The 144,179-nt window shown below is 53.1% G+C and overlaps 1 protein-coding gene across 1 annotated transcript; it reads left to right on the top strand.

Annotated features, from left to right (window-relative positions):
* Positions 1-40,087: 40,087 nt before the first annotated feature.
* MSMP (microseminoprotein, prostate associated) lies at positions 40,088-128,534 on the top strand. Its single transcript, XM_085640661.1, has 3 exons — positions 40,088-40,190; positions 91,642-91,750; positions 128,005-128,534. The coding sequence occupies exons 1-3, from the start codon at positions 40,088-40,090 to the stop codon at positions 128,192-128,194; spliced, it is 402 nt and encodes a 133-aa protein (XP_085496787.1). The 3' UTR covers positions 128,195-128,534.
* Positions 128,535-144,179: the final 15,645 nt, after the last annotated feature.

Here is a 144,179-nt window from a genome sequence, read left to right as displayed (position 1 = left end):
AAGCTAGCTTGAATCCAGTGGCAAAGTGAGCAAGGGACCCACATCTGGGCATACCCTGCCAACTTAGAGTGAACAAAGTAAACACAAGGAGATGATGGACGGAGCGCTGAAACTTTTCTGACACACACCCCTAGTCACAGATCGGGGTTGAATCCATCATCATTTTTTAGCTCACTTTGCCACCCCTGTTCAGACAGAGCTATATGCAAATCAGTCTCGACCCTGTGCCTCATGGGAACAGTCCAGCACAACTGCCAAGAAATGTCTTCCCTGGACCATAAACGAGCATCCTGGGACGGGTTTCGGGCTTACAGCCCTCATCAGCCAGGCTAGCTTGAATCCATTGGCAAAGTGAGCAAGTGCCTAACAAGCATCACCACACAATATCCCACTTCCCTACAATGATTACCTGGAAGAGAAGAATTGAAGCTTCTTCTCTCACTTTGAGCAATCTGCCGGGAGGAAGGGAACTACTCTTGCGATTTAAACGTAACACATACATGTTTAAACTTCTCGGGAGAATGGTCCCCAAATACAAACACTGATCTCACTTTGTTAAAACATGGATCACTACACAAGAATATACATGATACTAAATTTCCAAATTAAATTTTGATTGGCTCTTGCCCAGTGGAGAGCAACAAGGAAATAGATCAAGTTTCTAGAATGGTGGTCTGGCTCTTTTTCCGTCTCTGTCACCAACGGTACACAAAGAAGGTCCCTTTCAGAGTTGCTTGCGCTCTTTGACATTTTGACCCTTTTTTTCCCAGGAGGACTTCTCACCTTTTAAATGTGTTCCTAGAGTCTTAGAATCAAATGTCCACATGACTATGGCTGAATTGTCAAATAACCAATGTAACTCTTTGATGACTGTTATGGTAGCAATGAACTAACAGTATAAATGTGCAGTACAATCTTTATAGCATTGGGTCTTTAAATCTCTTTCTGTTCTGCAGGTAACTCTGTGCCAGGAGTTTCACCTGGATTTTTCTAAGATCCCCATAGTTACAAATGTATGTGTGGTCCTGTAATAAAGCAAAAACCCACATCAAAACGCTAGCAGAAGTGGCAGCCCCGTCTCTCAAACTGTGAATTGGTTTTACCGAAACTCTTTTGCCCTCTCTGGAAGATGAGCAGAACTCAACTGTCTTCTCTGCTTCTTCAGAATAGCGGGCAACAGACCTTGGGTGGGGCCATTTTTTTTATAGTAGTGCCTAGCCCAATATGGCACCGCACAAGTTCTTCTGGGACATGTAGTCCTGCTTAACAGATTTCCCAGATCGTGCAAAGAGCTTTAGCGACATAATCCGAGCAAGCCTTGAGGCAGTTTTTCCTGGGAGGCTCAGGGAATGCTTCCAAGGGGCCGGACTTCACAGAAAAGCGCAAAGGCCATCAACCTCTTGATGAGTGAAAAAATACAGAAGACCTAACAGCACATTGACAATACCATATCTTCTTCATCTCTTAGATACCCCTTCCCATCAAATCCGGCAATGATCAGCCATCAAAGCCCTATGTCTACAGATCTGGCTGACATACTCAACTCCCTCAAAGCCACTTCTTCTGAAAGAGATCTCTTACCATCATCCTTCATCAAAGCTCTTTCCGGGGATGCTCTCTTAACTCTACTTACCATTGTCAATACCTGTTACTCAAGGCGTCTTTTCAGAAGCTCTCAAGACTGGCCAGATCCTGCCACTCCTAAAGAAACTTACACTAGACCATGATGAACTCGCCAACTACCGGCCCATCAGTCACCCACCATTCATTTGCAGCATAATAATAATAATCCACATTTGTAAAGCGCAAACAATCACCCGTAAGGGTCTCTAGGCGCTGGGGCCCACAGGAAGATTAAGCAAGCTATTGCCCAGAGTCATATGGTGCTGGCCTAATCTGCCGCCGGCGCCAGGGATCGAACCGTGATCCCCAGATTCCGGAGTCAGTCACCCTGGCCGCGGCGCCACACCTCTTCCTCATAATCATTGAAGAAGCAGACTGTGTTCAACTCCACGATCACATCAGTGCTACCCATCTCCTGCATGGCCACCTGTCTAACTTTAGATCATGCCGCAGCATGGCGACGCCACCTTACGCATCATCTCGACCACAGATGAAGATTACCCTGACCTCCTAATATTGCTAGACCTCTCACCTGCCTTCGACACAGTCGACCATTTCACCCTCTTATGCGCTCTGGAATCTCGAAAGCGATTCACCAGCAAGGTCCATCACTAGTTTTCCTCTAACCTTTCCAACCAACACCAATTTGTTCACATGGTCACCTCCTGGGCACAAATGCTCCCATCACCTGCACTGTCCTCAGGGTTCCATAGTGCCTCCGATCGTCTTCAGCCTCTACATGAGCCACTTGTTGGCCCTGCTCACAGATAGCAGCATCAAGATTCACCGACATGCCAATGATACAAAACTCTACGTGAACGTCTCTTCTCCTTCAGGCATCCAACACCTCAAACACTGCTTACGCATCATCCAGGCCTGGATGTCCAGCGCCTATCTGAAGCTCAACTCAACCAAGGCAGAATACCTGTTATTTGCCAAGAACAACAAAAAAGATCCAGTAGAAACCTGTCTCAATGATATGGACCTCGATGACTTTGAACCCCAACTCTCACCGAACACCAAATCACTTAGATTCAACCTGAGCATTAATATCTCCCTCAAGGGACACATTGCCAGAAACGCAAAGACGGCCTGGTACCAGCTCTCTATTCTAAAGAAAGTCAAACCTTTTCTTCAAGAAAGTGACTTCAGAACTGCTATTCAATCTCTTGTACCGTCACATCTGGATGGTGGCAATGCCCTACTCTATAGCCTTCCAGACTCTATACTGGCACCCTTTAGCATCATCCTACATTCTGTAGCGTCTCATCAGTGCTTGAACAAACATGATCACATCACCCCACTCTGATGGAACTCCATTGTCTTGCTTTGCCATCCCACACCATGTTCATAACTAGTTGTGTCATTTACAAAGCCAACAAGACCAGCACTCCCACTTATCTGACAGACAAGCTCACTATCTCTGGTGGTTCTCTTCGCACCCACACCCAGGACACCATCAGACTGCAGATTAAGAAGTGTAAAGATGAACATACAGGTGACAGGCTTTTCCCTTCTATACACCCAGGATCTGGAACTACATCCTAATATCCCTCAGGACCGCCTCAATGCTGCTCCAATATAAGGAACCAATGAAGAGTCGACGTGCATTAACCATCCACAACCCAGCCTCCTCTCCTATGACCTGCAGACTGTTAGCTTGTCTCTGACCCAGTACAGTTCTCCACTGCCATTTGACTTGGGGTGGACTGAAGTAGGGGAGTTTCATTCCACGGAATTCTGCGGGATTACATTAAAATTCCATGAGATTCAACAGAATTCCGTGAAGGGGCAGAGTGGGCACCGCAATGTGCAATGCATACCCCTTGGTGTCCTTACATAAGTATGTAAGGCCACAGATGGGTATTGTTGGACTTGGCCCTTCTGGCCGGTTCACCCCGAAACTTTTTGCTTAATATTGTGACTTGGTTTAGTGATTTTATTGACTTCGGCGCACTTTACCGCTGTGTCCCAGGGTAAAGTGCGTGCGTGTTGTGAGGTTGGCCTGCCCTCCCATAGGAATGCATGGGGGAATGTATGTGTCCCGGTAGTTCCTGATGCGTGGGGTGTGCAGGCCCGTGTTTGGTATGTGCGGACTCGTGGGAGTGAATGCTGCGCGTTGATGTGTGCGGCGTGCATGTACCTGGTGTGGAAGTGCCACTTCTAGAAGTGGGCACTTCAGTGTGCAGTCTGAAATGTGTGGCTTGTCTGGCGATTGGCTAGTGGAGGTCATGTGACGGGCTAGGGATTCCCCAGAGTCAGGAGGAGTCACCCAGTGGTGAATGGGGAGTTAGCATGCTGACGGCTGGGGAGGAGTGTACCTGGGTCCTGAATAGGACAGGGCTTCCCCCACACAATGCTGGCGCCGGCCCCTGTGGTGCGTCTAATGACCCTAGCCCTGCCAGTGAATAGGGAGAGGGGCTGAGCAAAACAAAGTGCTCAGGAACCTGTTGGAACTGGTTCGCCCCTTCCCTGCACCTTACACAAAGCCTTATACTGTATAAAAAGGGGCTGTGTCCCCTTACATGGTGTTCTCTTCCAGGATCCACTTGAGGGGGGGCCTGCTGCTGCTGGGCGCCAGGAGAGACCGCCACTGGGGACTGCCTCCCTGCTGGAGGGCCCTGTGAGCTGGCTCTGGGCCCAGCCTTTGCCCCCCCTGCTCTCTGAAGGAACTTTTGGTTGCTGGACATTGCTTATAGCGCCTGGGAGCGCTTCCTGGACTTTGTAGCGCTGTGCGCACTGTTTTCCTGGACTTTGCCATCTTTATAGCGCTGGGAGCGCTGTTTTGCTTTATAGCGCTAGGCGCGCTGTGATTGTGACAACGGGTGCCCACCCCGTGTGCTGCTGGTGACGGGAGCCTAGCCCGTGTTTGGGTGCTTGTCGGCGGGTGCCCACCCCGCTTATTTGCTTGTTGTGGCGGCGGGTGCCTACCCCGCCGAAGATTGCATTTACGGAGGAAGCCCACCCCTCTAATCACCGAGATCACCGCTGCAGCCCGGTTCGTAACCGGAAGTCAGGCAGCCTTCGTGAGGACGGGGGCGGGACTTTGAAACAGGAAGCGGACGGGAGCCTACCCCGCGCTCCTGTGCAGTGAGGAGAAGTGCCCGGGAAGAGTGAAGGTCCAGGCGGGAGCCCACCCCGCGCTGGACCGTGAGAGGAGCACGGCCGGAGCTTGTGCGGAGGGGGCGCGAGGCACGTTGTCGGTGCCTGCCCCTTCCGCGGTGTCAAGAAGCCTTGGAGCCTTCCCACCAGAGCGGAGACGACGCGGGAGTCCCCCGAACAGCCGCTGAGTGTCTAGAGGGCTGGGGGACTCCGCGCATGTGCTGGGGGTACGTGGAGCCGTGCTCACGAGCCCGTGTGGCTCCAACAAAAGGGGGCATGCGTGTCCAGAGCGCGAGGCGCTCCAACGACCGGGGGTACTTCGAGAGAGCCCAGTGAGGCTCCAAAAGTTGGCACATTGTTTCGCGAGTCCCTGAGCAGGACTCCAACGTGTGGGGCATTGGTGTCTACGAGCCCCGTGAGGCTCCACCGGAGGGGCAAAGTAGTGCTTCTCGAGCCCAGTGAGGCTCCAACGTTGTGCAGAGCCACGAAGGCTCTAGAGGGCATATTTGAATGGTCAGAGCCCAGAGAGGGCTCCAGAGGCACGCAGAGTGCCTGAAGTTCGTTTTCCAGCTGCCCAGCACTTAGTGGGCAGCTGCCACGTTTAGGTGGGGGACCATTTTCTTTTCAGCTTGCGCAGCTGGCGCAGCTTGACTGAGACAGAGTGTCCTAGCTTGGACAAGGCCAGTTGGCCCAGGGACTGCCACAGGTGGTGGCATAGGAGTTCTTGCGCAATTGTTCCTACTTGCACCTCTGAATGTGTGTTGATGCATCATGTGCCTTGTTTTACACCTCTGAATGTTTTATGCATCATGTGTGTTCCTTCCTTGCACCTCTGAATGTGTTTTGATGCGTCATGTGCCATTGCTTTACACCTCTGAATGTTTTAGGCATCATGTGTTTTCCTTCCCCACACCTCTGAATGTGATGCATCATGTGTAACGTTCTATTACCCCTACAGGTATTGTGATACTTAGGTGGTTGTTGCTTTCTCCTAGTACAGGTGGTGCTAGTGAGGTTCTAGTTCCCTGCGTGACAGTCTCCTAAGGTAGTTAGGGTTACGCAGGTGGTACTTCCCCGATACCAGTAAGTACTGGTTGTGTGCTATACATATTATTTTTGTGCTACAGCGATCTTATATGTTTTTGTGCTAAAAAGTGCTAATTCCTGACAGTGGTCCAGGTGGCCCTGTTTTGTACATAATCCCTTGTAAATTCTGCCCGTGCCTGTTGGCACATTGTAAAGTGTGTGTTTTTATCTAATGTGTTGTGTATAATACAAAGGCTATTTTTATAGAATACCTTGTGTGGAGTTTTGTAATGGTTTGAACAGGGATGGAAGACAGAGCACTGCCTCTATGTTTAAATCACTGCAGATTAAAGTTTCATCTGCAGTGTTTTTTAAATATAGAGGGACCGCTCCCTCTTCCAGCCTTGTTTAAAAAACAATTACAGGGATGATTAATTCCACCAGTGGAGCGGCGGGATTTATTCGGTAATTCCACGTCACATGAGTAACGCAGAAATACTAAATGTCTTCAATTCCACCAGAGGAATTAAAAACTCTGCCCACCCCTACTTTTAACTAGGCTTGCGCTGTGGAAGTAACATATACATAAATATACACATACAGGAAAGAACAACACCATTTGGAAGGCACATATATTACAAAGACATGTAATCTGCAATCTTGGCTAAATGTGGGAAAGGGAATGGAGGTAGTGCAATGTCAAAGAAAGCATAAAGGTAGAAATCCTCTCAGGATGAGAAACCTCACTCACCGTTAGGTGACATGCTTCATCATATGGGTTCTCTCCTCACACCAAGTTGTGGGCTACAACTCTCTGAAGGAAGGAGCTGAGGGGTTTTCTCAAGATGAACAGTGAAGAGAGGTGAATGAGGGGCAGAGTGCATAAAATTTAACAAATGTGGTGACTAAAATTGTCTCCATTAGCATGGTGAACCTCTGCACGGGCATCTCTACCCATGTCCACCCTATCAAGATGGCCTATCCTGTCCACACCTAAGCCCTATTCTCTCACTGCCTGGACAAAATAAACAAAGCCTAACAGCAGAGTCATGTGATCCAGGCAAGTGGCAGCAGGCATCAAACGGTTAGGGCAAGAAAATGGCTACTTTCTTAAAGTGCCATTTTCAGAATTTTGATTTAAAATCCGACCTTACCATTTTAAATTAAAATTCATTTGAGACAAAACATAACATTTCTACATGTTCACAATCAAAGTTAGCACTTATTAAATGTAATAAGGTAACCCACTGTTATCCTATGGCATAGGTAGGCCTTGCAATAGTAAACAACTAATTTAGGAGTTTTTCACTACCAGTTCATGCAAAGCTTAAAAACACAGGTCTAAATGTTTAAATACAATGCACCCTATCCTGTGGACTGTTTAGGGCAGTAGGATCCACTTTCCTGGTCATCCTCACATGTTGCTGGTGTCATTATGTTTTACTGACTAGTTTGACTGGGATCTTGCTAATCAGGACCCCAGTCTCTGTGCTTTTTCTCGAAATTAGTCTTGGTGAGTACTTAGGTACACTCCAGATTGGCTACTGGTGTACCCTGGTAAGTCCCTAGTATATTGTACTAAGGTACCCAGGGCTTAGGTACACCAGGGGTCTCCCATGGGCTGAAGCATGCATTATACCACCCATGAAAGACCACTCAAATTGTGACTACAGGCCTGCCATTGCAGCCTGTGTAAGCTGGTGCTAGCATCACTTACGACAGATATAAGTTTCCTTATATCTGAGGTCACTGCACTTAAAACCTATAAGTCACCCCTAAGGCGGGCCTCTCAATCCTGAAGGCAGGGCGCTCGGTTCTAAGCGTGAGGGTGACCCTGCACGAGCAGGACAACCCTACAACCTTGGGAATCCATTCCCCTGGGTTGTAAGTGCATCAGCCATTAAGATACATAGAGTGGCCATGTGTCATTACACGGTGACTATCTCTAAACAGGCTGTAACGAACCTTGTCGTGCTTGATATCAAACATGTTGGAATCATACCCCCACACCGTGCACTGTAAGTTCCTCAGTGAGGCCATCAGTGCTCACGGTACAAGTCTTTTAGACCCGGACAGCTAGCTATGGCTGCTGCTGACCAGAGACATGATTCTGCCCTCCTGCTGCAGAGCCAAGCTAGAGCAGAGGAAGGCAGGACAATAGGTTTCCTGCCACAGGGAGGTGTGACGACCTCCCAGACAGGACTTAGGGCCATATTCACAAGCAGCTATCTCCGATTAAACGGCACTTTAGTGCTACCAAAGTCGTGATAAATTTACCGCCCCATTCACAAGCCGGTGCAAACAGCCTACAGCACCACTTTTCCGGCGTTATCATCCGCAACAAACATCGCCACGGATGACCCCGGCAACTATCGCTAATGAGATGCAGAGTAGGCGTTCCCGAGCAAAAAGCAGCAACAACGTCACTCCGCAACATTCTCAACGACCAGCCAGATCTGCGATAAGAACACAAAACAGGTGATAAGGCGAGTTAGCACCAGGAAATTAACACCTGCCCAGACCTGGTGTAAAGTCGGACCACAACCTGCACCAGACAAGGGAGCACAGCCCATAGCCACACATGAAGAACAACAGATGCCCTCGAGCAAATGAACATACAGCACGGATACCCAAGAGGGCCAAAACACCCACCGACAACACACCCAGGCCCGCAAGCCCCCCCCCCCGGGCCCACCCACAACCCCGGACAAAGAAACTGCACACCAACACCACGAATCCCAAAACAAATATTTTGCCTGATGTCACACAAGCAGGAAAATCAACATACATGCGTGGCCAGAAAATGGAGAATCAGTCACACAGCAATGCAATCACCAACACAAAACAACCATTCGGATGAGTCCTAGCGGGTCCTCACTGGACAATCTGTAGGATACAGCCTGGAAGACAAAATCCAAGAGAAGGAGGTGTGCCATGCACCCAACAAAGGAAAGAGAGCGAGAGAGCGAGGAAGAGAGACGGAGTGAGATTGCACAAGCAGCGCAAGGCCTCTCGGGCACCAGGCTCCACATGCCAACATGTGTGTGTGTATTGCTATCCGAACACCATGAGCCCAATCTCAGCGCCAAAGCCACATCACATTCCGAAAACGCAAGTAGTAGTCAGACAAACATCAGGGATGAAAGTTCCTTTGTTCCAATGCAGAAGGCGGGAGGACACCTGCACCTCTGACCTTGGCCCAGAACACGGCTGGAACACCCTGAGAGAGATGTCATGGCAGATGGCGACGACTCCCACACCACGCATTGTGCAAATGAACTATCCAACTTATCCACACCCCACACACAGAAGCCCCTGCCTGAGGTACCCTCGCATGGGATGCCCTTGACACTCACAGAAACAGCAACCCTTTCTCCCCAACGTTGCACACACATTTGAATCATTGCTCAGAGCTGTTGCATATCCTCCACACAACTGCCGCAGTTCAGAAAAGTGACGGATCCACGAGACGCACCAATGCAATGGCAGGCCATCCGGGAACATGCACAACCCCCGTCACGTGGAACAGTACCGTGCATGTATGCATTTACTGGGTGCACTGCCACTGCTGCAGATCTTCACTATCTTTCTTTTTAAAAAATACTTTTTTACTCTATCTTGCAACCCTCTGAGGCGGAAAGCCGGAGGTTTCTTTTACTGTTCAATTTTAAAACTGTCACTGAATAACTTGTTTCACTTGCTCATTCAAAGCACAAAAACGCTCTCGCTCACCTGCTGGAAGCGCTGCTGAGACGCGCTAAATCCAGTCCCCCACCCTCGGGGAATCGCCATCACCGAGAGCGCGCCAAAGGCGGAGCCACGCCCCCTGCGAGGCCACGCCCACCGACCAACTCCTTAAACGCTCTCCCAGCGCATCGACTCCAGTCACTTGCAACCCTCTGAGGCGGAAAGCCGGAGGTTTCTTTTACTGTTCAATTTTAAAACTGTCACTGAATAACTTGTTTCACTTGCTCATTCAAAGCACAAAAACGCTCTCGTTCACCTGCTGGAAGCGCTGCTGAGACGCGCTAAATCCAGTCCCCCACCCTCGGGGAATCGCCATCACCGAGAGCGCGCCAAAGGCGGAGCCACGCCCCCTGCGAGGCCACGCCCACCGACCAACTCCTTAAACGCTCTCCCAGCGCATCGACTCCAGTCACTTGCAACCCTCTGAGGCGGAAAGCCGGAGGTTTCTTTTACTGTTCAATTTTAAAACTGTCACTGAATAACTTGTTTCACTTGCTCATTCAAAGCACAAAAACGCTCTCGCTCACCTGCTGGAAGCGCTGCTGAGACGCGCTAAATCCAGTCCCCCACCCTCGGGGAATCGCCATCACCGAGAGCGCGCCAAAGGCGGAGCCACGCCCCCTGCGAGGCCACGCCCACCGACCAACTCCTTAAACGCTCTCCCAGCGCATCGACTCCAGTCACTTGCAACCCTCTGAGGCGGAAAGCCGGAGGTTTCTTTTACTGTTCAATTTTAAAACTGTCACTGAATAACTTGTTTCACTTGCTCATTCAAAGCACAAAAACGCTCTCGCTCACCTGCTGGAAGCGCTGCTGAGACGCGCTAAATCCAGTCCCCCACCCTCGGGGAATCGCCATCACCGAGAGCGCGCCAAAGGCGGAGCCACGCCCCCTGCGAGGCCACGCCCACCGACCAACTCCTTAAACGCTCTCCCAGCACATCGACTCCAGTCACTTGCAACCCTCTGAGGCGGAAAGCCGGAGGTTTCTTTTACTGTTCAATTTTAAAACTGTCACTGAATAACTTGTTTCACTTGCTCATTCAAAGCACAAAAACGCTCTCGCTCACCTGCTGGAAGCGCTGCTGAGACGCGCTAAATCCAGTCCCCCACCCTCGGGGAATCGCCATCACCGAGAGCGCGCCAAAGGCGGAGCCACGCCCCCTGCGAGGCCACGCCCACCGACCAACTCCTTAAACGCTCTCCCAGCGCATCGACTCCAGTCACTTGCAACCCTCTGAGGCGGAAAGCCGGAGGTTTCTTTTACTGTTCAATTTTAAAACTGTCACTGAATAACTTGTTTCACTTGCTCATTCAAAGCACAAAAACGCTCTCGCTCACCTGCTGGAAGCGCTGCTGAGACGCGCTAAATCCAGTCCCCCACCCTCGGGGAATCGCCATCACCGAGAGCGCGCCAAAGGCGGAGCCACGCCCCCTGCGAGGCCACGCCCATTACTTCTAGCACAAATGTGCCGACCCCCCCAGCGCAGCGGACGAGCGCAGCGGGAGCGCCGTTTGCGCGCCGAAGGCGCGCCTAAGGCAAGCCCGTCTGCGCCCGTCCGCGCACGACCGGGCCTAGGGCCAGAACCCCTGCCTGATTCCCTCCCCTCAAACATACGGTACTCCCGGAGAGACCTTTTGAGCCTCAGACCTCCTCCGCAGTCCTGTGATTACATCCATAATCCCAAGGGACCCTTCATTAGCTGCCCCTCATGCAAACCAACGCAGCTTAGGCTACCCGCGAGACCCAGCAAGCCTGTCACCCTCAACCTTGCCTCTCTGAACTGCCGCTCTCTTCCCAAACACGCGACTCAGATTGCCGACCTCATAGAGGACCATGAAATTGATATATTTTTTCTCACGGAAACATGGCTCGGCCCTCATTCTCAATCTGACATGGTCTTAGCAACCCCACAGGGCTATTGTATTCAGTCCTTACCCCGTCCTCTAGGTAGAGGAGGAGGGATAGCCATTATCCATCGAGAACACCTCCACTTCAAAACCTACGACGCCCAGGTTACCGACGCAGAAAGCCTGCATTTCTCCGTAACTCTCAACCCAACCACCTCCCTTACAGGACTCCTCATTTATCGCCCTCCCGGCACTCCGGGCCCCTTCATCAGCTCGCTTCTGGACCTAATTACAACCCAAGCCCACGCCTTCTCTAACTACATGATAGTTGGCGACCTGAACATCCACCTTGAAGACCTGGCCAACTCGGCAGCCCTTGACTTGATTCAAGATCTAGCGGCTCTTGACATCCGGTTACTAAACTCCGGTGCCACCCACACCAAGGGCCACCTCTTAGACCCTGTACTTACAAACTCGCCTTCAATGTCAGCCAAAGAGGCCTTGCCCCTCCCCTGGACAGACCACTTTATGGTCTCCTTCCAACTACCTGTAACCTCCAAGAAAAATCGCACACCCCCCACTTTTAGCAAGGATAGGACCTGGCCCAGACTCTCCACGGACGAATGGACTCAGACCCTGGAAAAAAACATCCCTGCCCAGGCAGAAGACCCAAATACCGCAGACAAAAGATTCAGAGATTGGATTACCGCCTCCCTAGACCTTATACTTCCACTCAGAAATAGGGAAAATAAAAACGGCAAACGTGGCTCAGCTCCATGGTATTCCACAGAGCTAAGAGCACTCCGCAAAAACTGCAAAAAGGCCGAACGTCTTTGGAGAAAGACCTGGCAAAATGCCAACAAAGAAGACTACCAGGCTGCGGTCAAAATTTACAAAGAAGCTATCAAATCAGCCAAAGCTTCCTACTATACCACACGCATACAAGAAGCATCCAATTCAGCCCGAGAATCTTTTTTAATCGTCAAAGAGCTGACCAAGGTCCCCACCACCTCCTCCTCTAACACACCCAAAGTCGACAGAAGCAATGAATTAGCCATTTTTTTCAACGAAAAAATCACCCGTATCCTGGCTTCCCTCCCTCCCTCCAGCCTTCCCAGCCTTACGGAAAGCAGTCCGGTCCCCAATTTGTCTGAAAGCAGCTGTCGTCCTTCGCTTAAGACTTTTCGACCTGTCATTCCCGCAGAGGTTGAGCGAACCCTTGTAAAAATGAAAAGTGGATCGCCCCTGGACCCAGCCCCTATCAGGTTCCTTAAGACAGTAGCCCCAGTAATAGTTCCCACCATTACGGACCTCATCAACTGTTCGTTTTTACATGGCATCGTCCCCGACAGCTGGAAGAGTGCGGTGGTCAAAGCACTCATAAAAAAACCCCAGCTGGATCCAGCAGACCTGACCAACTATAGGCCAATATCCCTACTCCCTGGCATTAGTAAAGTCACCGAGAAATTGGTAAATATCCAATTATCTCAGTTCCTTGAGACAAACAAACTGCTCAGACAATCCCAGACCGGATTTCGCCCAGGCCACGGAACGGACACCGCACTGCTTGCGGTGATTGAAGAGGCAAGGGGCTTACTAGATTCAGGAGGATCAGTGGCAGTGATCCTCCTGGATCTAAGTGCAGCCTTCGATACGGTCAACCACCGTGTCCTTCTGAGCAGACTGGCGAAAGCAGGACTTACCGGGACAGCTATCGGATGTATCGAATCCTATCTTACAGGACGCACCTTTCAAGTCTGGGATGACAGTCACCACTCATCCACCCTCCCACTCACCAGCGGCGTGCCTCAGGGCTCTTCCCTGAGCCCCACGCTTTTTAATGTCTATATGGCCCCCCTCGAGGACGTGGTAACACCATTTAACATCAAAATGGTGAGGTACGCCGATGACACCCAACTGGTTGTCTCCCTGTCCCAGCTGATTGACCATCCGGAAAACCTGACTAACTGCCTCATAAACATCCACAACTGGATGAACGAATCATCTTTGAAATTGAATGGGACAAAGACAGAGGTAATGTTACTCGGTAAGCAATGGACATCTATCCCTCCCACGATATGGCCCGATGTGTTCGGTGAAATCCCCCCCCCTAAATCTGAAATCAAAACACTCGGGGTGTGGCTAGAGCCACAACTCACGATGAAGACCCAGGCTACCAAAACCTCGGGCACATGTTTTGGGCTCATGTGTAAGACTCGTAAAATCCTGCCCCTACTCCCTCCTATGTCCAGAAAGCTCCTTATCCAGGGCCTAGTGCTGTCCCGCTTAGACTACAGCAATTTAGTCTATCTGGGTGCCCCCGAGGCTACCATCTCGAAACTCCAGCGCACACAGAACGCGGCAGCACGTATGATCACCCACACCCCCTCCAGAACATCTGCCAAGCCAGCCCTTAAAACCCTGCACTGGCTACCGGTGCGCCAAAGGGTGCACTTTAAAGCAATGTGTATCACACACAAGCTCTACAACGGTTCCGGCCCAGCGATCCTCAGCAACATGATTACACCCTATACAGCAACCAGAGTGCTACGATCGCAAAATGAGAATCGAGTCCACATTCCCAGATTCAAAAAAGTCCGCACGGGAGGCCGCCAATTCTCCGTTCAGGCGGCCAAAGGCTGGAACGCACTCCCCCTGGCCCTCAGATTGGAATCCAATTACCTTGCGTTCCGAAAAAAACTTAAGACCCACTTGTTTCCCAAGTAACACCCTTCGACTACCTCCCGTCTCAATAGGTTCAAGTTACATAGCGCGGGGATACCCTTGGGTCACCAGGCGCTGTAGAAATCGCTAAAATAAATAAATAAAATATCTTAGGTGCCCCTATTCCCCCATCACAGTCCTGAGGAAGACCCCGCTGTAAGGTTGACAGTAACCTACATATTTTCTGGGGTTGAAACATCGACATTCCTATGTTAACCAGCCTATAAACAACTGACTCTTTTTACTGTGTTTTATTACATGGGCTTGGCTACTAACTATTGTAATACTTCATGTGGCGAAATAACAAGTATATTGGACGCCAAATGTGAATCGTTGGATTGCACTAATTACTTTTTCTGTCTATATCACTTCATCCTTCACAAAAATTCACACACTTTGCGCTTACTCCCTTTCCTTACTTCTGGGCACAATGTCAATACAAGCCTAAAGGTTTTTTTCATATGTTTGCAAAGATGAGGGTGTGATTAAATAACATCTCTTAGTCATTTATTGAATGGATTTCTTTTTATGTATTGTGAATATCTGTGTAACGTCTTTTGTTCATAGTATTGTTTACTGGGACCAACCTTTTCTGTAGTGCTAAATACCCAGGTCCCAGTACCACTGGGTTTACCCTATTTGTAACGGCAGATCAGTTACCGGCTGACCTTCCGCCTTGCCTATGTCACCTGCATCCTGCCCTGGTTCCTCTGCCGAACATGCACATTTTAGTGTCCCATGAATGTCTGCCTATCCAACACAACTGTAGATGAATTGGACTAAGGCTTGTGTCTGCGCCCCCTGTTGGATCACGAACAGGAGTGTAACTGAGACAGCCGTGCATGGGATGCCTTGACATACTGTGTATGTATTGGCAGTTGTGCATGGGAGATTGCACAATTCCTCGTGTGCTGTGACCACATCGAGGCGCCCCCCCTATTGGGCTGTGTTGCTGATTGGTGAAAAGGTGTGGGCCGAGCACACCTGCCCGGACCAGTTAATGGATTGGCTCACCCTGATGTTCCTTGAACATGCCAACAACGTACTATTGGAACACATTGCACATGAAGCTGCACGGGCATTTGTGGACGAGTAATCACGTTCCTGCAGCCACATTGGATTGTCACCCACAGCACAGGTCCCAACAACTTGTTGCATCATGGGGAATGCTCACATATCCCACCACAACAGAGGACATGTCTGCCTTCGTCAGGACTCTGGATGCATGTGCGTGGAACTACGCATGTGTACACACACCTGTGCAAGGTGATGCAGGTCCATGGTCGGAGCAACACAGCATCGTTTGGCAACATTACCAATTCAGACACACTGCTAGGGGGAGAGTACACCCATGGCAATGTAGCACGACATGTGAATCTGTCGGACCCTTTCACCTGCTCACTGTCAGCAGAGCAGACAATCGGCGCACTCTGGTGGCAGAGCACTATGCAGATCCCATGGGCAGTGAGATGTGCCCCCTCACACGGAGCAATGGGCAGACGCAAAACAACAAATGACTCATCCAGCATGGCAAGGTGGGCTGAGACAGTTGCCATCTGTGATGATTGTTGTCCATTTTTGCCTCACCATTTTCTGAACCTCGACATGTTCCAATGCTGCGTGTGAGTGTCTTAAGCATGTCCCTGCCTGTTGTGGCCATTGCCTCGTCCGTACTGACACGCACATGCCAATAAAGTCTATGCCACTCCACTGGTGTCTAACTGTGATGTGTGTTGATTAGATTGTCCACTCGTGTGCCACAATGTGCATCGTCCCTGCACAGGGAGGAACTGACTGAGGCATGTGCAATGGGGGGTGGCTCCCTTTTGCAAGCTCCTCCTCTGTGAGCCAGACATTGTTTTGGGATAGTTGCTGGCCTACCTGTGCACTTACATGACTTCAGCAATGTGAGTATGGTGTCCAACCTCTGACCATGTGGAGCAATGTCATATATCATAACAGAATGTGTCCACACAGATGTGTGTGAATAGGTATGCGATGTGAAGTTCTGTAAACATATGTGATGTAGGACACCACTCCTGGCCTGCTACCGATTTGGTCATTCCTACACACAGCCCTATTCAATACATGGACGTGTGCCTATGTTGGGGGGTTGTGAGATTGTTGTTGATGTGCAATCGAGACACAACTAGTACTCAACTTCACCGTCATCCAATTGGCCATGTGTCTCAGGGATACACTTGCGCATAGATGTCAGTTACCAGGGTTTACCTTCATGTGCAATCATTGTACATCCAGCCATACTTCCATACGTGAGTGAACATAGTCATGACACATCTGTGTGATTTAGAATGTTTTATTCACATTGAGGTGATTGACGGAGCTGGGGCTGTACATGGCCATCCAAGCCCACATTACATGGAAGCCCAGTGGTGGGCCAATCAGAGTCCTTTGGAGATTGAAAAGGGATTAGGAAGAAGGGGATTGCAGTCCGCAGCAGGATTGCTGTGTAATTGTCCAGCAGTGAAGATCTGCCAGTCCGTGTCGGGGTCCGGGTGGATGTCGCAGAGTGTTCCGGGGGTCAGTGGGAGGTATCGTCCCAGGGCATGATGCATAGGGCAGAACCAGGCAGGGACAGGCCATATGGCGGTGATGGATGCTACTGCCTCCTTCCTCACACAGTAATTACCATCCCCATCTTACTCCCCTGATACGGGTTCTGTGTCCGGTGTGTCCGGTGTGTGTGGCGGGGTAATGGCTGCATCACTGTGTGCCACTGAAACATCAAGGGTCGGAGCTGTGTGTGTCGATGTTACCGCTGCAGTCATCTGGGACAGGCTCAGTGGCAGCAATGGCAAGATGATTAACTGCAGGGCATTGAAGTTCCCTGCTACTACTCGCTGGTGTCCAGCCGTGGCAGCCATACTTCCAGCCTGCATCTGCTCCATGGTCTCCATTGACCTCCGCATCTGTGCCGACTCTCTGCTGTCGTCGCTGGTGCCTGTCTGACCAGACAGTTCTTGTATCCGATTAATGGCCCCAGCGAGGTTAGCCAAGATCTGTGGTGGAGCATGGTGTGTACAGGGGGTGTCCAATAGGGACTGTACATAGTCCCTGATGGGACTCATGAGGAAATATGAATTTTATGATCAGTTATGTCCCCTATCTTAGACCCCAACGACTCCATGTACATGCTACAAGTACATGTATGTTCCCTCCAGTTCCAGCTATGAAGACGCAAATACATGTGCGTCCAACGCCAACATGTCCTCTTTCAGATCCGCCATGAATGGGTCAAATAGTCCATTCCTAAGTATGATTGGCCACCGACTTTATATGGTTCACTTTTCACGTTTTACAGTTCAGGCGAGTAGGCCCTGAATTCTGTCATCAAGCCTTTTCCTGCTTCTGCCTCTGAAATGCTCCAGCCTGGACCTGCATCCGTGTCCATGAACTTTGTCCTACTCCCTGCGCGGCTAACGGTGCCTGACGCGGCCTGTTGCCTGCCAAAAACTGTATTCAGCCTTCAAGTTATCTGCTCCGCTCCTCATCCAATGCATTCCTGTCTAATAGTTTAGGTAAACATCCTTCCAGCTACCGAGCAAAGGGCTCGGCCTCGCTGTCTTTATGCAAATAATTCATAGCCCCTGTTACCATGGAAGATTCCTGCCCCCTCGCATCTCATGTAGACACATAGACGCTTGTACATGCACTAACAGTCAGTATAGAATAGATTCCGTCCGAGAGACCTTTCCTTTTGGATAAAACCGTTCCTTAAACAAAGATATTAGATACGATTTGGGATTAGGTTGACCTGACCCCCCAGACTTCTGTCTCCATATGTAGAGCTAAATGTCAATTCCCCTTCACCCTCTAGTTGCACGTCAATCACACGTCAATCACACGTCATGCGGCTGCGCGCGCATCTCTGCCAAATATTTCTGCTGACACTGCAGGATTCTCTTATGGATCCACCCACTTGTGACATCATTTTAAATGACGTTTCTAGTATACGCCTGTATTTACGCCTATTTTTCATTACGTATGTGTATTCTTATCTGTATTATCAGCTGTTACGCCTCCTGCATCTGTCTTAATGCAATGCTTTTCATATACATATTGTTACTTGTCAATAATGTATTGCCTATCCCTTCCTGAACCTTCGTGGTAATGGAATAAGATTGCCTAGTTCGAACTATAATTCCTTTGTAAGGAATAAAGCCCTTTTCAGAACCTCTAATACCACGGATTCTGCCTCTTATTTTGACTGAGTTATTCTTACTAGACTTTACCGCATAAAAAATAGTACAGGTAATTTAAATATTTACCACACTCAGACACCCACGTATGGCATCGAGTTTGGCTGCCACGAGCTGTTCAGCCAACTCCACCTGGCAACCCCACATACGCTGTTGGAATTCCATGTATTGATTGGGGGTGGTCCTGGGAGACAGCCGTGGTGGTGTGTGTTTCCTGCTGTGTGGTCTGTGCAGGTGGTGGGGTCACCTCGAGGCAGCTGGCCTGCCCTGCTCCTGGGGATGGGGTGCGGAGGGTGTCCATTATCCGTTGTAGGGTGTCATGACATATGTGCAGGTTGTCCTCTTCATCATTAATGATGGGAAGTGTGGTGTGCTCTGCAGGAGGTGTTGCTTGTCCCTCGGCAATGTAAAGGGGAGATGCATGTTCACAGAGTTACACATGTATGTTGAGGATTTGCAGATGTTTACATTCAGACTGCATGCCAATAAACATTGTGACTGTTTTGGTGGAGCTGGCTATTTGATGGCAGTCAGTGTGTTTTTCGACTACATGACGGATGTGTGGCAGTACCCGTACATTATCATCACACAGTGTCAGGCAATGCCAGATGTGAGTGGACAGTCACAACGCACGAGTGGAACCTGTTGTGTGTCTTGTCCTGTGGTGTTGGTGTTGCACTTTGTACCACATTGTCGTCATTGCTGATGTTCTGTGATTGCTATGCGTGTGTGCTGCATTGTGGGGGAGTTGCCCCTGCAGCTCTGATTTCTTATTCTCCATTTGAGGTCGGGTGCCTTTGAATTGTGTGCTTTTCGGGGCTGAAATGTTTTTGACTTGTGTCATATATGCTCTCGGACAGATTGTGTGGCCTGGTGCATTGTCGTCTGCTGCGTGTATTGTACGGCATGGGTTTTGGGAGCACATGGATATGTCAGATGTGATCCGCACTGGGCCAACTCCATGTCGATTCGTGGGCCATGTCATGTTTTTGGGCTGCGGCCATGCTATCGGGAAAGCAGTGTCACTTGCATAGTCAGTGTGGCTCACAGAGCCACTGCTTTGCTGGATTCAGCACATGTGCATGGGTCAGTTGTGATAATGGTGATAGGGAGTGGGGCCCCTTTGTGCACATTGTGGACGGGGGCCTACTTGGTGTTTCTATGTGTGCTGCAGTGTGCCAAGGCTATCAGGGACATGTTCCACGATCATTGTGGCTGTGCAGTGTGATACACATAATTGTGCATGTGTTCCATTGTGCCCATCTCACCCCATCCCCCCAGTCCCTGGTGGTTACGCACCCTGTTGTTGTTGGGTCAGGTCGTATCGAGCTGTGTCCAGGCCCCCAAATCCTGCCACCGTCTCCACACTACTGATTGTGGCCATCATTTCCTCCAGCTCATCCAGCTCCTCCTGTGTCGCAGGACTCCCACTTCCAGTTGCCGTTGCTGCCTTCCTGTTGGTGGTGAGTTTCTGTTTGGTCTGCCTTTTCACATCATGCCAGCGCATCTTGACCTCCTCCATTGACTTCCTCGACACTTCGACTGCATTGACGTTGGTTACGAAGGCCTGCCATATTTCCGTTTGGGTTGCCAGTGCCGCAGTGGAGGTGCCGAACAGTTATTGATGGTGGTCTATCACCTCCGTGACAATGATACGGTCTTCCTGCGGACTGAACACAGTCTTCCTCTTCTCCTTGCCCTTCCCCGAACACGGGGTTCCTGGCTGGTCCTCCGTGGGGCTTGTGTAGTTTGGCTCGTCATCTGCACTCGGTCCGGGTGCATCCATGGTGCTACGCAGTTTGAATTAGTTTTGGTAGGTTTTTTTACTTTCTTTTATAGTGCATTTTCCCACCAGACACATGGGATTTGCAGGCATGTGGCTGGTTTTCGCTGAAATTTGTACCGCGATTGGCCTCATCGCATGATTTTTTGCATTTGCGTTTCGCATTGATTTTCACACTGATATTTGATGTGTTATCTGGTGACTATCGGTCAAGCGCAGAGTCTAAGGTCCACTCTGTGAACGCGCTCCCCCAGTCCTAGCGCCCAGGAAGTGACGCTCCCTAGCGTGCCACGATGAGGCTGGGGGGACTCCTCCCTGAGTCCCTGGCCCTACGGGGGTGGGGTGCCCCGATGATACTAGAGGGCTGCCCTCTTTAGTGGCCCCCTGCAGGAGCCTCGGTCAGCCGCAGAGTCTAAGGTCCACTCTGTGACCGCGCTCCCCCAGTCCTAGCACCCAGGAAGTGACGCTCCCTAGCGTGCCGCGACGAGGCTGGGGGGACTCCTCCCTGAGTCCCTGACCCTAAGGGGGGGGGTGCCCCAATGATACTAGAGGACTGCCCTTTTTATTGGCCCCCTGCGGGAGCCTCGGTCAGCCGCAGAGTCTAAGGTCCACTCTGTGAACGCGCTCCCCCAGTCCTAGCGCCCAGGAAGTGACGCTCCCTAGCGTGCCGGGACGAGGCTGGCGGGACGAGGCTGGCGGGACTCCTCCCTGAGTCCCTGACCCTACGGGGGGTGCCCCGATGATACTAGAGGGCTGCCCTCTTTATTGGCCCCCTGCGAAAGCCTCGGTCAAGCGCAGAGTCTAAGGTCCACTCTGTGAACGCGCTCCCCCAGTCCTAGCGCCCAGGAAGTGACGCTCCCTAGCGTGCCGCGATGAGGCTGGGGGGACTCCTCCCTGAGTCCCTGACCCTACGGGGGGTTCCCCGATGATACTAGAGGGATGCCCTCTTTAGTGCCCCCCCTGCAGGAGCCTCGGTCAGCCGCAGAGTCTAAGGTCCACTCTGTGACCGCGCTCCCCCAGTCCTAGCACCCAGGAAGTGACGCTCCCTAGCGCGCCGCGATGAGGCTGGGGGGACTCCTCCCTGAGTCCCTGACCCTAAGGGGGGGGGTGCCCCGATGATACTAGAGGGCTGCCCTCTTTAGTGGCCCCCTGCGGGAGCCTCGGTCAGCCGCAGAGTCTAAGGTCCACTCTGTGAACGCGCTCCCCCAGCCCTAGCGCCCAAGAAGTGACGCTCCCTAGCACGCCGCCACGAGACTGGGGGGAATCCTCCCTGAGTCCCTGACCCTAAGGGGGGGGGGGGATGCCCCATTGATACTAGAGGACTGCCCTTTTTAGTGGCCCCCTGCGGGAGCCTCGGTCAGCCGCAGAGTCTAAGGTCCACTCTGTGAACGCGCTCCCCCAGTCCTAGCGCCCAGGAAGTGACGCTCCCTAGCGTGCCGTGACGAGGCTGGGGGGACTCCTCCCTGAGTCCCTGGCCCTAAGGGGGGTGGTGTGGGGTGCCCCGATGATACTGGAGGGCTGCCCTTTTTAGTGGCCCCCTGCGGGAGCCTCGGTCAGCCGCAGAGTCAAAGGTCCACTCTGTGAACGTGCTCCCCCAGTCCTAGCGCCCAGGAAGTGACGCTCCCTAGCGTGCCGTGACGAGGCTGGGGGGACTCCTCCCTGAGTCCCTGACCCTAAGGGGGGTGGTGTGGGGTGCCCCGATGATACTGGAGGGCTGCCCTTTTTAGTGGCCCCCTGCGGGAGCCTCGGTCAGCCGCAGAGTCTAAGGTCCACTCTGTGAACGTGCTCCCCCAGTCCTAGCGCCCAAGAAGTTATGCTCCCTAGCGTGCCGTGACGAGGCTGGGGGGACTCCTCCCTGAGTCCCTGACCCTAAGGGGGGTGGTGTGGGGTGCCCCGATGATACTGGAGGGCTGCCCTTTTTAGTGGCCCCCTGCGGGAGCCTCGGTCAGCCGCAGAGTCTAAGGTCCCCTCTTGAATGCGCCGCGGCGACAACGACAGCATGTGGGTATGCGCAGAGCACCAACGGCGGGAAATGTAAACAGACGTCAGCGATGACGTCTCTACCACCTCAGAAATGTGCCGCCAGAGATGGAGTACCCCTGAGAAGTGAATAGGTGTGTTGGACAGGCCACACGAAGGGCTTGCTCCCTCCCCGCACGATAGGGCCCAAGCTCCGGCCCGCCAGGCGTGACCCACGAAAAGCACCTGCACCCCGTCTCCCGACGGAACTTCTGCTCTCGGACCTCCATGCATCACGGGCCCCAGCCCCACCGGCTTCCCCGGCCGGGTCAAGCCGCCATCTTGGGCCCTGCACCACGAGGCCGCGTGGCCTCCCCCCGACCCTAACCCTGGGCCTGGCCGGCCCCGACATCCCGGCACCACCATCCACCCAGGAGGTGAGCGGACCACTTGGCAGGTCAATGGGAGAACGAAGCGTCAAGAGCTCTTCCCCCGCCAGGTGCCGATCGCCTCCAGCTCCCCCAGGCGCTGGCTCCACCCCCTGCTGGGTGTCTGGACACCTTCATCCCGGACCCTCCAACCTCCAAGTGCGAGGACCCGGACATCAAAGGGCGCCTGCCCTATAACTGGAGCAGCTCCGGAGCAGGATGGGAGTTGTATCCTGGAGTCGAGAGACACCGAGAGAACTCAGCCTTGACGGACTACTGGCGCTGCCGTAGCCCTATCTTGCGAACTATCGTCCTGCCTGCTGGCGCTGCCGCGGCCTCCTGCAACATCCATCCTCGTCGGGACCTGCTGGCGCTGCCGCGGCCCGTTGTAACGACCATCTTCACCGGGACCTGCTGGCGCTGCCGCGGACCGTACCTCGACCATCTTCACCGGGACCTGCTGGCGCTGCCGCGGACCGTACCTCGACCATCTTCACTGGGACCTGCTGGCGCTGCCGCGGACCGTGTATCGACCATCTCTACCGGGACCTGCTGGCGCTGCCGCGGCCCGTACCAGCTACACCACCAAGCTCGAGGATTGTGGGCTAACCATCATCTCATCCGAACTACCTGACTGGTAAACAGACTGTCCCGCTTCCCCTTCCCTATCCTAAGAGACCTAAATCGAGGGGACCCCTGAGTCCAGACCTCCTTGTACTATTTCATCGTACCTTAAGAAGTGCATATAAAGAACACTAACTCTTATCCTTGTGTGGTGTCTGTCTGTGGGGGGGAAGTCACTTGTCTGTACGATCGCTGGAGACGGCTCTCCCCGGAGACCTCTCCCCCTGACCTCGGCCGACCCTCCCGGTCCGTCTAACATTGGTGGCCAGCGGCGCGATCCGAATCAACGCGTAATCGTACAGAGAGTAGCTTACCCCACGACAAAACCACGATGTCGGCCAAAGATAGCGGTTCCACTGAAAAATTCCAAATGGATAAGTTAGAAGAATACAGCCACCGCGAACTGAAACAATTCTGCATGGAACTAGGCATTGCTACCACCGGCCTGAGTACCAAAGATGATTTGAAGCACGCCCTTGAGTCGTGGACAGAAACTGGGATCGCCGGGCCCTCCGACCGAAACAGTGTCGCACCAGAGGGGAACGCCACGGCTCCCGAGGAGCGGGGAACGGGCCTCTCGCAGGAGGAGATCCAGGAAAGGGAAAGAACCAGATTACACGAGTTGGAAATGGCACGGCTCAAGATGGACGGTGAACTCAAGTTAGCCGAGCAGAAACTAAATCTAGAGCATCTGCGGCTCCGAGAGGAGCGTGAAGAAAAGCAGAGACAGAGAGAGCTTGAGGAAAAAAGAATAACACTCGAACACGAGCGCAAACTGGCGGAAATAGAACTTCGGAAACAGAATAAAGAATCGGGGGTGCCTGAGAGACCGCACACCCCGGGGCCAACCGAGAAAAAAGTACACATCCCCAAGGATGTTGTCCGCGAGTATGTCCGAGAAGACGACATACAACAGTGGTTCAAAGCCTACGAGATCGCCATGACCTCCCACCGGATCGACCGGAGTGATTGGGGAGCCGGACTATGGGGGAGGTTCGTCAACGAAGGTCGCGATGCCCTGCTACAGCTCCCAGATCACCAAATGTCGTCCTACGACCACATGAAGGCTGCCCTCCTCACCCGCTACGGCCTCACACCCGAGATGTACCACCAGAGGTTCAGAGATTGCACCCGGATCCCGGGTACAACTTGGGTGGAGTACGTTAACTATTTCAGCCGTGCCTTCGAGGGTTGGATCAAGGGGAGCCATGTCACGACCTACGAGCAACTCTTTAACCTTATGGTATGGGAGCACCTGTCGAACAACTGTTTCGTCGAGCTCAGGCAGCACCTCCTCGACAGCAAGCTGACTGACCCCCGGCAGCTCGCCGCCGAAGCTGACCGATGGGAAAGCACCCGAGTGGGCCGGAGAGGGCCACACGAGCAGAACCGAAGCAACCAAGGCCAGCACCGTCCTCGGGGAGGAGGAGGAGGCCAGGGGCGAGGGAGAGAAGCCTTGCCGGCAACCCCCGTGGCCAGCACCCCGCCTCCGGCCGGCCGGGGCAACCCCCCGATGCGTCCTGGGTTCCGAGCCAACGTCACGTGCCACCGATGCCAGCGAGTCGGCCACTACGCCAATGACCCGAGCTGCCCGCAGAACCAAACACCCAAGCCCCGCCAGGTAGCTGCCGCCGCCCTGGGGGAAGAGCGAATATCAGAGGAACAGGAAGAGTATGAGCCGGCCCAGCAAGAGTGGGAACCTGCCGCCATGGTCCTGGCGTGCCTAGGGGGGAGAGACATGGTCCCGCGGGCTCCCCTACCCGCTAACACCAGGAAATACGGTCAGTGGGTGACCATTAATGGACATCGGGCCGAGGCCTTGCGTGACACAGGCGCCAGTGTGACGGCCGTCCGCTGTCACCTGGTGAAGCCCGAGCAGATCCTGCCGAACATTCTCTGCCCCGTCCGCTCAGCCGACAATTCTGAAAGTATGTGTCAAATGGCCTGCGTCCCATTCGAATGGGGAGGGGTCTCCGGCCTGTTGAAGGTGACGGTCCGGGACGATGCCCCCGTGGACTGCCTCCTGGGGAATGACCTCGAAAGTTCCCCGTGGGCCACCGTCGAGAGAAGAGAGCACCTGGGGATGCTGGGCCTCCCGGACTGGGCCTGCATAACCACCCGGTCCATGGCCGCCCATGCCGTCCCCCGATCAGAAGAACCGGAATGGCCAGCACCTCCGCCCCCGGTCGCCCCAGTAGAAGACAACGACGAGGCCAGCCCCCCAGAGCCAACGACCGAAGGGGACGCACAACCCCAGGACTTTCCCGGCCTGGCTCAGTGGCGTCAAGAAGGGGGGCCCACCCAAGAACAGTTCCGCCAGGAACAAAAGACCTGCCCCTCCCTCGAGGGACTCCGCCAACAAGCCAGCGCCCAGAACGCAGGGGACCCCACCGGATCTCACTGGGTCTACTGGGATAACGACCTGCTATACAGCGAACAAAGAATCGCAGAGCTAGGGGCCGGTCGAGTGCTGGTGGTACCTCTCCGCTTCAGAGACTTCCTACTCAACCAGGCCCACGATGTCCCCCTGGCTGGACACCTGGGCCAGGACAAAACTTACAGTCGCCTAGTGACCCACTTTTTCTGGCCGAAAATGAGGAACGACGTCCTGAACCACTGCCGGTCCTGCCCCACATGCCAAGCCAGCGGGAAGAGTGGTCGGAAGCTGAAAGCCCCTCTGCAACCCTTCCCTGTGGTCACCACCCCGTTCGAAAGGGTAGGAATAGACATTGTGGGGCCTCTGGACCCCCGCACGGCACAAGGACACAGGTTCATCCTGGTACTAGTGGACCATGCCACCCGCTACCCCGAGGCGGTACCCCTACGGACCGTGACAGCTCCGGTGGTTGGCCGGGCCCTAATGGGGATCTTCTCCCGGGTGGGCTTTCCCGAGAAGTCGTCAGCGACCGAGGCACGAACTTTATCTCCAAATACATGAAGTCCCTCTGGCAACAATGCGGGGTCACCTACAGATTCACGACCCCCTATCACCCCCAAGGGAACGGACTAGTGGAGCGTTTTAACCGCACTCTCAAGGGGATGATTGGGGGATTGGAAGAGCCCCTCCGTCGCCAGTGGGATGTACTACTCCCGTGCCTCCTCTTCGCCTACCGAGAAGTCCCCCAGAAGTCCCTCGGCTTTAGCCCTTTCGAACTCCTGTACGGGCACCCTGTGCGAGGGCCCCTCAGCCTAGTCAAGGAAGGTTGGGAGATGGCCCCCCTAAAGACCCCTCCAGACGTCTTCAAATACCTCCTGGCCCTACGCAATCAGACCCGGCGCTTCAGAGAGATGGCCAAGGCGAACCTCGAGGCCAGCCAGGAGGACATGAAGAGATGGTATGATCACAATGCCTCCTCCGTTGAGTTCGAGCCTGGTCAACAAGTGTGGGTGATGTCCCCCACCGAACCATGTGCCTTGCAAGATAAGTGGACGGGGCCCTTCAAAGTGGTCGAGCGCAAAAGCCCCGTCACTTACCTCATCGACATGGGGACCTCACGAAACCCCCTTCGGGTCCTCCACACCAACCGACTCAAACCACACTTTGTGCGCTCAGAACTCAGCCTCCTGATGGCTACGGACAGTGGTGCAGAGGAAGACTCCGAACCCCTCCCGGATCTCCTGAAGACTCAGGAGAATGACGGCTCCGTGGACGGGGTCCGACTCTCTGACGCCCTCACCTCGGAGCAACGCCAGGGCTGCCGAAACCTCCTGCTGCGGTTCGCTGCACTGTTCTCCCTCACCCCCGGGGTCACCCCGTGGTGTTCGCACGACGTGGACACCGGGGACAGTCCCCCTATTCGACACCGGGCCTACCGCGTACCAGATCGGGTACGGGCCTGCATACAGGAGGAAGTGGCCAAAATGCTCACGATCGGGGTCATCGAGCCCTCGGACAGTCCCTGGGCCAGCCCGGTTGTATTGGTTCCCAAAGCCGCTGCCCCCGGCACCACACCTGAACTGAGATTCTGCGTCGACTACCGGGGCTTGAACGCTGTCACCCGGACCGACGCTCATCCGATCCCCCGAGCGGACGAGCTGATCGACCGGCTGGGGGCCGCCCGCTACCTCAGTATCTTCGACCTAACAGCGGGCTACTGGCAGATCGGTCTCACACCCCGGGCCCAGGAACGGTCAGCCTTCTCTACCCCCAATGGCCACTACCAATTCAAGGTCATGCCCTTCGGCATGAAGAATGCCCCCGCCATGTTTCAACGCCTTGTGAACCAGGTCTTGGCGGGGCTCGAAGAGTTCAGCGCTGCCTACCTGGACGATATCGCTGTATACAGCCGCCACTGGTCCGACCACCTCCTCCACCTCCAAGAGGTCCTACAGGCCCTCCAGCGGGCCGGCCTCACAATTAAGGCCGGCAAATGCCAAATTGGCCAAGGGTCCGTGACCTACCTTGGGCACCAAGTGGGAAGCGGGCTGGTGGCCCCGCTGCAACTTAAGATTGCTGCCATCCAGTCCTGGCAGCCCCCCGTCACCCAGACCGAGGTCCGAGCCTTCTTGGGGCTCACCGGCTACTACCGGCGGTTCGTGAAGGACTACGGCAGCATCGTGGGGCCCCTCACGGGTCTCACGTCCAAGAACCAAACAAAGCGGATTAACTGGACCCCCGATTGTCAAGCGGCCTTCGAGAGGCTGAAGGCCGCTCTGTGCACCGCCCCTGTGCTCCAGGCCCCCGATTACAGTCGGGAGTTCGTGGTACAGACAGACGCCTCCGACCACGGCATCGGGGCCGTTCTTTCTCAATTAAACCCCGAGGGTCATGACCAGCCGGTGGCCTTCATCAGTCGGCGTCTCCTGGCCCGAGAACAACGCTGGAGCACCATCGAGAGGGAGGCCTTCGCAGTGGTATGGGCCCTCAAAAAGCTCCGGCCTTACCTCTTCGGTACCCACTTCCGGGTACAAACCGACCATCGACCCCTGCAGTGGCTGATGCAGATGCGGGGGGAGAACCCAAAACTATTGCGCTGGTCCATTTCCCTGCAGGGAATGGACTTCACCGTGGAGCACCGACCGGGCCAAGATCACGCCAACGCGGATGGCCTGTCACGATTTTTCCGCCTCGACGAGGAGAGTCCCCAAGAAGATGGGTGACTCTCCCCGCCTTCAGCTGGGGGGGACGCATGTTGGACAGGCCACACGAAGGGCTTGCTCCCTCCCCGCACGATAGGGCCCAAGCTCCGGCCCGCCAGGCGTGACCCACGAAAAGCACCTGCACCCCGTCTCCCGACGGAACTTCTGCCCTCGGACCTCCATGCATCACGGGCCCCAGCCCCACCGGCTTCCCCGGCCGGGTCAAGCCGCCATCTTGGGCCCTGCACCACGAGGCCGCGTGGCCTCCCCCCGACCCTAACCCTGGGCCTGGCCGGCCCCGACATCCCGGCACCACCATCCACCCAGGAGATGAGCGGACCACTTGGCAGGTCAATGGGAGAACGAAGCGTCAAGAGCTCTTCCCCCGCCAGGTGCCGATCGCCTCCAGCTCCCCCAGGCGCTGGCTCCACCCCCTGCTGGGTGTCTGGACACCTTCATCCCGGACCCTCCGACCTCCAAGTGCGAGGACCCGGACATCAAAGGGCGCCTGCCCTATAACTGGAGCAGCTCCGGAGCAGGATGGGAGTTGTATCCTGGAGTCGAGAGACACCGAGAGAACTCAGCCTTGACGGACTACTGGCGCTGCCGTAGCCCTATCTTGCGAACTATCGTCCTGCCTGCTGGCGCTGCCGCGGCCTCCTGCAACATCCATCCTCGTCGGGACCTGCTGGCGCTGCCGCGGCCCGTTGTAACGACCATCTTCACCGGGACCTGCTGGCGCTGCCGCGGACCGTACCTCGACCATCTTCACCGGGACCTGCTGGCGCTGCCGCGGACCGTACCTCGACCATCTTCACTGGGACCTGCTGGCGCTGCCGCGGACCGTGTATCGACCATCTCTACCGGGACCTGCTGGCGCTGCCGCGGCCCGTACCAGCTCCACCACCAAGCTCGAGGATTGTGGGCTAACCATCATCTCATCCGAACTACCTGACTGGTAAACAGACTGTCCCGCTTCCCCTTCCCTATCCTAAGAGACCCAAATCGAGGGGACCCCTGAGTCCAGACCTCCTTGTACTATTTCATCGTACCTTAAGAAGTGCATATAAAGAACACTAACTCTTATCCTTGTGTGGTGTCTGTCTGTGGGGGGGAAGTCACTTGTCTGTACGATCGCTGGAGACGGCTCTCCCCGGAGACCTCTCCCCCTGACCTCGGCCGACCCTCCCGGTCCGTCTAACAAGGTGCCACTCAGATCATACACTGGAATGAATCGATTGTTATCGAATGATGGGGGATGAGAACCAGCAGATATTGGTGATGAGGAATATGTCAGTGAGCAGGCTGCTGGAATGGGGTGTTCCCTCGGGCAGTGGGCTGCCTGCAGCGACTCAAGGCTTCTCTTCAACCTAGGCCCTTGATTCCACTGCACACGCCCCGTGACTTACAACCGGGGCCTGAGTTCACCCTCCAGTGAGATGTAAACATGTCTGAAGAAACTTCCTGCCAGGTTTACCATTGTATTCCGTTGCCCTTGTGTCATGCTTTGCGTTGCGAGTACGTGACCACCAGAGGCGCAACTCGAGCCAAAGGCTGAAACACACAACGGGGGGGCGCTGAAGCCCTTTGAGCCCAATGGCGTTGCAAGTCCGGTGACCAACCGTTCGTACATGTCACGGACCGTCCGTAATTTGGATCTCACGCCCGTTGTCCATGACCATCCCTTTTACGGACGCCTTTTGTCCGTAATTTTGGGCATTGCAGGGAACATCTCTGTCCCCTGACACAAGCCTCTGCTCCCTGACGGGGCCGCCTCGCACTCCTCCTCGGAGCACAGGAGCAGCCCCTCGCGTCCAATAGTTATTCTGTCTGCGGCTGATTGTCTCATACAGAATGACATTGGGTCAGTCTGGGCTGGCACAGCCTGTGGTGGCCTCCACTGCCTCGGTCCAGGGCAGGGCATTCTCTCAGATGAACGCCCATGCTTCTATGTGAGAATCCGGTTCATGGAAGCTTTAAGAACTGGTGCATTTTCAATATTATATTCAACGAGGCCAGGGTTGCTGCTTTTTTATTTTATGCAACGAACAACCATTGACAAAGCCAATAGTTCTGGCTTGTTGTAGGTGTAACGTTACTTGTTGTGGTATATATCAGGATACAATGACAGAAGAGGCCAACTACCAGTCGGGCGGCACACTGTACTAAGCACAGATTTTTAGCCTAGGTGTTTAAGCCACGCCCTTAATTTCATCGAACACCCCTTTTAGAGAGACCCCCCGTTTTTTCATCCCACTTAAAGCCCTGGAAACGACACCATGTGACTGTCACCTCATGGCCTGGCACTGTGCATCATGCATGACTCATGACTTCCACTTTTTACAGATTGCCTATGTGCAGGGGCATAGTGAGCCCCACAACCCCCCCCCCCTCCTCCCCTCCGCCTCGCCCCTTGCTTTAGGGACTACAGCGAGGGTGAAGTTCTTGATGGGCCTCTCTTGTCTGCCACTCTACAGACAAAGGCTCACCTCATAATTAATATGACTAGGTGGGTGAGTGAGTAAGTGAAGGGATGGGTGAATGCTGGGTGGATTAGTGGAAGGGTGAATGGGTGAATGAAAGGGTGAATGGATGGATGAGGGAGTGGAAGCATGGATGAGAGAAAAGGTAAATAGATGGATGTATGGGTGGAAGGGAAAGATGGATGGGTAAAAGGGTGGATGGATCAGTGAAAGGATGCATGGATGAGTGAAAGGGTGGATGATAGGCAAGTGAATGGGTGGATGGATGAGTGAAATGATGGATGGATTGATGAATTGATAAGTGAAAGGGTGAATGGATGGACGGATGAGTGACAGGTTGGATGTAAGGATGGATGAGTGAATGAAAGGGAGAGTAGACAGACAAAAGGATGGATAGATGAGTGAAGGAGTGAAAGAGTGGATGGATGAGAGAAAGGATGGATGGATGAGTGAAAGGATGAATGAGTGATTGGGTCAATGGATAGATTCATGAGTAGATGGATGGGTGGGTGGATGGATGGAAGGAAGGATGGCTAAGTGAAAGTGTCGATGGAGAGAGAACGGGAGGATGGATGGAACGGGTGAATGGGTGGAAGGGTGAGTAAGTGAAAGAATGGCAGGATGGGTGAAAGGGTAAATGGCTGGATGGATGAGTGTATGGATGGGTGGAAGAGTGATGGATTAGTGTACAAATGGATAGGGTGAAAGGGTGGATGGAGGGATGGATGAGTGAAATGATGGATGGGAGGATACATGTTGGATAGGTTTGCAAATGGTTGGATATGGATGGGCTTAATTATGTTCTATTGCGCGACCTCCTCTGATGTCTCTCTAAAACGCACCTTTTGTCCTTAGGTTTTGTCCAGAACTTTGACCCTTTGCTCTGAATTTTTACACACACCGTCCTGAATTTGCACCCATGGCAGTTGGTCACCCTACCCCTCGTGCAGGTGCATGTACGGATCCTGTGTGAGGGTGTGGTGCTGTGTGTGCAAGGGTGCCCAGTGGGTGCAGGTGTGTGCGCGGACCCTGTGTGAGGGTGTGGTGCTGTGTGTGCAAGGGTGCCCAGTGGGTGCAGGTGTGTGCGCGGACCCTGTGTGAGGGTGTGAATCTGTGAAGATGTGTTTTTACATAAGGGGTGCCCCTCAGCAGATATATAACTCTGGGGACATGAGGGGGTGCTCCGTGGGTGCAGGTGGGTGTGCGGCCCCGGGGTGACGGTGTGGATTCTCTGAAGGTGCTGTGTGTGCAGGGGTGCCCCGTGGGTGCAGGTGTGTGCGCGGACCCTGAGTGAGGGTGTGAATCTGTGAAGGTGCTGTGTGTGCAGGGGTGCCCCCACGGTGCAGCTCCGTGTGCGTACCCCGTGTGAGGATGTGGCGCCGTGGGTGCTGGTGCGTGCTCAGACGCTGTGTGAGGGTATGAATCTCTGAAGGGTGTTGTTGGACAGGCCACACAGAGGGCTTGCTCCCCCCCCGCACGACAGGGCCCGAGCTCCGGCCCACCAGGCATACCCCCGTGACAAGCCCCTGTACTCCGTCTCCCGACGGACCCTCTGCCCTCGGACCCCTACTCATCACGGGGCCCAGCCCCACCGGCTTCCCCGGCCGGGTCAAGCCGCCATCTTGGGCCCTGCACCACGCGGCCGCGTGGCCTCACCTCGACCCTAACCCCGGGCCTGGCCGGCCCGACATCCCGGCACCACCATCCACCCAGGAGGTGAGCGGACCACTTGGCAGGTCAATGGGAGAACGAAGCGTCAAGAGCTCTTCCCCCGCCAGGTGCCGATCGCCTCCAGCAGCCCCCAGGCGCTGGCTCCACCCCCTGCTGGGTGTCTGGACACCTTCATCCCGGACCCTCCGACCTCCAAGTGCGAGGGTCCGGACATCAAAGGGCACCAGCCCTATAACTAAGGCAGCTCCGGAGCAGGAAGGCAGTTGTATCCTGGAGTCGAGAGACACCGAGTGAACTCAACCCTGACGGTCTACTGGCGCTGCCGTAGCCCGCTCTTGTGAACCATCGTCCTGCCTGCTGGCGCTGCCGCGGCCTTCTGCAACCTTCATCTTCCTGGGACCTGCTGGCGCTGCCGCGGCCCGTTGTAACGACCATCTTCCTGGGACCTGCTGGCGCTGCCGCGGCCCGTTGTAACGACCATCCTCCTGGGACCTGCTGGCGCTGCCGCGGCCCGTTGTAACGACCATCCTCACCGGGACCTGCTGGCGCTGCCGCGGACCGTACATCTTCCGGGGACCTGCTGGCGCTGCCGCGGGCCGTTGTATCAACCATCCTTACCGGGGCCTGCTGGCGCTGCCGCGGACCGTACTGCCTAAACACCAAGCTCGAGGATTGTGAGCTCGTCATCATCTCATCCGAACTACCTGACTGGTAAATCGACTGACCCGCTACCCCCTTCCCTACCTTACGAGACTCTAATCGAGGGGACCCCTGCGTCCAGACCTCCTTGTACCATTCTACCGTATCATAACTAAGTACCTATAAAGAACACTGAACCTTATCCGTGTGTGATCTCTGTCTGTGGGGGGGGAAGTTACTTGTCTGTACGATCGCTGGAGACGGCTCTCCCCGGAGACCTCTCCCCCTGACCCCGGCCGGCCCTCCCGGTCCGTCTACCTTTTCTAACATTGGTGGCCAGCGGCGCGATCCGAATCAACGCGTAATCGTACAGAGAGTAGCTCACCCCACGACAAAAACACGATGTCGACCAAAGAGAGCAGCTCCACCGAGAAATTCCAAATGGAGAAATTAGAAGAATACAACCACCGCGAACTGAGACAATTTTGCATAGAACTTGGCATTGCTACCACCGGCCTGAGTACCAAGGATGATCTAAAGCGCGCTCTGGAGTCATGGACAGAAACGGGGGTCACAGGACCCTCCGACCAAAGCAGCGTCACACCAGACCAAACCAGCATCACACCAGAGGGGAACGCCACGGCTCCCGAGGAGCGGGGAACGGGCCTCCCGCAAGAGGAGATCCGAGAAAGAGACAGAGTCAGATTACACGAGTTGGAGATGGCACGACTCAAGATGGATGGGGAACTCAAGTTGGCTGAACAGAAACTTAACCTCGAGCATATGCGGCTTCGAGAGGAACGAGAAGAAAAGCAGAGACAGAGAGAGCTGGAAGAGAAAAAAATAACGCTCGAGCACGAGCGCCGACTAGCGGAAATAGAACTGCGCAAACAGAATAAGGAACTGGGGGTGCCTGAGCGACCACACACCCCGGGGCCAAGTGAGAAAAAAGTTCACATCCCCAAGGATGTTGTCCGCGAATATGTCCGAGAAGACGACATACAACAGTGGTTTAAAGCCTATGAGATCGCAATGACCTCCCACCGAATCGACCGGAGTGATTGGGGAGCCGGACTTTGGGGGAGGTTTATCAACGAGGGTCGCGATGCCCTGCTGCAGCTCCCCGATCACCAGATGTCGTCCTACGACCACATGAAGGCTGCCCTCCTCACCCGCTACGGCCTCACGCCCGAGATGTACCGCCAGAGGTTCAGAGATTGCACCAGGATCCCAGGTACAACTTGGGTAGAATACGTGAACTATTTCAGCCGGGCATTCGAAGGGTGGATCAAGGGAAGTCAGGTCGCCACTTACGAACAACTCTTCAACCTTATGGTGTGGGAGCACCTGTCAAACAACTGTTTCGTCGAGCTCCGGCAGCACCTACTCGACAGTAAGCTGACCGACCCCCGGCAGCTCGCCGCCGAAGCTGACCGGTGGGAAAGCACCCGAGTGGGCCGGAGAGGGCCCCACGACCAGAACAGAGGCAACCAAGGCCAGCACCGTCCTCGGGGAGGAGGAGGGGGCCAGGGGCGAGGGAGAGACGCCTTACCAACAACACCCGTGGCCAGCACCCCGCCTCCGGCCGGCCGGGGCAACCCCCCGTTGCGGCCTGGGTACCGAGCCAACGTCACGTGCCACCGGTGCCAGCGACTAGGCCACTACGCCAATGACCCGAACTGCCCGCTAAATCAAACACCCAAGCCCCGCCAGGTAGCGGCCGCTGCCCTAGGGGAAGAGCAATCATCGGGGGGACCCGAAGAGTACGAGCCGGCCCAGCAAGGGTGGGAACCGGCCGCCATGGTCCTGGCATGCCTAGGGGGAAGAGACATGGTTCCGCGGGCTCCCCTACCCGCCAACACCAGAAAATACGGTCAGTGGGTGACCATTAATGGACAGAGAGCCGAGGCCTTGCGTGACACCGGCGCCAGCGTGACGGCCGTCCGCTGTCATCTGGTGAAGCCCGAGCAGATCCTGCCGAACATTCTCTGCCCCGTCCGCTCGGCAGATAACTCTGAGAGTATGTGTAAGATGGCCTGCGTCCCGTTTGAATGGGGAGGGGTCTCCGGCCTACTGAAGGTGACGGTCCGGGACGATGCCCCCGTGGACTGCCTCCTGGGGAATGACCTCGAGAGTTCCCCGTGGGCCACCGTCGAGAGAAGAAAGCACTTGGGGATGCTGGGCCTCCCGGACTGGGCCTGCATAACCACCCGATCCATGGCCGCCCGGGCCACCCCCCGATCAGAAGAAACCGAATGGCCAGCACCTCCGCCCCCGGTTGCCCCCGTCGAGGGCAACGGCGAGTCCGATCTCCCGGACCCGACTATCGAAGCAGACGCGCAACACCAGGACCTTCCGGATCTGGCTCAGTGGCGTCAAGAGGGGGGGCCCACCCAAGAACAGTTCCGCCAGGAACAAAAGACCTGTCCCTCCCTCGAGGGACTCCGCCAACAAGCCGATACCCAAAACGCAGGGGACACCCCCGGAACCCACTGGGTCTACTGGGACAACGACCTGCTCTACAGCGAGCAAAGAATCGCCGAGCTGGGGGCCGGTCGAGTTCTGGTGGTACCGCTCCGCTTCCGAGACTTTCTGCTCAACCTGGCCCACGATGTCCCCCTGGCTGGACACCTGGGCCAGGACAAAACATACAGTCGCCTGGTGACCCACTTTTTCTGGCCGAAAATGAGGAATGACGTCCTGAACCACTGCCGATCTTGCCCCACGTGCCAAGCCAGCGGGAAGAGTGGTCGGAAGCTGAAGGCCCCTCTGCAACCCTTCCCTGTGGTCACCACCCCGTTCGAGAGGGTGGGGATAGACATTGTGGGGCCTCTGGACCCCCGCACGGCACAAGGACACAGGTTCATCTTGGTACTAGTGGACCATGCCACCCGCTACCCCGAGGCGGTGCCCCTACGGACAGTGACAGCTCCGGTGGTTGGCCGGGCCCTGATGGGGATCTTCTCCAGGGTAGGCTTCCCCCGAGAAGTCGTCAGCGACCGAGGTACGAATTTCATATCTAAATACATGAAGTCCCTCTGGCAACAATGCGGGGTCACCTACAGATTCACGACCCCCTATCACCCCCAAGGGAACGGACTAGTGGAGCGTTTTAACCGCACTCTCAAGGGGATGATTGGGGGATTGGAAGAGCCTCTCCGTCGCCAGTGGGATGTGCTGCTCCCGTGCCTCCTCTTCGCCTACCGAGAAGTCCCCCAGAAGTCCCTCGGCTTTAGCCCTTTCGAACTCCTGTACGGGCACCCTGTGCGAGGGCCCCTCAGCCTAGTCAAGGAAGGTTGGGAGATGGCCCCCTTAACGACCCCTCCCGACGTCTTCAAATACATCCTGGCCCTACGAAACGAGACCCGGCGCTTCAGGGAGATGGCCAAGGCGAACCTCGAGGCCAGTCAGGAGGACATGAAGAGGTGGTATGATCACAATGCCTCCTCCGTTGAATTCGAGCCTGGGCAGCAAGTATGGGTGATGTCCCCCACCGAACCATGTGCCCTGCAAGACAAGTGGACGGGGCCCTTCAAAGTGGTCGAGCGTAAAAGCCCCGTCACTTACCTCATCGACATGGGGACCACCCGGAACCCCCTGCGGGTCCTCCACACCAACCGGCTCAAACCACACTTTGTGCGCTCCGAACTAAGCCTCCTGATGGCGACCGACAGTGGTACAGAAGAAGACTCCGAGCCCCTCCCGGATCTCTTAAAGACTCAGGAGAAGGACGGCTCCGTGGATGGGGTCCGGCTCTCCGACGCCCTCACTTCGGAGCAACGCCAGGACTGCCGGGACCTCCTGCTGCAGTTCGCTGCCCTGTTCTCCCTCACCCCCGGGGTCACCCCTTGGTGTTTGCACGACGTAGACACCGGGGACAGTCCCCCGGTCCGGCACCGGGCCTACCGCGTACCAGATCGGGTACGGGCCTGCATGCAGGAGGAAGTGGCCAAGATGCTCACGATCGGGGTCATCGAGCCCTCGGACAGTCCCTGGGCCAGTCCGGTTGTATTAGTTCCCAAGGCCGCTGCCCCCGGCACCGCCCCTGAACTGAGATTCTGCGTCGACTACCGGGGCTTGAACGCTGTCACCCGGACCGACGCTCATCCCATCCCCCGAGCAGACGAGCTGATCGACCGGCTGGGGGCCGCCCGCTACCTTAGTATCTTCGACCTAACGGCGGGCTACTGGCAGATCGGCCTCACACCCAGGGCTCAGGAACGGTCAGCCTTCTCCACCCCCGATGGCCACTATCAATTTAAGGTCATGCCCTTTGGCATGAAGAATGCCCCCGCCACATTCCAACGTCTTGTGAACCAGGTCTTGGCAGGGCTCGAAGAATTCAGCGCTGCCTACCTGGACGATATCGCTGTATACAGCCGCCACTGGTCCGACCACCTCCGTCACCTCCAAGAGGTCCTCCAAGCCCTCCAGCGGGCCGGCCTCTCCATTAAAGCCGGCAAGTGCCAAATTGGCCAAGGGTCTGTGACCTACCTTGGGCACCAAGTGGGAAGCGGGCTGGTGGCCCCACTACAACTTAAGATTGCTGCCATCCAGTCCTGGCAGCCCCCCGTCACCCAGACCGAGGTCCGAGCCTTCTTGGGGCTCACCGGATACTACCGGCGGTTCGTAAAGGACTACGGCAGCATCGTGGGGCCCCTCACGGGACTCACATCCAAGAATCAACCGAAGCGGGTCCACTGGACTCCTGATTGTCAAGCGGCCTTCGAGGAGCTGAAGGCCGCCCTGTGCACCGCCCCGGTGCTCCAGGCCCCCGATTACAGTCGGGAATTTGTGGTGCAGACCGACGCCTCCGACCACGGCATCGGGGCCGTCCTCTCTCAGCTGAACTCCGAAGGTCATGACCAGCCGGTGGCCTTCATCAGTCGACGTCTCCTGGCCCGAGAACAGCGTTGGAGCATAATCGAGAGGGAGGCATTTGCAGTAGTGTGGGCCCTCAAAAAGCTCCGACCCTATCTCTTCGGTACCCACTTCCGGGTACAAACCGACCATCGACCCCTGCAATGGCTGATGCAGATGCGGGGGGAGAACCCAAAACTCTTGCGCTGGTCCATTTCCCTGCAGGGAATGGACTTCACTGTGGAGCACCGGCCAGGCCAAGACCACGCCAACGCGGATGGCCTGTCCCGCTTTTTCCGCCTCGACGAAGAGAGTCCCCAAGGAGATGGGTGACTCTCCCCGCCTTCAGCTGGGGGGGACGCATGTTGGACAGGCCACACAGAGGGCTTGCTCCCCCCCCGCACGACAGGGCCCGAGCTCCGGCCCACCAGGCATACCCCCGTGACAAGCCCCTGTACTCCGTCTCCCGACGGACCCTCTGCCCTCGGACCCCTACTCATCACGGGGCCCAGCCCCACCGGCTTCCCCGGCCGGGTCAAGCCGCCATCTTGGGCCCTGCACCACGCGGCCGCGTGGCCTCACCTCGACCCTAACCCCGGGCCTGGCCGGCCCGACATCCCGGCACCACCATCCACCCAGGAGGTGAGCGGACCACTTGGCAGGTCAATGGGAGAACGAAGCGTCAAGAGCTCTTCCCCCGCCAGGTGCCGATCGCCTCCAGCAGCCCCCAGGCGCTGGCTCCACCCCCTGCTGGGTGTCTGGACACCTTCATCCCGGACCCTCCGACCTCCAAGTGCGAGGGTCCGGACATCAAAGGGCACCAGCCCTATAACTAAGGCAGCTCCGGAGCAGGAAGGCAGTTGTATCCTGGAGTCGAGAGACACCGAGTGAACTCAACCCTGACGGTCTACTGGCGCTGCCGTAGCCCGCTCTTGTGAACCATCGTCCTGCCTGCTGGCGCTGCCGCGGCCTTCTGCAACCTTCATCTTCCTGGGACCTGCTGGCGCTGCCGCGGCCCGTTGTAACGACCATCTTCCTGGGACCTGCTGGCGCTGCCGCGGCCCGTTGTAACGACCATCCTCCTGGGACCTGCTGGCGCTGCCGCGGCCCGTTGTAACGACCATCCTCACCGGGACCTGCTGGCGCTGCCGCGGACCGTACATCTTCCGGGGACCTGCTGGCGCTGCCGCGGCCCGTTGTATCAACCATCCTTACCGGGGCCTGCTGGCGCTGCCGCGGACCGTACTGCCTAAACACCAAGCTCGAGGATTGTGAGCTCGTCATCATCTCATCCGAACTACCTGACTGGTAAATCGACTGACCCGCTACCCCCTTCCCTACCTTACGAGACTCTAATCGAGGGGACCCCTGCGTCCAGACCTCCTTGTACCATTCTACCGTATCATAACTAAGTACCTATAAAGAACACTGAACCTTATCCGTGTGTGATTCCTGTCTGTGGGGGGGGAAGTTACTTGTCTGTACGATCGCTGGAGACGGCTCTCCCCGGAGACCTCTCCCCCTGACCCCGGCCGGCCCTCCCGGTCCGTCTACCTTTTCTAACAGGTGTTGTAAGTGCAGGATTCTGTGCTAGTGCCACGAGAGGTTCCCCTGCCCTCAGGTGCGTGAGTGCTTCGGGCAGCCCTCTGTAGGCGCAGTCGTGTGTATGTATGCAGAACAGCAGGTGGGCACTTAGAAGTCACAATGGCTGGCACCCCGCCTCAAACACTCACGCTTACGAGAGACCTCGGACAGGCTGCGTTTTGTCAAGGAACTCAAAGAGAGGGAACGAGGTGGCATGTCCCTTACCTCATGGCACAGCCTCGCGCCCCCTGGGCCTCCAAAGGGAACACAGCCCTCCCTGGAGGGCATGAATCACGGCTTCACAGCTTGTTAAAAGTTCCCTCGACCTGTCCTGGTGTTTTCGTGCCTATCAGCGGAGGAAATGAGTTTTACAACCTTCCCAGTGGCTGCCAGCGCGTGGCCCGCGCGCCATGCAGAACTTTATAAATATCTCCCGTCAGGAGGGGGCATGCCAGCTGCACACAGGAGGGTCAGGTGAGAGGAGCACCGAGATACACAGGGCACAGGAGCAGGGCACAGAGTGGGAAGAGCGAAGAAAAACAGAAACCAAAGCGAATCAGAGAGATTAAAGGGAAGAAGAAAGAAGACGCGCAGAGAAAGACAGGAGGGAATAGGGGAAGAGAACTTAAAGTAACATTTAAAGAAAAGAAAAGAAGGCGAAGGGAGGCCTCTGTCCGGACCCAGCATGAAGCTGCGGGTGCTTCAGGGTCTGCTGCTCGCCCGGCTGGCCGCCGCCTTCATCCTTCCGCTCCGGGAGTCTCAGGCCAAATGCTACTTCCAAGCGAGAGGTGAGTGCCCCCCCCCATGGATGGCCAGCGGTGGCACACTGGCCAGAGGGGTCCAGAGGTACAGGTGTGCGTACTGAGGTCTGGGCAGCAATGGGACACTGGCTGGGGGGGCTCAGAGGTGCAGGTGGGCATACCTGAGGTCTGGGCAGCCATGAGACACTGGCCAGAGGGGTTCAGAGGTACAGGTGTGCGTACTGAGGTCTGGGCAGCAATGGGACACTGGCTGGGGGGGCTCAGAGGTGCAGGTGGGCATACCTGAGGTCTGGGCAGCCATGAGACACTGGCCAGAGGGGTTCAGAGGTACAGGTGTGCGTACTGAGGTCTGGGCAGCAATGGGACACTGGCTGGGGGGGCTCAGAGGTGCAGGTGGGCATACCTGAGGTCTGGGCAGCCATGAGACACTGGCCAGAGGGGTTCAGAGGTACAGGTGTGCGTACTGAGGTCTGGGCAGCCATGAGACACTGGCCAGAGGGGTTCAGAGGTACAGGTGTGCGTACTGAGGTCTGGGCAGCAATGAGACACTGGCCAGAGGAGGCTCAGAGATAAAGGTGGGAGCGCCTGAAGTCTGAGCAGCGATAGCACACTGCCAAGAGAGGTCCAGGGGTACAGGTGTGCGCACCTGAGGTCTGGGCAGCGACGGGACACTGTCTGGGGTGCTCTGAGGTGCAGGTGGGCATACCTGAGGTCTGGGCAGCCATGAGACTCTGGCCAGAGGGGTTCAGAGATACAGGTGTGCGTACCTGAGGTCTGGGAATCGACGGGGCACTGGGCAGAGAGGGATCCGAGGTACAGGTGTGCATACAAGAGGTCTGGGCAGCGATGGGACACTGGGCAGAGGGGCCCAGAGCTGCAGGTGTGCGTACCCGAGGTCTGGGCAGCGATGGTACACTGGGCAGAGAGGCCCAGAGGTGCAGGTGTGCATACCTGAGGTTTGGGCAGCCATGGGATACTGGACAAAGGGGCCCAGAGCTGCAGGTGTGCGTACCCGAGGTCTGGGCAGCGATGGTACACTGGGCAGAGAGGCCCAGAGCTGCAGGTGTGCATACCTGAGGTCTGGGCAGCGATGGGACACCGGTCAAAGGGGGTCAGAGGTACAGGTGGGCGTACCTGAGGTATGGACTGCGATGGGACACTGGGACACTGGTCAGAGGGGCTCGGAGGTACAGGTGTGCGTACCTGAGGTCTGGGCAGCGATGGAACACTGGCCAGGTGGGGCTCAGAGGTACAGGTGTGCATATCTGACTCTAGAACAGCGATTAGACACTTGCCAGAGGGGCTCAGAGGTACAAGAGTGCGAACCTGAGGTCTGGGAGAGATGAGACCCTGGGCAGAGGGGGATCAGAGGTACAGTTGTGCATACCTGAGTTCTGGACTATGATGGGACAGTATCCAGATGGGGCTAAGAGGTACAGGTGTGCTTGCCTTCGGTCTGGACAGCGATGGGACACTGCCCAGAGGGGTTTAGAGGCACAGGTGTGCGTAACTGAGGTCTGGGCTTAGATGGGAAACCGGTCAGAGGCGGTCAGAGGTACAGGTGTGCGAACCTATGGTCTGGGCAGCGGCGGGCCACTGGGCAGAGGGGCTCAGAGGTACAGGTGTGCGAGTCTATGGTCTGGGCAGTGATGGGACACTGGCCAAGGGGCTCAGAGGTGCAGGTGTGCGTACCTGAGTTCTGGGCTACGATGGGACACTGGCCGGGGGAGGGGGGGGGCAGAGGTACAGGTGCGCGTACCTGAGGTCTGGGCAGCGATGGGACACTGGGCAGAGGTGGTCAGAGGAGCAGGTGTGCGAGTCTATGGTCTGTGCAGCGATGGGACTCTGCCCAGAGAGGGTTAGAGGTACATGTGTCCTTACCTAAGGTCTTAGCTGCCATGTGACAATGTCCAGAGGGGGCTCAGAGGTACAGGTGTGCGCACCTGAGGTCTGGGCAGAGATAGGACACTGGTCAAAGGGGCTCAGGGGTACAGGTGTGCATACCTGCGGTCTTGGCAGTGATGGGACACTGGGCAGAGGGGGTCAGAGGTACAGGTGTGCGTACCTGAGGTCTGGGCAGCGATGGGACACTCGCCAAAGGGGGTCAGAGGTACAGGTGTGGGTACCTGAGGTTTGGCTGCGATGGGACACCTCCCAGCTTCTCTGCGACCAATTAAACAAATACTTCGTGGATAAGATCACCAATATCAAGGCCAATATCCCTTTACCCTCGCCTACCTTCGTCGATCCCTCCCCCCCCCCAGTACAAAATCATCTCACTGTCATCCCTCCCCTTACTCAGGAATCCTTTCTGTCGATTCTCCCCAAAGTTAAATCAGGGTCCCCGGGGGATGTCTGCCCCGCTCGCATCCTACAGCAAATCTATTCTAGCTGCCCTGATCCCCCGATTGCCTTCCTCAACAGCGCCTTGGCACAGGGTGTGGTGCCCCCGGTACTAAAAGCAGCCACCATAGTACCACTGCTGAAGAAACCCGGCTCGGACCCTTCTATCTCGTCCAACTTTCGCCCCATCTCCCTGCTGCCCTTTCTGGGCAAGGTGATGGAACGCCATGTTACCGCGGTTCTGAGCACCCACATTGAGGCTAATGGGGGGCTGGCTTCTCGTCAGGCAGGATTCCGCCCCAGGCACTCAACAGAATCGGTCGTAGTCGCCGTCCTAGACAACCTCAGAAAGGGCATGGATGACAACAACCACCAGGCACTGGTCCTCCTCGATCTTTCCGCCGCCTTTGACACGGTGGACCATACCATCCTACTCACCCGTGTCAAGGCGGCTGGCATCAGGGGATCAGCTCTTGTCTGGCTCTCCTCCTTTCTGAGGGACCGCACTCAGGCGGTCCGTCTAGGCGACTTCACCTCCACTCCTCTCCTTGTCACCTGCGGTGTTCCCCAGGGTTCCTCTCTCTCCCCTCTTCTCTTCAACCTCTATATCTTTCCTCTCATCTTTGCTCTCCAGCAGCTGGAGGTCACCGTCTTTAACTACGCGGATGACCTCCAGCTCATCTTTGATCTATCCCCCTCTTCTCTCTCGGTCTCCAATTTCCAGTCTACTATGACATTTATCAGGGACTGGATGAATCACAACCATCTTAAACTGAACCCTGATAAAACTGAGCTGGTTCTCACTGGTGGTTCGTCCAGTCCCTGGAACTCTCTTTTCTGGCCCCCCTCTCTCGGCCCTGCACCCTCCCCCTCCACCACTGTCAAAACACTGGGTGTCAAAATGAACAATCAGCTCACTCTTCACTCACACATTAGCTCCGTGGTCTCCTCCTGTTTCCTCACTCTTCGAACCATCCGCTCTGTCTCCCGCTTCTTCACCCCTCAGGCCCTCAAGACCATCATGGCCGCCCTGGTAATCTCGCGTTTGGACTACGCCAACGCTCTTTTTCATGGCATCCCTGCCTATAGTTTGCGTAGACTCCAAGCCATCCAGAACCAGGCGGCCAGACTGATATTTGGCCTCCCACGTTATCACCACTCCACCCCCCTCCTAAAGAAACTCCACTGGCTCCCCGTGAAACAACGTTCCCTCTTTAAAATCGGGTGCATGGTCTTCCAGGCCCGTCAGGGCACTGCCCCTGCTTTCATCACTTCACTCATCAAACCCTACGTCCCCGCAAGAAATCTCCGGTCCTCCTCCAAGTCCCTTCTTCTGATCCCCCGTTTCTCGCGCAAAAAGTGGGGTGGATCCAATTTCTCTACTCTGGCCCCTTCCTTCTGGAACTCTCTCCCTGATAACCTCCGCTCCGCAACTCAGTACCTTTCCTTCCGTGGAGACTTGAAAACCTTCCTATTTAGCCAGGCTTTCCCCGCCTAAATTTTCTCCCCGGTCTTCCTTCCCCTCAGCCACTGAACCTTCAGCGCCAAGAAACCGCAAGGTGTATGCTGCGCTTTATAAGCATTTTAAATTAGAATTAAATTAGAGGGGGTCAGAGGTGCAGGCGAGCGTGCCCTGGGGTCTGGGCAGCGATGGGACACTGGTCAGAGAGGTCAAGGGGTGCAGGTGTGTGTACCTGAGGTCTGGGCTGCGATGGGACAATGGGCAAGGGTTGTCAGAGGTGCAGGTGTGCCTACCTGGAGTCTGGGCAGCAATTGGACACTGTCAAGATGTGGCTCCGAGGTGCATACCAAAGGTCTGGGCAGCGATGGGACACTGGGCAGAGGGAGCTCAGAGCTGCAGGTGTGCGTACCTGAGGTCTGGGCAGCGATGAGACACCGGCCAGAACAGGTCAGAGGTGGAGGTGTGCGTACCTGAGGTCTGTGCAGCGATGGAACACTGGTCAGAGGGGTTCAGAGGTGCAGGTATGCGAACCTATGGTCTGGGCAGCGGTGGGACACTGGGCAGAGGGGGTCAGAGGTACAGGTGTGCGAACCTATGGTCTGGGCATCGATGGGACACTGGGCAGAGAGGGCTCAGAGGTACAGGTGTGCGAACCTATGGTCTGGGCATCGATGGGACACTGGGCAGAGAGGGTCAGAGGTACAGGTGTGCGTACCTGAGGTCTGGGCAGCCATGGGACACTGGGCAGAGAGGGTCAGAGGTACAGGTGTGCGTACCTGAGGTCTGGGCAGCGATGAGACACTGGTCAGAGGGGCTCAGAGGTACAGGTGTGTGTACCTGAGGTCTGGGCAGCGATGGAACACTGGTCAGGTGGGGCTCAGAGGTGCATGTGGCCATACCTGAAGTCTGGGCATCGATGGGACACTGGTCAGGTGGGGCTCAGAGGTACAGGTGGGTATACCTGAGGTCTGGGCATCGATGGGACACTGGTCAGGTGGGGCTCAGAGGTACAGGTGTGCATACCTGACTCCAGAACAGCGATTAGACACTTGCCAGAGAGGGCTCAGAGGTGTATGTGGCCATACCTGAGGTCTGGGCAGCGATGGGACACCGGTCAGAGGGGGTCATCGGTACAGTTGTGCATACCTGAGTTCTGGACTATGATGGGACAGTATCCAGATGGGGCTAAGAGGTACAGGTGTGCTTGCCTGCGGTCTGGACAGCGATGGGACACTGCCCAGAGGGGGTCAGAGGTACAGGTGTGCGTAACTGAGGTCTGGGCTTAGATGGGAAACCGGTCAGAGGCGGTCAGAGGTACAGGTGTGCGAACCTATGGTCTGGGCAGTGGTGGGCCACTGGGCAGAGGGGTCAGAGGTGCATGTGGCCATACCTGAGGTCTGGGCAGCGATGGGACACTAGCCAGGGGGCTCAGAGGTACAGGTGTGCGAACCTATGGTCTGGGCAGCGGTGGGACACTGTGCAGAGGGCATCAGAGGTGCACTTGTGGGTACCTGAGGTCTGGGAAGCCTTGAGATACTGGGCAGAGGGGTCAGAGGTACAGGTGCGCGTACCTGAGGTCTGGGCAGCGATGAGACCCTGGGCAGAGGGGGGCAGAGGTACAGATGTGCATACCCGAGGTCTGGGCAGCGATGGGACACTGGCCAGAGGGGCTCGCAGGTACAGGTGTGCATACCTGAGGTCTGGGCAGCGATGAGACGCTGGGCAGAGGGGGGCAGAGGTACAGATGTGCATACCCAATGTCTGGGCAGCGATGGGACACTGGCCAGAGGGGCTCACAGGTACAGGTGTTCATACCTGGGGTCTGGCCTGCGATGGGACACTGGGCAGAGGGGGTCAGAGGTACAGGTGTGCGTACCTATGGTCTGGGCATCGATGGGACACTGGGCAGAGAGGGTCAGAGGTACAGGTGTGCCTACCTGGTGTCTGGGCAGCGATTGGACACTGTCAAGATGTGACTCCAAGTTGCGTACCTGAGGTCTGGGCAGCGATGGGACACTGGGCAGTGGGGGTCAGAGGTACAGGTGGGCGTACCGGAGGTCCGGGCAGCAATGGGACACTGGGCTGAGGGGCCCAGAGGTGCAGGTGTGCATACCAGAGGTCTGGGCAGCGATGGGACACTGGGCAGAGGGGCCCAGAGGTGCAGGTGTGCATACCTGAGGTCTATGCAGCGATGGGACTCTGCCCAGAGAGGGTTAGAGGTACATGTGTCCGTACCTAAGGTCTTAGCTGTCATGTGACACTGTCCAGAGGGGGGTCAGAGGTGCAGGTGTGCATACCTGAGGTCTGGGCAGCAATGGGACACTGGGCTGAGGGGCCCAGAGGTGCAGGTGTGCATACCAGAGGTCTGGGCAGCGATGGGACACTGGGCAGAGGGGCCCAGAGGTGCAGGTGTGCATACCTGAGGTCTATGCAGCGATGGGACTCTGCCCAGAGAGGGTTAGAGGTACATGTGTCCGTACCTAAGGTCTTAGCTGTCATGTGACACTGTCCAGAGGGGGGTCAGAGGTACAGGTGTGCATACCTGAGGTCTCTATCGGGCCCTGTTTTGTGCCCTGGCACGGGCGGTTCGTTTTCCTTGGACTGCAGTGACAGCAGGGCCCGCTGTGCGCTGCTCACACTGCTTGCTTCTCACTAGGGGAACAGTTACGGTACTGACGTCATGCCAGGTGAGCGTTGTAGGGGAGGGACATCCTTTAAAGAGAGTCACTTTCTCTCTGGATTTCCCTTCTCTTTTTGAAACTCAGGAGCAGCACGATTGTCGTGGTGTCACCAGGGCTTTAAGTGGAAGCTTTTTCAATATTATATACAAGCCATAGTTGCTGCTTATGTATCTTCTGCAACTAACAACCATTGACAAAGCCAATAGTCCTGAATTGTTGTAGGTATGATGTTACTTGTTGTATCATATATCTGGAAGCAATGACAGAAACAGCAAAATACAAGTCGGGCGGCACACTATGCTCAGCACAGATTTTGTAGATTAAGTGTGTTAAGCCACGCCCTTAATTACATTGACCACGCCCATTTGAGAGACACGCCGGTTTGTTCATCCCACTTTAAGCCCTGGGTGCACGTGTGCGTACCTGAGGTCTGAACAGCGGAGTGACACTGGGAAGAGGTGGCTCAGAGGTACAGGTGTGCGTACCTGAGGTTTGGGCAGCCATGGGATACTGGACAAAGGGGCCCAGAGGTGCAGGGGGGCGTGCCCTGGGGTCTGGGCAGCCATGGCACACTGGGCAGAGAGGGCTCAGAGGTACAGGTGTGCGTACCTGAGGTCTGGGCAGCCATGGGACACTGGGCAGAGAGGGCTCAGAGGTACAGGTGTGCATACCTGAGGTCTGGGCAGCCATGGGACACTGGGCAGAGGGGGTCAGAGGTACAGGTGTGCATACCTGAGGTCTGGGCAGCCATGGGACACTGGGCAGAGGGGTCAGAGGTACAGGTGGGTATACCTGAGGTCTGGGCAGCCATGGGACACTGGGCAGAGGGGTCAGAGGTACAGGTGGGTATACCTAAGGTCTGAACAGCGGTGTGACACTGGCCTGATTGGGCTTAGAGGCGCGGGTGGGCATACTTGACTCAAATGCACCAATGGGACGCTGTCCAGGGGGATTCGATGTAGAGGTGTGCATACCTGAGGCCTGGACAGCAGGGACTCGAGGCCAGCAGTAGGGCACACCCCAGAGATGGGCAGATTGGAGCCAGGGGCAGCAGGAACTCAGGGGGCAGAAGTTGGTACATGACATATCTGGGCAACCTGGAGCCGTGGGTAGGGTCGGCTGGGAAAGCAGAGGTGGGTATACCTCGGAGCCGTCAGCCTGGCAAAGCTGGCTGGGGGGCAACCTTCGAGGTGGTAACATTAACAGGTCACTGTTCAGCGATTCGGGCTTTGAACGACGGGTCATTTTGGTTCTTAGACTCTGTGAATATCCCCTGATGCCGGGTTGGAGGGAGGGCGTTTGTTTACAGCAGAACATAAAAAGCGTGGGGCATATTATCAAGACAGGCGATAACATTATCGCTGCTTTAGCTTTAGCTAAAACGCTAAAACGGCGATAATGGGCTTGATAATATGCTCTATGGAATTCCAATTGAAGCTCAGATTAGATGTCCTTCACTTAGCTAAAGCGGCAATAATTTTATCGCCTGTCTTGATAATATGCCCCGCAGTTACCAAATGTAATTGCAAAGTGTTTTGTTTCAGAAGCCGCATCCATTGATGTCTGCATCACAGACGCTGGTCTCCGACACCAGGTCAAACAGTCGCAAACATGCCACACCCCGGGGCATATTAGCAAGGGCCATATCGCCGCGTTAGCGGCACTTTTTGCCACTAAAGAGGCGATATTTCTATCGCCCTATCAGCAAGCTGTCGCTAACAGCTGTAAGCGACAGCTTTTAGGCGATAGCGACCGGGTTGGGGCCCACTTGGCATGTCAGCGATATATATCGCTAATGACATGCAAAGTGGGCGTACCCAAACTGTTAGCGACTGAAAGCAGTCGCTAACACAGCCATCGCCTATTAGCAAGGCAGGTGAAGCGATAAAAAAAATCGTGCTAAGCGCGATTATCGCTAAATGTTAACGCCTGCTAAAAACATGACTTATCTGTTTATCCAATGGGAGGCGGATCTTCAGGTTCAGTCCCCATTGGCGTTAATGCGTGAGTATCGCTGGATTTCCATCGATATTCACGCATTTCGCCGCTATCGCTGGGTATTTTAGCACTATGGAGATAAACGTTGCTAATAGCATGTTTTCTCCGCTAACATAACCAGCGATAGGCAGCGATAAAAATGAATGCGCTAAGCGCGTTTTGCGATAAATATCGCTACTCCTTGCTAATATGCCCCCCCCGTTCTCAGGCCCAGTATCTTGAGCCCTCAGGGGGTTGGAGAAAGGCATTAACGCGAGGGTCTCTGTGTCCTGCTTCGCAGGTTAGCTAAGAGGTGCTTCCAGAGGCGCTATAATGTAACCATGAGGTAAAGAAGCATTATATTGTGATCATGAGGTAAAGAAGCATTATATTGCGATCATGAGGTAAAGAAGTGCTGCAATGCGATCATGAGGTAAAGAAGCGCTATAGTATGATCATGAGGTAAAAGAAGCGCTATAATGCGATCATGAGGTAAAGAAGCGCTACAGTGTGATCATGAGGTAAAGAAGTGCTATATTGTGATCATGAGGTAAAGAAGCGCTATAATGAGTTCATGAGGTAAAGAAGCGCTACAGTGTCATTATGAGGTAAAGAAGCGCTATAATGCGATCATGAGGTAAGAAGCACTGTAATGCGATCATGAGGTAAAGAAGTGCTATATTGTGATCATGAGGTAAAGAAGCGCTATAATGAGTTCATGAGGTAAAGAAGCACTATAATGCGATCATGAGGTAAAGAAGCGCTGCAGTATGATCATGAGGTATACAGTGTGATCATGAGGTAAAGAAGCGCTACAGTGTGATCATGAGGTAAGGAAGCGCTGTAGTGGGATCATGAGGTAAAGAAACGCTACAGTGTTATCATGAGGTAAAGAAGCGCTGTAATGCGTTCATGAGGTAAAGAAGCGCTACAGTGTGATCATGAGGTAAAGAAGCGCTGTAGTGGGATCATGAGGTAAAGAAGCGCTGTAATGCGATCATGAGGTAAACAAGCGCTACAGTGTGATCATGAGGTAAAGAAGCGCTACAGTGTGATCATGAGGTAAAGAAGCGCTGTAGTGGGATCATGAGGTAAAGAAGCGCTGTAATGCGATCATGAGGTAAACAAGCGCTACAGTGTGATCATGAGGTAAAGAAGCGCTACAGTGTGATCACGAGGCGGAGCCTATCCTGAAAGGAGTCTTCACAACATAACCGGGTCGCTCATTCCGAAGAAGGCACGTCTTTCATTACAAAGGGTGTGCGCACGTGGCTTCCTAACTTCTGAGTACAAACGGAGTGTGTTTTACGCGGCAAGTTACACTCTTGGAAGTAGAAAGGACATTATTCGAGGCTGTTCCTGATCCGTGTAAGACAACATTATGAACTGGGAGTGAACGGCTTTTTCATTTCGATCCACTGAACGGGTATAATTTGTGTTCCCAACCAACACACATGTTTTATATTAATAGCACCAAAATGCTAAAATAGCTCGTGGTAATGCCTCCATGCTGTGCATTATTTTCAGTAGCATTCTATGTCGCATAATCTGCCTCACCACACATAGAATGCCACATAATCTGCCTCGTCACTTAAGATGCATTTCTCCACTGCGTCCTTTAGTTAGCTCTGCCGCATAATCTGGTTTTACACTGCTGCACAATGCCGGTGGCCTTGGGTTTAGGCGGTCCAATGCTGCGCCGCATATTAATCCCAGAAAGATGAAAGGGGCGTTGGAAGCCAGGGGTTTGCGTCTGTGCACTAGCAGCATCCATGCAGGCGCTCTACCCTCTGAGGTGTCGGCCCCATGGCTTCCCCTGCCAACTTGCAGCCCTTGTGTATGAGGAGGGTGAAGGGGGCACTGTTGGACCCGGCCTCGTAGAATGGCCCTCCGTGCCCCCGCACCACCGAAACCTGGTACCTACAGCCCAAGCACCCGGCCCAGCCGAACCTCCCCACCAGGACACACGCACCGGCCCGGACATCCCCGTCCCTGGCCTCTCTCCTTTCGGCCACCCCGGGCCCGCGTGCCCACTTCATGCACCAAGATGGCCGCCCGGCCCCAGCGCGACCCGGGCCTAGAGGCGCCACTCCGGCTGGAGGACATCACGCTTCCAGGGGATGAGAGAGGGAGGAGCAGTTTCTATCGCACCTCTGAACTCCCCCGGGACGATGGGTTTCGATCGGCCCTCCGGTCTCCCTGAGAGCTGGCTCCACGCCTGCTGGGTGTCTGGGACTCCTCCCGACCCGGCCCTGAAAGGATCAAAAGAATATAGCAGGAAAACCCGACAAGCGACCCCCAGGTGACAAGACCCCTGCCTGCACAGACTCCGGACATCAAAGAGGGGTCGAACTATAACAAGGGGTGCTCTGGGGCTATCCGGCAGATTCGACGCTGGAACAACGAGAGCCTGCTGACGTGGTCGCGGCTCCTGAAACTGGAACTCACCTGAGCCCTGCTGAGTGACTCGCGGCTCCCTGAAGATCGTAAGACCTCCGAACTTGTACCTGAGCCCTGCTGAGTGACTCGCGGCTCCCTGAAGATCGTAAGACCTCCGAACTTGTACCTGAGCCCTGCTGAGTGACTCGCGGCTCCCTGAAGATCGTAAGACCTCCGAACTTGTACCTGAGCCCTGCTGAGTGACTCGCGGCTCCCCCAGACTCTCACGGTCCCGCCGGACCCCAACTCCGACCACGTATCCCCCAGCTCGAGGATTGGGAGCTGTGCGCCGGATACGTCCCTGCTTTGAACCGTTACCAGAGACAGTCCCGCTACCCCCTACCTTTCCGAGACTCTTGAGCCCGTGCTCACCTTGTACATATTTGCAGTGATACCTGTTTGATAAAGCTTGTTCTGAGGATACCCCGTGTGGTCTCTCTGTGTCGTGTGGTACCAGAAGTACGAACCTAGTTGCGAGATTCCTCCCCCCTGGGGAATCTCCCGCCAGTGCCCGGCTACGATACTTTGAGGGTGGGTCTCAGGGTAGTCAGGACCCCTTTCCGGGCTCCTCTGAGGTCGCCGTCTAACATTGGTGGCAAGCGACGGGATTCGGGCCCATCACCTAGAGATCGTACAGTAAACGACGGACGCACGACCAACAAAGATGGCAGAAGGAAGCGCCACGAGCTCCGCAGAAACCAACGCCAACAGAGTGTTCCAGGTGGAGCATCTGGAAGAATACACACACAAAGAGCTAAAACAATTTTGCAAAGAACTTAAAATCGCTACCACTGGCCTCAACACTAAGGAAGACTTGCAGAAAGCACTGAAAACTTGGGTGGAGACCGGGGCCTCCCGCCCGGAAGGCACGGGGGAGCGCCCCGACGAAGCCGAACCCCCCCAAAGCGAAAGCAGTAGCAATCAGGTGCGAGGCATCGTACCAGACGGGGGCCTATCCCCGGAAGAGCTCGCGGACAGAGAGAGAAGCCGCAGTCATGAACTCGAGTTAGCCAAACTCAAAATCGAGGGCGAATTGAAGTTAGCGGAGAAAAAGCTAGCAGTAGAGCAAATGCGTGTACAAGGCGAACTGGAAGAAAAGAAGCTCCAACGGGAGCACGAAGGAAGAAAGCTCCAACTGGAGCACGAACGGAGCTTAAAGGAACTCAAGCTCAAGGCCCGAAATGAGGACGGGAGGCCCTCGGGGAACCGAGAGACGGCCCCCCCAGCGGAACAGAAGGTCCACATCCCCAAGGATGTGGTCAAAGAATATTATAAAAACGATGACATTCAGCAATGGTTTCGGGCCTACGAGGTCGCCATGACCTCCCATCGGATTCCACAGAAGGACTGGGGGGCAGGGTTGTGGGGACGGTTTCTGAGCGAAGGAAGGGACACCCTGCTCGACCTACCCCTCTCCCTGCAGACCTCCTACAGCCACATGAAAGAGGCTCTCCTCACAAGATACGGCCTCACCCCAGAAATGTACCGCCAACGGTTCCGGGACTGCAGGAAGATCCCGGGCACCACCTGGGTGGAATATGTAAACTTTTTTAGTCGGGCCTTCGATGGGTGGGTCAAGGGCAGCAAGGTCACCACCCTTGCCGAACTCACTGACCTCATGTTATGGGAACATCTGGCTGCGAACTGCTTCGTAGAGCTACGTCAACATCTGCTGGATAGCAAGCTCACAGATCCCCGGAAGCTGGCCGTGGAGGCCGACCGCTGGACCAACACCCGGGTCTCCCGGGGCATGGTAGGAGAGTACCCCCGAACCAGTCAGGGACCACCCCGCCAGAGAGGGGGAGGGAACCAGGGAGGGCCGAGGGAGTCCCAGCCTAGCCCCCCGAAGACACCACCTCCACCTTTCCCGGCGCCCCCCCCCACCAGTAACAGGGCCCCCTGGGAGACGGGGACACCGGGTGACCGTCACATGTTTTCGCTGCCAGAAACCCGGGCACTACGCTAATGACCCAGAGTGCCCCATGGCCACCCAAGTCACCCCTGCGAGGCAGATAGCCAACGTAGCCCTGGGGGAGGAGGTTGAGGAAGCCGAGGAGTGGGAACCCGCCGCTATGGCCCTAGTATCCCTGGGAGATAGGGAAATGGTCCCTGGTAGCCTCCTACCGTCCAACACACAGAAATATGGGCAGCTCGTCAAGATCAATGGCCACCAGGTAGAGGCCCTGCGGGACACCGGGGCCAGTATCACCGGTGTCCTCAGGCACCTAGTTCCCGAGGAGCAGATCCTCCCCAATGTCTTTTGCCCCGTAATCTCTGCAGACAATAGGGAAAGTCTGTGTCAGGTGGCCCTGGTGCCATTTGAGTGGGGAGGGGTGATAGGTAAACTCAAGGTGGCCGTAAGAACCTCCCAGCCGGTCGACTGCCTCTTAGGGAACGACCTGGAGAGTTCTCCCTGGAAGCACGTAGAGCGCAAGGCCCACCTAGGAATGATGGGACTCCCCGAGTGGGTGTGTGCCACCACCCGATCTATGACAGCCCGACTCACTCCCCGGAGAGAAGTCGAGAGCACCCCGGTCGAAGTAGCCAGCACCGTCCCCGCCGAGGGTCCTCCCGTTCCCCCATCGGAAGGGTCCGTCGCCAGCGACGAACCCGCACCATCCGACCCCGCCCCGGTCCCCGAGTTGGGGGATCTACCCGAGTTGGGCCATTGGCGCCACGAGGGCGGGCCCACCCGAGAAGAATTTTGCCGGGAGCAAGCCACCTGTCCTTCCCTGGTCGGGCTGCGGCGCCAGGCCGAGGGCCAAGCCGCAGGTGACCAGACCGGAACGCACCGAATCTATTGGGAGAATAACGTCCTGTATAGTGAGCAGAAATCAGTGGAGCTGGGATCCGGACGGGTACTGGTGGTACCTCTCCGCTTCCGGGATTTCCTCCTGGGCTTAGCCCACGATGTCCCCCTCGCCGGTCACCTGGGTCAGGACAAGACCTACAGCCGTCTTGTGACCCATTTTTATTGGCCTAAGATGAAAGCAGTGGTAGAGGCCCACTGCAAGTCCTGCCCCACGTGCCAAGCCAGTGGGAAGAGTGGGGGGAAGCGCAAGGCTCCCCTCCAACCCTTCCCGGTCGTCAGTACCCCCTTCGAACGAGTCGGGATCGACATCGTGGGGCCACTGGACCCCCCCACCTCCCAAGGTCACCGTTTCATCTTGGTCCTAGTGGACCACGCCACCCGCTACCCAGAGGCTATTCCCCTACGCACCATTACGGCCCCCGTGGTGGGCCGGGCCCTGATGGGGATCTTCTCCAGGGTGGGTTTCCCCCGCGAGGTCGTGAGCGATCGCGGCACTAATTTTATATCCAGGTATATGACGTCCCTGTGGCAACAATGTGGGGTGTCCTATAAGTTCACCACCCCGTACCATCCCCAAGGGAACGGCCTAGTAGAGAGGTTTAATAGGACTTTGAAAGGGATGATCGCTGGCCTAGAAGAGCCCCTCCGGCGTAAGTGGGACGTCCTGCTCCCCTGCCTCTTGTTCGCTTACCGGGAGGTCCCCCAGAAGTCCTTAGGGTTCAGCCCGTTTGAATTGCTCTATGGGCACCCCGTCCGAGGTCCCCTCAGTTTAGTTAAGGAAGGGTGGGAGGCAGCACCCCAGACCACCCCCCGAGATGTGTTCCAGTATGTCCTGGCCCTCCGGAACCAGACCAGGAGGTTCCGAGAACTGGCCGAGGCCAACCTGGAGGCGAGTCAAGAAGAAATGAAGCGCTGGTACGACCAGAATGCTACTCTGGTCGAGTTCCAGCCGGGCCAGCAGGTGTGGGTCATGGCCCCCGTGAAGCCTGGCGCTCTCCAGGACCGATGGACTGGGCCCTACAAAGTGGTCGAGAAGAAGAGCCAAGTCACCTACTTGGTGGACGTCCAGTCGCCTCGGGATCCCCTCCGGGTCCTGCACGTGAACCGTCTCAAGCCTCACTTCCAGCGGACAGAACTGAGCCTCCTGCTGGCCACCGATGACGGGGCCGAAGATGAGTCGGATCCCCTCCCGGACCTCCTGTGTATCAAGGAGCAGGATGGCTCCGTGGAAGGAGTGAACCTCTCCCCAGCCCTCACTGCCCAGCAACAAGCGGACTGCCGCCAGCTCCTAAGACAATTTTCTGACCTCTTCTCCCTGACCCCCCGGGTCACCAACTGGTGTGTTCATGATGTGGACACCGGGGACAGCCCGCCGGTGAGACACCGAGCCTACCGGGTTCCTGACCGGGTCCGGTCCTGCATTCAAGCGGAGGTCTCGAAGATGTTGACCCTAGGGGTGATCGAGCCCTCTGACAGTCCCTGGGCCAGCCCCGTGGTCCTGGTCCCGAAGGCAGCGGCCCCCGGTGTCGCCCCCGAGCTCCGCTTCTGCGTGGACTACCGGGGGCTCAATGACGTTACCCGAGCCGATGCCCACCCCATTCCACGAGCCGACGAACTCATTGACCGACTAGGGGCAGCCCGGTTCCTCAGCACATTCGACCTCACCTGCGGATACTGGCAGATTGCGCTCACCGAAGGGGCCAAAGAGCGGTCCGCTTTCTCCACCCCCGATGGACACTACCGCTTCCGCGTAATGCCCTTCGGGATGAAAAATGCCCCGGCCACTTTCCAGCGACTGGTGAATAGGGTCCTGGCCGGGCTAGAACAGTTCAGCGCGGCATACCTGGACGACATCGCTGTCTTCAGTTCAGAGTGGAGTGAGCACCTCCAGCACCTCCGAAGGGTGCTAATCGCCCTGCGCCAGGCAGGCCTCACAGTAAAAGCCAGCAAGTGCCAGATCGGGCAAGGATTCGTGGTTTACTTGGGGCACCAGGTCGGGAGTGGCCAGGTCGCCCCTCTACAGCCAAAGATCGACGCCATCCTGGCCTGGGAACCACCCATCACCCAGACGGAGGTCCGAGCCTTTCTGGGACTCACGGGCTACTACCGGAGATTCATTCGGGGGTATGGCAGCCTTGTCGGCCCTCTCACAGAACTCACGTCTAAAAAACAGCCAAAGAAAGTGCAGTGGACGGCTGCCTGCCAGGAAGCTTTCGATGCCCTAAAAAGGGCCATGTGCACGGCCCCCGTCCTCCAGGCTCCCGACTACGCCAAGGAGTTCATAGTCCAGACCGATGCCTCCGAGCATGGCATTGGGGCCGTCCTGTCCCAAGTAAATGACCAAGGCCTAGACCAGCCCGTCGCCTTCCTCAGTCGGCGGCTGTTGGCCCGAGAACAAAGATGGAGCACCATAGAGCGCGAAGCCTTTGCCGTGGTCTGGGCACTCAAAAAGCTACGACCCTACCTGTTTGGCACCCATTTCAGAGTCCAGACTGACCATCGGCCCTTACGCTGGCTCATGCAGATGCGAGGAGAAAACCCCAAGCTACTGCGGTGGTCAATCTCCCTCCAGGGGATGGATTTCACCGTGGAACACCGCCCTGGTACGGACCACGCCAATGCTGACGGCCTCTCCCGGTTCTTCCGCCTCAGCGAAGAGAACCCCCCAAGCTGATGGGCAGTTCTCTCCGGCTTTCAGCTGGGGGGGACGCGTGTTGGACCCGGCCTCGTAGAATGGCCCTCCGTGCCCCCGCACCACCGAAACCTGGTACCTACAGCCCAAGCACCCGGCCCAGCCAAACCTCCCCACCAGGACACACGCACCGGCCCGGACATCCCCGTCCCTGGCCTCTCTCCTTTCGGCCACCCCGGGCCCGCGTGCCCACTTCATGCACCAAGATGGCCGCCCGGCCCCAGCGCGACCCGGGCCTAGAGGCGCCACTCCGGCTGGAGGACATCACGCTTCCAGGGGATGAGAGAGGGAGGAGCAGTTTCTATCGCACCTCTGAACTCCCCCGGGACGATGGGTTTCGATCGGCCCTCCGGCCTCCCTGAGAGCTGGCTCCACGCCTGCTGGGTGTCTGGGACTCCTCCCGACCCGGCCCTGAAAGGATCAAAAGAATATAGCAGGAAAACCCGACAAGCGACCCCCAGGTGACAAGACCCCTGCCTGCACAGACTCCGGACATCAAAGAGGGGTCGAACTATAACAAGGGGTGCTCTGGGGCTATCCGGCAGATTCGACGCTGGAACAACGAGAGCCTGCTGACGTGGTCGCGGCTCCTGAAACTGGAACTCACCTGAGCCCTGCTGAGTGACTCGCGGCTCCCTGAAGATCGTAAGACCTCCGAACTTGTACCTGAGCCCTGCTGAGTGACTCGCGGCTCCCTGAAGATCGTAAGACCTCCGAACTTGTACCTGAGCCCTGCTGAGTGACTCGCGGCTCCCTGAAGATCGTAAGACCTCCGAACTTGTACCTGAGCCCTGCTGAGTGACTCGCGGCTCCCCCAGACTCTCACGGTCCCGCCGGACCCCAACTCCGACCACGTATCCCCCAGCTCGAGGATTGGGAGCTGTGCGCCGGATACGTCCCTGCTTTGAACCGTTACCAGAGACAGTCCCGCTACCCCCTACCTTTCCGAGACTCTTGAGCCCGTGCTCACCTTGTACATATTTGCAGTGATACCGGTTTGATAAAGCTTGTTCTGAGGATACCCCGTGTGGTCTCTCTGTGTCGTGTGGTACCAGAAGTACGAACCTAGTTGCGAGATTCCTCCCCCCTGGGGAATCTCCCGCCAGTGCCCGGCTACGATACTTTGAGGGTGGGTCTCAGGGTAGTCAGGACCCCTTTCCGGGCTCCTCTGAGGTCGCCGTCTAACAGGCACCCTTTGACGAGAGGTCGCAGCCATCCTCAGGGGGGTTCAGGATGACCGAACTGTTATTACCCATACCCTGACAAGATAGTGCATGTCAATAAATGTGTGGCACTCCATGGTCTCTCCTAGCTGTGCCCAAGGAGACCCTTTCCGCATAATCCTCCGTCTCGTGACACACAATCTATGACACACAATCTACTGAGTGCAGCCAAACGATTAAAGATGGACATTTTGCCGATTCTGCTGAATGTTCCATTGTGTCACAGGAACCTTTATAAATAAACACACAAAAGACAGGAACATATCCACTAATGGCCCTCTGTGTGCTCAGTAATTAGGCATCAGTGTGCCATATGCGTCCATGGCCCTGCCGCAGAAATTGCCACATATTTCTAGCGATCTTGAAAAAGGGCAGTGGCAGTAGCATCAGTGCATGGTGCTGCTGTGGGTCACTGCACAGGGCTGTACTAGGTGCACAAGAGCACAGTGGAGTCAGTGGCTGCCCCCCTTGCACTACTGCACCAGGTGCAGCCATGGTGGACGGAGGGAGTGATAAACGTAGGCAGGGTTTATCACGCTGTGCCCTGGTGCAGGCAGTGAGAGGGAACCAGCACCACATGCCGCATGTCCTAGTCTTATGCAGGTCTCATGCACACCGCACACGGTCACAAAAAACAAGCAGGTGTCTCCAACCAGTCGATCGCAAGCTACCAGGAGCTTCCAGACACCTTCGAGGAGCCTCCGCCCGACTCATCCTGGACGTACCCCGACGCAGCCACATCTCAAGCCACCTGAGAGACCTGCACTGGCTCCCTGTTAACAAGAGGATCACCTTCAGACTCCTCACCCACGCACAAAAATCCCTCCACAACCTGGGCCCAAGGTACCTCAACGACCGCCTGACCTTCTACACGCCCACCCGCCAGCTACGATCCGCGAACCTCGCCTACGCCGTCGTCCCTCGCATCAAGAGAGCCACCGCCGGGGGAAGATCCTTCTCCTACCTGGCGGCTAAGACATGGAACTCCCTGCCCGTCCACCTACGGCTGACCCAGAACCACCTCGCCTTCAGGAAACAGCTCAAGACCTGGCTGTTCGAGCAGTAGCAGACCCCCTCCCCCAAGCGCCTTGAGACCCTTCCGGGTGAGTAGTGCGCGATATAAATTCCTTGATTGATTGATTGATCAGGAGCTACCAGGAGCTTCCAGACACCTTCAGAGCAGACATCGGGAGCTACCAGGAGCTTCCAGACACCTTCAGAGCAGACATCGGGAGCTACCGGTGGCTTCCAGACACCTTCGGAGCAGCCATCAGGAGCTACGGGTGGCTTCCAGACACCTTCGAGGAGTCATCAGGAGCTACCAGGAGCTTCCAGACACCTTCAGAGCAGACATCGGGAGCTACCAGTGGCTTCCAGACACCTTCGGAGCAGCCATCAGGAGCTAGCGGTGGCTTCCAGACACCTTCGGAGCAGTCATCAAGAGCGGCCGCCGGTGTGCGGGGCACCTCCCACCACCGGCAGTCACAGTGCACTCGGGATTTTAGGCGCCTTCTAAAGCAACGCTGTTCTTCCAAGCGCTTTAATCCCGGGGAATCGGTCACTGATTACTAGTCACCGAGCACATGTCTTACATAAGTGTGTGTGTGTAATGTTCATTGTGCTCTTTTATGGTCGTTGTTGTCACCCGAATACAGATTTCATGATGAGGATTAGTCAGTGATAACTTGGGGAACTTTCAATGTGAGACGTCGGGGCTTTAATGGGGATGAAAAACGAGGAGGTGGCTGTAAAGGGGCGTGGCTCAAACAGATGAACTACACCTCTGTAATCCCCATAGGGTGCCACCTGACCAGTATTTTAAATACCGAGGCCTGTGCGCTGTGCAGAGAGGCCAAGGATTGGATGCGCGTGTATTCCGAACCCCCTAATGACCCACTGACAGGCACTGTGAGATGTTAGCCCCGCCTTCAGGCTCCGCCCCGGATCCCTCACTCAGGACCAGTTGCAAACACCTGGAGGCGACTCTGTAAATCGTTGACAATGATTGCCGTAACACTTTCTACATTCATTCTTCAGAAATCGATCAGTGTTAATACCAGTACGGTTGAGGACATGACATTAGAACCTGATAGGCAACCGCAACACCTCTTTTAATTAGTTACAGATGTGAGACCCGGAGGGACCCGGCCCACTTAAAACTCCAGGAAACCCTCCTCTGAGTAGTAGTGCTGTGGGGAGAGAGCGTTTCCTCCTTACCTAAATTAGACCCCCCAGGATATAGCGGCATGGATTCGAAAATTTAGCGGCACAAATATGGAAATTTAGCCGCACAAATATGGAAATTTAGCAGCACAAATATGGAAATTTAGCGGCAATTTTGTGGCATTTTAGTTTGCAGTTTTTCCTACAACAAACACAGATATCTTCGTTTTTTGAAGTATTTAACAAGCTGAAGCTATGTATATTTGGTTTATTTACAATGTAGACACTTTGTTTGGCTTCAAGGCTACATATAAGTGTGTTAAAAAAAAATTATGCCCCCCAGGCCTGGCCGCGTGCCCTGTGTGCGGCGGGCCCAAAAAGAATGCCACGTGGGCCCGCCGCACACCATGCTTAATAGATTATGTTGCCATTGCTTTCTTTACATATGTGGATCAAATGTACTATTAAATTACATAAATATTGCTACATTTGTGTTGGTGTCGATGGTTTCAGCTCAATGAGATTTATCTCCCAGTGAAAGCACTTCATCAACTTCTCATCTAATTACATTGTGAACCTTTCTAATGTTGGATGAGCCCATAAAATCATTAAAACTACAATTCATACAACTTAGAGTAAAGCCAAGAATTTATCTAAAAATATGCATTCTGGGACAAAATGGTCACTTTTAATTTTATTTAAGCCCGCCTCCTTTAACTACTTGACAACTAATTACGGTCAATGCACCGGCACTGCTAAGCTGTTTCTGACTGATCCTAGGGACTTATTCAAGGAGTTTCAAAATCTCACCCTGTATTCTGTCCAGAAATAAAAGCTTATTCATTATAACTCATTTGATTCCATACAGAAGAGTTTAATGCAAACAACGTTGTGGGTGGCAGTACAATGTATACTTGCTGCAGCATAGTATATTGTCCTCATGTCTGCTGCATGAGCAGTTACTTGCACAATCAAATATTTTATATTTTAATTTTTGGGAACTACGGGGTTTGATCATATATATTGATGTTGGGCCTACAGGTGTGTGTGAAGCGGTTGATTACCTAACACTTTTGGGGAAGCGCAGAGATCTCTCAAACCCTGAATGCATCTCAAGGATCTTCCTGGCAGAATGGAATGTTCAGCGGAGGCGGGCAATTATGGCAGGTCTACAGGAACAGGCGCCCAATGCCAGGAGCTGTGGTTGTAAGGTTGCCCGTCTTTTTTTCGGAAGGTCAAATGCAGGTGATATGCACGAGCGTTTCCATGCAGAAGAAATAGCGCCTGCATCATTGGTTTACATTCAGACCCAGCAATCCCTCACAGTAGAAAGAGGTCCAGGGGTTGTACATTGCCGATTTAGCGGGCACTTTTGTAAAAATTGCTGTGGCATTTTTACAAACGTGCCGATTTCGCTGGCACTTTTGTAAAAATCGCGGCATTTCGGGCCAAACCACAAAATTGCGAAATCGCGATATTCGGGAGGGTCTGCCTAATATGGCCTCCGCATGGTGTGAAGGTGAAACTCTGGATGCAAGGGGAGGTCCCTGCCCTGAGGGAGGCGGCTAGAGGCAGCGAACAAGGCGCCCTGCTCTGCGCTGCACTGCATTGAGGCTCAATGTTATGTTACGTATATTTGTAAAGTGTATGTGCAGCGAATGGTTTCATGGGGCTAGGGTAACCGAAACATAGCAGGCGACTCATGGTTTACTCGTTGCTCGCCTGAAAAGCCAGGGGTTTAAGAGTTTCCTGAATTCAGTATAGCAGGAGGGGGGAGGAGGAGTGGGGGGGGGGGCTCACTTCACGTGGAAGGGGGTCCAAATGTGGGGGGCAAGTATCGAAAATCGGGACCGGCCAAGTGTCTGTGGGGCATATTATCAAGCAAGACGTTACAATTATCGCCGCGTTATTGGCAGAAAACTGCGCTAAAGGGGCGATAATGTGCTTGATAATATGCCCGTGAGAATTCCAATAGAAGCCCATGTTGACACCAGAACATGGGCTTTTATGGGAATTCTCTGCGGCAATTTATCAAGCCCATTATCGCCGCTTTAGCGGGTTTTCTGCCGCTAAAGCGGCGATAATTGTAACGCCGTTTCTTGATAATATGCCCCCTATGTTTTTAAAGGTTGGAATGCTGCGAAGGTGCGAGTGCGGAGGCCTCAGGTTGCCAGTGGGGGGCGTATTTCTAAATGGAGCAGAGATAAACGCCGGATTAGTCTGCAGTGAGCTAAAAACAAGGCGCCGCCTCCCAGATGGCGCGCGCCTCTGGGGCAGCCTGTCAGCAATGCAGCAAAGAACCCCTTGGCAACCAATGGATTTTCATGTAATTACACCGTGTACCATGTATGAACAGAATATTTGTGACATGCAGGCGCGCACCGCCCAGTGGACTCAAAGGGCTTCAGCCCCCCCTCCCTCTCCCCGCCACGTGTGTGGCAGCCAGGATGAGACATCTTCCCGGGCACACACACAGCCGCGCCCGAGTACTTCACAGGTATTTAAAAGACCTTTTGCTGCCGCACCCGAGTACTTCACAGGTATTTAAAAGACCTTTTGCTTGTTAATGAGGCTTTGATGGTTTTCACCCCTGCTTAGAGCCCCATGCAGCTCCACTCTGCCATTTGCTTGAAGAATCAGCCCCCCCTCCCGAATTTTTTTCTTAGCCCGCCCCTCGAAATTTGACTCTAGTTGCGCCTCTGGTGACATGTATTATTTTATATTTATTATTCTTTATTATTATTGGCAGCAAGTGCAGTTTCCTCAGAAGGGGGGTGTTGGAAAGCGTTCCCCCGGGAGGTGGCGGAATACGTTCCTGACCACCCGGAGGCCCACCTCTCCTCGAGTTCGGCCGAGCAAGAGCGGGGAGGCCCTTCCTGGAAGGGTCTCGTACCTAGGATCGCACACGCTGCACTACTCTTTTCAGATAGAGGGACACCACACAGTAGTTCTTTGCAGGATAATAGATTTTATCATAGGTTATTAGGGATCTTTATGATCCGGAAGGCAGTAGCAGAATTTGTGCCACAAGTGGCAGTGGTCTCGTGATGAGGGGTAAGGGGTAGCGGGACAGTCTTTGAATCAGTGTCTCTGCGGAGTACCCGCCGCACAGCTCTCAATCCTCGAGCTGAGGGGGTGTTGCTTCTCTCGGCAATCTCTGCCGGTTCTCTTGGAGGTACAAAACAAACAATTGGTTCTGTCGGGTGTGTACTATTTCTTAAAACATTGGATCAATCATAGGTTAATTCACATAAAGGACAAATTCTCATAAGCAACACACATAGAGACCAAAGGAGGGGGTAATTGAAAATTTTTATAAATTACGTCATTTATAAATCCCCACATTCAATTTGTATGGCTGTCACGACAAAGGGTAAACTGTAATTTGTGACAAAGTGACAAGTGGTGCTCAGTGCTGTGGTGAGGTGCGTAATATATACAAAGTGACTTTCGTGGTATTGACGTTTCTTGGATAAAAGGCCAGAATACAACGGCTGTTTGAATTGTACTGTAGATTGAATAAATGGGTCTTTATACAGAGACTTTCAGCTGGTCCAGGGGATATGTCGACGTTTCAACCCAGGATGGCATTACTGTCTTAGTCAATGTGGGTCTTCATCAGGACAAGGACAATGGGGACAGCCTGGGGAATAGTAATGTATAAGGTCAGGTGTATTGAGGTGAAAAACTGAATAAATCAAGGCTAGTAGGGTAAGGACTCACCTACCAGGGCCCGGTGTGATTCAGAGGGCGGGTGTGTACGCAGTAACAATGGTGTACTGCAAGAATTCTTCCAATTGGGTTTCCTAATTGGGAAAGCAAGCATTGTTTAGATCTTAAAGACTTAAAAGATCTGTGATTTAATTAAACATTACATCGAGTCAGAATCGTGATATCTGCCGACTCACCCAATGAAGGGAATCGGCTCCTGTCTTCTAAAAGTAAAAGATCAGTGTGGTGAAGGGTCACAGGCAATCGTCCTGTCTCTTGTGATCATGAAGATCACTATGCGATTCTGTGAAGAAGAGGTTGGAAGGGGATTAATCACCTATTGTAAGAATCGCATCAAAATGGTAGCGCCACATTCAGTTAGTTCACAGCGCTTACCTAAGTGAAACCGGGAAAAAACAAATTATTCCGGTCCGCGGGTGCAGGCAAACGTCCTCGCTACTCAAGCTGCGTCCACGAGTGTGCCGATGGACGTCTGTTTCATAGTTGGGCAGAGCGCGTGAACGTGGCGTGTGTGATCGCCTCCAGGGCTCGTTGCTAGGCAACCTGCTACGCGTATGACGTCCCACCGTCATGCGAGTCAGGAGAGGTGAAGCAGTAGCGTCCGGGTCTCGTTGCTAAGAGACCGGCTACGTAATGGACGCGGCTCCGTGTGTGCTTGCAGCAAGAGGCGTAATCAGTTAATTAATGGGTGGTCTAGGCTCATTCAAGTGGAAGGGACAGTATTGAACTAAACACTGTTACGAGCGGCTCTGTGCAGTGTAGAAATGTAACACCCGATGTAATCAAGGTCAGGTCAACACTCTAGAGCAAACGTACTCGAAGTGAACAAATCATGCATATAAAACAAAGCCATAAGAGATGTATACAATCAAAGTTAAAACAAAACTTTTTGAATTTTGGATTAATGCATTACATCGATAACAATGAGTGTTATATGGTGAGTTGGCTATACACTGTGATTAGAACATGAATAGCTAGGTGACTCAAAAATACTCTAGAGAACCACAAACTCATTTGGCATATGTATAGTGCATACAGGTAATAGGACATGGGAGATCCCAAGTTTTAAAGTTGTCCCATTTGCCTAGCGGTCTCTTCAGTCTCGTTCAACCCGTTATGAACAGAGTTGAGTGAATGAATCCATCTGCATTCTTTGTAATTTAGGACCCCAGATACTGAGCCGCCTCTAGCATTGGGACTGATCTTTTCTATAATCCACCATTTTATGCTGTTGGGAGAGTGATTATGTGTCGTAAAATGCTCAACCATGGGTGCTCCCTGTACTTTACATCTTATTCTACTCATGTGTTGAAGAATTCTAGCCTTAGCTTTCTGAATGGTTTGCCCAACATATATCAGGCCACAGGGGCAAAGGATGGCATATATTACGTGGGAGCTATTGCAATTAGTAAAGAGCGGTAGCTTGTACGTTTTGTTGTTATACATGAAGGTCGTGCCTTCTTGACATTGGTCACAGGCCTTACACTGTCCACATTTGTAGTGCCCACTGAGCGGTGGGAGTCCAAAGTAGTTTCTTAATCCTTGTTGCCTCGGTGGTTCTAAGAATGCTCTGACAACCGTGTTCTTGATATTTTTACCTCTCTTGAAGGCAAAGATCGGGTCTTGCTTGGTCTCTAGCTCACTCGCAACCAGGTTCCAATATTTTTTCACGATCTTTTTAATGTCATTACTCTTGGTGTTGAAAGTCGTTACACAGACGATGTTGTTTGATTTTGTATCTTTATCCTTAACCTCCAAAAGTTGCTCACGTGGGCAATACCATGCTCGTTTTTTCGCTCTTTTGAGGAGTCCAGTTGGGTAGCCTCTTTCCTTTAAGCGACTCACGAGATTATCTGCTTCTTTGAAGAAATCCAATCGCCTCGTGCAATTTCTTCTCAGTCTGAGGAATTGCCCGTAGGGCAAATTATCTCTCAGGTTGCGTGGGTGATGCGAGTTGTACATCAACAGTGTGTTTCTCTCCATGGGTTTTCGGTAGAGGTCGCAGTACAACAGACCTTCCTGGACTCGAAACGTGAGATCCAAGAAATCTATTGACTCATTGTTACTCGTCATAGTGAATTGAATATCACTTGATCTGGCATTTAGCCAGATACAAAATCGGACAACATCGTCTGTGTAACGACTTTCAACACCAAGAGTAATGACATTAAAAAGATCGTGAAAAAATATTGGAACCTGGTTGCGAGTGAGCTAGAGACCAAGCAAGACCCGATCTTTGCCTTCAAGAGAGGTAAAAATATCAAGAACACGGTTGTCAGAGCATTCTTAGAACCACCGAGGCAACAAGGATTAAGAAACTACTTTGGACTCTCACCGCTCAGTGGGCACTACAAATGTGGACAGTGTAAGGCCTGTGACCAATGTCAAGAAGGCACGACCTTCATGTATAACAACAAAACGTACAAGCTACCGCTATTTACTAATTGCAATAGCTCCCACGTAATATATGCCATCCTTTGCCCCTGTGGCCTGATATATGTTGGGCAAACCATTCAGAAAGCTAAGGCTAGAATTCTTCAACACATGAGTAGAATAAGATGTAAAGTACAGGGAGCACCCATGGTTGAGCATTTTACGACACATAATCACTCTCCCAACAGCATAAAATGGTGGATTATAGAAAAGATCAGTCCCAATGCTAGAGGCGGCTCAGTATCTGGGGTCCTAAATTACAAAGAATGCAGATGGATTCATTCACTCAACTCTGTTCATAACGGGTTGAACGAGACTGAAGAGACCGCTAGGCAAATGGGACAACTTTAAAACTTGGGATCTCCCATGTCCTATTACCTGTATGCACTATACATATGACAAATGAGTTTGTGGTTCTCTAGAGTATTTTTGAGTCACCTAGCTATTCATGTTCTAATCACAGTGTATAGCCAACTCACCATATAACACTCATTGTTATCGATGTAATGCATTAATCCAAAATTCAAAAAGTTTTGTTTTAACTTTGATTGTATACATCTCTTATGGCTTTGTTTTATATGCATGATTTGTTCACTTCGAGTACGTTTGCTCTAGAGTGTTGACCTGACCTTGATTACATCGGGTGTTACATTTCTACACTGCTCAGAGCCGCTCGTAACAGTGTTTAGTTCAATACTGTCCCTTCCACTTGAATGAGCCTAGACCACCCATTAATTAACTGATTACGCCTCTTGCTGCAAGCACACACGGAGCCGCGTCCATTACGTAGCCGGTCTCTTAGCAACGAGACCCGGACGCTACTGCTTCACCTCTCCTGACTCGCATGACGGTGGGACGTCATACGCGTAGCAGGTTGCCTAGCAACGAGCCCTGGAGGCGATCACACACGCCACGTTCACGCGCTCTGCCCAACTATGAAACAGACGTCCATCGGCACACTCGTGGACGCAGCTTGAGTAGCGAGGACGTTTGCCTGCACCCGCGGACCGGAATAATTTGTTTTTTCCCGGTTTCACTTAGGTAAGCGCTGTGAACTAACTGAATGTGGCGCTACCATTTTGATGCGATTCTTACAATAGGTGATTAATCCCCTTCCAACCTCTTCTTCACAGAATCGCATAGTGATCTTCATGATCACAAGAGACAGGACGATTGCCTGTGACCCTTCACCACACTGATCTTTTACTTTTAGAAGACAGGAGCCGATTCCCTTCATTGGGTGAGTCGGCAGATATCACGATTCTGACTCGATGTAATGTTTAATTAAATCACAGATCTTTTAAGTCTTTAAGATCTAAACAATGCTTGCTTTCCCAATTAGGAAACCCAATTGGAAGAATTCTTGCAGTACACCATTGTTACTGCGTACACACCCGCCCTCTGAATCACACCGGGCCCTGGTAGGTGAGTCCTTACCCTACTAGCCTTGATTTATTCAGTTTTTCACCTCAACACACCTGACCTTATACATTACTATTCCCCAGGCTGTCCCCATTGTCCTTGTCCTGATGAAGACCCGCATTGACTAAGACAGTAATGCCATCCTGGGTTGAAACGTCGACATATCCCCTGGACCAGCTGAAAGTCTCTGTATAAAGACCCATTTATTCAATCTACAGAACTATTCAAACAGCCGTTGTATTCTGGCCTTTTATCCAAGAAACGTCAATACCACGAAAGTCACTTTGTATATATTACGCACCTCACCACAGCACTGAGCACCACTTGTCACTTTGTCACAAATTACAGTTTACCCTTTGTTGTGACAGCCATACAAATTGAATGTGGGGATTTATAAATGACGTAATTTATAAAAATTTTCAATTACCCCCTCCTTTGGTCTCTATGGGCCCGATTCACAGAACAAACTTAAGACTAAATCCTAAACTTAGTACCATTCTGGTATTCACAGAATGCACTTAGTACTTCTGGTATTCACAGAATGAACTTACTACTTTTGCTATTCACAGAATGAACTTAGTACTTTTGCTATTCACAGAATGGATTTACGACTCCTAAACTTACGTCCGCACTCGGGCCGGAAATTCCGGCCCGGAGGCGGAGCTTCCGGCCCGGAGGCGGAGCTTCCGGCCCGGAGGTGGGGATTCCGGCCGATTTAGCTATGGCTGAAATCTCCACCTCCGGGCCGGAAGCTCCGCCTCCGGGCCGGAAGCCCCGCCTCCGGGCCGGAAGCTCCGCCTCCGGCCCGGAAGCTCCGCCTCCGGGCCGGAATTTCCGGCCCGAGTGCGGACGTAAGTTTAGGAGTCGTAAATCCATTCTGTGAATAGCAAAAGTACTAAGTTCATTCTGTGAATAGCAAAAGTAGTAAGTTCATTCTGTGAATACCAGAAGTACTAGGTGCATTCTGTGAATACCAGAATGGTACTAAGTTTAGGATTTAGTCTTAAGTTTGTTCTGTGAATCGGGCCCCAAGTGTGTTGCTTATGAGAATTTGTCCTTTATGTGAATTAACCTATGATTGATCCAATGTTTTAAGAAATAGTACACACCCGACAGAACCAATTGTTTGTTTTGTATATGAACGCCCAGGTTCTGAGGGATACTGGGTCACCCCATTGTTACTATACATTGGTTCTCTTGGAGGAGCGGGCCGCGAGTCACTCAGCAGGCACCGGAGGTTCGTAGTTCGAGGAGCCGCGGCGGCGTCGGCAGGGCTCAGATGGATCAGAATTCGGGGAGCCGCGACAGCGTCAGCAGGGCTCAGATGTTTCAGAGTTCGAGGAGCCACGACAGCGTCAGCAGGGCTCAGATGGTTCAGGGTTCGGGGAGCCGCGACAGCGTCAGCAGGGCTCGGATGGTTCAGCGTTCGAGGAGCCGCGACAGCGTCAGCAGGGCTCAGATGATTCAGAGTTCGGGGAGCCGCGACCGCGTCAGCAGGGCTCAGATGTTTCAGAGTTCGAGGAGCCGCGACAGCGTCAGCAGGCTCTCGTCAGTCCAGGTCTTCTCTGCCTCCCATCCCTTCAGCACCCCTTGTTATACTCCCCTTCCTCTTTGAAGTCCAGAGTCCTCGTGGAGAGGGGTCTGGTGCCTGGGGGCGGTGTGTCGGGGTTCTGGTCCTTTGATCTGTTCAGGGGGGTCCCGGAGGGACTCCAGACACTCAGCGGGCGAGGCGCCTGCTCACCGGGAGCCTGGTGGTCGATCGAACCTCCCTCGGGGAAGAGACCAGAGGTGTGACCGGATCGGCGCCTCTCGGTCTGGTTTTGGGGGGGTTTCGCCCTCCCTCAGCCGGGCATGCGTGTTGGGGATCTGGCCGGCACTCGGGAGGCTGGCCCACGGGGGCCGGGAGGCTGTAACATCGAGGTTTGGCGTGGTTGCAGGGTAGCTGGCTGGTCGGGAGGACCCACGCCACGAGGCTGGTCTCACACGGGCCCCCCCCAGCTGAAAGGCGGGGAGAACTACCCATCCACTTGGGAGTTCTCCTCGCTGAAGCGGAAGAATCGGGACAGGCCGTCCGCTCCGCGTTGGCGTGGTCCGTCCCGGGGCGATGTTCCACCGTGAAGTCCATCCCCTGGAGGGAGATGGACCAGCGTAGCAGCTTGGGGTTTTCTCCTCGCATTCGCATCAACCACTGCAGGGGTCGGTGATCCGTTTGTACTCGGAAGTGTGATCCGAACAGGTAGGGCCGTAGCTTTTTGAGGGCCCAGACTACTGCGAAGGTCTCTCTCTCAATGGTGCTCCACCGCTGTTCTCGGGGCAGCAACCTTCGGCTGATGAAGGCTATGGGCCGATCTATGCCCTTGTCGTCGAACTGGGAGAGGACTGCCCCGATGCCGTGTTCCGAGGCGTCCGTCTGGACCACAAACTCCTGGGCGTAGTCGGGTGCTTTGAGCACCGGAGCCGCACACATGGCGGTTTTCTGGCAGGAGGGAGTCCATTGCACTTTCTTGGGGTGTTTTTTGGAGGTTAGTTCTGTGAGGGGGCCTGCAATGCTGCCATAGTTCTTAATAAACCTCCGGTAGTACCCGGTGAGGCCCAGGAAGGCCCGGACTTCCGTTTGGGTCGTGGGGGGTTCCCAGGACATGATGGCATTGATCTTTGGCTGGAGGGGGGCGACCTGCCCGCTTCCCACCTGGTGCCCCAGATAGGTTACGGAGCCGTGCCCAATTTGACATTTGCTGGCTTTGATGGTGAGGCCGGCCCAGCGCAGAGCCAGCAGGACTTGTCGGAGGTGCTGGAGGTGTTCGGTCCATTGGGAGCTAAATACCGCTATATCGTCGAGATACGCTGCGCTGAACCCCTCTAGTCCGGACAGGACCCGGTTCACCAGCCGCTGGAAGGTGGCTGGGGCATTCTTCATTCCAAACGGCTTCACCCTAAAGCGGTAGTGCCCATCCGGGGTGGAGAAGGCGGAGCGCTCCTTGGCTCCCTCGGTGAGGGCAATCTGCCAGTACCCACTCGTTAGGTCGAAGGTGGTGAGGTAGCGAGCGGCCCCGAGGCGGTCAATGAGCTCGTCGGCACGGGGGATAGGATGAGCGTCCGCTCGGGTGACAGCATTGAGTCCTCGGTAGTCCACCCAAAACCTCAGTTCGGGGGCGACACCCGGGGTAGCCGCTTTCGGAACCAGGACTACCGGGCTGGCCCAGGGGCTGTCGGAGGGTTCAATCACCCCGAGGGCCAGCATCTTCGCTACCTCGGTCTGGATGCTGGTTCGGACCCGATCGGGGACCCGGTAGGCCCGGTGTCTCACGGGTGGGCTGTCGCCGGTGTTCACGTCGTGGACACACCAGTTGGTGACCCCAGGGGTTAGGGAGAAGAGGTCCGCAAACTGCCTTAGGAGCTGGCGGCAGTCGGCGGACTGTTGGGCTGTGAGGGTGGTTGATAGTCTCACCCCTTCCACGGAACCATCGGTCTCTTTCGCCCCTAGGGGGTCTGGAAGGGGCTCGGTGTCTTCTTCGGCCCCATCGTCGGTGGCCAGGAGCAAACTCAATTCTGTCCTTACAAAGTGGGGTTTGAGGCGGTTCACGTGGAGAACCCGGAGGGGGTTCCGCGGGGACTGCACATCGATGAGATAGGTGACTTGGCTCTTCCGCTCGACCACCTTGAAGGGTCCAGTCCACTTATCCTGGAGGGCGCAGGGTTTCACCGGGGCCATGACCCAGACTTGTTGGCCCGGCTGAAACTCGACCAGCGTAGCATTCTGGTCATACCAGCGCTTCATCTCTTCCTGACTAGCCTCGAGGTTCGCTTCTGCGAGTTCTCGGAATTTCCGGGTCTGGTTGCGGAGCGCCAAGATGTATCGGAACACATCCGGAGGGGTCCCCCGGGGGGGTCGTTTCCCAACCCTCCTTGACCAGGCTCAGGGGTCCCCGGACGGGGTGTCCATATAGCAGTTCGAATGGGCTGAACCCCAGGGATTTTTGGGGAACCTCCCGGTAGGCGAACAGGAGGCAGGGGAGGAGGACGTCCCACCTCCGGCGTAGGGGTTCCGCGGGGCCCATGATCATTCCTTTCAGTGTCTTGTTAAAGCGCTCGACTAGGCCGTTCCCTTGGGGGTGGTACGGGGTGGTGAACTTGTACGATACTCCGCACTGCTGCCAGAGGGACCTCATGTATCGGGAGATAAAGTTCGTACCCCGATCACTCACGACTTCGCGGGGGAACCCCACGCGGGAGAAGATCCCCATCAAGGCCCGGCCTACCACGGGGGCCGTCACGGTGCGGAGAGGGATGGCTTCGGGGTAACGGGTGGCATGATCCACCAGGACGAGGATGAACCGGTGGCCCTGGGATGGCTTGGGGTCCAGTGGTCCCACGATGTCGATCCCTACCCGCTCAAAAGGGGTACTGACGACTGGGAAGGGTTGCAGCGGATCCTTGTGCTTCCCCCCACTCTTTCCGCTGGCCTGGCACGTGGGGCAGGATTTGCAGTGGGCCTCCACATTTGCTCACATCTTGGGCCAATAGAAGTGGGTGACGAGTCGCTGGTAGGTCTTATCTTGGCCTAAGTGTCCGGCCAGGGGTACATCGTGGGCCAGGCCCAGGAGGAGACTTCGGAAGCGCAGGGGCACCACTAGTACTCGGGCCGATCCCAACTCGGCCGACTTCTGTTCGCTGTACAGGAGGCCGTTTTCCCAGTATACCCAGTGGTTGCCAGTCTGGTCGCCTGCTGCTTGGGCCTCGGCCTGTTGTCGGGGTCCAATGAGGGAAGGGCAGGTGGATTGTTCTTGGCAGAATTCTTCTCGGGAGGGGCCTCCTTCGCAGTGCCACTGGGCCATTTCTGGCATGTCTTCGAGCTCGGTCAGGGGTTCGGGGTCGGAAGTCACGGACCCCTCGTCGGGAACGGTCGCTTCGTCCGGAAGGGGGTCGTTGGCCTCGGGTGGCGCATCTGGGACCTCGGGGATGGTGGCGGTGCTCCACGGCATGGCCTCCCCCTCCTCGGAGGAAGGCACTCTGAGAGTCATCGAGCGCGTGGTGGCGCATACCCATTCGGGTAGGCCCATCATCTCGAGATGGGCTCTTCTTTCCACTTGTCCCCACGGGGAATTCTCGAGGTCGTTGCCCAGGAGGCAGTCCACGGGCTGGGAGGTTCGTACCGCCACCTTTAACTTGCCGGTGACTCCCCCCCATTCGAAGGGGACCAGAGCCATCCCGCAGAGGCTCTCGGAATTGTCTGAGGATATGACGGGACAAAAGGCGCCGGGCAGGATCTGATCTTCGGAGACCAGGTGACAATGAACCGCCGTGACACTCGCCCCCGTGTCCCGGAGGCCCTCGACGCGGTGACCGCTGACCGTCACCTGCTGTCGGTACTTCTTTGTGTTAGCGGGCAGGGGCGCCCCGGGGACCATCTCCCGGTCCCCTAGGGAGACCAAGGCCATGGCGGCTGGTTCCCATTCTTCGGAGTCTTCCATCTCCTCCCCCAGGGCTACGGAGGCCATTTGTCGAGCCGGCGGAGTCGTTGTGGCGGTTCGCTGGTACATGGGACATTGAGGGTCGCTGGCATAGTGTCCGGTCTGTTGGCAGCGGAAACAGGTGATCCTCACGCGAGGCCCCGGCCTCCCCGGTGGCCCGGTGCTGGCTGGAGGTGGAGCTGGAAAGGGTGGAGGTTGTCCTCTGGGGGGCCTGCGTGGGGATTCCCCCAGAAGTTCCCTTGGCCGGCCTTGATTCCCTCCGCCCCTCTGGCGGGGGGGCCCTGACTGTGGCGGCCGTAGTCTCCCACGGGACCCCGGGAGGCCCGGGTGTTTACCACCGGTCAGCCTCGACGGCCAGTTTTCGAGGGTCTGTGAGTTTGCTGTCCAGGAGGTGCTGGCGTAGTTCTACAAAGCAATTAGCGGCCAAGTGTTCCCAAGCGATCAGGTCGAACAGCTCCTCAAAGGTGGAGACCTTGCTGCCCTTGATCCACCCGTCCAAGGCCCGGCTGTAAAAGTTCACGTACTCCACCCAGGTGGTACCGGGTATCTTCTTGCAGTCTCTAAACCGTTGCCGGTACATTTCAGGGGTGAGCCCATATCTGGCTACTAGGGCCTCTTTCATGTGACTGTAGGAGTTCATTACCGTGGAAGGCAGGTCCAGCAGGGTATCTCTTCCCTCGCTCAGGAACCGGCCCCACAGCCCAGCCCCCCAGTCTTTCTGCGGGACTCGGTGGGAGGTCATGGCGACTTCGTAGGCTTTGAACCATTGGTGGATGTCGTCATTCTTATAGTATTCTTTCACCACATCTTTGGGGATGTTGACCTTTAGTTCCACGTTGGCGGAATGGGGTTGGGTTTCCGGGGGTCTGACCTCTGAATTCTTAGCCTTGAGCTCGATCTCCTTCAGGCTACGTTCGTGCTCTAGCTGGAGTTTTCTTTCTTCGTGTTCTCTTTGTCGTTTCTTTTCCTCAAGTTCTCCTTGTAGGCGTAACTGTTCTACCGCCAGCTTCTTTTCGGCCAGCTTTATCTCTCCTTCGATTTTCAATTTTGCTAGTTCTAGTTCGTGGTTGCGACCTCTTTCTCGGTCCGCTATTTCCTCTGGGGATAGGCCCCCCTCGGGGGCGCCGTTCCTCCCTGGGCTGCTTCGGGGTTCGTTAGGAGGCTCTCCTTCTGTTTGTGTCTGGGGAGTCCCCGCCTCGACCCAGGTTCTTAATGCTTCCTGGAAGTCCTCTTTCGTGCTTAGTCCTGTGGCAGCGATTGCAAGGTCTTTGCAAAATTGTTTCAGTTCTCGGTGCGTATAAGATTCCAACTGGTCCTCGCGGAATGTCGTGCTCGGGTTGGTGCCGGCGGCACCTAGGGAAGTTTCTCCTTCCATTTCTTCTGGGTAGTGCGTTAGCCGTCTACTGCAAGATCTCTAGGTGTTGGCTCGGATCCCACCGCTGCCACCAATGTTGGAAAGCGTTCCCCCGGGAGGTGGCGGAATACGTTCCTGACCACCCGGAGGCCCACCTCTCCTCGAGTTCGGCCGAGCAAGAACGGGGAGGCCCTTCCTGGAAGGGTCTCGTACCTAGGATCGCACACGCTGCACTACTCTTTTCAGATAGAGGGACACCACACAGTAGTTCTTTGCAGGATAATAGATTTTATCATAGGTTATTAGGGATCTTTATGATCCGGAAGGCAGGAGCAGAATTTGTGCCACAAGCGGCAGTGGTCTCGTGATGAGGGGTAAGGGGTAGCGGGACAGTCTTTGAATCAGTGTCTCTGCGGAGTACCCACCGCACAGCTCTCAATCCTCGAGCTGAGGGGGTGTTGCTTCTCTCGGCAATCTCTGCCGGTTCTCTTGGAGGAGCGGGCCGCGAGTCACTCAGCAGGCACCGGAGGTTCGTAGTTCGAGGAGCCGCGGCGGCGTCGGCAGGGCTCAGATGGATCAGAATTCGGGGAGCCGCGACAGCGTCAGCAGGGCTCAGATGTTTCAGAGTTCGAGGAGCCGCGACAGCGTCAGCAGGGCTTAGATGGTTCAGGGTTCGGGGAGCCGCGACAGCGTCAGCAGGGCTCGGATGGTTCAGCGTTCAAGGAGCCGTGACAGCGTCCGCAGGGCTCGGAGGGTTTCAGCGATCGAGGAGCCGCGACAGCGTCAGCAGGGCTCAGATGATTCAGAGTTCGGGGAGCCGCGACCGCGTCAGCAGGGCTCAGATGTTTCAGAGTTCGAGGAGCCGCGACAGCGTCAGCAGGCTCTCGTCAGTCCAGGTCTTCTCTGCCTCCCATCCCTTCAGCACCCCTTGTTATACTCCCCTTCCTCTTTGAAGTCCGGAGTCCTCGTGGAGAGGGGTCTGGTGCCTGGGGGCGGTGTGTCGGGGTTCTGGTCCTTTGATCTGTTCAGGGGGGTCCCGGAGGGACTCCAGACACCCAGCGGGCGAGGCGCCTGCTCACCGGGAGCCTGGTGGTCGATCGAACCTCCCTCGGGGAAGAGACCAGAGGTGTGACCGGATCGGCGCCTATCGGTCTGGTTTAGGGGGGGTTTCGCCCTCCCTCAGCCGGGCATGCGTGTTGGGGATCTGGCCGGCCCTCGGGAGGCTGGCCCACGGGGGCCGGGAGGCTGTAACATCGAGGTTTGGCGTGGTTGCAGGGTAGCTGGCTGGTCGGGAGGACCCAGGCCACAAGGCCGGTCTCACAGGGGGTAGTGGGGCAATTCCGGGATTGTTGGTGCAGGGCCCTGCCTGGTTTTGCACCAGTTGAAGTTTGCAGTTCAGAGGCTTAGGGGGGCCCCGAGTAAAAGGGATTAGGGTAATCTAACTTTGAGAAGACCCATGCAATGATGGCCTGACTGAGGGCCTGAGTGAGGGCCCGAGTGAGGGTCTGAGTAAAGGCCTGAATGAGGGTCTGAGTGAGGTTCTGACTGAGGGTCTGAGTGAGGGCCTGAGTGATGGTTCGAGTGAGGGTCTGACTGAGGGTCTGAGTGAGGTCTGATTGCGGGCCTGAGTGAGGGCCTGAGTGAGGGCCTGAGTGAGGGTCCGAGTGAGGGTCTGACTGAGGGTCTGAGTGAGGGCCTGAGTGAGGGCCCCGAAGGAAAGGAGCTCACTCATCTTTCTGATTTCACTGAGTTGGGAGAGACAGGAAGAGGGTACATATAGACAGATTAGCATCGATCAGTGATCAGTCTCCGAGGCTCCTAACGGACTGCTTGGGCAGAGGAGGAGACCCCAGTGTCGCAGGCTAAAATGTGGACCCCCCACGGGGAGTGACAATCTCTGTCTTATCGGAATTCAGTTGGAGTTGGTTGTCACTCATCCAGTCATGGATACATACCATCGTGTTTTGGAAGGAGGGTTCGGATTCCGATGAGTGGTCTGTGGTAAAGACCGAGTGCATATCATCCACGTAATTGTTACCTTTGGCCTTCCTTTTCCTCAGGGAAGGCACTAACGGACGAATATAGAGATTAAACTAGGGGGACAAGGAAGATCCCTGAGGAACACCACAAGTCAGCCCGACCTTGGGGTGGAAGAAGGAGGAGAGCCGGATGGCCTGGGATCGGCACTTCGGGAACGAATAATCCACTCCTGCGCAGTGCCCTGGAGGCCGCGGCTTCGACACTCCCCTCCATGCACAGGGGAGGCCAACGTGGAGGGCGCTCCATGCACCAGCAAGGGTGCCTGGCTCTGAGCGGAGAGCTGTTGAGAGGCCATGCACCTGTAGGGGGTGAGCCTCTGTGGCTCGGTGATGAGGGGCCATGCACCTGCAGGGGGTGAGCCTCTGAAGCTCACTGATGAGAGGCCATGCACCTGTAGTGGGGTGAGCCTCTGCGGCTCAGTGTTGAAAGGCCATGCACCTGTAGTGGGGTGAGTCTCTGAAGCTCACGGATGAGAGGCCATGCGCCTGTAGGGGTGAGCCTCTGTAGCTCGGTGATGAGGGGACATGCACCTGTAGGGGGTGACCCTCTGAAGCTCACTGATGAGAGGCCATGCACCTGTAGGGAGTGAGCCTCTGAGGCTCGGTGATGAAAGGCCATGCACCTGTAGGGGTGAGCCTCTGAAGCTCGGTGATGAGGGGCCATGCACCTATAGGGGGTGACCCTCTGAAGCTCACTGATGAGAGGCCATGCACCTGTAGGGAGTGAGCCTCTGAGGCTCGGTGATGAAAGGCCATGCACCTGTAGTGGGGTGAGTCTCTGAAGCTCGGTGATGAAAGGCCATGCATCTGTAGTGGGGTGAGCCTCTGAGGCTCGGTGATGAGAGACCATGCACCTGTAGCGGGGTGAGCCTCTGAGGCTCGGTGTTGGACTTGGCCCTTTTTGCAGGGTCATCCCTGCAATTTTTGCCTTCCTCCTGCATTTTTTCTGACCTGTTGTTGACTGTTCTATGACTCTGGGCACCTTACCACTGCTGATCAGTGCTAAAGTGCATATGCTCTCCCTATTGAAAAATGTATATGTTAATTGGATTCCATGATTGGCTTATTTGGTTTACTGTCAGACCCCAGTAAAGTGCACCAGGAGTGCCCAGGGCTTGTAAATACAAATGCTGCTGGTGGGCTTGCAGCACTGGTTGTGCCACCCACAGAAGCGGCCTAGTAAAATGTGTCTAAGGTCTGCCACTGCAGAACCTGCGTGCAGTCTGGTACTGTCATGCTGACTGCGCAAGTGCACCCTCTTGCCAGTCCCTAAACCTTCCCTTAATTTCATATTAGTCACCCCTATGGTAGGCCCAAGGGCAGGGTGCATTGTAAGCATAAGGTAGGACAAGCCCTGATGTGTGTGGCATGTCCTAATAGTGAATTACAGCCATTTTCGTTTTTCACTATTGCAAGGCTACCTGTTCTCCATAGGCCAGAATGGGCTGTTAGAATTGTTACATTCTATGATCCTAACAAACCCAGGGAACATGGTAGAAATTCGAGTTTAGTATGCCTGAACTCAGAATAATAAAATACATATTTTAGTAAAGTTTAATTTAATATTCTATGTTTGCAAATACCACTTTTAGAAAGCTGGTATTTGCTTGCCTAACCATTTCAGCCCGCCTCTGCTAGGATGTGTATCTGCTGTCTGGTTTCTGTGAGTGACAGGGCTGGGGAATTCCAGGAGACAGGCTGGGCAGCCAGGTGGTGAATAGAGAGATTACATCCAGATGGGTGGGAGGAGTACACCTGGACTCTGAATAGGGTTGTGCCTTTCCACCACAATGCTGGCTCCACCCCCTGGGGAGCGTCTGATGTCTCTGCCCTGCACACTGAAAGGAGAAGCCAGATTCCGGTAAACAAAGTACTCCAGAACTGGGTTGAACTGGGCAAAGGCCCCCTGACCTGCAAGAACAAAAGAATTGCACTATAAGTATTGGGACCCTGCTCCCAAGAAACTAGATCCTGCTTGACAAGAAGAACCTCTGCCTGAGGAGAAGGAACTGGGAAAGCTGTAAGGAGGAGTACTGTCCCTGACCTGGGGGACTGGCCTGCAGTGGTTGCCTTGCTGCTGAAGGAGAGGAGAAAGACTACAAAGAAACTTTGCTTCAACTTGTGCTTAAAGATCTCCAAGGGCATGTGAGTGAGCTTGCCCCTGGAACGAAGTCCCAGGACCAGTGGACTTCATCCGCCTCGCAATCCGCTGCTAGAAATGCTGTTTTTAGCATTTGCCGAGGCCGGGTGCTGTGTACGCTTCGTACCGCCAAATCGTATCCAACAACACACCGTACCCGCCTGTCCGCCTCTAACAATGCATCCTACGACCCGTAGATCGCACCGTGACTGGCTGACTTCGCCGCGTACAACGCTGTTCTTCATCGAGCTATCTTGGTTGGTGCGAACCGCACCCTGCCGCTGAAGTTAAGGCTGCCGCTCGCATCGAAGGGAAGGAAAGTACTCACCGTATGTATGCCCCGCACTGCAGCCAAAGACTGAGAGCCGCTCCCGCAGTACGCCGCAATGAACAGAAGCACCGTACAACGTCCCGTCCCCTCAAGCAACGCGACTCAGGGCCCCTACGAGCCATAAGCTCGCACCGCGAAAGGAGGACATCGCAGCGTACGACGCTTTGCTTTCACCGCAGCGTCCGTGACGAACTCTCCAAAACTAAGGTACTGTGTACGTTCACACCGTAGGGTGTACGCTTCGCACCGGAGCGTCCGCAGCTCTTATAGACTCATTCTGTAGGCCAATTCATCCCTGTACGGGCCGAACCACGAACAACGAAGCGCACAGAATTTTGAAAGAACGCTGTAACAGAGAACTGGTTATTGCTAATAGTACTGTGGGCCTGATATAAAATACTTATTTTTGATAATCCCAGTGTGGAGTCCATTTGTGGTGTTGTCACTGAGTTACTGTATGTGGTCACAAATGCTCAACCTATAACGCTCTGAGATAAGCCTTGTCTGCTCGCGCCAAGCTACCTAGAGGGTGAGCAGGGGTTATTTTAGGAGTGTAACCTCTTACCCTGACTAGAGGAGAGGGTCCCTGCTTGTCACAAGTACCTACCTGTGCCAACCAGAGATCCCCAATTCTAACACTCGGTGATGAGGGGTCATGCACCTGTAGCGGGGTGAGCCTCTGAGGCTCGGTGATGAGGGGCCATGCACCTGTAGGGGGTGAGTCTCTGAAGCTCGGTGATGAAAGGCCATGCACCTGTAGCGGGTGAGCCTCTGAGGCTCGGTGATAAGGGGCCATGCACCTGTAGCGAGGTGAGCCTCTGAGGCTCGGTGATGAGGGGCCATGCACCTGTAGTGGGGTGAGCCTCTGAGGCTCGGCGATGAGAGGCCATTCACCTGTAGGAGGAGAGCCTCTGAGGCTCAGTGACGTGAGACCATGCACCTGTAGCGGGGTGAGTCTCTGAAGCTTGGTGATGAGGGGCCATGAGCCTGTAGGGGGTGAGCCTCTGAGGCTCAGTGATGAGGGGCCATGCACCTGTAGCGAGGTGAGCCTCTGAGGCTCGGTGATGAGAGGCCATGCACCTGTAGGGGGTGAGTCTCTGAAGCCCAGTGATGAGAGGTCATGACCTTGTAACAGGGCGAGTCTTTGAAGCTCGGTCCCCAGTGGGGTGCTGATGAGGGGCCATGCACCTGTAGCGGGGTGAGTCTCTGAAGCTCGGTCTCTCAGTGGGGTGCTGATGAGAGGCCACGCACCTGTAGCGGGGTGAGTCTCCGAAGCTCAGTGATGAGAGTTCATGACCTTGTAACAGGGCGAGTCTTTGAAGCTCAGTCTCTCAGTGGGGTGCTGATGAGGGGCAATGCACCTGTAGCGGGGTGAGTCTCCGAAGCTCAGTGATGAGAGGTCATGACCTTGTAACAGGGCGAGTCTCTGAAGCTCGGTCTCTCAGTGGGGTGCTGATGAGAGGCCACGCACCTGTAGTGGGGTGAGTCTCTGAAGCTCAGTGAGGAGAGGTCATGACCTTGTAACAGGGCGAGTCTTTGAAGCTCGGTCTCTCAGTGGGGTGCTGATGAGAGGCCACGCACCTGTAGTGGGGTGAGTCTCCAAAGCTCAGTGATGAGAGGTCATGACCTTGTAACAGGGCGAGTCTTTGAAGCTCGTTCTCTAAGTGGGGCGCTGAAGAGAGGCCATGCACCTGTAACAGTGTGAGTCTCCCTCGTCCTTGCAGTTATGTGCACTGTAATGTGCACTTGTGAGTGTCCAGTTTTTAATGCCTCCTTTATCCTTCCAGTGCCCTGTGACTGTGCACTTGTGACTGTGCACTTTCTAACGACTCCTATGTTCTTCAAGTGCCCTTTGACTCTGCACTTGTGTGTGCACTTTCTAATGCCTTCTTTATCCTTCCAGTGCCCCGTGACTGTGCACTTGTGATTGTGTACTTTCTAACAATGCCTTTGTGCTTCCAGTGCGATGTGACTGTGCACTTGTGAGTGTGCACTTTCTAACACGTCCTTTGCCTCTCCTGCACCCTGTGAATGTGCACTTGTGAGTGTGCACTTTATAACGCCTCCTTTGTCCTTGCAGTGCCCTGTGGGTTTGCACTTGTGACTGTGCACTTGTGAGTGTCCAATTTCTAATGACTCATTTGTCCTCCCAGTGCCCTGTGACTGTGCACTTCTGAGTGTGCAGTTGTGAGTGTGCACTTTTTAACGCCTCACTTGTCCTTGCAGTGCCCTGTAATGTGCCCTTGTGAGTGTGCACTTTCTAATGCCTCCTTTATTGTTCCAGTGCCCTGTGACTGTGCACTTGTGACTGTGCACTTTATAACGACTCCTTTGTTCTTCCAGTGCCCTTTGACTGTGCACCTGTGAGTGTGTGCTTTATAACGCCTCCTTTTTTCTTGCAGTGCCCTGTAGGTGTGCACTTGTGAGTGTGCACTACTTAACAACTCTGTTGGACAGGCCACACAGAGGGCTTGCTTCCCCCCCGCACGACAGGGCCCGAGCTCCGGCCCACCAGGCATACCCCCGTGACAAGCCCCTGTACTCCGTCTCCTGACGGACCCTCTGCCCTCGGACCCCTACTCATCACGGGGCCCAGCCCCACCGGCTTCCCCGGCCGGGTCAAGCCGCCATCTTGGGCCCTGCACCACGCGGCCGCGTGGCCTCACCTCGACCCTAACCCTGGGCCTGGCCGGCCCGACATCCCGGCACCACCATCCACCCAGGAGGTGAGCGGACCACTTGGCAGGTCAATGGGAGAACGAAGCGTCAAGAGCTCTTCCCCCCGCCAGGTGCCGATCGCCTCCAGCAGCCCCCAGGCGCTGGCTCCACCCCCTGCTGGGTGTCTGGACACCTTCATCCCGGACCCTCCGACCTCCAAGTGCGAGGGTCCGGACATCAAAGGGCGCCAGCCCTATAACTAAGGCAGCTCCGGAGCAGGAAGGCAGTTGTATCCTGGAGTCGAGAGACACCGAGTGAACTCAACCCTGACGGTCTACTGGCGCTGCCGTAGCCCGCTCTTGTGAACCATCGTCCTGCCTGCTGGCGCTGCCGCGGACCGTACATCTTCCGGGGACCTGCTGGCGCTGCCGCGGCCCGTTGTATCAACCATCCTTACCGGGACCTGCTGGCGCTGCCGCGGACCGTACTGCCTAAACACCAAGCTCGAGGATTGTGAGCTCGTCATCATCTCATCTGAACTACCTGATTGGTAAATAGACTGACCCGCTACCCCCTTCCCTACCTTACGAGACTCTAATCGAGGGGACCCCTGCGTCCAGACCTCCTTGTACCATTCTACCGTATCATAACTAAGTACCTATAAAGAACACTGAACCTTATCCGTGTGTGATCTCTGTCTGTGGGGGGGGGAAGTTACTTGTCTGTACGATCGCTGGAGACGGCTCTCCCCGGAGACCTCTCCCCCTGACCCCGGCCGGCCCTCCCGGTCCGTCTACCTTTTCTAACATTGGTGGCCAGCGGCGCGATCCGAATCAACGCGTAATCGTACAGAGAGTAGCTCACCCCACGACAAAAACACGATGTCGACCAAAGAGAGCAGCTCCACCGAGAAATTCCAAATGGAGAAATTAGAAGAATACAACCACCGCGAACTGAGACAATTTTGCATGGAACTTGGCATTGCTACCACCGGCCTGAGTACCAAGGATGATCTAAAGCGCGCTCTGGAGTCATGGACAGAAACGGGGGTCACAGGACCCTCCGACCAAAGCAGCGTCACACCAGACCAAACCAGCATCACACCAGAGGGGAACGCCACGGCTCCCGAGGAGCGGGGAACGGGCCTCCCGCAAGAGGAGATCCGAGAAAGAGACAGAGTCAGATTACACGAGTTGGAGATGGCACGACTCAAGATGGATGGGGAACTCAAGTTGGCTGAACAGAAACTTAACCTCGAGCATATGCGGCTTCGAGAGGAACGAGAAGAAAAGCAGAGACAAAGAGAGCTGGAAGAGAAAAAAATAACGCTCGAGCACGAGCGCCGACTAGCGGAAATAGAACTGCGCAAACAGAATAAGGAACTGGGGGTGCCTGAGCGACCACACACCCCGGGGCCAAGTGAGAAAAAAGTTCACATCCCCAAGGATGTTGTCCGCGAATATGTCCGAGAAGACGACATACAACAGTGGTTTAAAGCCTATGAGATCGCAATGACCTCCCACCGAATCGACCGGAGTGATTGGGGAGCCGGACTTTGGGGGAGGTTTATCAACGAGGGTCGCGATGCCCTGCTGCAGCTCCCCGATCACCAGATGTCGTCCTACGACCACATGAAGGCTGCCCTCCTCACCCGCTACGGCCTCACGCCCGAGATGTACCGCCAGAGGTTCAGAGATTGCACCAGGATCCCAGGTACAACTTGGGTAGAATACGTGAACTATTTCAGCCGGGCATTCGAAGGGTGGATCAAGGGAAGTCAGGTCGCCACTTACGAACAACTCTTCAACCTTATGGTGTGGGAGCACCTGTCAAACAACTGTTTCGTCGAGCTCCGGCAGCACCTACTCGACAGTAAGCTGACCGACCCCCGGCAGCTCGCCGCCGAAGCTGACCGGTGGGAAAGCACCCGAGTGGGCCGGAGAGGGCCCCACGATCAGAACAGAGGCAACCAAGGCCAGCACCGTCCTCGGGGAGGAGGAGGGGGCCAGGGGCGAGGGAGAGACACCTTACCAACAACACCCGTGGCCAGCACCCCGCCTCCGGCCGGCCGGGGCAACCCCCCGTTGCGGCCTGGGTACCGAGCCAACGTCACGTGCCACCGGTGCCAGCGACTAGGCCACTACGCCAATGACCCGAACTGCCCGCTAAATCAAACACCCAAGCCCCGCCAGGTAGCGGCCGCTGCCCTAGGGGAAGAGCAATCATCGGAGGGACCCGAAGAGTACGAGCCGGCCCAGCAAGGGTGGGAACCGGCCGCCATGGTCCTGGCATGCCTAGGGGGAAGAGACATGGTTCCGCGGGCTCCCCTACCCGCCAACACCCGAAAATACGGTCAGTGGGTGACCATTAATGGACAGAGAGCCGAGGCCTTGCGTGACACCGGCGCCAGCGTGACGGCCGTCCGCTGTCATCTGGTGAAGCCCGAGCAGATCCTGCCGAACATTCTCTGCCCCGTCCGCTCGGCAGATAACTCTGAGAGTATGTGTAAGATGGCCTGCGTCCCGTTTGAATGGGGAGGGGTCTCCGGCCTACTGAAGGTGACGGTCCGGGACGATGCCCCCGTGGACTGCCTCCTGGGGAATGACCTCGAGAGTTCCCCGTGGGCCACCGTCGAGAGAAGAGAGCACTTGGGGATGCTGGGCCTCCCGGACTGGGCCTGCATAACCACCCGATCCATGGCCGCCCGGGCCACCCCCCGATCAGAAGAAACCGAATGGCCAGCACCTCCGCCCCCGGTTGCCCCCGTCGAGGGCAACGGCGAGTCCGATCTCCCGGACCCGACTATCGAAGCAGACGCACAACACCAGGACCTTCCGGATCTGGCTCAGTGGCGTCAAGAGGGGGGGCCCACCCAAGAACAGTTCCGCCAGGAACAAAAGACCTGTCCCTCCCTCGAGGGACTCCGCCAACAAGCCGATACCCAAAACGCAGGGGACACCCCCGGAACCCACTGGGTCTACTGGGACAACGACCTGCTCTACAGCGAGCAAAGAATCGCCGAGCTGGGGGCCGGTCGAGTTCTGGTGGTACCGCTCCGCTTCCGAGACTTTCTGCTCAACCTGGCCCACGATGTCCCCCTGGCTGGACACCTGGGCCAGGACAAAACATACAGTCGCCTGGTGACCCACTTTTTCTGGCCGAAAATGAGGAATGACGTCCTGAACCACTGCCGATCTTGCCCCACGTGCCAAGCCAGCGGGAAGAGTGGTCGGAAGCTGAAGGCCCCTCTGCAACCCTTCCCTGTGGTCACCACCCCGTTCGAGAGGGTGGGGATAGACATTGTGGGGCCTCTGGACCCCCGCACGGCACAAGGACACAGGTTCATCTTGGTACTAGTGGACCATGCCACCCGCTACCCCGAGGCGGTGCCCCTACGGACAGTGACAGCTCCGGTGGTTGGCCGGGCCCTGATGGGGATCTTCTCCAGGGTAGGCTTCCCCCGAGAAGTCGTCAGCGACCGAGGTACGAATTTCATATCTAAATACATGAAGTCCCTCTGGCAACAATGCGGGGTCACCTACAGATTCACGACCCCCTATCACCCCCAAGGGAACGGACTAGTGGAGCGTTTTAACCGCACTCTCAAGGGGATGATTGGGGGATTGGAAGAGCCTCTCCGTCGCCAGTGGGATGTGCTGCTCCCGTGCCTCCTCTTCGCCTACCGAGAAGTCCCCCAGAAGTCCCTCGGCTTTAGCCCTTTCGAACTCCTGTACGGGCACCCTGTGCGAGGGCCCCTCAGCCTAGTCAAGGAAGGTTGGGAGATGGCCCCCTTAACGACCCCTCCCGACGTCTTCAAATACATCCTGGCCCTACGAAACCAGACCCGGCGCTTCAGGGAGATGGCCAAGGCGAACCTCGAGGCCAGTCAGGAGGACATGAAGAGGTGGTATGATCACAATGCCTCCTCCGTTGAATTCGAGCCTGGGCAGCAAGTATGGGTGATGTCCCCCACCGAACCATGTGCCCTGCAAGACAAGTGGACGGGGCCCTTCAAAGTGGTCGAGCGTAAAAGCCCCGTCACTTACCTCATCGACATGGGGACCACCCGGAACCCCCTGCGGGTCCTCCACACCAACCGGCTCAAACCACACTTTGTGCGCTCCGAACTAAGCCTCCTGATGGCGACCGACAGTGGTACAGAAGAAGACTCCGAGCCCCTCCCGGATCTCTTGAAGACTCAGGAGAAGGACGGCTCCGTGGATGGGGTCCGGCTCTCCGACGCCCTCACTTCGGAGCAACGCCAGGACTGCCGGGACCTCCTGCTGCAGTTCGCTGCCCTGTTCTCCCTCACCCCCGGGGTCACTCCTTGGTGTTTGCACGACGTAGACACCGGGGACAGTCCCCCGGTCCGGCACCGGGCCTACCGCGTACCAGATCGGGTACGGGCCTGCATACAGGAGGAAGTGGCCAAGATGCTCACGATCGGGGTCATCGAGCCCTCGGACAGTCCCTGGGCCAGTCCGGTTGTATTAGTTCCCAAGGCCGCTGCCCCCGGCACCGCCCCTGAACTGAGATTCTGCGTCGACTACCGGGGCTTGAACGCTGTCACCCGGACCGACGCTCATCCCATCCCCCGAGCAGACGAGCTGATCGACCAGCTGGGGGCCGCCCGCTACCTTAGTATCTTCGACCTAACGGCGGGCTACTGGCAGATCGGCCTCACACCCAGGGCTCAGGAACGGTCAGCCTTCTCCACCCCCGATGGCCACTATCAATTTAAGGTCATGCCCTTTGGCATGAAGAATGCCCCCGCCACATTCCAACGTCTTGTGAACCAGGTCTTGGCAGGGCTCGAAGAATTCAGCGCTGCCTACCTGGACGATATCGCTGTATACAGCCGCCACTGGTCCGACCACCTCCGTCACCTCCAAGAGGTCCTCCAAGCCCTCCAGCGGGCCGGCCTCACCATTAAAGCCGGCAAGTGCCAAATTGGCCAAGGGTCGGTGACCTACCTTGGGCACCAAGTGGGAAGCGGGCTGGTGGCCCCACTACAACTTAAGATTGCTGCCATCCAGTCCTGGCAGCCCCCCGTCACCCAGACCGAGGTCCGAGCCTTCTTGGGGCTCACCGGATACTACCGGCGGTTCGTAAAGGACTACGGCAGCATCGTGGGGTCCCTCACGGGACTCACATCCAAGAATCAACTGAAGCGGGTCCACTGGACTCCTGATTGTCAAGCGGCCTTCGAGGAGCTGAAGGCCGCCCTGTGCACCGCCCCGGTGCTCCAGGCCCCCGATTACAGTCGGGAATTTGTGATGCAGACCGACGCCTCCGACCACGGCATCGGGGCCGTCCTCTCTCAGCTGAACTCCGAAGGTCATGACCAGCCGGTGGCCTTCATCAGTCGACGTCTCCTGGCCCGAGAACAGCGTTGGAGCACAATCGAGAGGGAGGCATTTGCAGTAGTGTGGGCCCTCAAAAAGCTCCGACCCTATCTCTTCGGTACCCACTTCTGGGTACAAACCGACCATCGACCCCTGCAATGGCTGATGCAGATGCGGGGGGAGAACCCAAAACTCTTGCGCTGGTCCATTTCCCTGCAGGGAATGGACTTCACTGTGGAGCACCGGCCAGGCCAAGACCACGCCAACGCGGATGGCCTGTCCCGCTTTTTCCGCCTCGACGAAGAGAGTCCCCAAGGAGATGGGTGACTCTCCCCGCCTTCAGCTGGGGGGGACGCATGTTGGACAGGCCACACAGAGGGCTTGCTTCCCCCCCGCACGACAGGGCCCGAGCTCCGGCCCACCAGGCATACCCCCGTGACAAGCCCCTGTACTCCGTCTCCCGACGGACCCTCTGCCCTCGGACCCCTACTCATCACGGGGCCCAGCCCCACCGGCTTCCCCGGCCGGGTCAAGCCGCCATCTTGGGCCCTGCACCACGCGGCCGCGTGGCCTCACCTCGACCCTAACCCCGGGCCTGGCCGGCCCGACATCCCGGCACCACCATCCACCCAGGAGGTGAGCGGACCACTTGGCAGGTCAATGGGAGAACGAAGCGTCAAGAGCTCTTCCCCCCGCCAGGTGCCGATCGCCTCCAGCAGCCCCCAGGCGCTGGCTCCACCCCCTGCTGGGTGTCTGGACACCTTCATCCCGGACCCTCCGACCTCCAAGTGCGAGGGTCCGGACATCAAAGGGCGCCAGCCCTATAACTAAGGCAGCTCCGGAGCAGGAAGGCAGTTGTATCCTGGAGTCGAGAGACACCGAGTGAACTCAACCCTGACGGTCTACTGGCGTTGCCGTAGCCCGCTCTTGTGAACCATCGTCCTGCCTGCTGGCGCTGCCGCGGACCGTACATCTTCCGGGGACCTGCTGGCGCTGCCGCGGCCCGTTGTATCAACCATCCTTACCGGGACCTGCTGGCGCTGCCGCGGACCGTACTGCCTAAACACCAAGCTCGAGGATTGTGAGCTCGTCATCATCTCATCTGAACTACCTGATTGGTAAATAGACTGACCCGCTACCCCCTTCCCTACCTTACGAGACTCTAATCGAGGGGACCCCTGTGTCCAGACCTCCTTGTACCATTCTACCGTATCATAACTAAGTACCTATAAAGAACACTGAACCTTATCCGTGTGTGATCTCTGTCTGTGGGGGGGGAAGTTACTTGTCTGTACGATCGCTGGAGACGGCTCTCCCCGGAGACCTCTCCCCCTGACCCCGGCCGGCCCTCCCGGTCCGTCTACCTTTTCTAACAAACTCCTTTGTCCTTCCAGTGCCCTGTATTGTGCACTTGTGAGTGTGCACTTTCTAACGACTCCTTTGTCCTTACAGTGCCCTGTGACTGCGCACTTGTGACTGTGCACTTTATAATGACTCCTTTGTCCTTGCAGTGCCCTTTGACTGTGCACTTGTGAGTACGCACTTTCTAATGCCTCCTTTCTCCTTCCCGTTTCGTATAACCGCGCACTTGTGACTGTGCACTTTATGATGAATCCTTTGTCCTTCCAGTGCCCTTTGACTGTGCACTTGTGAGTGTGCACTTTCTAACGCCTTCCTTATCCTTGCAGTGCCCTGTAATGTGCACTTGTGAGTGTGCACTTGTGAGTGTGCACTTTCTAATGACTCCTTTGTCCTTCTAGTGCCTTTTGACTGTGCACTTGTGAGTGTGCACTTTATGATGAATCCTTTGTCCTTCCAGTGCCCTTTGACTGTGCACTTGTGAGTGTGCACTTTCTAACACCTTCCTTGTCCTTGTAGTGCCCTGTAATGTGCACTTGTGAGTGTGCACTTGTGAGTGTGCACTTTCTAATGACTCCTTTGTCCTTCTAGTGCCTTTTGACTGTGCACTTGTGAGTGTGCACTTTATAATGCCTCCTTTATCCTTCCAGTGCCTTGTGATTGTGCAATTGCGAGTGTGCACTTGTGAGTGTCCACTGTCTATCGCCTCCTTTGTACTTGTGCATTTATGAGTGTTCTTTTGTGTGTGCACTGTCTAACACATCCTTTGTCCTTGCAGTGCACTGAGATGTGCACTTGTGAGTGTACATTGTCTAACGCCTCCTTGATCTTTATAGTGCCCTGTGATGTGCACTTGTGAGTGTGCACTTTCTAACGGCTCCTTTGTCCTTGCAGTGCCCTGTGAGTGTGCACTTGTGAGTGTGCACTTTCTAATGGCTCCTTTGTCCTTGCAGTGCCCTGAGATGTGCATTTGCGAGTGTGCACTTTTTAACAGCTGCTTTGTCCTTGTAGTACCCTGTGATGTGCACTTGTGAGTGTGCACTTTCTAACGGCTCCTTTGTCCTTGCAGTGCCCTGTGCTGTACACTTGTGATTATGCACTTGTGAGTGTGCACTTTCTAATGCCTCCTTTGGCTTTGTAGTACCCTGTGACAGTGCACTTGTGAGTGTGCAGTTGTGAGTGTGCACTGTCTATCACCTCCTTTGTCCTTGCAGTACACTTGTGAGTGTGCACTGTCTATCACCTCCTTTGTCCTTGCAGTGCCCTGTGATGTGCACTTGTGATTATGCACTTGTGAGTGTGCACTTTTTAACACCTCCTTTTTCCTTGCAGTGCCGTGTGACAGTGCAGTTGTGAGTGTGCACTCGTGAGTGTGCACTGTCTAATGCCGCCTTTGTTCTTCCAGTGCCCTGTGATGTGCACTTGTGAGTGTACACTTGGAAGTGTGCACTTTATAACAGCTCCTTTTTCCTTGCAGTGCCCTGTGAGTGTGCACTTGTGAGGGTGCACTTTCTAATGGCTCCTTTGTCCTTTCACTGCCTTGAGATGTGCACTTGTGAGTGTGTATTGCCTTACGCCTCCTTTGTCCTTATAGTGCCCTGTGATGTGCACTTGTGAGTGTGCACTTTCTAACGGCTCCTTTGACCTTGCATTGCCCTGTGAGTGTGCACTTGTAACTGTGCACTTTCTAATGCCTCCTTTGTCCTCACAGTGCCCTGTGTTGTGCACTTGTGAGTGTGGACTTTCTAATGCCTCCTTTGTACTTGCACTGCCCTGTGAGTGTGCACTTGTGAGTTTGCACTTTCTAATGGCTCCTTTGTCCTTGCAGTGGCCTGCGATGTGCACTTGTGAGTTTGCACTTGTGAGTTTTCACTGTCTAACGCCTCCTTTGTCCTTGCAGTGCCCTGTGATGTGCACTTGTGAGTGTGCACTTTCTAATGCCTCCTTTGTCCTTGCAGTGCCATGACAGTGCACTTGTGAGTGTTCACTTGTGAGTGTGCACTTGTGAGTGTGCACTGTCTATCACCTGTTTTGTCCATGCAGTGCACTTGTGAGTGTACAGTTGTGAGTGTACACTGTCTAACGGCTCCTTTGTCCTTGCAGTGCCCTTTTATGTGCACTTGTGAGTTTGTACTTGTGTGTGTGTACTGTCTATCACCTCCTTTGTCCTTGCAGTGCACTTGTGAGTGTGCACTGTCTAACGTCTCCTTTGTCCTTGCAGTGCCCTGTGATGTGCCCTTGTGAGTGTGCACTTGTGAGTGTGCAGTTGTGAGGTGCACTGTCTAACGCCTCCTTTGTCCTTGCGGTGCCCGGCAATGTGCACTTGTGAGATTGCACTTGTAAGCCTGCACTCTCTAACGGCTCCTTTGTCCTTGCAGTGCACTTGTGAGTGTGCACTTGTGAGCGTGCACTGTCTATCACCTCCTTTGTCTTTACAGTGCCCTGTGATGTGCACTTTTGAGTGTGCACTTGTGAGTGTGTACTTTCTATCACCTCCTTTGTCTTTGCAGTGCACTTGTGAGTGTGCACTTGTGAGTGGGCACTGTCTATCACCTCCTTTGTCCTTGCAGTGCCCTGTGATGTGCACTTGTGAGTTTGCACTTTTTAATGCCTCCTTTGTCCTTGCAGTGCCCTGTGAGTGTGCACTTGTGAGTTTACACTTTCTTACAGCTCCTTTGTCCTTGCAGTGCCCTGTGATTTGCACTTGAGCGTGCACTTGTGAGTGTGCACTTTCTAATGCCTCCTTTGTCCTTGCAGTGCCCTGTGAGTGTGCACTTGTGAGTTTTCACTTTCTAATGGCTCCTTTGTCCTTGCAGTTGCCTGTGATGTACACTTCTGAGTGTGCACTTGTGAGTGTGCACTGTCTAACACCTCCTTTGTCCTTGCAGTGCCCTGCGATGTGCACTTGTGAGTGTGCACTTTCTAATGCCTCCTTTGTCCTTGCAGTGCCATGACAGTGCACTTGTGAGTGTGCACTGTCTATCACCTGTTTTGTCTTTGAAGTGCACTTGTGAGTGTGCAGTGTCCAACGGCTCCTTTGTCCTTGCACTGCCCTGTGATGTGCACTTGTAAGTTTGCCCTTATGAGTGTGCACTGTCTATCACCTCCTTTGTACTTACAGTGCAATTGTGAGTGTGCACTGTCTAACGCCTCCTTTGTCCTTGCAGTGCTCTGTGATGTGCACTTGTGAGTGTGCACTGTCTATCACCTCCTTTGTCCTGGCAGTGCCCTGTTAGTGTGCACTTGTGAGTGTGCACTGTCTATCACCTCCTTTGTCCTGGCAGTGCCCTGTTAGTGTGCACTTGTGAGTGTGCACTGTCTATCACCCCCTTTGTCCTGGCAGTGCCCTGTTAGTGTGCACTTGTGAGTGTGCACTGTCTAACGCCTCCTTTGTCTTTGCAGTGCCCTGTGACTACGACGGAAAGGAGTTCACTTTGGGGGAGTCGTGGCTAAGCTCTGACTGCATGCTCTGTACCTGCCTGTACCCCATCGGCGTGGGATGCTGTGAAATGTAAGTGACCTGATTATCCTCAGGAGGGGAGGAGACAGTGGGGTTGGGGTCACTATTAGAGAAGAAAACATCAACCTTCAATCAATCTGGATTTGTGTAGCGCAGCTCATCACCCCTGAGGGTATCCAGGCGCTGCAGGGCATGAAAGATTAGACAGCACAGGGGGAGGGACAAGAGACAGGAGAAGAGAGTGGCACAGAGGGGAGCACGAGCTGTTATGAGGGTGAAGTACATGATGACCACCAAAATGCAAAGGGAGGCCAAGAGCACAGGGAGGGCGTGAGGGAGAGCCAGGAATGCATCACATGCACAGGGAGTGTGATGGAGGCACACAGAGGTGACCGCGTCACACAGAGGGGACCGCGTCACACAGAGGTGGCAGCGCCACATAGAGGTGACCGCATCACACAGAGGGGAACGCATCACACAGAGGTGACCGCATCACACAGAGGTGACAGCGCCACACAGAGGTGACCGTGTCACACAGAGGTGACAGCGCCACACAGAGGTGACAGCGCCACACAGAGGTGACAGCGGCACACAGAGGTGCTCGCCTCACACAGAGGGACCGTATCACACAGAGGTGACAGCGCCAAACAGAGGTGACCGCGCCACACAGAGGTGACAGCGCCACACAGAGGTGACAGCGGCACACAGAGGGGACTGCGTCACACGAAGGTGACCGCGCCACACAGAGGTGACAGCGCCACACAGAGGTGACCGCATCACACAGAGGGGACCACGTCACACAGAGGTGACCGCGTCACACAGAGGGGACCACGTCACACAAAGGTGACCGCGTCACACAGAGGTAACCATGTCACACAGAGGTAACCATGTCACACAGAGGGGACTGCGTCACACGGAGGTAACCGCGCCACACAGAGGTGACAGTGCCACACAGAGGTGACCGCATCACACAGAGGGGACCGCATCACACAGAGGTGACAGCGCCACACAGAGGTGACAGCGGCACACAGAGGTGACCGCATCACACAAAGGGGACCACGTCACACAGAGGTGACCGCGTCACACAGAGGTAACCGTGTCACACCGAAGTAACCGCGTCACACAGAGGTGACAGCGCCACACAGAGGTGACAGCGGCACACAGAGGGGACCGCGTCACACGGCGGTGACCACGTCACACATAGGTGACAGCGCCACATAGAGGTGACCGCATCACACAGAGGGGACCGCATCACACAGAGGTGACCGCGTCACACAGAGGTAACCGCGTCACACAGAGGTGACCGCATCACACATTGGGGACCGCATCACACAGAGGTGACCGCGTCACACAGAGGTAACCGCGTCACACAGAGGTGACAGTGCCACACAGAGTTGACCGCGTCACACAGAGGGGACCGCGCCACACAGAGGTGACAGCGCCACACAGAGGTGACCGCGTCACACAGAGGGGACCGCGTCACACAGAGGTGACAGCGCCACACAGAGGGGACCCCGTCATACAGAGGTGACCGCGTCACAGAGTGGGGACCGTGTCACACAGAGGTGACCGGCATCACACAGAGGTGACCGCGTAAGACGGGACTGCGTCACAAAGAGGGGACCTCGTCACACAGAGGGGACCACGTCACACAGAGGGGACCGCTTCACACAGAGGTGACAGCGTCACACAGAGGTGACCGCGTCACACAGAGGAAAATCAAGAGACGAGGAGCTGTTCATAGTGAGGGGCGAGCGATCACTTAAGTGCAACAAACCAGCGTTAAAGAGGGGGCCGATAAAGCTTAGCTCTAGGGGCAACAAACAGAGAACTAGGGTAAGAAATTGAGCTTTATGGTGAAGAACAGGGCATTAGGGTGAGTAAGGGGGCTTTAGGGTGATAAATAGGGCATTAGAATGAAGAAACCGGGAGTTATGGTGATGAAAAATGGCGTTAGGTGAAGAAACAGGGTATTAGGGTGAACGAAGAGGGCAGTAGTGTGAAGAAACAGGGTATTAGGCTGAAGAAAAAGAACGTGATTGTGAAGCAACAGGGCATTAGGGTGAAGAAACAGGGCGTTAGGGTGAAGAAACAGGGAATTAGGGTGAAGTAACAGGGCGCTAGGGTGAAGAAACAGGGAGTTAGGGTGAAGTAACAGGGCCTTAGGGTGAAGAAACAGGGCCTTTAGGGTGAAGAAACAGGGAATAAGGCTGAAGAAACAGGGCCTTAGGGTGAAGAAACAGGGCCTTAGGGTGAAGAAACAGGGCATTAGGGTGAAGAAACAGGGCCTTAGGGTGAAGTACCAGGGCCTTAGGGTGAAGTACCAGGGCCTTAGGGTGAAGAAATAGGGTCATAGGGTGAAGTACCAGGGCCTTAGGGTGAAGAAACAAGGCCTTAGGGTTAAGAAACAGGGCCTCTGGGTGAATAAAGAGGGCCTTAGGGTGAATCAACAGGGAGTTATGAGAAGAAACAGGGAGTTAGGTGAAGAAACACGGAGTTAGGTGAAGAAACACGGAGTTAGGGTGAAAAAACAGGGAGTTAGGTGAAAAAACAGGGCCCTAGGGTGAAAAAACAGGGTCTTAGGGTGAAGTAACAGGGAGTTAGGTGAAGAAACAGGGCCTTAGCGTGAAGAAACAGGGCCTTAGGGCGAAGAAACAGGGTCTTGAGGTGAAGAAAGAGGGAGTTATGCTGAAGAAACAGGGCCTCAGGGTGAAGAAACAGGGTCTTAGGGTGAAGTAACAGGGAGTTAGGTGAAGAAACAGGGCCTTAGCGTGAAGAAACAGGGCCTTAGGGCGAAGAAACAGGGTCTTGAGGTGAAGAAACAGGGCCTTAGGGTGAAGAAACAGGGCCTTAGGGCAAAGAAACAGGGCCTTAGGGCAAAGAAACAGGGCGTTAGGCTGAAGAAACAGGGCCTTAGGGTGAAGAAACAGGGCCTTAGAGTGAAATACCAGGGCCTTAGGGCAAAGACACAGGGCCTTAGGGCAAAGAAACAGGGCGTTAGGCTGAAGAAACCGGGCCTTAGGGTGAAGAAGCAGGGCGTTAGAGTGAAATACCAGGGCCTTAGGGTGAAGTACCAGGGCCTTAGGGTGAAGAAACAAGGAGTTATGCTGAAGAAACAGTGCCTTCGTGTGAAGCAACAGGGCCATAGGGTGAAGCAACAGGGAGTTAGGTGAAGAAACAGGGAGTTAGGTGAAGAAACGGGGCCTTAGGGTGAAAAAACAGGGAGTTAGGTGAAGAAACAGGCCTTAGGGTGAAGAAACAGGGCCTTCAGGTGCTGTACCAGGGCATTAGGGCGACAAAACAGGGCTTTAGGGTGAAGAAACAGGGCCTTAGGGTGAAGAAACGGGGCGTTATGCTGAAGAAACAGGGCTTTAGGGTGAAGTAACAGGGCGTTAGGGTGTGAAGACACAGGGAGTTAGGGTGAAGTAACAGGGCCTTAGGGTGAAGTAACAGGGCGTTAGCGTGAAGTAACAGGGCTTTAGGCTGAAGAAACAGGGAGTTATGCTGAAGAAACAGGGCCTTAGGGTGAAGCAACAGGGAGTTAGGTGAAGAAATAGGGCCTTAGGGTGAAGAAACAGGGCCTTAGGGTGAAGAAAGGGCCTTAGGGCGAAGAAACAGGGCCTTAGGGTGAAAAAACAGGGAGTTAGGCTGAAGAAACAGGGCCTTAGGCTGAAGAAACAGGGCCTTGGGTGAAAAAACAGGGCGTTAGGGTGAAGAAACAGGGCCTTGGGTGAAAAAACAGGGCGTTGGGGTGAAGAAACAGGGCCTTGGGTGAAAAAACAGGGAACACGGGTGAATAAAGAGGGCAGTAGGGTGAAGAAACAGGGTATTCGGCTGAAGAAAAAGAGTGTTATTGTGAAGAAACAGAGCGTTAGGCTGAAGAAACAGGGCGTTAGGCTGTGTCAATAGAGGTGGCAACAAGACCGGTGGTGGGGTAGCTTTTATTCTAAGGGAGGGCTGGGAAATCTCCTGTAGGAAGATCGAACATATAGGGATCTTGGAGGCCATGTCTTTCTGCGTAAAAATGGCTTGCACTGTCTCAGTGGCCGGGATCCTAGTATATGGACCTTGTGAGACCGGCCTCGCGGCGTGGGCCCTCCCGACCAGCAAGCTACCCTGCAACCACGCCGAACCTCGATGTCACAGACTTCCGGCCCCCGTGGCCTAACATCCCGAGGGCCGGCCAGATCCCCTACACGCATGCCCGGCCGAGGGAGAGAGGAACCCCCCAAGCCAGACCGAGAGGCGCCGACCCAGTCACACCTCTGATCTCTTCCCCGAGGGAGGTTTCGATCGACCACCCCGTAGGCGCCTCGCCTACGGGGTGTCTGGAGTCCCTCCCGGACCCACCTGAACAGATCAAAGGGGCGAGCGACAGGAAACCCCGACACACCGCCCCCAGGCACCAGACCCCTCTCCGCGAGGACTCCGGACTTCAAAGAGGAGGGGGAGTATAACAAGGGGTGCTGAAGGGACGGGGAGCAGAGAAGACCTGGACTGACGAGAGCCTGCTGACCTGGTCGCGGCTCGATCGCTCCCCGCACCGAAGAACCCTGAACCATCTGAGCCCTGCTGACGCTGTCGCGGCTCCCCGAACTCTGAACCATCTGAGCCCTGCTGACGCTGTCGCGGCTCCCCAAACTCTGAGCCCTGCTGACGCCGTCGCGGCTCCCCGAACTACGAAGCTCCGGTGCCTGCTGAGTGACTCGCGGCCTGCTCCTCCAAGAGAAACGGCAGAGATTGCCAAGAGAAGCAACATCCCCTCAGCTCGAGGATTGAGAGCTGTGCGCCGGATACTCCACAGAGACACTGATTCTGAGACTGTCCCGCTACCCCCTACCCCTCATCACGAGATCGCTGCCGCTTGTGGCACTAATTTTGCACCTGCCTTCCGGATCATAAAGATCCCCGACAACTAACGATAAAGTCTCTTGTCTTGCAAAGAATTCCTGTGTGGTGTCCCTCTATCCGAAAAGGGTACGTGCAGCGTGTGCGATCCTAGATACGAGACCCTTCCAGGAAGGGCCTCCCCGCTCTTGCTCGGCCTAACTCTGGGCAAGGTGAGCCTCCGGGTGGTTAGGAAAGTATTCTGCAGCCTCCCCGGGGGACGCCTTCCAACATTTGGTGGCAGGCGACGGGATCCGAGCCAACACCTAGAGATCGTGCGGTGGACAGCTAACGCACTACCAGGAAGAAATGGAAGGAGAAACCTCCCTAGGTGCCGCAGGCACCAACCCGAGCACGACATTCCGAGAGGACCAGCTGGAATCTTATACGCACCGAGAACTGAAACAATTTTGCAAAGACCTTGGAATCGCTACCACCGGACTAAGCACGAAAGAGGACTTCCAGGGAGCATTAAAAACCTGGGTCGAGGTGGGAACTCCCCGGACACAAACAGAAGGAGAGCTGCCTAACGAACCACGAAGCACCCCGGGGAAGAACGGCGCCCCCGAGGGGGGCCTATCCCCAGAGGAACTAGCGGACCGAGAAAGAGGTCGCAACCACGAACTAGAACTAGCAAAATTAAAAATCGAAGGAGAACTAAAACTGGCCGAAAAGAAGCTGGCGGTAGAACAGTTACGCCTACAAGGAGAACTTGAGGAAAAGAAACGACAAAGAGAACACGAAGAAAGAAAACTCCAACTGGAGCACGAACGTGGCCTGAAAGAGATCGAGCTCAAGGCTAAGAATGCGGAGGCCAGACCCTCGGGAACCCAACCCATCTCCTCCACCGTGGAACCAAAGGTCCACATCCCCAAAGATGTGGTGAAGGAATACTATAAGAACGACGACATCCAGCAGTGGTTCAAAGCCTACGAAGTCGCCATGACCTCCCACCGAGTCCCGCAGAAAGACTGGGGGGCTGGGCTGTGGGGCCGGTTCCTGAGCGAGGGGAGAGATACCATGCTGGACCTGCCCTCCACGGTGATGAACTCCTACAGTCACATGAAAGAGGCCCTAGTAGCCAGATATGGGCTCACCCCTGAAATGTACCGACAACGGTTTAGAGACTGCAAGAAGATACCCGGTACCACCTGGGTGGAGTACGTGAACTTTTACAGCCGGGCCTTGGACGGGTGGATCAAGGGCAGCAAGGTCTCCACCTTTGAGGAGCTGTTCGACCTAATCGCATGGGAACACTTGTCCGCTAATTGCTTTGTAGAACTGCGCCAGCACCTTCTGGACAGCAAACTCACCGACCCTCGAAAACTGGCCGTCGAAGCTGACCGGTGGGTAAACACCTGGGCCTCCCGGGGTCCCGTGGGAGACTACGGTCGCCACAGTCAGGGACCCCCCCGCCAGAGGGGCGGAGGGAATCAAGGCCGGCCCAGGGAACTCCCGGGGGGATCCCCGCTCAGCCCCCCCAGAGGACAACCTCCGCCCTTTCCAGCTCCACCTCCGGCCAGCACCGGGCCACCAGGGAGGCCGGGGCCCCGAGTGAGGATCACCTGTTTCCGCTGCCAACAGACCGGACACTACGCCAGCGACCCTCAATGTCCCATGTACCAGCGAACCGCCACAACCACCCCACCGGCTCGGCAAATGGCCTCCGTAGCCCTGGGGGAAGAGATGGAAGACTCCGAAGAATGGGAACCCGCCGCCATGGCCTTGGTCTCCCTAGGGGACCGGGAGATGGTCCCCGGAACGTCCCTACCAGCCAACACGAAGAAGTACCGACAGCAGGTGACGGTCAACGGTCACCGCGTCGAGGGCCTCCGGGACACGGGGGCAAGTGTCACGGCGGTCCATTATCACCTGGTCTCCGAAGACCAGATCCTGCCCGGTGCTTTTTGTCCCGTCATTTCATCAGACACTTCCGAGAGCCTCTGCCGGATGGCCCTGGTTCCCTTCGAATGGGGAGGAGTCACTGGCAAGTTAAAAGTGGCGGTCCGAACCTCCCAGCCCGTGGACTGCCTCCTGGGCAACGATCTTGAGAATTCCCCGTGGGGACAAGTAGAACGAAGGGCCCATCTCGAGATGATGGGCCTACCCGAATGGGTATGCGCCACCACTCGCTCGATGACTCTCCGAGTGCCTTTCTCCGAGGGGGGGGGAGGCCATGCCACGGAGCACCGCCACCATCCCCGAGGTCCCGGATGCACCACCCGAGGCCAACGCCCCCCTGCCGGAAGAAGCGACCGTTCCCGACGAGGGGTCCGTGCCTTCCTACCCCGAACCCCTGACCGAGCTCGGGGACCTGCCGGAATTGGCCCAGTGGCGCAGCGAAGGAGGTCCCTCCCCAGTAGAATTCTGTCAAGAACAATCCACCTGCCCTTCCCTCATTGGACCCCGACAACAGGCCGAGGCCCAAGCAGCAGGCGACCGGACCGGCACCCACTGGGTATACTGGAAAAACAGCCTCCTGTACAGCGAACAGAAGTCGGCCGAATTGGGATCGGCCCGAGTACTGGTGGTACCCCGGCGCTTCCGAAGTCTCCTCCTGGGCCTGGCCCATGATGTACCCCTGGCCGGACACTTGGGTCAAGATAAGACCTACCAGCGACTCGTCACCCACTTCTATTGGCCCAAGATGCGAGCGAATGTGGAGGCCCACTGCAAGTCCTGCCTCACGTGCCAAGCCAGCGGAAAGAGTGGGGGGAAGCGCAAGGCTCCACTACAACCCTTCCCCGTCGTCAGTACTCCTTTTGAGCGGGTAGGCATCGACATCGTGGGACCGCTGGACCCCAAGACCGCCCAGGGCCACCGGTTCATCCTCGTCCTGGTGGACCATGCCACCCGCTACCCCCGAAGCCATCCCCCTCCGCACCGTGACGGCCCCCGTGGTGGGCCGGGCCTTGATGGGGATCTTCTCCCGCGTGGGCTTCCCCCGCGAAGTCGTGAGTGATCGGGGTACGAACTTTATCTCCCGATACATGAGGTCCCTCTGGCAGCAGTGCGGAGTATCATACAAGTTCACCACCCCGTACCACCCCCAAGGGAACGGCCTAGTCGAGCGCTTTAACAGGACACTGAAAGGAATGATCATGGGCCTCGAAGAACCTCTACGCCGGAGGTGGGACGTCCTCCTCCCCTGCCTCCTGTTCGCCTACCGGGAGGTTCCACAAAAATCCCTGGGGTTCAGCCCATTCGAACTGCTATATGGACACCCCGTCCGGGGACCCCTGAGCCTGGTCAAGGAGGGTTGGGAGACGACTCCCCGGGGGACCCCCCCGGATGTGTTCCGATACATCTTGGCACTCCGCAACCAGACCCGGAAATTCATAGAACTCGCAGAGGCGAACCTCCAGGCTAGCCAAGAAGAGATGAAGCGCTGGTATGACCAGAATGCTACGCTGGTCGAGTTTCAGCCGGGCCAACAAGTCTGGGTCATGGCCCCGGTGAAACCCTGCGCCCTCCAGGATAAGTGGACTGGACCCTTCAAGGTGATCGAGCGGAAGAGCCAAGTCACCTATCTCATCGATGTGCAGTCCCCGCGGAACCCCCTCCGGGTTCTCCACGTAAACCGCCTCAAACCCCACTTTGTAAGGACAGAGTTGAGTTTACTCCTGGCCACCGACGATGGGGCCGAAGAAGACACCGAGCCCCTTCCAGACCCCCTGGGGGCGAAAGAGACCGATGGTTCCGTGGAGGGGGTGAGACTATCAACCGCCCTCACAGCCCCACAGTCCGACGACTGCCGCCAGCTACTAAGGCAGTTCGCAGACCTCTTCTCCCTGATCCCTGGGGTCACCAACTGGTGTGTCCACGACGTGAACACCGGCGACAGCCCGCCAGTGAGACACCGGGCCTACCGGGTCCCTGATCGGGTCCGAACCTGCATCCAGACCGAGGTAGCGAAGATGCTGGCTCTCGGGGTGATTGCACCCTCCGACAGCCCCTGGGCCAGCCCGATAGTCCTGGTTCCGAAAGCGGCGGCCCCTGGTGTCGCCCCCGAGCTGAGATTCTGTGTGGACTACCGAGGACTCAATGCGGTCACCCGAGCGGACGCTCACCCTATCCCCCGCGCAGACGAGCTCATTGACCGCCTCGGGGCCGCTCGCTACCTCAGCACCTTCAACCTAACGTGTGGATACTGGCAGATTGCCCTCACGAGGGAGCCAAGGAGCGCTCCGCCTTCTCCACCCCGGATGGGCACTACCGCTTTAGGGTGATGCCGTTTGGAATGAAGAATGCCCCGGCCACCTTTCAGCGGCTGGTGAACAGGGTCCTGTCCGGACTAGAGGGGTTCAGCGCAGCATACCTCGACGATATAGCGGTATTCAGCTCCCAATGGACCGAGCACCTCCAGCACCTCCGACAAGTCCTGTTGGCCCTGCGCCGGGCCGGCCTCACCATCAAAGCCAGCAAATGTCAAATTGGGCACGGCTCCGTAACCTATCTGGGACACCAGGTGGGAAGCGGGCAGGTCGCCCCCCTCCAGCCAAAGATCAACGCCATCTTGTCCTGGGAACCCCCCACGACCCAAACAGAAGTCCGGGCCTTCCTGGGCCTCACCGGTTACTACCGGAGGTTTATTAAGAACTATGGCAGCATCGCAGGCCCCCTCACAGATCTAACCTCCAAAAGACTCCCCAAGAGAGTACAATGGACTCCCCCCTGCCAGAAAGCGTTTGACGCCCTAAAAGCAGCTATGTGTACGGCTCCGGTGCTTAAAGCCCCTGACTACGCCCAGGAGTTTGTGGTCCAGACGGACGCCTCGGAACACGGCATCGGGGCAGTCCTCTCACAGTACGACGACAAGGGCATAGATCAGCCCATAGCCTTCATCAGCCGAAGGATGCTGCCCCGAGAACAGCGGTGGAGCACAATTGAAAGAGAGACCTTCGCAGTGGTCTGGGCCCTCAAAAAGCTACGGCCCTACCTGTTCGGAACACACTTCCGAGTACAAACAGATCACCGACCCCTGCGGTGGTTGATGCAGATGCGAGGAGAAAACCCCAAGTTGCTACGCTGGTCCATCTCCCTCCAAGGGATGGATTTCACTGTGGAACATCGCCCCGGGACGGACGACGCCAACGCGGACGGCCTGTCCCGATTCTTCCGCTTCAGCGAGGAGAACCCCCAAGTGGATGGGTAGTTCTCCCCGCCTTTCAGCTGGGGGGGCACATGTGAGTCCGGCCTCGCGGCGTGGACCCTCCCGACCAGCAAGCTACACTGCAACCACGCTGAACCTCGATGTCACAGACTTCCGGCCCCCGTGGCCCAACATCCCGAGGGCCGGCCAGATCCCCTACACGCATGCCCGGCTGAGGGAGAGAGGAACCCCCCAAGCCAGACCGAGAGGCGCCGACCCAGTCACACCTCTGGTCTCTTCCCCGAGGGAGGTTTCGATCGACCACCAGGCCCCCGGTGAGCGGGCGCCTCGTCTACGGGGTGTCTGGAGTCCCTCCCGGACCCACCTGAACAGATCAAAGGGCCGAGCGACAGGAAACCCCGACACACCGCCCCCAGGCACCAGACCCCGCTCCGCGAGGACTCCGGACTTCAAAGAGGAGGGGGAGTATAACAAGGGGTGCTGAAGGGACGGGGAGCAGAGAAGACCTGGACTGACGAGAGCCTGCTGACCTTGTCGCGGCTCGATCGCTCCCCGCACCGAAGAACCCTGAACCATCTGAGCCCTGCTGACGCTGTCGCGACTCCCCGAACTCTGAACCATCTGAGCCCTGCTGACGCTGTCGCGGCTCCCCGAACTCTGAACCATCTGAGCCCTGCTGACGCTGTCGCGGCTCCCCGAACTCTGAACCATCTGAGCCCTGCTGACGCTGTCGTGGCTCCCCGAACTCTGAACCATCTGAGCCCTGCTGACGCCGTCGCGGCTCCCCGAACTACGAACCTCCGGTGCCTGCTGAGTGACTCGCGGCCCGCTCCTCCAAGAGAAACGGCAGAGATTGCCAAGAGAAGCAACATCCCCTCAGCTCGAGGATTGAGAGCTGTGCGCCGGATACTCCGCAGAGACACTGATTCAGAGACTGTCCCGCTACCCCCTACCCCTCATGACGAGATCGCTGCCGCTTGTGGCACTAATTTTGCACCTGCCTTCCGGATCATAAAGATCCCCGACAACTAACGATAAAGTCTCTTGTCTTGCAAAGAATTCCTGAGTGGTGTCCCTCTATCCGAAAAGGGTACGTGCAGCGTGTGCGATCCTAGATACGAGACCCTTCCAGGAAGGGCCTCCCCGCTCTTGCTCGGCCTAACTCTGGGCAAGGTGAGCCTCCGGGTGGTTAGGAAAGTATTCTGCAGCCTCCCCGGGGGACGCCTTCCAACAGACCTCCTGAAACTTCGGCCTGGAATCTAGCAGATTTCTGTGTTGTAGCAGCAGTCCTCTCTTTAAAATACGGTAGCATTACTATTCTAGGGGACTTTAACGTCCATATGGACAGTGACATATGCACGAAAGCCAACCAACTTGCAGATACGTTGAGCGGACTCAACCTTACACAACGCGTCACGGCCCCCACTCATGCTGCCGGCCACATACTCAATCTCATTTTTACTAATGACCCCAACCTGATGGTGGAGGCTCCCCTACTGTGAGAAGTTGGCCTGATATCTGCTGATCACTAGTTCTAGTGGGCACCTTGTATCAGTCCAAACAACCCCTTATGGTGATAGGTTAAAAACAACCTTTATTGAAAGCCATCCTAGTGGTAGCTATGGAGAGCAGCCTTCAGGCTAAGTCTTGAAGGAATGTAAAGTAGTTAGATTTACCAGTCTATAATCTCTTCAACGATCAAATGAAAGGACAACCACACCAGGTATATATTTAAAATATATGTATTTAGGTTAACACACACCCCTCTAGTCTCTTTATGAGACTGGAGTTTGAAGTACTTAAGTTACAAGATAGCAATCATCAGTAATAGCACAAATACACGTTTGGGCCCTAGGGGCGTACCAAACCATATACCAAAAAAGTGGTATAAGAACCATGACTGGAATAGACACTAGGCCTATAGCCTGTAGAATCGTTGGGACCCCAAGGAACCATCCAAGGTAGTGACACAGGGGACCCATGGGGACTGTATACAGTGTGAGAAAACAACCGCGGGTTCCTGTTATCTTCTATGAGCAATGTCGCGGTTGGAAATTTAAAGATTAGGGACACTTCTAATCGTTTCAGGACCAAACCTTTTGGACTTAAGAAGTTCTAGGACCAGCACCCACGGGAGCACCGGAGTACTCGAGTTACCTCACCCAGGGAAGCCGGGTGCATAGGTGTCTTTTGGTGTCGGGTCGTGTCGTCGATTTCAATGGAAGCCTGCAAAGAACTGCTGCTGCCGTGAAGAGGAGAAGTGTCCGAAGAGATCCAAGCCTGGATCTAGGATGTAAGGAACGTGAAAGCAGAGAGGACAGAGTCTGGGTCATTAGCCAGTGACCGAGGGCAGGATGGACCAATGCCCACAGATGTCGGGTGCTTCAGGTGAGTTGATGGGTGTCTTGACTCTTCAGCCACGAGGTCCAGGAGGCGTTGACGAAGTCCACGGGCCGGATTCGAGCTGTCCCACAAAGTCTGTCGAGTGCTGTGGTGTCATCGACCACAATGGACCCAACAAGCCTTGACAACGGCAAGTCACTGGAATTCAGAGAAAGGACTGCGGTGCAGACCATCAAGGTCTGAGGGACTCACCCAGCAAAGGTAAGTCAGGGCACATCTGGAGCAACCCGGAAAGCCCAAGCAGAAAAGGAGTTGCCTTCGTGGGGACCTGCTAGCCAACGGGCTAGTGATCGCAAAGGAGCCTCGAGCACTTGAAGCTGGCCCACGGGTCACTCGTGGAGTGGAGGCCAACTATCTTTGGTGCAGGAGGTGCTCGAGGCTGGGGCTACTCGGAGCCCAAAGCACAACTTCGAGGAGGTCCAGGAAGATAGTGTTGCTGCGAAAGATCATGGCGTCCAGGGGTCACGGTTCCACGTCACTCACGATAGCCATGGGCCTCAGCTTTGCTGTGGACTCAGGGTAGCCTCGGTGAAGTGTGGAAATCTACCTCTGGTGATGCAAACACTTCGGTGTCCGGCGGAAGCATCAGCGATGCAGAACGGTCAGTTGCTTCTTTGGTGCCTGCCAAGCAGGGGAGTCACTCCTTGACCCCAAGGGAGATATCTTCAGTCTTCTAGTCAGGATAGAACGACGAAGGTCCAGGATATATGTTGCAGAGTTTCGTCCAGGGTAATCTAAAGTCTTAGGTACTGGATTCCTATACTTATAGTAAGTTTAGGGGATGAACTAACTCTAAGGCCCCACCTATGGGTGGGCTTGGAAAGAGAGGTGGTTACACCCATTTCCTTTGTCCAGTTTTGCGCCAGAGCAGGGGCACGTAGCCCCTGCAACCGGTTTAAAGTGGACTATGCACAGGGACACCAAGTGTGCCCCCAGTGCAGGACTTCAAAGCACCAGAGAGTGCTCCCGCCCAGCCCAATACACATCTGCCTGTCTGGGGAGCTGGTGACACCTCCCCTCAACAGGAAACCTACTGTCCAGGCCTCCCCTGCCGGAGTTTCGGTCAGCAGCAGGAGGCCAGACCCGTGTCTGTGGCAGAGGCATCCATTTTGTGATGCCAGGGCTCAGGAAAGTCCTACCGGGTTTAGCCAGTGTGAACATGTCTCTCCCTCTAGAAGGGTGGAATGCTACCCCCGCTGCCAGAATTGGTGGGGGGGGGGGTAGTATTCCAAAGCGTTTGACACCAAAGACGACATGTTTTGATGCAGCCATTCCAAAGTTAGCATTTACCGCAAGGTTATAATGTACTTAAGAGTATATGGTATGGCTGTATCACAGAACAGCCATAAGGAAGTATTTCCGAAAGCTGCAGAGGGGCTCAGCTCATGCTTCGGCACCCTCTCACATAAAACCAAGCACTCTGCCTTCAGGATTGTCAAGGCCTGCCATAGGAGTGGCTTATAGGTTGTGTCTCTATAAGGGTAGTGATATAGGTAGCCTATACCACAGTAAGGGGTGCAAGCACACCCTTACCCAGGCTGCAGTAGCAGACCGGTGGTGCCATTTTGGAGTGCTTCCCAGGGGTGGCATAATACATGATTCAGCCCCTGGTAGGTCTCTGAGGTATGCCCTAGGTACATAGTATACCATATACAAGGGGCTTATAAGGCACTCCAGAATCCAATTAGATATGTACCTAATGTACATGCAAACCATTTTAGAGAGGAGCAGCTAGGCTGTGGTCCTGATTAGCAGGGCCACAGCCAGACAAAGGTCGAAAAACAGTGAAACACTAGCAAAAAGTGGGGGTACCCATGTGAAGCTGATCCTACTCTCCTACACAACCCCCCCCCCCAAACACAGGGACATTAAACTAACCTTGACCAGTTGAGTCTTCATGTTCTAAGTGGAAATACCTAGAGAGTCCATCTGCATTGGCATGGTTTCTCCCAGGTTTATGTTCCACTGTAAAGTCCATCCCCTGTAGGGAAATGGACCACCTAAGCAGTTTGGGGTTTTCACCCTTCATTTGTTTTAGCCATAAGAGGGGCTTATGGTCTGTCTGAACAAGGAAGTGAATACCAAACAAGTATGGCCTCAACTTCTTCAGAGCCCAAACCACAGCAAAGGCCTCCCTCTCAATGACTGACCAATGTTTCTCTCTAGGGGTCAGCCTTCTGCTTATGAAAGCTACTGGCTGATCCTGACCTTCTTCATTCAACTGTGACAGTACAGCCCCTACCCCCAATTCAGATGCATCAGTTTGAACAATGAACATCTTGGAGTAGTCAGGACTCTGCAGAATGGGAGCAGTACACATGGCCTGCTTCAGGTCATCAAATGCCTTTTGACAGCTAGCTGTCCACTGAACCTTTTTGGGCATCTTTTTAGAAGTTAAGTCATTCAAGGGTGTCACTATTGATCCATACCCTTTTACAAATCTCCTATAGTACCCAGTCAGGCCTAAGAAGACTCTCACCTGAGTCTGGGTAGTTGGAGCAACTCAGTCCATTATGGTCTGGATTTTGCTCTGCAATGGTTGAACCTGGCCTCCACCAACAAGGTGGCCCAGGTACACAACCTGACTCTGCCCTATCTGGCACTTAGTAGCCTTGATAGTTAGGTCTGCGTTTTGCAGGTCCTCCAAAACATTCCTTAGGTGGACCAGGTGATCCTCCCAGGTGGAGCTAAAGACAGCAATATCATCTAGATATGCTGCACTAAAGGCTTCCAGGCCTGTGAGAACTGTATTCACCAACCTTTGGAAAGTGGCAGGTGCATTTTTCAGACCAAAGGGCATTACCACAAATTGATAGTGTCCACTAGGGGTTGTAAATGCTGTTTTTGGCTTTGCATCATCAGCTAGCCTGATCTGCCAGTAGCCAGCTGTCAAGTCAAATGTGCTAAGGTACTTGGGTGAGGCCCAGTGCTTAATTTGTGCCGGTGCTTTCCGGTGCTTAGCACCGGCACTTATTTTTCAGGGCCGGGTCTACACCATGCGTCTGCACTTCATATGTCATTGTGGCAAAGTCAGTAATATAATTACCTCACTTACTGAATCACTGCTGCAGACAGTGTTGTTCGTCTCCCGAGTCTCCCACAGGCATGAAGAGCGGCTGTGAGAGACAGTAATAAAACTAAAAGATTAATTCCCGTTATATCCGATCTTGCTTTAGGTGGTGCGGCGGCCCTTAGCTCAGTGTTGCCGGTGGGCAAGACACTGATTGGGCAGCGGGCTGGATTTGTTTCTGCGGGGGTCGGGGCTGTGTGTGCTGCGTCATGCGTGATGACCTTTCTTTCCCAACATAACCATCTGCAAGCACAACCGGTTCGGCAAGTCGGCCATCACCAAAGACGAAGGGCTGTGAGCTGGCAGCTCCTGAACATAGAGGACGAGGAAAGGAACAGTGACTAGATGAAGGCCCCAGGCCTGGTGGACGACTCCCCCAAATCATTCCACAGCAAGTCTTTCGGCATGTGGGACTTCTTCCAGTGCACGGGCCACAAAATGGAGGACACACATGCTGCTCCACTGCCAGTACGTACCGCAATGACGACTGCGGCGTTGTTAACTTCACCACTGTGAGTAATCATGTAGCGCAGGAAAACTAGAGGGTGTCTCAATTGTGTCATGAAGAGATTCAAAATGTGACGCAGTGCTTGTTAAACTACATTATCGTTGTTCTTGTGTTTAGTATTACCATCATTGCTAGCTCTATTAGATTCCTCATGTGCGATTATATGGTGTGTCTTACTGCCTTATCATTGGAGGCTGTGTACGTCTGAGGGTAGAAAAGAATTTCGGTTTCCTTATTTACAGCCACTGTAAAATATGTTCGCCGGGCTGGAGTCTTCATCTCAGATATGTATTAAACTACCAGGCTACTCTTTCAGATTGATTCAAGCAATTCTTTCTTTCGAGGTCAACAAAAGGAATGGCCCAAACTTAAATTGTAGCACTCTACGGAGTGGCAAAGTCTGCTGCATCTGCGAGTGCTGTGTACACTCACAAGTTAGTGACCAGACCAACGTTGGCAACACTAAAGAGACTATAATAAAACATGTCTCTTTATCTATAAACACGCACACACCTAAATGCACAATGTGTGAGTCTGTTTTATGGTCACACGGAAGCCTTTCATCAGCGGTAGAGTGTGCAGCCTCCGAAGACCCCTGAGTTTCAAAGTGTGCGCTGGTAGGTACATTTTTGCAGAAAGAGTTCAGCTGATATGGTATTTGGAGCTGTGGCGTAATGAAACTTGCGGGGGCCTGCAAAGTACATGGAGGGTGCCCCCCATGGAGCCCGCAGGCCCCCTCAACCTGCACCGCAGGGACTAATGTTACACCACTGATTTTGGACCCGGTACACGGCGATGTAGCCGGCAGCACTCAGCCCTGGAAAGCATGTAATGTGAGGGTAGCCGCGGTGCCTATTTGAACACTGCATCCCCGCCAAAGCATTTCTACTCTCAGTGCTACGTCATCACAAGGCACCTTTATTCGTAAAGGTATGAACTATAATGCTACAAAGACATTTTTATGAGGGACAAGCCAGTTAAGAACTAGCAGCTAACATCTGTGAGTTCATTTTTGGAAAAGCCAACTCAGCATTTCATCCTTCTGAGAATGATACATTCGACAGTCAATAAGCCACAGTTATGAAAAAAGTCAGTACACGGGATTGTACAGACAGAGACATATTCTTTGTAAAGGAAATAGCTTTTTAAACGAGCGTCAAGCCTAAAACGCACAGACAATAAAATGGATTGAAGAAAACGCAGCATTTCAAGCTCTGAATTTATGACCTGACACAGGTGGAATAAAGCTGACGACCCTGCAGTACGGGAAATAATGAGAACTGTGTCATTCTCTGTGTGCAATGCTCTTCAACGGCAGTTTGGCAGAGGGAAGTGAATGGGGTGTTCTGATTGTTACAGTGGTGGGCAGGACAGCATCAAGGTGTGCACTGACGATATGCATTCTTAGAGGAAGTAACTTTGGTAATTTCTTAATTTGAGCACCAGCGCTTTTCATGAGCACCAGTTAAGGACATTTATGCATGAGGAGATGAAGTGATTTGCCCAGTAAGAGGATGTTGAGCCCACGCCGAGACTTGACCCGCCACTGCAAGCCAGCAGCTCTGACCATTATGACACATCCTCTCCTCACTCTCATTGTTGTTCTATTTTAGGGGGCGGTAACATGAGAAATGGGCTGCTGGAAGCTTCCTCCAGACGAGAGGCTCGGCACTTATATTTTTACAAATTAACCACTGGCCTAATGGAATCAACGATCGTCGTCGTTTTTTCCTGTCATCATTGAATGCAGCACAGCAGCCTTTATTTTGGGGATTCTGCTTACCTCATACCTGTCTCTACTTACTGGTGTACGTCAGACCTCACCTTCCCCCAAAGCAGTTAGCACTGGTGACGAGGGATAACCAGGCATAAAGGAACCAGGACTTCTGTAGGAGTCCCTGTCTAACTATAAACTTAACATTGTAACACAAAAGAACCCTGGGGAGAGCAGGAAAGACCCCTACCACGCTTAGACAGAAGCTACCGCCTTACATCAGCAAGGCCCGCCTCTCTGGTGAAGGCCCCCTCAAAAGGAAAATTACATAGGGGCTATTACTAAGTGATACTGAGGTAGGAGCTGTGAATCTTCTATCATAATCAGACACAGGGATTATAAACCAGACCCAGTATTCATTTCCCGAAGGCAGAGCCTGAAGGTCCCAATCAAATTGGAAGGAAACTCAAAAACACGTCATTCTCAGATTATATAGATGTATTTTGGTGGGTGTAAGACTTGATGATTACTAACACTCACTTTACAGGATGATGTCCCTGCCAATTGGGGTACACAGGAGCGTAGGATATTTCACATGGCCTAGGAAAAGGAATGCTGGTATATGTAGTACTCACTGAGGAATGATGTGATCGAGGGCGGGCACATTACAAAAGAAGTCTGTGGTTTGGTGCCGAGCAAGCACGTGATTAATTATCTGATTGGGGTGGGGTGTTAAGAAGCCAAGTAAGTTTACTGCAGCTGAGTGAGTCACAAACGTGGTAGAGATGTGTGCTGCAGCAGTTCGAGGAAATATTAATGTGATGACATCGTCATAGTAAGATCAATTGGGTATTACATCTCACTTTTAGCAGTGCCAGTTCAGGATGTGGGTGGAGCTAATATAGTGGGTGGAGCCAGTGGAGGAAGTGGGTGGAGCCGAAGAAAAGTAGGTGTGGCCTCCAAAAAACATTTGAGCACCTGCACTTCATATTTTACAAATTAAGCACTGGCGAGGCCAAAGTATCTATAAGCTCATCTGCCCTTGGTATTGGATAGGCATCAGTCCTAGTGACTGCATTGAGACCCCTGTAGTCCACACAAAACCTTATCTCTCTTTTTCCACCACTGGTGTGAGGTTTTGGAACAAGGACCACTGGACTAGCCCAAGGGCTATCTGAGGGTTCAATAACACTCAAATCCAACATTTTCTGGACTTCTGTCCTGATACAGTCCCTGACATGGTCAGGTTGCCTATAAATTTTATTTTTAATAGGCAGACTGTCCCCAGTGTTCACTTCATGAGAGCACCAGGTAGTCTGACTTGGAGTCGGTGAGAACATGTGTCTGAACTGATTGAGCACCTGTCTGCAATCAGTTTGTTGCTGGGCAGTGAGGCTGCCTGCCAAGGCTACACCATCAACTGACCCATCATCAGGGTTCTGTGAGAGGTGGTCAGGGAGTGGGTCACTCTCTTCCTCTTGTCCCTCATCAGTAGCCATGAGCAAGCCCATGTCACCCCTGTCCACATATGGCTTTAACCTGTTGACATGAAGTACCCTATGGGGACTCCTAGGGGTTCCAAGGTCTACCAAGTAGGTAACCTCCCCTTTCTGTTCAACAATAGTGTGGGGTCCACCATACTTGTCCTGGAGAGCTGCTGGGGCCACAGGCTCCAACACCCACACTTTCTGTCCTGGCTGATAAACAGTCAGTACAGCCTTTTAGTCCTGCCAGGCTTTTTGCAGTTCCTGGCTAGCCTCAAGGTTTCTGTTTGCCTTTTTCATGTACTCAGCCATCCTGGAGCGGAGACCAATTACATAGTCCACTATGTCTTGCTTTGGGGGCTTGAGAGGTAACTCCCATCCTTCCTTCACCAAACACAATGGACCCCTGACACGGTGTCCAAACAAAAGTTCAAATGGGCTGTAGCCAACCCCCTTTTGAGGCACCTCCCTGTATGCGAATAAAAGGCAGGGCAAGAGCAGGTCCCATTTTTGCCTAAGCTTCTCTGGGAGTCCTTTAATCATGCCCTTTAAGGTTTTGTTGAATCTCTCAACTAAACCATTGCATTGTGGGTGATAGGGTGTGGTGAACTTGCAGTTCACTCCACACTCCTTTCACATAGCAGTTAAGTAGCTAGACATGAAGTTTGCATCCCTGTCAGATACTACCTCCCTAGGAAAGCCTACTCTTGAGAACACACTCAAGAGAGCTCTTGCCACTACAGGTGCTGTAGTGGTCCTTAGGGGAATTGCTTCTGGATACCTGGTGGCATGATCCACTACCACCAGTATAAATCTGTGCCCAGATGCTGTTTGGGGATCCATGGGACCAACAATGTCAATCCCTACCCTTTCAAAGGGCACCCCCACCACAGGTAGTGGTATCAGGGGGGCCTTTGTAGTGCCACCTGCTTTGCCACTGGCTTGGCAGGTTACACAGGAGCGACAAAACTCCTTTGTGTCTTCAGACATGTGAGGCCAGTGAAAGTGAGGAACAATTCTGTCCCAAGTCTTGTTCTGGCCTAGGTGTCCTGCTAGGGGAATATCATGGGCTAGTGTCAATAGGAAACCCATAAACTTCAGAGGTATAACCAACCTCCTGGATGCACAAGGCTTGGGGTCTCTACTCTCTGAGTATAGGAGTCCATCATCCCAATAAATTTTATGGGTGCCACTAGCATTCCCAGCAGCCTCATCAGCAACTTGCTGTCTGAGGGTTTTAAGAGAGGGGCAGGTTTTCTGCTCCTGGCTCAGATCAGACCTGGAAGGGCCCCCTGTCCCCAAGAACTCAACCTGGTCAGGTTCAAGCTCCTCTGGGACAGTCCCTTCTTCAGGCTCAAGATCATCTCCCTGAGGAGACTGATCAGCATCATGAGACAGGTGGGAAGGCTCTGCCTTAACCCTACTGCTCCTCCTCTTGTGAGGCACCTGGTCCATTATTCCAGAATCCAGGGCCTGTCCAGTTTTAGACATTTTAGCCTGTGACCTGGTCACAGCAAAAACATGTGCAGAGATCCCTAACATTTCTGCAAGTGTCCTGAGCTCCACTTCAGCCCAAGCTGAAGTCTCTAGATCATTGCCAAGCAAGCACTGTACTGGTAGGTCTGCACTTACCACAATCTTCTTAAGGCCAGTTACCCCTCCCCAGGAGAAGTTAACAACTGCCAGAGAATGGTCTGTTCTGACATTGCAAGCATTGGTCACTTGGTATATTTCACCAAGTATAATCTGCCCAGGATCCACAAGATCTTTTGTCACCATTGTGACACATGCTCCTGTGTCCCTGAATGCCCAAACTTCTACTCCATTAATTATAGGCTGCTGTCTGTATTTGCCCAAGTTACTGGGACTCACAAAGGGGGACATATTCATGACCCCATTACTGACAAGCACAGCCTGAGTTGGTACTTTGACTAGGCCAGAGTCCATCTCAGAACCCAGGGTCAACCCTACTACACCCTTATTCTGTGTATTCCCACCACCAATTATAACTGCACTAGGGGGAGCAGGTGCTTTCACGGCATTGGTGGGGGCTGGAGTATTTTCTTTGGCCTTGGTGCAGTCACTAGTCCAGTGAATTTTCTGTTTACAGATTTTGCACCAAGTTTTCTTTTGGCCTTTCCTGACTGTGTATCCCCATCTGAAGAAGATTTTTGGGGCCCTTGAGAAGACTTCTGGTCTTTACCCTTGTCCCCACCCTTCTCAGAGTTTTGAGAATCTTGCTTCTTTGGGTCACCACCATGGTTCTATACCTTCTGCCTCACCCTGGTTCTGACCCATTTGTCTGCCTTCTTTCCCAATTCTTTGGGAGAGGTCAAATCAGAGTCTACCAGGTACTGGTGCAACAGCTGATTTTGACAGTTATTAAGAATCTGCTCCCTCATTATCAGATTGTACAATCCTTTGAAGTCACACACTTTACTGCCCAATAACCAACCTTCCAGAGCCTTAGCAGCACAGTCAACAAAGTCAACCCAGTCCTGATTTTGTGCTTTTTGGGTGTCTCTGAATTTTAACCTGTATTGTTCAGTGGTTAGGCCAAACCTATCTATTAGTGCACTTTTCAAGACTTTGTAGTCATCAGCATCCTCTTCTCTTACAGTGAGGAGCTTGTCTCTACCTTTGTCTGCAAAGGAGAGCCATAAGATTGCTGCCCACTGACCTTGAGGGACCTTCTGTACTTTACAGGCCCTCTTCAAGGCAGTTATCCATTTGTCCTAACTTTAGGACTCCTAAATGCCTTCTGTGAATACCGAAAGTCTTAAAATTAGTATTTTTCTCAGTTTAGTAGTAGTTTAGTTAGGACTCCTAACTTTATGTCTCCTAAATGCCTTCTGTGAATACCGAAAGCCTTAAAATTAGGATTTTTCTCAGTTTAGTAGTAGTAAAGTTAGGAGTCCTAACTTTAGGACTCCTAAACTGAAAAAAATCCTAACTTTAAGACTTTCGGTATTCACAGAAGGCATTTAGGAGTCCTAAAGTTAGGACTCCTAACTTCTGTGAATACCGAAGTTAGTAAGTGTCTTCTGTGAATACCAAAATGAGTAAGTGCCTTCTGTGAATACGAAAATGGTAGTAAGTTTAGGATTTTGTCTTAAGTTAGTTCTGTGAATCGGGCCCATGGTGTCCAGGGGTCACGGTTCCACATCACCCACGATAGCCACGGGCCTCAGCTTTGCTGTGGACTCTGGGTAGCCTCGGTGAAGTCTGGAAATCTACCTCTGGTGATGCAAAGTCTTTGGTGTCCGGCGGGAGCCTCAGCGATGCAGACCGGTCAGTTGCTTCTTTGGTGCCTGCCAAGCAGGGGAGTCACTCCTTGACCCCAAGGGAGTTTTCTTCAGTCTTCTAGTCAGGATAGAAAATCGAAGGTCCAGGATATATGTTGCAGTGTTTCGTCCAGGGTAATCTAAAGTCCTAGGGACTGGATTCCTATACTTATAGTAAGTTTAGGGGATGGACTAACTCTAAGGCCCCACCTATGGGTGGGCTTGGAAAGAGGGGTGGTTACACCCATTTCCTTTGTCCAGTTTCACACCTGAGCAGCGGCAGGTAGCCCCTGCAACCGGTTTGAACTGTACTATGCACAGGGACACCAAGTGTGCCCCCAGGCCAGGACTTCAAAGCACCAGAGAGTGCTCCCGCCCAGCCCCAATACACATCTGCCTGTCTGGGGAGGTGGTGACACCTCCCCTCGACAGGAAACCTACTGTCCAGGCCTCCCCTGCTGGAGTTTCGGTCAGCAGCAGGAGGCCAGACCTGTGTCTGTGGCAGAGGCATCCATTTTGTGATGCCAGGGCTCAGGAAAGTCCTACCGGGTTCAGCCAGTGTGAACATGTCTCTCCCTCTAAAAGGGTGGAATGCTACCCCCGCCGCCAGAATTGGCGGGGGTAGTATTCCAAAGCATTTGACACCAAACACGACATGTTTTGATGCAGCCATTCCAAAGTTAGCATTTACCGCGAGGTTATAATGCACTTAAGAGTATATGGTATGGCTGTATCACAGAACAGCCATAAGGAAGTATTTCCGAAAGCTGAAGAGGGGCTCAGCTCATGCTTGGGCACCCTCTCACATAAAACCAAGCACTCTGCCTTCAGGATTGTCAAGGCCTGTCATAGAATTGGCTTATAGGTTTATTTGTGTCTATATAAGGATAGTCGTATAGGTAGCCTATAACACAGTAAGGGGTGCAAGCACACCCTTACCCAGGCTGCAGTAGCAGATCAGTGGTGCAATTTTGGCGTGCTTCCCAGGGGTGGCATAATAAATGCTCCAGCCCCTGGTAGGCCTCTGAAGTACCTATGCCCTAGGTACATAGTATACCATATACTAGGGGCTTATAAGGCACTCCAGAATCCAATTAGATATGTACCTAATGTACATGCAAACCATTTTAGAGAGGAAGCAGTTTGGCTGTGGTCCTGATTAGCAGGGCCACAGCCAGACTAAGGTCGAAAAATATTGAATCACCAGCAAAAAGTGGGGGTACCCATGTGAAGCAGATCCTACTCTCCTACACCTACCACTTACGTGGTCTGACCATTTATTATTACCATTCAACTTTAAACCTGCTCACTGCAGCACTAGGCCTCAGCACTGCCCTGAGAGAAGGAGAAACTGGAGCAAAGTCACTAGAGATAGCATGACAGCAGCACTCCTTACGGTCCCCCTCAAGTTTTCTGGGAATCCAGATGAACAAACAGCAAGTTTTAATAGTTGGGTGGACAACGCCTTAGATGTAGTTGCCCCCCCTAGACTAGTCGTCTCATCTAGGAAGAGACCATCTGCTCCCTGGTTTTACTCAGAACTCCGAGCCGAGAAAAGATTATGTAAAAAATTGGAGCGCACTTGGAGACAATCATACGACCCCGCAGCCAAACTCTCCTACAGAAAGGCCCTAAAAAATTTCCCTAAACTTAAGCGAAGTACCTTGGGGGACTATTTCACCCACAAGATGAAATCAGCTGGAAATTCAGTGAAAACTTTATTTAAAATTGCTGGGGGTGCATATTGGGGCCGGTCTGTGAGGCAGGGACTGTGTCTCACAGAGGACACGCACAGTGCGCACAGGTGACAGGCAGCTTCAGTGGGGGGGGGGGACAGTTCACACTGTGACCCCTCTGTGAGGGGAGGGACGGTGTCTCAGAGTACATGCACAGTGTGCAGAGGGACAGGCAGCTTCAGTGGGGCGCACACTGGGGCCCCTCTGTGAGGGCAGGGACATGGTCTGACAGAGGCATGCGCAGTGCACACAGGTGACAAGCAGCTTCAGTGGGGTGCACGCTGATGGCTGTCTGTGGAGCAGGAATGGTGTCTCACACAGGACACACACAGTGCGCACAGGGACAGGCAACTTCAGTGGGGCACACTCTGGGACCAATCTGTAAAGCAGGGACGGTGTCTCAGAGTACACACACAGTGCATACAGGTGTAGGCATCTTCAGTGGAGGGGCACTGGAGCTGTGCACACTGGAGCCCCTCTGTGGGGAGGGGCGGTGTCTCACAGAGGCATGCGCAGTGGACACAGGTGACAAGCAGCTTCAGTGGGGTGAATGCTGGTGACTGTCTGAGGAGCAGGGACAGTTGTTGTGTAGTTCCCACAAACCGTAGGACCTTTGCATTTTTTGGGCAACATAAACTTTGGGTGAAGTGCCTAGACTGATTCCAAGCACCCCGCAGAGTATGTTGGCCTAGAGACCAGCTAGCTCACAGTGCCACCTTAAGCCCCCCTAACCTTACCAGGGAGCAAATAGTTTCTGGAAACCACTGAACATGACAACCATGACCTCTGAGGGATCGTGGACCTTTCGCTCACTCACTCATGCTTATTTGTGCTCATAGAAATATATACAAAATACACAGTGAGACATTTTCAATATATTTATTGAACCAATGTTATGTGCTGTGATAATCAGTAGACTGAAGCAGATGAAAGTGATTGCAAGCACCAAAAGAGTGAACAGTAGATATAGTTCTACCATAGTGCTCAAACAGTGTACATATGCAGGCATATAAACAAGGCAGTAATCATGTGTACTCCTACTATGCAAACCCTACTCTGAGTGTATGTAGAGGGTGTGTAGATGTGAAGCGAAGAATTCTCCCAAGGGGCAAACCAACCCCATTAACTGGCGGGAGAGAATGTAGGACCTTGTCTTGGTCCCAAACTGGACCCCCCTCACAAGTTGTCAGACTGCTGCATGGTGATGTCTCGGTGTCAGCTGAAGTGCCTCTTCTGCTAATCTTTTGAGATGCTCAATATTTAAAATAGAAAGCATCCTTGTGATGTGCGTATAGGTTAGCGATGCTATGGATATGTGTAGATAGCCCTGTCACCCCTTGGATGAAGATAGAACGACATTTGAACATAGTGCGTAGAAGGGCCTTGTACATGGTGTTCGAGGTATCATGATAATGTAAGTAAGTAAATCTTTATTCGGTTATAATCAGTGATAACCATAAAAGTAAACATACATAAGATAACAACTTACAACTACAATAAGACAATTTCCAAAATAGAAGCTATATCAAAAGCATAGCAGCATAATCATATACCAATCTGTACACTTTGAGGTTAAATTCATCCAAGATTTGGTCTATGTTTAAAAATACATTTTAAGAAGGTGCTAACAGTTTTTGTAACTAGGGGATTATTAAAAAATTGCAGATATAGCATTGCAGGGCGACATCTATTAAAACCAAGCGCTCTAAGCAAGGGTACTAACCATAGTTTACGGTGTGGAATGTAGTACTTGCAAAAAAGGACTGTGTGCAGTGTTGATTGTTGTGATATTTCATCACACGGGCACAAAGTTAACGAGTCATCCCAGTTGTTTCTTGTAGGGAAGGCTACCAACCTATGGAAAGAGTTAAGTCTAAAGCGTACTAGAAGGAACCGCTCAAATTGAAAGTCGACATAAGTCAGATATGGTTCCATCTCCAAAGTGGTCATGACTGCCAGGGAGTGTTGAACGGATGGTTTGTTTATCTCCCTACTCAGCCGGAGTTCTTCCATATGCGACAAGGCCTTTATTTTAAGGTCTTTCTTTGGGATTTCGGCAATAGATTCGGGATTTATATAGTATTTATCTAGACCCAGATCTGTAAGGAGGTTTTTTACGTACAACAGCCATTCTATTTTTTTCACTTGCTCCAGAGACATACAATCAGCCACTATCTCTTTTGTAAGTGTATTTTTTGTTGCTGTCCAAATGCGTCGCCACAGCATTAGGGGTTGGATTTTTGCCAGATCCTCAATGTGAGGGATTCCAAGCTCAACGTGGCAGGCATAGGTCGAAGCCCGCTTAGGGGCCATCAGAAGAAATCTCATAAACTTATTTTCTGCTCTCTGTAGTGGGGTTGTGTTTTTGTGCCCCCACAACCCTGCTCCATAAAGTGCGGTAGATTGACACTTTGCCTTGTAAATGCGAAGGAGCTCTGCTGGTGGTCTCTTTCCCAGTTTTTGGGAAAATTTTATGAGAGCGATTGTTGCTCGCAGTAATTGATGTTTACGGGCCTCAATTGCCGCTTTCCAGTTGAGTTTGTCATCAATCATTACCCCTAGATAAGGATATTGGGAAGTCTGTTCTAGCCTCTCTTTATCAAGGGATATAGTCCTCCCCCCTTTCTGTCTCTTGCCTGCTCTCATTACGTAAGTTTTTTTAATATTAATTTTCAGATCCAAACTACCCATAAACCTGGCATATCTGTCCAGTGCTTTTTGTAGTTCCCGCGGGGTGCGTGCCAAGATCACTGCATCATCCGCGTAGAGGAGTGCAGGGACTGGACGATTGTTTACTCGAGGGAGGTCCTGGCAGCCTCTCAGCATCTCTGCCTCGAGGCCATTAGTATAGAGTGAAAACAGAAAGGGGGCCAGGACACAACCCTGTCTAACGCCCCGCTCCACCTTAAATGATTCTGATACTTCTCCCCATGTTCCAAAACGAACCCTAGAGGAAGCATCAGAATACAATGCACGGAGGAGGTTTACAAGGGTTGGATCGATACCTATATCCGTGAGAACTGCCCAGAGTTTTTGATGGGAGACGCAGTCAAAAGCTGCCGAAAGGTCGACATAGACCATATATAGTCTTCCTTGCTTTGCCGACACGTATTTTCCCAATATGAGGGCAAGGTTCAAGGCCTGTTCCGTGGTTCCGAAACCCTCCCTGAAGCCATATTGAATATCGGATAATATTTTTTGGTCATCCGCCCATTCCTGTAAGCGTTGGAGAAGGACTCTCCCCAGTACCTTTCCAAGCGAGTCCAGTAATGAAATTGGGCGGTAGCAAGTGACCTCCTCCCTGTTTCCCTTCTTAAAAATAGGGACCATGATGGAGTGAGTCCAAGTTTCCATTAGTCCACATTTCATAGCCGCATCAAAGACCCTCTTTAAAATTGGAGCCCATAAATCTAGGTTAAATTTAAAAAAGTCCACTGGGACGCCATCCGGTCCTGGAGCTTTTCCGCCTTTACTCATTTTAACAGCGTTTACAACTTCGGTGATTTCAAAATTTATAGGTATGGGAAATAAATTATCTTGTGAATTCTGATTAGTCTCCTCTGATTGTTCAACTCCTGGTAGCCTACCAAAGACTTTAGAGAAATGATTGACCCATGCAGAGCCCTCTATTGTTACTTCTATTGTTGGCTGATCATTTAGATTTGCCAGAAAGGGTGTTTTCACTACCTTCCAAAACTCTGCACTATTTTTATTCCTGGCGGACTCATATAATTGATCCCAAAGTGTTTTTTTAATCTCCTGTTGTCTTATTTTACAGGCTAGTCTATATGACCTTCTTAGGGCGCGGATCTCCTCTTTGTCTCTGACAGAGTTCGTCATGATAATGTAATGCGAAGCTAGATGTGTAAACAGAGTAATTTCAGAAAAACAAATCCTACATTGTCGTACACGGAAATATGTGCAAAGAGTGACAGCAGAAATGTCACTGTGCAAAATTAGGCCAAGGCAAGAAAAATAAAATGTGTAGCTCCGTTACTTGGGCCTAACCCGGGCACCCACTCTTCATACTAAGGGTCGATATATAAAAGCTATCTGAAAGCCAATAGGCCATAATAAATCTAAGATGGCCTAAAACCACTTTTAACATCTTATAAAAGCAAGCTTGCCTTTAAAATGTTCAAAAAGCCCTTAAAAAGTCATTATACTATTTGAAATCCCAAGCACACAGAAAGCCATGGTGCCTAGAAGAAAAAAGCACCCAAGAAGATAGTTTTGAATCCTTTTTGTTGAAAAAACAGGCCAAATTGTTCCCACCACTTGGACAAGCCATTTGGTTATGTGATCCCGTTGGTAGACACAACATCGCTGTTGCCCGCACTCACAGACAACGTTTCCAGAGGCACACCTTGAAGCAGGTTTATGGAGCAAAGGTGATTAAATCTGGTTCCCACAGGAGCCGCTAAGGGATGGACTGCATCCCGTAAGCATATCGTAGAGCGGTTATCCAGTTCACTAGGAGCCGAAGCATCCCAGGGTGGCTCGAAGACTGCATTCATCAGCCTTGGAATACGCTGGGGGCAACAATACCCATGAGCCTTCAAGGGGCCCATCAGTAACACAAAGTCCAGTGGCGCCACCGATTGTGATCCGCGGGATAAATCCTATGTGCATTCATAGCAGCAAGGCAGGCCGCAGAATACAGGTTGTATGCAGTGAAGCCAAACAGGCTTGAAGGACGGCAGCCAGTGCTTGTTCAGTTCTCGAAGCCGAGGTGTGCCGAAGCCGTGTGTCATGTGCTCACGGCATCTCAGCACAAGCAGTGCTGTTTCCATTCCGGGTTGAACTGAGACGTCCATCGGGGAGCATAAAAATTTAAATCAGGATTCCCGCCACAAGTAGCAGGACGAGTGGGAGACCTGCCAAAAAGGCTTCCCGAAACGGAGCGTATGAAAGATGGGTAATATAGCTGCACTTTGGGGAACTCACTACCACTCTGTCATTTAACTGCACTTTGGGGAACTCACTACCACTCTGTCATTTAACTGCACTTTGGGGAACTCACTAACACAGTGTCATTTAACTGCACTTTGGGGAACTCACTAACACAGTGTCATTTAACTGCACTTTGGGGAACTCACTAACACAGTGTCATTTAACTGCACTTTGGGGAACTCACTAACACAGTGTCATTTAACTGCACTTTGGGGAACTCACTAACACAGTGTCATTTAACTGCACTTTGGGGAACTCACTAACACAGTGTCATTTAACTGCCTTTTGGGAAACTCACTGGAAACTCACTGGAACTGGAGAATCTAAGAGCACTTTGGGAACCTGATCACCGCTGTGTCATGTACCTGCATTTTGGGTTTCTCACTAACCCTGAAGAGTCTAACAGCACTTTGGGGAACTCACTACCACGGGGTAATTCAACTACACTTTCAGGAACTCACTGACACTGCGTAATTTATCAGCACTACCAGTGGGTAACTTAACAACATGTGTGAACTGAAAACCATTTGGGTAGATAATTTTTTAATTTCACAGCGTTGGAAAATGTCAAAATATTTGCAATTTAGCTGGAACATTGGAGAATTTAATAATACTGTGGATTTAAAGGACATTCTGGAATTTAACAGCATTTGGGAGGCCACAGAGGACTTAAAAATGTTAGAACATTGTGGAATTTACCAGAGTTGCATGCAGTGTAATGTCATTTGGAAATTCGGAGCTTTGGGAACTGAACAGTATCAGCAAAATTCACAAAGAGAAGCATTGAACAGTATTGAGAATTTGAAAAGTAATGAGTAATGTAACTGCATTGTGGAATTTAACAACATTTTGGAACTTAGGAAATGCATTTCCTAGAATATTTGATAAAAATGGAGGGGCAGATTTACGTTCCCTGGCGCATCCCTGCAAATCAGCAGGGATGTGCCAGGTAAGATGCGTCACGCAAGTTTGCCCTTGCGCCATCGCAGATGCGCCGCATTTACAATGTGGTGCATCGTGGCGCAAGGACAAGCATATGCGTGACGCATCTGATGGTGTAAGGTTGGCGCAGTGCTGAAGTTGTGTTGCAAGTGCGACGCAACTCCAGTACTGTTCCAACCTGCCCTATCCCTAACATGGTGCATCACGCCTTACGCCTGCTTGAAGCAGGCGTAAGGATTTGACGCACCAGCGTCGGAAAAGGGACTGCGTGAAATCTTGTAGATTTCACGCAGTCACTTTTCCAAGGCTTTTTCCGACGTAACGCCCACCCTGCATACATTAAACCTGACGCAGGTTTAATGTGGCGCAGGGCTTTACAACGTGACGCATCTCCCTAGATGCGTCACGTTGTAAATCTGTCGCAGCATGATGCTAGTTTTGCGCCACCGCTGCGTCACAAAAGTGACGCAACGGCGGCACAAAAGTGGCGCATGGGGCTTGTAAATCTGCCCCGGAATGTGTAAGAACTCTGTTCTAATGGAATTAAGAGAGCTTAGAAGCACTGGAAAATGTAATAGTGCAGGGACGTTTAACAATATAGGTGAATTAAACAGCAGAGGCAAATGTACTAGTGTTTAGGAGTGTAACACTACTGGAGAATTTAACAGACTTGGGACATTTTACAGCATTTGGAAATTCCACAGTACTGGGAGTCTGAATACCAGTGGATACCTTAGTATTGTGGTAGGCAATCAGAAGCAGCAAAGATGTTTGGTTTCAGATATGAATAAGAAACTAAAACAAAACAACATGCAAGTCAAGCTGACCCACGTGGTGGGCCGCTGTTAGAAAGGCGTGAATGCACAACCTGATCAACTGAGTAGTCCAGACTTCAGGTTGAGCTGTATTGGACACCAAAATGGCCATCTTCATAGATGTCCATGTGTCAGCCTGTTGACTTGTCTTGTCACCTCCCATTCTTAGATTACTCTCCCAAGCCACCAGGTATGGGGCGGCCACCAGGGCCAACACAGCCAAGGCCATCTTCTCTGGTTATTCCCTCAGTAGGCTTGTTAAGACCACTGCGTTACGTCTTTCAGCAAGATACTCCGCTTCTCTTACCCTCTCTTTCCAACACATTGTCATCTTCCCAAATGCATGGTCCTACCTGCTGCCCTTCCTGGCACCTCTAAACAGCAAGTACAGCCATGTTATTAGAGACAATATCTGATCTCACCGGGTGGAGAGAAGCAGTGACAGAACAAGTCACTAACCGCCGAAAAGAGCGGGCAGAGCTTACACCATCGGATGTAACCCACAAATTGAACAATCAAGAAATAGGTTCGAATTGAACTCAGATTGACTGGTGAGATAACGGGACTCACCCATTTCACGAGGGAGATCCCTTCAAAGTAAGGAGTCTCCTACACATTCACTAGGGTCCTGATGAAAGCCTATATGACCCTTCGGGGCATGAGATAAGGCTGAAACATGTCGACCTATTTTCTGGACACATAAATATTTTAGTGCACTAGACCCTAATTAGTCTACTCTGTGCATGACAAGTGTTTTTTTAATCTAACTCGAATCCAGTTTTATTAAAATTACAAACTGGTCCTTTCGAGTCTTTTAAATTTCTTTTCACTCACTATATAGCACTTCACAACACACCAAACACGGTTCTCTGATCACAACTGAAAAAACCAGAGGAAATAACCTCCGGGTGGAGGAAGCATTTATTAACCCGATGATGATGCTGTCACGTTGTCAAGCAAGTAGCGGATAATCGAACATACCGCTAGAATTCCACCTGTGAACTAACACGTGATTGAGGGTTTCTTAACAGTACTTGGTACTGTTGCTACTAACCCTGGTTCTTTCAGGACCTGTGATCCACTCTCCATTGATATTTAAACGTTTAAGACAAAGAAGCTGAGTGGGTCATACCCCTTCTTTCTCCCTCCTTTTGATTTATGATTATCTGACCCACCTCACAAGACCTGCTGTACTCATGGTCGTCAAGGCACCTTCTGCTTACGGATGCACAACAGACACATCAGGAGTTACCACACTCAACAATCTAGGCGGTTTCTTCATCACAGAGCCACGCCTCATCTTTCATGCATGTATCCGCTATGTCATCCACAAAACGACCATGTGGTTCAGAACAATCACTCCACCTTCTACCACGTCCTACCAATGCCTCTCCACCGAAAGAGCCTTCAAGCCAATATATGTGGGCCAAATATTCAAACCATGAAGTGGAACATTGTAAAACAGGTATGCAGGCTGGCACAACTATTAGGTGAGGTACGGCACAACCTACTATTATCATGAAAATACTACCAAATGCTTGGACAATTACAATTACATTGATTTACTGTATGTGGAACTCTTGAACCATCAGTGATGAAGTATCCATGCTTTTGGGAGGAAATGTTAAGAATTCAGGTGATAAAAACTGGGAAATTACCAAAACTAAGCAATCAAGTACTCCAACAGTGTATGTGGGAAAATAAAACAACAAAGACATGAAGAGGCGATAACAAAACAGCCAACACCTCAATATTGAGGAGAAGTGTGTTCCACAGTATGCATTAGATAACTAAAAATGAATTAGGAAGCAACAGAAAAAGAAGGTAACAAAAGCAACTGATAAGTGTAAGAGAAGGTTAGTGAAGTGAAGGTGAGTCAAGAGAGCATTGTGAAGAAAGAACAACCTGAGGAGGAATAGGTAGTGGTCATAAGCCATCGACGAGGGCGCCATAGTAATTATTGGGTTTCGTATAACAGAAAATGGGTTAATGGAGAAGTGAGGAACAAGCAATGCTCCGCTGCATAGTACATAACTTAGAAACGAAGAAGATGATGTATGTGTAGGAAAGTAGTATCTGCTTCTTATGGTTACCCCCACATTTTTCTGCTGTCACACTGTTTTTGGACTAGTCTGACGGGGATCCTGCTATCCAGGACCCCAGTCTATCTGCAATGCATGTACTTTAGGTACACTCCAGATTGGATTCTGGGGTACCCTTATCAGTCCCTAGTATATGGTACACCATGTACCCAGGGCATAGGTACCCCAGAGGCCTCCCATGGGCTGAAGCATGTATTATGCCACCCATGAGAGGCCATCCTAATTGACACAACCAGCCTGCTACAGCAGACTGTGTAAGCTGGTGCTTGCGCCACTTACTTAAGATATAGGTTCACTATATCTATTTAAATCGCTACACTTAAATACCTATCAGTCACCCCTTTGGCAGGCCTTAACAATCCTGAAGGTAGGGTGCTGGGTTTTACGTGAGAGGGTGCCCCTGCATGAGCGGAGCCCCTCTGCAGTCTTCGGAGACCATTCTCCGGGGTTGTCTGTGATGCAGCCAGACATATATGTTTAAGTGCATTATATCCTCGCGGTAAATGCTAACTTTAAAACCGCTGCTTAGAAACATGTTGTGTTTGGTGTCAAACACCTTGGAATCATACCTCCAAGTCAGTAACTGGTGTGGGAGGTATGATTTCACCCTTCCAAAGGGACATTTGTGGGTCACCGGTCTACCCGGTACCAGCTTTCTCGACCTGGACAGCACAAAATGGATGCTGCCAGCCACAGACAGGGGTCTGCCCTCCTGCTGCTGAGCCAAGCTCGCACAGAGGAAGACATGACAATAGGCATCCTGTCACAGGCAGGTGTAACCACCTCTCAGACAGGATTTAGTGTATTGGGGCTGGGTGTGTGTACTCTCGGAGTGCCAGAAAGTCTGCACTGAGGGCATATTTGGTGACCCTGTGCATAGTCCAGCTCAAACCAGTTCTGGGAGCCATTGGCTCCTGCTCTAGCGCGAAACTAGGCAAAGAACATGGGTGTAGCCACCCCTCTGTCCTGCCCCTCCCAAAGGAGGGTCCACAGAATCATTCCAACCCCTTCCCATGGGTATAAAGTGTGTTACTTTAGATTTTACCTGGACAAGATTCGGCCAAGAAGAAACCAAGTACTTCGACTGCCTGCACGATGCTGGATGACTGAAGAATCTCCCTTGGAGGAAAGGAGTTACTCCCCTGCAAAAGCAGGCACCTAAACGCATCTGACCAGTTTGCTTCTCCCAAGCTCCTGAGGACTCCGAAGATTTCAACAACACAGGAGGTGGGTTCCCGAAGGTCCCTGAGGTTGATCTACCCTCTCAGCGATTCTGAGACCAGTTTCCTTCATGGGGACCGTGCAACTCGAATCCCTGAGCACCGCGTACATTTGCAGTTGCATATGCTTAGTGACGATTCCTGGGCCTGTGCTTTGGGCTCCGTGTAACCCTGACCGCGAACAATATTTGCAGCAAAGATTTCTGGCCTCCACTCCACAAGTGTCCTGTGGGCTGGTACTTTGCTAACTTGCTTGAGGTCTCCCCATGATCCCTGGTCTGTTGGCCTGTGGGTCCTGTCGAGGGTCACCTTGTTAATTCTTGGGCTTACCTATTACTTGGAGAGTCCCCTGGACCTTGCTGGTCCACACCGTAACGTGTTTCCTCTGACTGCATGGGTTGCATTTGCCAAGGCTTGTTGGTGCTCCAGCCGGACATTGACCCCTCAGCACTCGACACCCTTTCTGGGACAGTTCACCTCTGGACTCTGGTCATCCTTGACATCGCCTGGTCCCCGTGGCTGCGGAGTCAAGCAACCCTTCTTCATACCTGTAGCACCGACACTGGTGGGCATTCCACTACCGAGCCCCTGGTCACCTGAAGTGACCCAGACTCTGTCCCCTCTGCTTTCAGGTTCCTCTCACCTCGAAGCCAGGCTTGAATTCCACCGGACATTCTTCGCCCTCCTGGCAGCAGGACTTCTTTGCAACTCTCCACTGAAAATGACTAAGGTTTCCGACACGACTTGACCCCTATGCACCCAGCTCCTCTGGGATAGGTAACACGGGTAGTTCGGTACTTACTGGTGGGTTAGCCTTAAAACCTCCAAAGTTCCACAGGGTTTGCTCGAAGTCCTCTTAGAAGTGTCCTTAACTTGTAATTTTCCAACCGCGACTTCCCCATAGAGTTATACGGAGTATGCGTCCGTGTTTTCTCACTGTACCCATCCTCCGTGGGCTCCCTGTGTCACTCCTCTGGGTGGTTCCTTGGGGTGCCAGCGATTCTACGTGCTTTAGGCACTGTGTCTATTGAAGTCGTTGTTGTTATACAATTTTTTAGTATATGGTACGGTGTCCCCCTGGGGCCTGCTGTGTATTTTGCTATTTATGAATGTTCTATTGATTTAGTATTGTGTGCTTTGTGCCCTAGTCTCACATAGAGACTTGTTGAGAGTGTTATATTAATAAATACATATTTTTATATCAACACTGTGTGGTTCACCTTTCATTTAGTCATTTAAGGAGGTGATTTTCTGGTGAAACAAGTTGCTTTACTTTCCTTCAAGACTTAGCCTGAAGGCTGCTCTCCATAGCTACCACTAGGATAGCTTTCTATATAGGTTGTCTCCAACCTATCATCAAAAATGGTTGATTGGACTGGTGCAAGGTGCCCACTATAACTAGTGGACAGCATATACAAGGCCAACTTCTCACGGTATGAAATGGCAAAACAATATTACGAAGAGGTAATAAAAAACTGGTGTGAAATTATCATTGAAATGGAGGATATAGAATTTGGAACGATGACCTAAAAGAGGAGAAGGGGACAGGATTAACAAATGTTAAGCAGGCCGTGGGTGATGAGGTAACAGAATTGAAAGTGGAAGCAACTAAGGATGGCAGAATATATAAGAGTGCATGGGAGGCGGGTCTGTGGCAAGGAAGAGGTGAGGATCTAGTGAGGATCGATGCATATAACAATGTATTAATACAATCGCCTAGAGTAGAGGCACGGATGTAGTACTGGGATTGCAGGGCTCTGTGACAACATCCATGAACGGGATAAGAATGAACCGAGGATGGGAGTAAACCGTGAGGGGTATTCTTAAGAAGGTACGGCTCGTGTTGTGGAGACTTTTGTTGCAGGCCTGGGTCCTGCTGTCCCCCCTGATGTCCTGTGTGGTCAATGAGAATTCAATGAGCTGGGCTGGTTAAATTGTTTATACACACAACATCCTTCTGATTGTTCTTGCTGTACCCTGCTGACTCCCTGTGCTAGGATCCCCTCTCCTGTCTGTTATCCTTCTTCACTTTGAGCAGAAAGTGCTTGACGTTTTTTCATTGCTTGCTTTTCAGTACCCAGCATCCTATTGATTTCCCCGACTGGTGTGAGGCCCATTACGATGCCCGGACGTGCCAGATCTCCGTTGTACAGAAAGCTAACCCGAGCCTGCCCTGTGTTCACAGCATGGACTACGACTGGGGTTCCGCCGACAGCCCAGATCCCACACTCGATAATGTCTTTGAAACCCGTTTGATGAGCTAGTGTCATGAAGATCCACCCGCCCACATGTTAAGGACCCGTTTCCGGGAGACCTTTTCTGCTTCTGCATGCGCTCCCATCATACCACTCAGAGTGCAACGCTGGCCCGAGAGTTGCCTGGGACCAGGCAACAAGGGAAACCACTATCAAGTTAAGGACAGTGCAATACATGTTAAGTTAATAATATTTACAACTAGAAGAGGGAGTGGGGAAGAATATCTGGAACTAAGATATCAACATGACACTCTGTGCGAGTGAGCGTGGGGGAATACACAAACATGGGTGCACCGATTACCATCAGAGGACCATCAAAGGAATGCCATAGGGTAGACACATGTCCATCTGTCCAGCAAATGTCAATGGAGTATGCCTGTTGGCCATTGTACCGTCAACAGAGCATGTCCAGTGAGCTGTAGCAGGACTTGAATCGCCTGTCGTATCATCAGGCCAGATGCAGACCCCACAACAAACAGAGCAGCCACCCACACCTTGAGAGACATCCACCTATTGTACAGTAATTGTTCATTCTATTTTGTCTGTTAGTGCGCCTTGTAGACATGTTGCAATTAAATAAAGAAACCTTCACAATTGTGAATACTGATTGATGTAAGCAAACCTTGAAATAAATTAAAGCAGAGGTCTCAGCATTGAGAAACGTCATCTTCAGCCATGACGTGTCACATAGCTCTGAGTCCTCTCCAGGAGACAAAATGCAGGCGCCCCCTCCAGTCAGTCCAAACTTTATCCTCCCTGATAACTCACCAACATACACAACATGTGAGCGGAGCATTGTGCGCTCCCCCAGTTTAACCACACAAGTCAGCATTGTGCAAATGTGTACAAACAGATGAAAGAAATGTCGAAGAGTTTGGGGCAAAAGTATGTCAGGTCAGGTGGGGCTTACAAGTCGAAGAAAAGAGGGTCTTCAAAATGACATCACATCGGTGGTCATCTATTTAACCAAGAATTTCCAACCAAGGCCAAGAAGCACAGATGGACTGAGTCCCTCTAACTCCTGTGAAGTGTTGCAACAACTGAATTCCCCACTGTACCCTTGAGCCCCATCGTCAAGTGATTTCAACTCATAATTTGATTAATATCTACATCAAAGACCTGATTATGTAAAATATTGACTATATATTCAAAGTTTGCCATAAGGACGTCTGTCGTCCATCTGCTGCTTTTTTGGGTTGTTGGTTTGAGTTCTTCTGATCTCTGTAAGAGTCCTAGAAGTGTGCTTGCTGTCTTTCCATGGTCAGAATAAACCTAGAAAGAGCTGCTCCTTTGTGCTACTAATCATTCTTCTAGGCTGAGGAACCTTCTTAGCTTGAGCCTCATCACTACAGTGTTTCCAGCTCATCCTTTGAGAGCTTGAAAGGTCTTTCACCACTGACTTCCTCTGGTGCTTCTCAAAGGAGCTTGAAAGTTAACCGCACCCTCCCCCGGGGTGGGGTGGATTGTAGTTTCTGAAGCTGCATTGTCAGGGAGTCCACTGTGAAGCCAGGACCCCCTCATCTATGGGCTCAGGGACAATAGATAGAACAGGAGTGACCTTCAGGGAGCGACTCTGAAGACAAAGCAATCATCAGTCATTCAAGGGTGCCATGGAAGCCGATGCCATGGTGGGACCATCGCTTGCACCGGTCCTTCTGGGTCAGGAGACGAGAGGCAGACTCTAGCGTGTGGAGCCATGTTCAGCCTCTGCAAGGCGACCATCAGAACTCTGGACTGCGCTTCCAATCTTCAAGCAAGTGAGGAATAATGGAGGTGGGAGATGGAGGCCCCCACCAGCTGCACCATTTCTACAAGTGGCACCCTGAGCCTGCTCCCAATGGAAGATTGGCACACTTAACACACGGTGAAAGGGCGGCGGAGTACCTGCAGGTTTTGGGCAGTTGAGCGTAAGCAGGGCTTGACGAAGTACATAAAGGCAGAAGGACAGTGCCTGTGCCTGGGGGCCCCTCAGCAGCCCTCCTTAACTTCAATAGCATCCTTCCTCCACTGAGCTGTGCCAAAGTCCAGCCCACCTACCTACCAGCACCGCAGCAACGCTCTCCACTCAGGGGACTCTAGAATGTCTGGTTCCCCCAGAGCAAGCACGGTCAAGATTTATTCTTACTTCAGCTGTGACAAACCTTTTCCAAAAGCGAATCCCTTTGCAGTGAAACCTGTTTCTGAAGTGCTGAATTCACTCAAAGTTAGACCTGTGCAAGAATGATGTGCAACAGCCTCTGACTGGCTTCATCTTGAGTCCTCTGATACTCTTGAAGCATTGTCAGCATTAACAGGATTCCTGAACTTTGCTCGGGCACATCCTCCATACAATGCAGGGAGAACAGGACCGTCTACAGCTGATTACTGCTGCCCTCTGGCAAAGATTGTGAGAGAGGCATGATAGCATCAGACATTTGCAAATACAAGACAGTACAATCAGTTTGGTTTTAAGAATAGTCTCAGCCAATCAGGGTGCAACCTGCCTTCTGTATTATGAAGGACAAAGTCAAATGCAAGCAAATCTGATATACCTCAGCAGACAGCAGTTCCCTGCAGTGGAAACTGTTCTCACTGCTGTCCAAAGAGCTCTCAGGAAGAGGAGACCACTGCACAAGGAGAGAATGAACTGTAGAAACACTTATACATTAATTAGATGCTGCTACCAAAGCATGCGTTCCCAATGTTGCGTGTTACATGTGCGCAGGGTGCAATGGCCCACGCGTTAGGCCATTTCAGATGCACAACTTAGATATGACCACACTCTGCAAATACAGGAGTTTTTACAATACCAACAGGTCCTTCCAATGAACCCACTTAAGTCTGTTCTTTTCAGTTTGAGCACTGAGAAGTCCACATTAAGCACACACGCGTGAAGAGCGGAGGTGACCACTACTCAAATGACTACATTCAATGCTCTCCTTGAATCTTGCAAGAACAGGACAGCTCAGTTCCTACTTCACTTGTGTCCAACTCAGCTTTTTATTTTCAGGGATACAATGTTGATTTAAAGCATTGAGAGACCCGTGAGTGCACAGACTCCAGAGGGAAACATTAAAAGCTAGAAAGCTTGCGGCCCACACAGCGGTCTTGCAAACACATTGATAAAACCCACTCGGGAAAGGATTTTACAATCTGGAAGGTCAGCTACTCTGCACCTTTTGCAGGAGCAATCTTGGAGGCCTTTAAAGCATAAGAAATGAAGTATGGACTACAATACAACATTTGTCAAATAATGAAGCATTCCACAATGGTAAGGCAGCACCCACTGCCTCTGAGAAGGCAGCCACCCCTTCCGGGTCATGCAGGAGGGCCTGGTTGAGTTGTTTCAGCCAATAGATAAAGAGGCGAATGTATACACTTTATGTGGATGTGGTCACAGCACGAGGTCACGACCCCTGTCGTCACAAAAGACTTGTCAACCTTAGTAGTGATGTGTGGAGTCCACATAATCTCATCAAACGCCAACTTTAACTTCTAGGCTATTAGGTTGTCCTACTGAATATCGACATCCCAAATATCGAGCCCCAGAATATCGACCCCCAGAATATCGACCGCCAGAATATCGACCCCCCGAATATCGAGCTCCAGAATATCGACCACCAGAATACGACCCCCAGAATATCGACCCCCTGAATATCGACCCCCAGAATACGACCCCCAGAATATCGACCCCCCCGAATATCGACCTACAAGAATGTGTTGGGCAGACCACAGACTGTCGAGGTAGAAAATATTGAAAGATAAGGGCATGTAGGGAAGTCTGGATTTACTATCCCTGCCTCCACACTGATGTACCTTGAAGATATATATATATCGCCAAAGTACATATATTTGAAAATCTACACTTACTTACCTGGTGATATTTCGGCTTTGATATTTAGTTCTTGATGTTCTGTGCCATCGATATTCTGGTTTCGATATTCATGGTGCACAGCAGGCTATCACAGATTCACCTGCTTAGGTTGGGAGTGAGTCGCCAGTTGTCACAAGGGCGTAACACAGGCCCCCGCAGCCCCTGATGTGCGCGGGGGTGGGCCCGAGCTGCAGGGGGCCCCCTCTGCACAATACTCAGGCCTGAGAGCTCCAGATTATATTCGGAGTGGGGGCCTCTCCATGTACCTAGCAGAGGGGGGCCTCAACTTTTGTTACGCTACTGCGTTGTCAAACCTCTGTAGACCCAGTTCAAACAGAGCTGTCAAGAGAGGGAACACTACGCTAAAAGAAGCCTTGACTGTGAGACGGTTAGACAATGATGCACCTCGGCTTAGTAACCTACACAGTATCCAGAAAGCTTTAAACAATATACTAAAATATGTTTTTTGAACTGTACTCCATATAAAATGCTGCTCAGCGTATAATGCATTAAACGGCCCCTCCAGGATGGAAAGATCTACATGACAGTCACCGCCTGCTTTTTAGCTCCCCCGAAACAGTCTAAGACAAACTGCAATTCTGGCATGTTAACCTGCGACCGGCTAGTTACCAGAGATTAGGAAGATCGTGATAGAGGAGAGGTCTTCAATCTGTGGGGCGCGACCCCCAGGGGGGGCGAGTCCTGGGAAGGGGGTGCACATTGCCCAGCCTCACTTGTGCCTTTATTCCCAAACATTTGCTTTCTTGGAAAAAGACAACCGTCCAGGGGCGGCTAATTTCAATTGAACGTTTCAGCTGAAGTCTCATTAATGGAGTCTCCTGTGCTGTGAACAGCCTTCCTGCCAGGCTGCCTGCTTGCCTGAATGAAATGCAAATGAGCCCTGTGAGTCAATCTGCAAGGGTGAAGGGTGCTTGGGAGCCGGCTCTGGCTTCAATTGATCGAATCCCTGCAGGCTCTGTGATGACTAAGATTTGGTTTCTTTGAGTGCCAGTGCAAAGAGTGAACTGGGCTGTGAAGTGCGCGCTTTTGACCATAATTGTCTTTACACAGCCCTTAGTACCCCTAAGGACGTGTTCAAGGGACAGTTTGTAAATGAACATACGTTCTGGTATTACTAAAATCTACATTTTGAAAGCACCATTTTATCATACAACTATTTACACATTTTGTATCTATCTATCTTAGTCTGTGTGTAATGCAAGTAGAAAATTATGACTTACATATTCATAGTGCTTCCTGTCAAGAGATGTGACCTCAAAGCACAAAAAATATGCAAGTCACTATTCTGCACTGCACCTACCAAGACGGAATTCTGTGGCTCTCTGGTTACAGACAGAGAAACTCTGCAGCACGTTAAATGATGGAGGTGTCACGACGTCCTACAGTGCATTTACCACTGAGGAACAACTGTTTTAAATTTAATTTTCATTACGCTGCCCATTATTTTATATGTAGCTGCCTGATGGTGAAAGATCTAAAAAACGTACAGAATATTTGGGGTTATTTATGTGAGGCTTGCACCACCAGAGCATCCCTTTTTTATATGCTCCAGGGGTGCAAGAATCCCAACCATACATATGAGGCGGCACAAAGTCACCCTGCGTGGCTCCGCACGGCCTCATAGATATGGAGTACGACAAAGCAGCGCAAGTCACTGCGTTGCCTCACTCTCGTCAAGGAGACATTCTGTGGGCGTTGCGTGGGGGTTCCCACGCAACACCCTTGGATTTTGATACTGCCCCAGATTTACAAAATCATGTAAACCTGGGGCGGCACCTAAACCTTACGCCTCCCCAGCGAAGGCGTAATGAGGAGAAATGTTTTCATTTCTCCTCCTTTTTTCCTCTTTCCATGTGTGCTGCATTCTGCAGCTCTCATAGAACGAGGAAAATGCTCTCTGGATTGTTTTTGTGAAGGAAAGCGCCCCTTCCTGCGTAAAAACAATTGTGTCGATTTTGGTGATAGGCAGTATTTTGTGCGCCAACGCAAGGGGAAAGGACAGGAATGCACTGTATTTCATGAATACGGTGCATCCTGCCCTTGCATATTGGCGTCGGGCAGTGCAGCAAAAAGACTTGCATCACTGTCCTGCACCAGCCCCTTTGTTTTTAGCTACTCCTTTGACCACGCCCCCAAGCTCATTGACCTTTGGTTTGATAAACTCTGTTTAATATTATTTCCCCACCGTAAAAATGGTTTGCTGTGAGAATTGGTGGCGTTTATGGTTGCCGATAATTGGTGGCGTTTATGGTTGCCGATAATTGGTGGCGTTTATGGTTGCCGATAATTGGTGGCGTTTATGGTTGCCGATAATTGGTGGCGTTTATGGTTGCCGATAGTTGCCAATTATGAGGAGTACCAGGTTCTAGAAAGTTTTGTCAGGAGGGGGTCCTTATGCCTCAAAAACCTTGACAAAGCTGTCTCGGCATCAAAAGTTTGAAGTGTGATAGAGAGACAGGGACTGAAGGAAGAGTTTGGACCTCCCTATCGAGAGCCTGTGCTGATATCAGCAATGAAAGGAGTGAGTACAGTGATTTTACCACTGCTGCCTGGGAGGAAGAGATGGTTGCTGGTGTCCATTGACGCAATAAAGCCATATCATGTGGTCCCTCTTATACAGAAGAACAGTTCAACTTCCGAAGCCGACACCTACTGTGCCCCTATAAAGTGTGTGGAAGAGGATGTCCCAGTCCAAACCCTTAAAGACCAACCAAGGCTCAAGCACAGATTAGCCGCCACTGAAATGGATGATAATAAAGCAATATTGTATTAACCTCTGCACCACCTCCAGAATTTAAAAATGAGCTTAACAAATATTTACTGTGGTTCAGCATTGGTAACTCAAGAGATTCAGAATCAGACTTTTCACCAACTGTTCCTTTGATTTAAAAATGGCTGGAGAATTTAATAAAAATCAGAAGAAACCGTAGCAGAGACTCCGTTACAGAGTATGGTATCGAGATAGATATGAAACTGCATCGCACGTCTGTTTGGATTTTTATGAATGCTGAGTTTGCTTCTGATTCGGCTGATTATAGTCGTTTTTTGTGCAGATGGTGCATGGTGAATGCATTCTAAATCTCAAAAATTCAGATTTAGCCGTTCAAAAATGTAATTACTTCTTGGAGAAAATTCAGTGATTCACTAGAAGTTTGTCTCCATAAGCTATAATAGGCATCCATCTGGCTGCAACATAGGGGCCTATATACAAGGAGTTAGCGCCACCAGGACGTCACTTTTTATGACGTTCTGGTGGCGTTAAGTCCTTCGCCTTATTTACAAGGTGGCGTTCGCCACTTAACATGGCTTAACACCACCTTGTAAATGATGCCCCTATTCATGCAGCACTTAGCGTGAAATGGACAGGCAATGGGTGTTGCTATAGGCGTTCCGCCGCAACACCCATTGCTTTTTGAAACAGACCCAGATTTACAAGTTATGGGACCGCGCCAAAATTATCTCCAGGGAACACCTGCTATTAAGCAGTCAACATTTCTCCTCGTATTTTGCTCTTTCCATGTAAGCTGCATTCTGCAGCAAATATAGAAACAGCAAATTGCCTGTAAAGATTGCTTCCTGCACATACACAATCACCCCTACAGTGCAGGCGCCCTTGCAACATGGCCCCAGTCTCTGCTGGCACCAGGCAGCTTTTTTAGGGCCACCGGCAGGGGAAACACAAGGGTGCACCTCATTCTTGTAAATACAGTGCATCCCTGCAATTTGAAACTGAAGGAGCACGGCATTACCAATTTTGGAGTAACACCGCACTATGCCATTTTCTCGTAAATATGCCCCATAAGGTCTACTGGGAAGACTTAGAATTTCAGGGGCTTATTTACAAGCACCTCGTGCCGCCAGTGCAGCCCCTTTTATGTGATAAAAAGTGACGTACCGACGGCTCAAGGGGCTTGTAAATAAGCCCCTCAGATTTTAGGTCCAGCAGAAGCTGTGCAATAGTCCCGCAGCTCTCACCCAGCATCCTACCTGCAGGCCGCTACGCCAGTGATAGGACCATAAATGCAGTGAGGGAATTGCTTCCGGATCCACAGTCGCATGCTTCCCTTTTAGATGCTGTCCCACATCTCATCTTGAGTCATTAACCGCTCAACTGCACTGGATGACCAGTTGACATTCACTCATTTGCAGAGGATGACAGCCAATCGTCCGAGGCACTCTGAAAGAAATTGCTTCTGGTGCACCAGAAGGATTTTCTTTAAAAAAAATCAAAATTTGAACATGAGGGAAAGGCTTCCTTCCGGTCCCAAATTGTCATCTCTCTAGTTGAACCCTGCTTGGGTATCACACCCGGGAACATAACCCCTAAGCAGGGATCTACCAACTAGACACCAGAGGAAGCTCTCTTAAGGGAGAGTGGCCCATTGGGTATGGCTCACTGATTTCAACCCCCATGCACTAGTGTTTCTGCTCCCGGTGGGGGCCATATAGAGGGTGCGCACAACTAATCTGCCCCTTTGGAGGGAGAAAGCCCACTGGACACTAGGGTATACTGGCCATAAATGATTATGAATCCTGCAGCTTCCCACATCATCATAATGAGTAATTTTTCATGTTAAAAATGTGATATTTCCGCATTGAGTTTTTGGGCCTTTCCTATCACGTGTGCTAGGCCCAGCCACACAAGTGAATATTCTTTTTATTGTGAGAAGTATAAAACATAAAAGAACATTTGTTTTTATCAACTAGACTTCTCTCTATTTTTTGCTTCCAAACGTAAGCCTGTGAGCAAGAAAGAATACATTATGCCAAAGGCCCTCCCAATCATTCGATCGTATCGGTAACCGAAATTCCGAGACGTACAAATAAGCATTATCTCCAAACTCATTATCTTGTGAACACTAGATTTTATTATATAAATTGTTATTTGGTCAGTTCACAAAGAAAAATCCTTACAAGCTACAGGTTGGTTGTTGGCTTCGGCTATCGTGTGCTTTTGGACAACAAACACTATGTATTCCTGCGAACAGAAGGGTATATCACTTTTGTAAGTCGGCCTTATGGCCAAAAATGACATAGAAAAGGCTCAGCGTTGGGGTGGGAAAAGGCTCAGCAGTTAAGGGGTCATAAGAAGATGTTTTGCTATCGCCAAGACGCTGATTGAGACCTGCATATATAGAACCATTCAATCAGGATTTATAAAGCGCTGCTAATCACCCGATAGGGTATCCAGGCACTCGTTGAATGCCACAAGGCCCCGATCGTGATGTCAACAGTGGGAACACTGCCGCGCTCTGAAATGGTAAAACAGAAGTTGCAGTGAAATTGCTCAGTTTCAAATCCCCTTCGACGCATCAGACTGAGGGTGAGCGCACTTTTACCGCTGACGTCTCTTCAACCGCTCAGAGGTGATGGAGGTGTTCCAGAGGGAGCTGGAACCAAGTACAATACTTGCACCCTTGCCTCTTTGAAGGCCAGTATCTTCTACAGATTCAAGAGTGGTCTTGGGAGCTTAGGGTGAGTCACTTCAAGAGCTAGAACAGGCTTCGAAGACGAAGACACAGCCATGGTCGCCCTCGCGGATGCAGACATTACCCCCCCTCCCCCCCCACCCCCCTTCGACAGGAGCTTCTGGAAGGCGAGGAGTCTTGTTTGTGGTTTGTGCTTCTTCTTGGAAGGTTTTTCCTCTTCAACTTCAACTGAAAAACTCCTCTTGGAGCAGGATCAGCCTTGTTGCTTGTGTTTGGCCTGTAAAATATGGAACGAGGGTCGTGTTTAGCCCCAGACACCACAGACAAGTGTCATGATGTGAAAATCAGTTTGAAGCCTACAGCGTTGGGTATCACAGCAGGGTGCCTTCCTGTGCTGCCCTACACCAAAATCCCATAAATGAGGGCCTCTGTCTTTTAGGTGGGCTATCATTAACCCAAGTGAAAGCACGTCCAGGGCTACAAGTGAGCCAGGTCCTGCCAGGGCTGATTATTGGGAATAAAAGCACCAGGCATTGAAAGAGGCTCCTACCAGACCTTCCCTCTTGGACTCCCCTCAGAGCAGAAAGAAAGTTAAATTAAAACCAATGAGTGAGAAGCTGGGAAGCAGGGCTGGTGTTCTATTACTGTATAGCAGACATGCAGGTTTAAAAGGTATGCTGGTTCCCTCTGACAGGTGTAGGCTCTGTGCTTCATAAGTCTACAAACAAGCACTGGTAGTGTCCCTTTAAAGGCTGGCAGCCCTGCAGGGAAGTGCTGCTCATGTCCTGAGAACTGCCGCAGTCCGTGAGAAGCATCACCTTTCTGACACTCAAGGGACCTGCCAGGTTTCCATCTAGGGGCATACTGGGAATGCCGCTGACCGCGGACCCCGCAGGGGGCCACTCGGCGGTCGGCGCCTTAGTGGCCCCGGGGCCCCGGTCACCCCTCCCCACCCCCTCCCTAAGGGGGGGGGCGGGGACACAGACTGGAGCCCCCCTCCGTTGGCAGGGCCGGAAGTGACGCGCAATGCGTGTCACTTCCTGACCCAGGTGTGAGGGGGAGGCTATTTAGCCTTCCCCCACCCTCACTGGCGACCTCTTTTGTCGCCCACCTCGCCTTTTCCCTCCCTACCGCTTACCCGGCGTAGGCATGGGTGGGGGGGTTGTTCTGAGCGTTGTAATGTTTTCTTTTTCGTTGCAGGCGGAGTTACAGGGCGATCTGGAAGCAGGCCGGTACAAAGAGTACCTCTGCGCGGCTCCAAAGGGGGTGCCTGAGCCAAAACGAGGAGCCTCCAGAGAGGTCCCGGAAGCCGTGTCGGCGCCCCGCTAGTCCTGCGGGCGGTTGTGGGCCTGAACAACCGGGGGCTTGCTATGCGACGCTCCGCCCCGAGAGGGGGGGCGTGAGTAGAATTACCAACGGCACGTGATCGTAGAAAGAATCACCTGGAGGGCTGCACCGGCGGGCATCGCTCCCGCGCTGCCCGGGTCATCAGGCGGGCAGGCGACCCAGATGGTTGCCTGCCCTTGGATCGCCCGTAAGATAACCCACCCATTACATATCTTGGAATTATGTAATAAACCTGCAGCAATTGTTACCCACCTACAACTTTTTCGTGTGTTTCATTGGGTAACCTAATTTGGGGGCGGGGGGACAGCGGGGTGCCCCTGGGGGTACTAAGACCCGTGAGCGCAAACCTGTTTGTTTCTGTCATTTGTTCTATCACGAAAGACAGGAAAGGGTGAGAGGCTGTTGCACAGCATCTCCGGGTCACCACACAAAGACTACAAACTACCAAGATGGCGTCTGGCAAGTTTCCGCTTGTTGTCTGGCTCCCCCGCCCCCTTGGTTTGCCTCTCCCCAGTCCGTGTTTCTGATAATAATAATCCCTATTTGTAAAGCGTACACATATCACCCCCTTAAGGATTTCAAGGCATTGGTGGCCTTTGGGAAAATTAAGTGAGCTATTTCACAGAGTCACATGATGTTGAGCTGAGCTTCTGCCGGCGCCAGGGATCGAACCACGAGCCCCGCTCTGGAAGCAGTCGCTCTGGTCACTGCCTTGCTGTGTTGTCTTATCTGCAGGGCTTTAAGTGGGCCGGGTCTGTCCGGGTCTGAGCACCGGCAGTTTTTTTTTGGGGCCCTCGAAACGGGTCTCTATCGGGCTCTATTTTCGTGGCTACTAAAGGTAGTCCGTTCTTTTTTTTTTTTTTTTTTCGGACCCGTTTTGAGGGCCCAAAAAAAAACTGCCGGTGCTCAGACTCTGCCCACTGTTGCTGCACTGTTAGGCAGTGCTTTAAATGGAAAAAGAGAAGTGCCGGTACTCACCAAATTGATAGGGGTGAGCCTGGGAGGTGCGTGTCTGGGGGCGTGGCTTCAAGGCAGCCTTGTACACTATCAGCATTTTCTTCTTCACTGTTCAAAGTGCCTTTGGCCAAGTTCTGCCCATAGCTGCAGGGTGTAATTAGCGATTGTTGTAACTATATATAGCGTGAACTTAGCCCGAGGGCATTAACATGAGAAGCAGAAGTTTTACGCGAAAGCAGACTTTTTTTTTTTTCAAGGCACTCTGACAGACAACGGATCTGCAAACTTTCCCTATAACTCACAGCGCGACAGTTCCAATGTCGAGAACTCTAGCTTAGAAAAACACAGGTGTCTTCCTGTCCTGTTGCGCTGTCAGGGTGTGAGCAGGGCCGGCCTGTTTTAACACCTCATTGTCCCTTTCTTCGCGCTCCTTTCACCGTCTCACCCCTGCTGATACACACACCAACAGACCCATCACCGTGAGGCAGCTAAACTATCGGTGATTTAGGTGAGCTGGGGAGGTCCCGAGGCGTTTGGGTTCAGGGGGCAGTCACTGCTTAGCTCAACTCAAAAAGGACCCCCTGCTGCCGCATTTCAGTCTCTATTAGCAAGGGCGCCAAATTTCTCTCCGCCTAAGGCGCTATCTTATCAAATGCCGGCTCGGAGTGTAGGGCTGCAGCCGCAACCTAGCGCCGGAATCCACTCGACATTAACTGTCAAGCACCCATAACCTAGAGACTGACCACAGCATGCCACTAGGAGTACCGGTACTCTTTTAACACAAGGAGAAGTCCCGGTACTCAATGGGAGAACACGGAGAAGTGCCGGTACTCATGATTTTCTTAAGCACACAGTGCTAGTTATTTTGATTTAGACCACGCCCCTACTCGGATAGGCCACGCCCTTTGAAGACATTAACCACGTCCCTTTTAGAGCACCCCCAGTTTTTTTTTCCCACTTAAAGCACTGCTTATCTGAGTTCCTGATTTTTCCCCTCTACTCCGTGCCCCTGACTCACTCCAGCCCCGCTGCTGCGGGCACTGACGGGTGTTTCTTGGCCTCAGTTTGCTCCCTGCTGTATCCCTCTGCTCCGTGCCCCTGAGCAGTGGCAGCTGGTGACATTTGAAAGTGGTAAGGCATAAAAGTTGCAGGCTGCATCTGTGGCGAGCGAGAGTAGCGAGTGAGCCCGAACGTAAGAAGGGGGGGGTTCGGGAAATTTTGAAAAAAGAGCGGCCAAATGGTGCATTTTCAAGGATATTTCAGAAAGCGAGAATGTTAATAAAGCAATTGGGAAAGTGTAGCAATGACATCAATATAGAGATTTTCTGTGGTAATATAATGTAGGTTGCTGCTTATCAATACAACCACAGATCTGCCCTCAGTAATGTTTAATAGTTTACCCAGCACCGCCCTTCACAGGTGGCAGCACTCTCAGAAAGGTTTAACCATGGACGGGCGAAAATAGCTGGTAGGCAGGGGAGCTGTGCAGGAATGGAGGTGAGGTGTTTGTAGGCCAAGTTCTACACAGAAAGAATTAGTAGTGTAAAAAACACACCGCTGCAAAGTATTGAGAATCGCAGACACAATGTACAGTGCTCATTTTGGAAGTTTGCCAGCAATCTGGGTGAAACAGCTGTAGAATTGTTTCAGTTTTCATACTGATAGAATTCGCAACCTTGATGGCATAAGAGGAAAATGCGCTGTTTGACCTACTACATTGTTATCCCAGAATGGAAAGACATCCCCTGGGATCTGATGACTTCACAAGAAGTAAAACTGCAAACAAGGTGTGGCCCTGATTACATCACAGTGAATGATACTGCACGGCCTACAGGTAGGATGTATTTGACTGTTTTGACATCTCAAAGACTGAGGAGTGTCGAAGAGCCGTCAGCCTTGGCTGCAGGTCCTGTCGCTTGGAGCTAACCCAGGAACACAGCAATCCTCTCAAACTGAACCCGAGTCGGGTGGGGGTAGGGGCAATGAAAACCTCAGAACCATTGGGAAACTCCTGAAAGTGCTGCAATGACATACTAGCCGCAGCCTGTGCCCTATACAAATATCAGTTCATAGCATAACAACACATAGCATGTGCCGGCCATTGCTTAGCAACTAGCCTTTCACTGAATAAGTCTCAATCCATGCAAATTCAGCAAACTGCTCAGCTAATCCGAAGTAGACAGACTGGAGAGACTGGTCCGTTGACAATGGAACATGAAGTCCTGAGTTCTAATCCTGGCTTCTTCACTTGGTCACATGTTAATGTTAATAATGATTTATAGAGCGCACGTACACCGGGTGGTTTCATGGCGCTATGAAGGCTCAAGGATTATCAGCAGACAACTTTAGTTATAGGCTTGTGCAAATAGCCACGTTTTAAGGGACTTCCTAAATTGCAATAGGTCAGTGCTGGAGCGGATCTCCAGCGGGAAGGATTCCACAGTCTAGGGGCGAGTGTGGCAAATCTGTCGTACTCGTTTGAATGCGGGGATGGTAAGAAGTGAGAGGTGAGCAGAGCGAAGGTTCCGAGAGGGAGTGTGGCTGAGTATCAGGCTGTTAATAAATCTGGGGTTGTTACTATGCAGGGATTTGAAGATAAGGCAGCCTGCCTTAAAAGCACAGCGTTGAGGGATTGGGAGCCAGTGCAGTTTCCTCAGCAGAGGGGTAGCTGGTTGCCATCTAGGTTGATGAAGGATCATTCTGGCTGCCTGGTTTTGGGCCATCTGTAGCTGTTTGAGCAAGTAGATTGGCATGCCTAGATACACAGAATTAGCGTAGTCCAGAAGGGACAGGACAGTGGCTACTACCACTTGGATCAGAGCTTCCTGTGTAAGAAACCAATGTATATTTTTAATCTTCCTCAGTTGAAAGAAGCATTTAGAGATGACCGTGCCAACCTGAGTTTTCAGTGACAGGTCATTGTCGAGGGTGACTTCTAATGTTTTGGCCGATGGAGAGGGGGAGGGAGAAGGGCCTAGCTCTGATGGCCAGTAATGAGGGCCCCAGAATGTATGGCTGTCCCCTGTAAGAACTTAAGATGGTTGTGGTCCATCCATTGTTGGATATGTAGCATGGTGGCCTGAAATTCGGTGATGGAACTGTATGAGTTATCGACCGAGAAGACTAATTGCAGGTCATCTGCATAATTAAAGACCGTCACATTCCTGTCTTTAAGGGACTGGATCAAGGGGAAAATGTAAAGATTAAACAGATGGGGAGAGAGAGCGGATCCTTGTGGGCCACCACAGTTGGTTTTGCGTGGTGGGGCCAGAAAATGATCTTGGTGGACGGCCTGGAAACGGTCCTCCAGGAAGGACAGCCAACGAGCCACCGTACCTAGAATGCCAGCTTGTTTGACACGGTCGACCAAAATAGTGTGGTCGACCGTGTCGAAGGCTAACTCATTCACACATGCAGTCATTGGTGGGGCCCATAACACCAACACTCACACGTCTCCACTCACGAGTCTGCACACAGGAGGGATGATGATATCGCGCTGGACATGTGGGGGGTACCTAATAACCTATAGGGAAGAAAAAGGTATTTTACAGAATATACATTAACATTCGCCACCTATAGATTCCTAATCCCAAACATCAAGGCACTCCACCCACTTGGTCGACGGACCAATTAGTTGGATTGGTTGATGGTGATTTAGAACCAGCTAAAACACATTTTAAGACTCAGAATCCTTTATTCTCTTTAACGAAAAACCACAAACTTATAATTTCTGTTAATCAATATTTGTTTATCTAAATTTTGCTGCAATTAATATTAGCATTTGTTTTCATCGAAAGTTTTAGAATTTCTAGATCAAATAATTCAAATCACCGGACATTATATTTACCTATTCTGGCTATCTGGATTTTCTCTAATTGATTGGCTCTGCATAACCGAATTAGCCGTTAATTGTCCAAATAAAGCAGGCCAAAGCTCAAAGTCCGAAAGTTCTTTGCTCAGCACGTTACAGTCCCAAAGATCCCCATAGGACCAGAAATCGTGCAAGCATCTGTCATCGCCAGCATAGACGTCAGGAAATCGGAACAAGCCACGAAAAAGCTGGAACAAGAAGAACGCCCCTCCCATCTGTGTATCTTGTTTTCGTCTGTCAGATGCCATCTGACAGTGATGAGTTTTTGGATACCGAGGCAATAGCCTCATTACTCCACATTCATTTTGAGTTTTTTAGTCGCCGTTTAGGTTGTCTTATTGATGTGTGACGCTTTGTCACAGTTGAGGTTGGATCACAAGGTCGTGGGTAAGAACGCCCCTCCCTATTCTACTACTCTTTTTATAATACATTTCGGGATAACATGAAGCATTTGTAGGCGGACAAAGTCTGTGATTGGCTGATCGAAAACGTCTGATTTTTGTTCATTATGGTTTC

Source organism: Triturus cristatus, chromosome 2_1 (genome assembly GCF_964204655.1).
Source record: "Triturus cristatus chromosome 2_1, aTriCri1.1, whole genome shotgun sequence".
Lineage (NCBI taxonomy): Eukaryota > Metazoa > Chordata > Amphibia > Caudata > Salamandridae > Triturus > Triturus cristatus.
The sequence above is the reverse complement of the archived record's forward strand: the minus strand, read 5'-3'. Positions and strand labels throughout refer to the sequence as shown.

Coding starts and splice junctions, on each gene's coding strand:
- MSMP (XM_085640661.1), top strand. CDS start 40,088: ATGAAGCTGCGGGTGCTTCAGGGTCTGCTGCTCGCCCGGCTGGCCGCC. Junction 40,191..91,641: donor ATGCTACTTCCAAGCGAGAG/GTGAGTGCCCCC, acceptor TTGTCTTTGCAG/TGCCCTGTGACTACGACGGA. Junction 91,751..128,004: donor GGCGTGGGATGCTGTGAAAT/GTAAGTGACCTG, acceptor CTTGCTTTTCAG/TACCCAGCATCCTATTGATT.